At 35.7% G+C, this 143,025-nt stretch overlaps 6 protein-coding genes and 6 long non-coding RNA genes across 28 annotated transcripts; 8 read left to right on the forward strand and 4 right to left on the reverse strand.

The window, feature by feature from the left end:
• The first annotated feature begins 14,612 nt into the window (after nucleotides 1–14,612).
• Nucleotides 14,613–54,533, forward strand: LOC149679196 (uncharacterized). 2 transcript variants are annotated; one of them, XR_016365705.1, is made up of 3 exons: nucleotides 14,613–14,745; nucleotides 14,940–15,006; nucleotides 54,472–54,533. It is a non-coding gene; the product is annotated as an uncharacterized LOC149679196 (long non-coding RNA). The 2 variants fall into 2 exon arrangements; XR_016365704.1 differs by lacking the exon at nucleotides 54,472–54,533 and having other exon boundaries at nucleotides 14,940–15,119.
• Nucleotides 20,362–30,533, reverse strand: LOC149679197 (uncharacterized). Its single transcript, XM_089834828.1, has 7 exons — nucleotides 30,382–30,533; nucleotides 25,045–25,126; nucleotides 24,869–24,973; nucleotides 24,421–24,552; nucleotides 23,692–24,334; nucleotides 23,458–23,607; nucleotides 20,362–22,499 (listed from the first exon to the last, which is right to left on the reverse strand). Exons 1-7 carry the CDS (start codon nucleotides 30,531–30,533, stop codon nucleotides 21,559–21,561), a joined length of 2,205 nt encoding a protein of 734 aa, XP_089690954.1. The 3' UTR covers nucleotides 20,362–21,558.
• A 71-nt stretch (nucleotides 54,534–54,604) lies between the features above and the next one.
• LOC149679198 (uncharacterized) lies at nucleotides 54,605–63,716 on the reverse strand. 4 transcript variants are annotated; one of them, XM_089834841.1, is made up of 8 exons: nucleotides 62,495–63,713; nucleotides 60,483–62,428; nucleotides 60,274–60,355; nucleotides 60,144–60,206; nucleotides 59,602–59,733; nucleotides 59,402–59,538; nucleotides 59,285–59,328; nucleotides 54,605–56,042 (listed from the first exon to the last, which is right to left on the reverse strand). In XM_089834841.1, the coding sequence occupies exons 3-8, from the start codon at nucleotides 60,346–60,348 to the stop codon at nucleotides 55,105–55,107; spliced, it is 1,389 nt and encodes a 462-aa protein (XP_089690967.1). In that variant the 5' UTR covers nucleotides 60,349–60,355; nucleotides 60,483–62,428; nucleotides 62,495–63,713; the 3' UTR covers nucleotides 54,605–55,104. The 4 variants fall into 4 exon arrangements, with proteins under 4 accessions (XP_089690967.1, XP_089690966.1, XP_089690969.1 ...); XM_089834840.1 differs by lacking the exon at nucleotides 60,483–62,428 and having other exon boundaries at nucleotides 62,495–63,716; XM_089834843.1 differs by lacking the exons at nucleotides 60,274–60,355; nucleotides 60,483–62,428; nucleotides 62,495–63,713 and adding an exon at nucleotides 59,883–60,063 and having other exon boundaries at nucleotides 60,144–60,192.
• A 173-nt stretch (nucleotides 63,717–63,889) lies between these two features.
• On the reverse strand, nucleotides 63,890–69,643 carry LOC149679199 (uncharacterized). 5 transcript variants are annotated; one of them, XM_089834846.1, is made up of 2 exons: nucleotides 69,180–69,643; nucleotides 63,890–66,119 (listed from the first exon to the last, which is right to left on the reverse strand). In XM_089834846.1, exon 2 carries the CDS (start codon nucleotides 65,943–65,945, stop codon nucleotides 64,572–64,574), a length of 1,374 nt encoding a protein of 457 aa, XP_089690972.1. In that variant the 5' UTR covers nucleotides 65,946–66,119; nucleotides 69,180–69,643; the 3' UTR covers nucleotides 63,890–64,571. The 5 variants fall into 5 exon arrangements, with proteins under 5 accessions (XP_089690972.1, XP_089690971.1, XP_089690973.1 ...); XM_089834845.1 differs by having other exon boundaries at nucleotides 63,890–66,473; XM_089834847.1 differs by lacking the exon at nucleotides 69,180–69,643 and having other exon boundaries at nucleotides 63,890–65,125; nucleotides 65,201–65,945.
• Nucleotides 69,644–73,061: 3,418 nt separating this feature from the next.
• On the forward strand, nucleotides 73,062–81,132 carry LOC149679200 (uncharacterized). 4 transcript variants are annotated; one of them, XR_016365695.1, is made up of 3 exons: nucleotides 73,062–73,909; nucleotides 75,425–80,617; nucleotides 80,742–81,132. XR_016365695.1 is itself a non-coding variant. In XM_089834821.1 (3 exons), the coding sequence occupies exons 1-3, from the start codon at nucleotides 73,460–73,462 to the stop codon at nucleotides 78,390–78,392; spliced, it is 3,345 nt and encodes a 1,114-aa protein (XP_089690947.1). In that variant the 5' UTR covers nucleotides 73,068–73,459; the 3' UTR covers nucleotides 78,393–78,521. The 4 variants fall into 4 exon arrangements, 3 of the variants coding, with proteins under 3 accessions (XP_089690943.1, XP_089690946.1, XP_089690947.1); XM_089834821.1 differs by lacking the exon at nucleotides 80,742–81,132 and having other exon boundaries at nucleotides 73,068–73,909; nucleotides 75,425–78,313; nucleotides 78,387–78,521; XM_089834817.1 differs by having other exon boundaries at nucleotides 75,425–81,132.
• Nucleotides 81,133–85,295: 4,163 nt separating this feature from the next.
• On the forward strand, nucleotides 85,296–88,791 carry LOC149679201 (uncharacterized). 2 transcript variants are annotated; one of them, XR_016365702.1, is made up of 3 exons: nucleotides 85,296–85,435; nucleotides 85,620–85,725; nucleotides 85,809–88,791. It is a non-coding gene; the product is annotated as an uncharacterized LOC149679201 (long non-coding RNA). The 2 variants fall into 2 exon arrangements; XR_016365701.1 differs by having other exon boundaries at nucleotides 85,620–88,791.
• LOC149679202 (uncharacterized) lies at nucleotides 88,785–98,443 on the reverse strand. 3 transcript variants are annotated; one of them, XM_089834853.1, is made up of 4 exons: nucleotides 98,308–98,443; nucleotides 91,194–91,925; nucleotides 90,841–91,035; nucleotides 88,785–88,973 (listed from the first exon to the last, which is right to left on the reverse strand). In XM_089834853.1, the coding sequence occupies exons 2-4, from the start codon at nucleotides 91,297–91,299 to the stop codon at nucleotides 88,816–88,818; spliced, it is 459 nt and encodes a 152-aa protein (XP_089690979.1). In that variant the 5' UTR covers nucleotides 91,300–91,925; nucleotides 98,308–98,443; the 3' UTR covers nucleotides 88,785–88,815. The 3 variants fall into 3 exon arrangements, with proteins under 3 accessions (XP_089690979.1, XP_089690981.1, XP_089690980.1); XM_089834855.1 differs by having other exon boundaries at nucleotides 91,194–91,942; nucleotides 98,308–98,430; XM_089834854.1 differs by having other exon boundaries at nucleotides 91,194–91,963; nucleotides 98,308–98,428.
• Nucleotides 98,444–104,263: 5,820 nt separating this feature from the next.
• On the forward strand, nucleotides 104,264–105,613 carry LOC149679203 (uncharacterized). 2 transcript variants are annotated; one of them, XR_016365697.1, is made up of 5 exons: nucleotides 104,264–104,433; nucleotides 104,494–104,716; nucleotides 104,790–104,871; nucleotides 104,935–105,016; nucleotides 105,080–105,613. It is a non-coding gene; the product is annotated as an uncharacterized LOC149679203 (long non-coding RNA). The 2 variants fall into 2 exon arrangements; XR_016365698.1 differs by having other exon boundaries at nucleotides 104,265–104,433; nucleotides 104,531–104,716.
• Nucleotides 105,614–115,227: 9,614 nt separating this feature from the next.
• LOC149679204 (uncharacterized) lies at nucleotides 115,228–116,338 on the forward strand. Its single transcript, XR_016365696.1, has 3 exons — nucleotides 115,228–115,899; nucleotides 115,963–116,044; nucleotides 116,108–116,338. It is a non-coding gene; the product is annotated as an uncharacterized LOC149679204 (long non-coding RNA).
• A 2,063-nt stretch (nucleotides 116,339–118,401) lies between these two features.
• Nucleotides 118,402–122,682, forward strand: LOC149679205 (uncharacterized). 2 transcript variants are annotated; one of them, XM_089834823.1, is made up of 2 exons: nucleotides 118,402–120,234; nucleotides 120,311–122,682. In XM_089834823.1, the coding sequence occupies exon 2, from the start codon at nucleotides 120,430–120,432 to the stop codon at nucleotides 121,525–121,527; it is 1,098 nt and encodes a 365-aa protein (XP_089690949.1). In that variant the 5' UTR covers nucleotides 118,402–120,234; nucleotides 120,311–120,429; the 3' UTR covers nucleotides 121,528–122,682. The 2 variants fall into 2 exon arrangements, with proteins under 2 accessions (XP_089690949.1, XP_089690948.1); XM_089834822.1 differs by having other exon boundaries at nucleotides 118,402–119,850; nucleotides 119,957–122,682.
• A 6,924-nt stretch (nucleotides 122,683–129,606) lies between these two features.
• On the forward strand, nucleotides 129,607–130,217 carry LOC149679206 (uncharacterized). The gene is made up of 2 exons (XR_016365907.1): nucleotides 129,607–129,722; nucleotides 130,013–130,217. It is a non-coding gene; the product is annotated as an uncharacterized LOC149679206 (long non-coding RNA).
• Nucleotides 130,218–132,789: 2,572 nt separating this feature from the next.
• LOC149679207 (uncharacterized) lies at nucleotides 132,790–133,400 on the forward strand. The gene is made up of 2 exons (XR_016365908.1): nucleotides 132,790–132,905; nucleotides 133,196–133,400. It is a non-coding gene; the product is annotated as an uncharacterized LOC149679207 (long non-coding RNA).
• The last annotated feature ends 9,625 nt before the right edge of the window (nucleotides 133,401–143,025 follow it).

The following is a 143,025-nucleotide window of genomic DNA, read 5'->3' on the forward strand; positions in this document are numbered from 1 at the left end:
GCTTACATCATTTCTAAGAATGGAAAGTTTTCTTAGAGATTACCTAATACAATTGTTAAGAACAGTAATATTTATTCGGAAAATGAAAACATTTTGTAGTACAACACATTTAGTAAATGTTCTTTCCAAGTTTGCTGAGTATCTTTAACTATAATCCATTTTATTATTCCTAGCAGAAGTGTATCATGATCCACTTATGTTCCTAGTGATTACTACGTTGATGTCGGATTAAATGGCTCTTCCGTGCGCCGCCATAATCAAAATGATCACATTTGACTTTCACCACTGTGAATGAGTTGATGTCTTTTCAAAGCATTCTTCCACGTACTTGCATAGTCACACTGATCACATTTGAAGGGTTTTTCACCTCTGTGAATGCGTTGATGTCTGAACAAATCACTATTCCGTGTGTAAGAATAATCACACTGATCGCATTGAAAGGGTTTTTCACCAGTGTGAATGCATTGATGTCTGGTCAAATCATCCTTCCGCGCACCTGCATATATATAGTCACACTGATCACATTTGAAGGGTTTGTCACCACGGTGAATGCGTTGATGTCTGATTAAACCATTCTTCGTCGTACTTGCATAGTCACACTGATCACATTTGAAGGGTTTGTCACCACTGTGAATGAGTTGATGTGTGATCAAATTAATCTTCTGCGTGAAGGCATAATCACACTGATCACATTTGAAGGGTCTTTCGCCGCTGTGAATGCGTTTGTGTTTGATCAAATTACTCTTGTTCTTGCTACCATAGTCACACTGTTCACACTTGAAGGGTGTTTCACCACTGTGAATGCGTTGATGTCTGATCAAATCATCCTTCCGCGTACTAAAATAGTCACACTGATCACATTTGAAGCGTTTTTCTTTGGTATCCTTTCGAATGTCAAGTTCAAGCTCCCTTTCATTTTCAGGTGAACATTTATATCGAGTTGAACATTTTTTCTTGGATTTTCCTACAGAAAGGAAATAAATTAAAACTTCATATGATATCAAACAACTCGCGTCACAAACATTTCAATGTTCAAAGGCAAGTGATATAACAGGTTATGCTTAGGCTTAAAAAGACACAAAGGCAAATGAAACAAGTTCAGAAACAATAACCGATGTCCGAGTCGAAATAGCGGTTACCAAAGGTTTGACCTTACCAAACCTAATAAACGCGTTGAGAACGTGGAAGATTCAAACTTTATCCCACGTTAGACACTTGTGTAATACAGAATGCAAACTTCCCCATAATAAACGTATAATAAAACACACGTGACAATATGAACAGCCATAATCTGCCATTAAACCTCAGAGAGTAAGGATGTCCCTATAAACCCAAAAATTTTACCCCCCTTCTTTCCCCCCTTTGGGGGGAGGGGTAAAATTTTTGGGTTTATAGAGACATCCCTGGGGTTGGGGGGGATGGAGGGGGAGATGGGGGGTTGATGACGTCACGTGTTGGTGTTGGCAGGGGGGGAGGAATTGGGGGGGATTGATGACGTCACGTGATGGTATTGGCGGGAAATTTGAATTGTTGAGCCACCTGGTGGTGGTTTTCTTGATGACGTCACGTGGCTGATACCTGTAGGGATAGGCTTATGCTATTGTAGATCCTGGTAGGCTTATGCTATGGTAGATCCTGAAAGATAGGCTTATGCTAGGTTATTCTAGGCTTATGCTAGTTGTAAAACAATCGGATTTTAAATCAAAAATATTTAATTAGCGTGATAATAACATACATAATTAAGTTAAATTAATAATAAATTGGTTAAATATTTAAAAAAAAACCTCCTTAAACTTGATTCAAGCCGTATCTGAAGATGTTTTTTTTCTATACCGGACTAATAAAGCGCCGTTGGTAGGAAGTCGAACCCTGGAATGGAAACTCAAATGTTGTTGAAACAACACAGAGCTGGACGCATTACCACCAGGCAACCACACGGTTTGTTAATAAGCTCCTTTTACACTTTTTTAGTCGCCGTATATGATTTTGAAATTGTTTAGCAATTTTCATATCGTTAATTTTTCGATTTGCGGTAAAAGCTTTTAGGAAAGCTTTCGTACTTTTCTTCTTACATCTATGAATAAGATAGAGGGCGCTATACTGCCCACATACGCTACTTTCTAGCCTCTGAAGATGTCGTTTACCAAAAGTCCATTTTCTGCAGTTTAAAGATAAAAATCTTCTTATACTAGGCAGAAATGGTGGCAAACCGTAGCTATCGAAATAATAGCCTACACGAGCTCCGTCTATAAAGACCGATACCCAGTGAGACCCCTTTTCATAGTGCTGATCTAAATTTATAATTAACGATGCGGGATATTTGGTAACCTTAGGTAACCTATTTGACGCGAAAACACCCAAAAAGTTGGGCGTATCTGATAAAGCGAGAATCAAGTCTACGGTGGTAGTTGCTGACATTTTTAATAATCTACAATTACGTTTCTATTTTTATCGATTTGAATCATGCTTTGAAATTCGGCGTATACAATGCAGACTGCGGCTTCGGGCAAAGGTTTAGCGAATCCCATGTCCAATCTTAATTGTCCTTGCTTAACGGGGTTCCAGTGGTTTGTTTCGCTAGCCGATAGGTCCGGTGTCAGATCAAAAGCGTAGAGGGTTAAGCCGTTGGCAAACTCGTTGGGAGTAATATCGTTACCGTCGTCTTTATAATGAATACCCGTGCCCGCGAACAATGTTTGATAAGCTTGTATATACAAGTTTTTAGCGAAATCAGGAGTCAACGGTTTCAAAGGTATTTGTTCGTTATCGAGATACAGAGACAAAAAATTTAAATCCCAAGTTTTAAAGTTAAAGGGATTCAGAGCGTAACTGCCCTTGAACGCCGCATTGGAGACTATTCCAATAATGACGCGATTAGGCTGAGGGCCTAGATATATATTGTTAAAACTCTCGGTGCTACTTCCGGTAGAGATAGTTTTAGTTTTAAGTTCGGTGCGCGTAAAATTATATTTGGCAGTACCGTTATTAAGCGCTGCTTCATGCGCTAACAATATTTTAGGACTGAGTTTAACTTTGCGTACCGCGAGTGCAGCGTCTAGTATCTTGACTTTACAGTTTTTGAGAGTGGCTGTTTCTTCACACATTAAGGCAAACTCGTCCTTGTTGCGAGTAAACACGACTTTAAGGTCCACCCCGTTTAAGAGATATTCGGGAATATTAAACACGTCACTAAACACGGGTGTAAAAAATTCAATCACGGCCGATTTAGCAGTTTTAGCCATTCGAGCGACGAAACCTTTATTTGAAAAGTCGTCGAACTTTCCGGCTTCGTCCTTTTCCCATCCGGCCATCATAAGGTGAGATGTTTTGGCCGAGGGTCCGTAATTTGAGACAGTTTCGATAAAAGAAGTGAAGGCGTAGTTTTGAGCGGCTGAAGAAACTCGGGTATTGTTCAAGAAAACATCGCAAGTTCTCCACAATGCGTGGCCAGCGTTGTTTACGAAAGCTACCAGGGCGGCATCAGGAAGATCACTTCCATCTTCGTTGGTGATTTTGACTTTGTTGTAATGCATGGTGTGGGCTACATCGATGTAGCTATCTCCATTGCCCGAAATGAGGTATTCGAGGGTAGAGCTATCACCAATGGCCGCCAAGGGTTTGGCCCATACACCTTGAGCATGTTCGACACTAGTTTGAATCGGCACAGGGGCAAAAATGTCCAATTCACTCTTAAGAGCTTGGAGAGAAAACATGATTTTTTTCAGGAGCTAAATATATCGCGTGGCGTCTGCTTTGAATGACGGTGATAAACTGACAGGCGTTTAACTTTGCGTCTCTTTATCTAGCTCAATTACCTGTAATCGTTAATCTAGCTTAATTACCTGTAATCGTCAATCTAGCTTAATTACCTGTAATCGTCAATCTAGCTTAATTACCTGTAATCGTCAATCTAGCTTAATTACCTGTAATCGTTAATCTAGCTTAATTACCTGTAATCGTCAATCTAGCTTAATTACCTGTAATCGTTAATCTAGCTTAATTACTTGTAATCGTCAATCTAGCTTAATTACCTGTAATCGTAAATCTAGCTTAATTACCTGTAATCGTCAATCTAGCTTAATTACCTGTAATCGTTAATCTAGCTTAATTACCTGTAATCGTTAATCTAGCTTAATTACCTGTAATCGTTAATCTAGCTTAATTACCTGTAATCGTTAATCTAGCTTAATTACCTGTAATCGTTAATCTAGCTTCATTACCTGTAATCGTTAATCTAGCTTAATTACCTGTAATCGTTAATCTAGCTTAATTACCTGTAATCGTTAATCTAGCTTAATTACCTGTAATCGTTAATCTAGCTTAATTACCTGTAATCGTTAATATAGTTTAGTTACGAAAAATCATTCAGTTTTTGCAACGAAAGAGAATAAAATCAGATAAAAGTCCTTGGTAAAACAGCGTAAGTGCAAGAGTGGCTTTCTTCTCGGCTTTATCCCCGGTAAAACGACGTTAGTCCAACAGTACATATAGGCTGCAACAACGTAAGTCAAAGCATGATTAAAAAACATGAAATTTAGCACTTAAACTTACTTTTTCTCAAAAAGCTTAAAAATGGTCCTAGAGAAAGGTTTATATTTTGATATTAAACCGTTCCCAAATGTAACAAACGAATATTTCATTTCAAAAGGGTGGCCACAAAATTTGAGAAAAACTCCATGTTATTTCTATGAGAAAATTTAACTTTTTCACCAAAAACACTGACTAATTTTATGCAAATGAAAACCACCCTTAGCAACTTTATTTTTTATAAAATAAACTAATGGGTGGATCTTTTTGAAATTTTAACCACATATTGAGGGCCCGAATTGTAGTTTTTCGAAACAATTAATACAATACAAAAAGACTACATCCAAACAAAAACCCTCCTTATACATTAAGAGCAGTATGAAGTCTTATCTAAGAGAGCTACCGCTCTCCTAGAATATAACCAGAGTTACGAGCTTCCAAAACTTAGTGTAATGTTAATCCTATGGAGGAGGCAAAGTACCTACAAGTACCTACAAGTAACCACAAGTACCTACAAGTACCCACAAGTACCTACAAGTACCCACAAGTACCTATAAGCACCCACAAGTACCAACAAGCACCCACAAGTACCTACAAGTAACCACAAGTACCTACAAGTAACCACAAGTACCTACAAGTACCCACAAGCACCCACAACTACCTACAAGCACCCAGAAGTACCCACAAATACCTACAAGCACCCACAAGTACCTACAAGCACCCACAAGTACCTACAAGCACCCACAAGCACCCACAACTACCTACAAGCACCTACAAGTACCCACAAGCACCCACAACTACCTACAAGCACCCAGAAGTACCCAGAAGTACCTACAAGCACCCACAAGTACCTACAAGTACCTACAAGCACCCACAAGTACCCACAAGTACCTACTAGCACCCAAAAGTACCTACAAGCACCCAAAAGTACCTACAAGCACCCAAAAGTACCTACTAGCACCCAAAAGTACCTACAAGTAACCACAAGCACCCACAAGTACCTACAAGTACCCACAATTAACCACAAGTATATACAAGTACCCACAAGTACCCACAATTAACCACAAGTATATACAAGTACCCACAATTAACCACAAGTATATACAAGCACCCACAAGAACCCACAAGTACCTACAAGTACCCACAAACACCCACAAGTACCTACAAGTACCCACAAACACCCACAAGTACCTACAAGCACCCACAAGTACCTACAAACACCCACAAGTACCTACAAGCACCCACAAGTACCTACAAGCACCCACAAGTACCTTCAAGCACCCACAAGTACCTACAAGCACCCACAAGTACCTACAAGCACCCACAAGTACCTACAAGCACCCACAAGTACCTACAAGCACCCACAAGTACCTACAGGCCCCCACAAGTACCTACAAGCACCCACAAGTACCTACGAGCACCCACTAGTACCCACAAGTACCTACAAGCACTCACAAGCACTCACAAGCACCCACAAGCACCTACAAGTATCCACAAGCACCCACAAGCACCTACAAGAACCCACAAGCACCTACAAGTATCCACTAGCACCCACAAGCACCTAACAGCACCCGGGCAAAGCACCTACAAGAGCTCAAACGCCATGTTTTTCTTGCTTAATTACCAGTCGTAGGTAATCTTGTTAACTTAATATATATGTGTGGGGTACTTTTCCAACTTAACTTGTTAGCTAACACAAGCTTAGGTTCTCTTGTTTTTTTACCACTACGAAAATTGGACCAAATAGGCTTAACCGTGCTAACATCATAAACTGACTATTATCCATCCTAAAATATCGCAGATTGGAATGGTTTTGAAAATATGAAATTAAACATACTTAAACTTAAATCTAATTAATGAAAATTGGAAAGCGGAAAATCTAAATACCAGGCTTTCGTTTAAAACCGTTTTCAAGTCAAACAAACGAATAGTTATTGCATTACGGCTACCACAAAATGGTCATCTGTAAAATATTTTCCCATGTTATTTCTATGGGAAAATTTCGAGGTTTTCGACAAAATGTCTGATTATTTTTATGGAAATGAAAACCACCCTTAGCAACTTTATTTTTTTATAAAATAAACTATTAAATGTATCTCTTTGAAATTTCACCCACATATTCAGGGTCCGAATTGTAGTTCTGTGGAATTTTTTCAAAACAGTTAATACGATACAAAAAAAGTTATAACCAATCAAAAAACCATCCTTATACATTAAAGTCAGTATGAAGTCTTATCTAAGAGAGCTATCGCTCTCCTAGAATAAATATTGTCCTTTCACTAAGTTATTACCGAATATAATTGCACATTCCGATTAATCTATCACGGCGCTCTCTCCTCAATGTTTTAAGTTAAATATTCAAAAAGGCGATTTAAACGCAATTGTTTAGTTATTTAGAATAGAGAACTTTCAGTTGGAGGAGGAGCTTAGTCTCGTGACATAATTTACGCTGCCATATTGGTGGGCTTAAAGCAGGAATGAAGCTGAGGCCAACCAATATGGCTACCAGAACAGCGGTAAGACTTGGGAGGGTGTGACGTACTACTCTCCCATCTGAAAGCTCTATAATGACAATTAGGCCTAAACATGTCAGGGAAAATCATAATAAAAGTCAGGGAATTTGAATCTTAAAATTTCGTGGTAACCCTGAACTAGTCCAAATTCAAAAGTACCTGACATTTAACATAATTAAAAACAGTAAGGTAGTTAACTATAAAAATTTCATGGTAAATAATTTAATTTCTACACTATTAACTACTCGTCCAAAGTAGATTAAATATTGATCATATTTTTAAAAATATGTTTGAAAGTTCTAGCCTACTCTCGAATATACAGGGTGTTTTTGAAAGGTCCTTTCAAAAACACCCTGTATAATATACATCCTGTAAAACTCCAATAATTCGTAATTTTAAATTATAAAATTTACATAACATATGTTTGAACCTATAAATTGATCATTTTTGGACCTATAAATATCCTATAATTTTGGCGTTTCAGACCTATAATACCCATTATTTTTTGTGCACTAAGCGCTGGGAGCAATGAGTGTTTTAAACAGCCCTGACCCAGAGATTTTCTGACCTATTTGTGTATCCCTCCCACTGGACCCTGGTATGTAGTTAACAATGAGCAAAGAGACAGAATGATATGACGTTGATAGCTAACACGCCTATCAGCATCATAAAAGTGTTTTCAACTGCCAACCAGAAAGGTGAAACATCCAATAAATTTATATGTCTATATAACGATCTTTTTATGCATTCAAAAGTTCTCCCAAAATGAACAGTTTCTATAGTTTAAATATAAAAGTAAGTTTTTACCAAAATGACATTGAGTGTCCAAAATAATACTAACATGGTCTAAAGTTAACCTATGGTGTCCAAAGTTAGCTTCTGGTAAGTTGTTTTAGGTTTACTAGCCTTTTGTGAACTTATCGTAATAATTTCCATATTTATAGTGCGTAATCTTTAAACGTATGGCTAACTTATTGAAAATTATAAAATATATAAAACAAGGGTTAACGTTTTTAAAATTTGCGGAATCTCAATTTCTTAGTCACGTGGTAGGGTGGAAATAAAATCTACGCTATGTTTACCCGAGGTAGACTTTTCACTTCACCGGGCGGTGAAAATAGCGCCCAAGCTATTTTCACCGTCCCGCGGTCCTTAGCTAAATTCTTAGTCACGTGGTAGGGTGGAAATAAAATCTACGCTATGTTTACCCGAGGTAGACTTTTCACTTCACCGGGCGGTGAAAATAGCGCCCAAGCTATTTTCACCCTCCCGCGGTCCTTGGCTAAATTCTTATTCACGTGGTAGGGTGGAAATAAAATCTACGCTATGTTTACCCGAGGTAGACTTTTCACTTCACCGGGCGGTGAAAATAGCGCCCAAGCTATTTTCACCCTCCCGCGGTCCTTAGCTAAATTCTTAGTCACGTGGTAGGGTGGAAATAAAATCTACGCTATGTTTACCCGAGGTAGACTTTTCACTTCACCGGGCGGTGAAAATAGCGCCCAAGCTATTTTCACCCTCCCGCGGTCCTTAGCTAAATTCTTAGTCACGTGGTAGGGTGGAAATAAAATCTACGCTATGTTTACCCGAGGTAGACTTTTCACTTCACCGGGCGGTGAAAATAGCAGCCACGCTATTTTCACCCTACCGCAGCCCTTACCTCAATCCTTAGTCACGTGGTAGGGTGGATATAGCCTCTACGCTATTTTCACCTAGGGTAGGAATAGGCTTCCGCCTATTTCTACCCGGTGACACTCAAAATTTAAAGAGAGTGGTAGCGTACCCCCTCCCGGGTGAAAATAGTCCGACTAATTTATCATGGCCAACTTAGATTACCGGTGGTAGAAGGCCTGCCAGCTTTACCCGAGCCCCATGTTAAAAAACGACTAGCAAAATCGCCCCTAGTTCCGACTTTCGCCGTTAGGCGCGCTACCAACCCAGTTTTCTTCATAATGCTTTTTTATGGGGAAAAAAATTCGGAAGTGGACTCGGTTTAAGAGCATTTGTAATATATTTACCGATTTTTTTCGTGGCCGAATTTTAAATGAGAAGTCAAGTAAGTTTTAATTTATATTTTGAGACCAATTTCATAATTTTCCGTCCGTTATTTGACTAGGAATCAACATTCAAAGTTGGAGTTGTTTTTAAGGCGGATAAATTAAATTTCTCGGAAAACCTAAGCCTTCGTCCAACGGCGCCACTTAATTTTATTGTAAACTTCCTTCAAGACCGAGGCTTAATTCTAAACGGCGCATTTCTCCATAGAAAAAGTATTAGGAGGAAAACTGGGTTGGTAGCGCACCTAACGGCGAAAGTTGCTAGTCGTTTTTAACATGGGGCTCGGGTAAAGCTGGCAGGTCTTCTACCACCGGTAATCTAAGTTGGCCATGAATTAATTAAAGTGGTCTATGACCATTGACCAGGGCACGTCGTCTGCTAAGCTAAAAAAGTGAATAATTAAAATATTTCAGTTAATTCCTGGACTACTTTACTAATTTGTAGTTGAAAACGCCGAGATCCTAATATTCAAGAATCAAGAAAATTTTTAAAAATCCTCAGCAGTCCTGTGGACCAGTGACCCCTTTCGATTTCATTTTTAATCTGATCATTTGCCCTGCACGGTTGCACCACGGCATTATTTCCCACGCTGGTTATTTCCATCCCTGCATTTATGAAGTTTGAAGATTTGTTGACCAATAAGATTCGCGAAAGCCATGCGCATTCGGAGGCGGTTGAATATAAAAACGCGTAACCGTTCATGATTCAGTTTAGTTATCGATTTGACTCGTGAAATTTACTACAAAAATATTTTTGCCGAATATTTAACTAATAAAGTTAAGTTTGATTATGGCGTCATCAAAGCGAAGATCTATTAATAAAAACTGTCATTGTAGACAAATATTTTGGGTGCTGTGCATGAATTTAATAGCGAGCTGGAGAAGGACGACAGCAATCCTGGGTAAATGAGTCCGTTTTTGTTATTATCAACCGAATAAAATACCCCCTTCATTAAAAATTACTAAATTTGATAGGTTTTAATCCAAAATACTGCTGCCTTTTCCAAATTAATGCTTGTTTATTGCCACCTGTTGTACAATATTGCTATTTTAGTTTCTTTCTACTACTCTCGTCTTAGCCAGTAGCGAAAATTGTACTTATAAATCATATTAAACTTAACCCCTTTTACCATTATCGGATCTGCTAGGTTGGAATTTATTATAACAGCGTACCAACCTCTGTAGTTTTAAGTTGTAAAGCTAGGTGTTTCTTTAATTTGGGGATGGGTTTTTGATTACTTGAATGTGCAGTGAAATCATTTCTAAGAGAGTCAGCAATGTAATGCCCTTAATTCTGACTGATAATACTTAATAATGAACGTTTTAGTAGACATAAAAATTGTTTAGTCTCTCACGTAGCTACAAATTATCTCCCAAACGTTTCTGAAGTATCAGTTTTTCTTTTTCGTAGTTTCAATCTTGTCGAGAAGGTAACCTAATGCTAGCTGAATCCCAGAAAACCTTGAGCGACACATGGGAGAAGATTGGCTTATCTGAAAAATGCCATTCTTTTAAGGTATAAAGTAACGTTACCTGAACTTTTCCTTTTAAGGCTTTGTTTGTTTATTTCCACTCTACACTTAGCCCTAATTACTGTTAATTGTTCCAAAAATTTGTAACTATGTTAAATACTAGTCACTCGCAATCAATCTAATGTGAAATATGTTTCTAGTTGGATTTAGAAATCGAATTCATGATTGCTGAATGGGAAAAAAATCAAGATAATGCGGAAAGCCTTCTGATCAATGGCAAAAAGTTTTTTCACTCATTTTATTTTAAATTATTTTAAGTGTACATACATTTTTTATTTATTCATTCATTAATTTTATTTTTAAATTATTTTAAGTGTACATACATTTTTTATTTATTCATTCATTAATTTTATTTTTAAATTATTTTAAGTGTACATACATTTTTTATTTATTTATTCACTAATTTTATTTTTAAATTATTTTAATTGTTACTAAATTATTTAACAAGTGATATTATTATTTAGATTTTTAATTTTAGCGTTGTTTGCTTTATAATGAAATAAAATTTGTACCATAAATTTATGTTCCATAAGTCTGACGTCACTACCCATACTTTGTAATGCTACTGAGAGAAACTTACAGCTCGAGCTAGTTAACGAGAAGCGAGAATTGATTATCTCGGTTAATTTTGCAGACTTCCATCTTATTATTATTTAGTCTGCATTACTAAGCCTTTGATAGCAGCGCCTTACCAGGCGTCGCTTTATCCTTAATCTATGACCTACCTCAATCACTTCCTGACAAGCTCCAGTTCCTAAGTGACCAGACATTGACAAACATTTTTGTCTGTCTCTGGCCCTCCATGTTATGCCAGAGCTGGTTTTCAGCCTGTCATGCAAACTCCGTTTGACGTACCCGTCCGTAGGGGATGGGGACGACAGGCACCGGCCCCAAGAACTTGGCCTCCGCCCCCTTTTTAGCAAATCTATTGGCTTGCTCATAGAGTTATATTTGCTGAGGGGGTGAGACGTCATTGGTTTTTCAGCCAATGAAATTAACAAGCCAACAGATGGAGTCACCTTCTGGTGGCTATAGAGCTCATGTTAAATTCTGCCTCCAAAATGGCGAATGGGCGGAGTTTAATGTCACCCTCCCCGTAACCGATATAATTCTATTGCCATGATATCCGCTATGACCCGGCACCCAAAACAACAGGACCCTGTTGCGGGACGCCAGTCGCAGGTCCTTACTTAAATTCTTAGTCACGTGGTAGGGTGGATATAGCCTCGACGCTATGTTCATCCGGGGTAGACTTCACCGGGTGGTGAAAATATACTGCTATTTTCACCCTACAGCAGCCCTTACCTCAATTCTTAGTCACGTGGTAGGGTGGATATAGCCTCTACGCTATTTTCACCTAGGGTACGAATAGGCTTCCGCCTATTTCTACCCGGGGGGTGAGAATAGTGACACTCAATTCTAAAATAATAGAAATAGTCCTATGCGTCGTCTGCTAAAACATTTTAAGACTTTTGGCTAAATTCGCTTCCGCTTTTAGGGGTAAAATAGTGAGTTTCGGAAGAACATTTTGTATGGTAAAATTTAAGAGTTCCAAAACTCCAATAAACGTCGCAATTAAAGTAGGTTATTTAAGTCCGTTTCAGAAACTAAATAAACCTAACTAAACTACCCTCCCTCCTTGATACCGCCTGCTTTGGACAGGGATTTTTCTATCGATTTGTTTCACGGCGATAGGGATGGGGTTGCCATCTAGGCTCTAGAGTAGGCAACTGACGTGATTTTTGTAAAATGCCGAAAGTGTCCATACACTAAATTACCGCCTGGTTTTGGACAGCCATTTTTCTATTGATTTGCTTCACGGCGATAGGGATGGGGTTGCCTAGATCTAGGCTCTAGAGTAGGCAACTGACGTGATTTTTGTAAAATGCCGAAAGTGACCATACACTAAATTACCGTCTGGTTTGGACAGGCACGTAGCGGGTTATATGAATCAGATAAATCGTAACGAAGTCATTTAAGTATAATTAAATTTGGTAATTAATGATTAAAGGTGTGTAAAGGCATTTGCATTAGACGATGATGAAACTTGGTCGGTATTAAGCGAATTCTCTACTGAATTGATGTTTAAATTGGAATATTAATACGCCGAGAATGATTAAAGTTAATTGTAAAATTATTTTAATCGTCATTGTTGTCAATTTATGTGCTACGTGGTTCGGTACAACGGGCAAAACGATTTGGTATTTGAAAACAATTATCTTAAGTAGTTAGTTAGCTTTAATTAGGGTTTTTCTAGAAATTGCCGAAATTTAATTTTTTGCGTTAAATGGCTGGATAGAACCAGTAGAAGTTTTAATTAGTGTTTTTCTTTCTTTTGGAAAATGCCGAAAGTGAAGAGACAATTTTACCGCTAAGTTTTCGCGCTGTTATTTTATGAGAGTAAACGTTCGAATTTACGTTGATTAGTATTATTTAAACGTGTTTAAATGGCATTGCGTTAGACAATGTAGGAGTTAATTTATAGCTATTCCAATTAAGTGAGGTTTAAATGCCCGAAAAATTTGAGAGAGCATTTATAAAATTAATTTAAACTTGTTCAAATCGTTAACTAGCTTTAATTTATATTTTTTGGTCTCGAAATATGCCGAAAATAAAAACACTACTGTACCACCACTATTTCGCAGGGTTTTTTGTTGAGAGAAACGTTTTAATTACTTTGATTTGTAATATTTAAACGTATTTAAATGGTCTTGAGTTATTATATTCAAATGAAGTCGTTATTTAGCTTTGATCATGGTTTTTTGGATTTTACCGCCTAGTTTTTTGATTTGTCGAATTACTACTCTATTTTACCGCCTAGGTCGAAAGCCAAGTCAATCTAGCCAAAGGGTGTTATCTAGCAGACGACACATAGTGGAAAAAGTACTATTGTAGAGTTTTGTAGAGTTTTTTACTTTCGGCAGATCCCAAGTTGGCGGTAATTTAGGGATTGCCTTGACTGGCCATGCTGACTAGCTGAGCACACTTTTTAGGCCTGTACTTTCCCGCCCTCAGCAGACTGCAAAGCAGACGATGGGGGAGGAGCTATTATAACCATCTTAACACAAAAATCGAATTAAATTTACAATAGGGACTTGGCAGTACTACGTCATGCAACGTCAGTCTACCTTCCACTAGTGCTAAAAAACATACCAGGAGGAGGGGCTTATATAGCTTTCATTCTGTTAAAAAACATACCATAATGGCGCTGGGGGCGGAGTTAAGCCCGAATTGCCAAGTCCCTATTAATCTTTAAATTAACAACGAAATAACTTAAATTACCCCTATAAACCTAATATTACCACTTTAAACTTAAACCTATCCCTTTAAAACAAACTGAAAAGAAATTCACGGTTTCCAAAAATAACTACAATGAAAGAGGAAATAGCCCATCAAAATTGACAGCGAACTTTCTAAAACTATCCTATACCCCAGTATCCACAGTGCAAAATGAAATACCTAGCAACAAAACTTTTTCCAAGAAACCAGAGAAATACTACGCTTATTTAGACCCCCAAGCAACCAGACCTTGAGTCACTATCCTGGTACCTGGCCCGAGAAACTTCTAGAACATTTTTTTAACCCTTAAACTGACCAATCCGTATTTGGTCCCAAAACAAAAAGTTTTGCCCATTCGCTGTTAACATGAATACGCCCGGTTACGTCATAAATATGGTCCACTATTCGCCAAACCGAAGTCAATCAACAAACGTCATTATCCCAGAAATCCTTGCGAGAAACTAGAAGTTATATATACGAAGTCCCTCCTGTCCCATCGTCAGTCGATACCTGAAATGTCTAAACGAGACCCTTGTCGGCTCACCCTAAAGAAATCCTAAAGTCGTACGGAGATTATTTTAAATCGAACCCTTTATTTTTCATTCGACACTTTTATTTTTATTCATTTGATACCTTTATTTTTCATCAAGTTGAATATTTTAACCCCTAGAAGAAGAGAGCGCGCGAATTATTAAATCGCGAGAGAAAAATAAAAACATAATTAACCCTTAAATCGCGAAAGAGAAAAAAAAAGATCCTGAAGAAAAACCCTTAAATCGAGAAGAAGAAAAAAGATCCTGAACCTCTATGAAGAATATGGAAGAGGAGCTACTTGGCGTAAGAAATTAAAAAAAAACTTGAAACTATTGATTAACTGGCTTGAAACTATTGTTAAAGAACTTAGATTATGGTTGACGGATTGATTCATTTTAAAAAATCTTAACTTTCCATTTTTGAACATTATTTTTTAGTGCATAATTGCACGCTTTTAACCTAACAAACCCCTAAATTTAATTTTTAAAATCTTAAAGGCTGTAGGAGGTAATCCTATTGAGGAGCCATTTCAAAGACGTTATAAATTGCAAACCTGCCTTAGATGTAAGTTTAATTGTCTTGCTCAATTTCTTATTTTTTACCCCTATAAAAGTTTGTGAAAATTTATGAATAAGATTGAATATTATGTTGAATATTAAAATTTGAATTCGAATCTATTTTTACTCTCACTTGACAAATACCAACAACCGCGGTCACTTTTGATTCAGAAATTTTATAAGCCCCTCGTTTCCGCTAAAAAGGCCTTAACCCCGCACAACTGACTGCATTCTAACATCTAGTCTAGCGTTTGCGAGGATGAATCATCAGTGAAAAAAGAGATAGGTGTTTGCCTTATACTTAACCCCTCTAATAAGAATCAAACACTCCACCTTAACCCCATAAGATCTTAAAGAGCATAAAGAAAAGGCTTATACTATGTTTTCCGAAGAAGTGGTTCCCGCCTTATGTGTCCACAGTCACGCGAAAATTTTGAGCCCCCTTAGCCATTCCAACCCCTCCATTTATTCCTGAAATGGGCCATACAATTTGTACGGAATTGGGCTCTGATTCTCGAATATTGTCTGGAAATGGGCATCCTCGATTTTTGTGACCCAACATTAGAAGAGTTTCACGGGCAAATGTTTAACATTGGAATTTAAAACAGGTTTCTTAGTGAAATACTTACCCTTTCTTTCTAAGAAAGAATTCTACCATTCACTCACTTTTCACTTATACTAAACACCATAAGTCTATTATGTAAGGTCCCCATAAGTCAGAAACAAAGTCAATTTAAGTCAATAGCAAATGCCCCTAATGAAGGAAGCAGGTAAGGAAATTTCATCGCCCCCTGTCGGACTCTGGAGGTACCACAAAGCGGAGCTGACGTAATCGAATTTCTTATTGCGCATGTCTTAGTCTTAAAAAAGAGAGTATAGGGGAGCGCAGTACCGAGGCATTTCCGTCGGAGACATTAAATGGTATCGTAGGTGGCGCGAATGAGCCGGAAACTCCCTCGTACCACTAGTATAATTTAGGGGCAACATCGTAATTTAGCCTTGTGGAGCGGGGGAGTTTCAACTCCTCCCCTATACTCTCTTTGGTCTTAAAGATTGAATCGTAGGCAGGTTTAAAAATGGCGGCGGCCAGGAATGGAGCTGGGAGGTATTAGCCTAAACTAAAGTAGTATTAAATGAAGAAGCGCATTTAATTAACACATAAAGAGGTAGAATGTATTCAAGGTTAGTAGAAAACAATTTGCACGAAAAGTATCTAGATTATCTATTAGATTATCCTCTTAACACCGTTAAAGATGTTTAATCTGAACATTGCCTTGCCATTTAAAGTCTTATCAAGAAAATCTGCCAGATCCATTACTTCAGTCAGTTAAAGGGGCTAACCGGCGCTGTTGGGGTGAAGTCCGCCCTTAGTTCAGGGGGAAAACACCCAGCTCTTTGGCCATAAGAAATGGCGCCACCGTCGCGGTGGGCGGGTAAGCAATATGCTAACCAACAGTTTGACCCCCCCCTTCACCCCAGCATCTTCGGCCAGCCCCTTTAACTGAAAGTGTAGCTTGTTTTCATCTTGTAACTTAAGTTAATCCTCCACGTAAAGATGATAGTGACCGCTTTTATTTGTCTCCGCCGTTATATTTAAAGTATGTGACATGATTTTACTAAATAAACAGCAATGTCAACGGTACCCGCCACCATTCCCCAATTGGTGAAAAAGTTGAAAGTCCTATCCTAACTTCCGGTATAAGCAAACAGCCTAGGAATTATAGATGGCGCTTTTATCGTACCCGCCAAATTTTCAAAATGTTAATACGAGTACAATGCCGGTAGTATAGGACCTAATTGGGGACTCATACTTATGGGGACCTTACATAATAGACTTATGTAAACACTTGTGACTCGACCGAAACACGTTCGTAGATTTCGAAATTTTAACCTGTTTATCCGTGTTAGAATCAGCCGAAATCAGAAGCGTTCGGGAAAAGGTATAAATATAACCTGAGGTTGACCTAAAAATATATATCGTTTTGTCGTTTATATACTAGAGTGAAAAAGTCGAGGGCTCGGACGTTCGGCATTTTAGTGTACGGGATTTTGAGATTTCAAGATTTTGCCCCAGATTTTGAGATTCTGACTAAGATTTTAGAAATCTGGATATCTAGTCCAAGATTTTAAGATTTCGGGATTTTAAGGGAGATTTTCAGATTTCGAAGAAGATTTCGGGATTTTGTTCAGGATTTTCAGATTTTGAAGGATATTTTTAGATTTCGAGGAGATTTTCAGATATTTGATGAAATTTTAGGAATTTGCAGGGGATATCAAGATTTACTATTAACTTCCGGTGTTCAAAGAATATTTCGAGACTTTGAAATGTAGGTTTAGGTTTTAGACTTTAAATTTGTTTTAATTTACCGTAATGAATACTGGAGAAAAATCGAGAAAAACTAATTTGTAATACAGAACTCTTACATAGCGTAGGAGCCAAAAAAGCGAGATGCAGTGTCTTCCTCTCTTAAATAGATGCAAAACGTGTATTGTAAGCGTGGAGATTTTCAGATTTTGATATTTTAGGGTGAGATTTCGAGATTTTACGTTATGATTTCGAGATTTCTAGATTTTAATGTGAGATTTCGGGATTTTCAGATTTTAAAATAGGAATTTTGGGATTTTTAGATTTTAACGTGAGATTTTGGAATTTTTAGATTTTGACGTGAAATGACGTGAAATTTCGGGATTTCGAGATTTTCGAGAGAAATTTCAAACAGATTTCAAACGAACTCTACGGGATTTTGACAAACGTCCGACCCCTCGGAAAAAGTCATTAACTAAATGACTTTTAGTTAATATAACATTAATTTTCTCATCTAAATTAATATAATGGTCCCTAAATATTAGAACCACGGCGATAGATAATAGAAAAGGGTCATAAAAATTCAAATAGTTGTTTACGAAATTTATATTTATAGAAGAAAAGTCTACTTACAAATGCAAATTCTCATTAAAGGCCGGCCGCTTTATCGATATGCTTCGCAGTATTAAAATAAAAATGCATTTATGCAAAATCCTTAATTCTCTTGCAGAATCAAAAAGAGCGAGAAATTAGAAATTCATACAGATATTGCAATTTGAAATTTAGTTTAATCGATATGAGAAATTAAGTTTAATCGATATGAGAAATTAAGTTTAATCGATATGAGTAATTAAGTTTAATCGATATGAGTAATTAAGTTTAATCGTAATGAGTAATTAAGTTTAATCGTAATGAGTAATTAAGTTTAATCGTAATGAGTAATTAAGTTTAATCGTAATGAGTAATTAAGTTTAATCGTAATGAGTAATTAAGTTTAATCGTAATGAGTAATTAAGTTTAATCGTAATGAGTAATTAAGTTTAATCGTAATGAGTAATTAAGTTTAATCGTAATGAGTAATTAAGTTTAATCGTAATGAGTAATTAAGTTTAATCGTAATGAGTAATTAAGTTTAATCGTAATGAGTAATTAAGTTTAATCGTAATGAGTAATTAAGTTTAATCGTAATGAGTAATTAAGTTTAATCGTAATGAGTAATTAAGTTTAATCGTAATGAGTAATTAAGTTTAATCGTAATGAGTAATTAAGTTTAATCGTAATGAGTAATTAAGTTTAATCGTAATGAGTAATTAAGTTTAATCGTAATGAGTAATTAAGTTTAATCGTAATGAGTAATTAAGTTTAATCGTAATGAGTAATTAAGTTTAATCGTAATGAGTAATTAAGTTTAATCGTAATGAGTAATTAAGTTTAATCGTAATGAGTAATTAAGTTTAATCGTAATGAGTAATTAAGTTTAATCGTAATGAGTAATTAAGTTTAATCGTAATGAGTAATTAAGTTTAATCGTAATGAGTAATTAAGTTTAATCGTAATGAGTAATTAAGTTTAATCGTAATGAGTAATTAAGTTTAATCGTAATGAGTAATTAAGTTTAATCGTAATGAGTAATTAAGTTTAATCGTAATGAGTAATTAAGTTTAATCGTAATGAGTAATTAAGTTTAATCGTAATGAGTAATTAAGTTTAATCGTAATGAGTAATTAAGTTTAATCGTAATGAGTAATTAAGTTTAATCGTAATGAGTAATTAAGTTTAATCGTAATGAGTAATTAAGTTTAATCGTAATGAGTAATTAAGTTTAATCGTAATGATTAATTAAGTTTAATCGTAATGAGTAATTAAGTTTAATCGTAATGAGTAATTAAGTTTAATCGTAATGAGTAATTAAGTTTAATCGTAATGAGTAATTAAGTTTAATCGTAATGAGTAATTAAGTTTAATCGTAATGAGTAATTAAGTTTAATCGTAATGAGTAATTAAGTTTAATCGTAATGAGTAATTAAGTTTAATCGTAATGAGTAATTAAGTTTAATCGTAATGAGTAATTAAGTTTAATCGTAATGAGTAATTAAGTTTAATCGTAATGAGTAATTAAGTTTAATCGTAATGAGTAATTAAGTTTAATCGTAATGAGTAATTAAGTTTAATCGTAATGAGTAATTAAGTTTAATCGATATGACTAATTAAGTTTAATCGATATGACTAATTAAGTTTAATCGATATGACTAATTAAGTTTAATCGATATGACTAATTAAGTTTAATCGATATGACTAATTAAGTTTAATCGATATGACTAATTAAGTTTAATCGATATGACTAATTAAGTTTAATCGATATGACTAATTAAGTTTAATCGATATGACTAATTAAGTTTAATCGATATGACTAATTAAGTTTAATCGATATGACTAATTAAGTTTAATCGATATGACTAATTAAGTTTAATCGATATGACTAATTAAGCTTAATCGATATGACTAATTAAGTTTAATCGATATGACTAATTAAGTTTAATCGATATGACTAATTAAGTTTAATCGACATGAGAAATTAAGTTTAATCGATATGACCAAATAAGTGCAATCGTATGAAAAATTAAGTGCAATCGTATGATAAATTAAGTTTAATCGATATGATAAATTAAGTTTAATCGATATGATAAATTAAGTTTAATCGATATGATAAATTAAGTTTAATCGATATGATAAATTAAGTTTAACCGATATGAGAAATTAAGGCAAAGAGAGAAGGCAAATAAAAATCGGTGTTCACGCAACAAACAATACCAAAAAAAATATTAAACAGTTAAATGTTTTGTCACAAAAGTAACGAGCGACGTAAAAATTGGAATGTTTAAAAGCCGTTAAGTTATAATCGATGGGCAAAAAACTTCTAACTTCTCTCCTTAAATGTTATTCGCGTCTTCCAAGAAATTTAAGAAAAAACTGTAGAAAAAAAAGACAACCCACATTAGAACTCATATTTCACAAAACCTGAGCTCTGGGTTTTTACGAGCCAAAGAAACTAGTAACTATCTTTTACAGCGCATTTGCCAAATTTTATATTTATAATTCTATATTACCAAAGACGGCACTTTGACACGGCTCTGACAATGCCTCCTACAATGCTGCCGGCAACAGAGCAGGTCAAATTAATACCAACTCACGATGTGGTTAAAAAGACAGTAAAAATAAAATATGAAAGTAACATGGAAATGATGGGGGAAAATTTACTTGGTGGAATATATTTTCACAAAAATCCATAAATGTGGGAAACCCTTTTTTCGTGTATCAAGATAAGTAAGCCAAGCACGCATTTACAACATTAAAGTTCTTAATTAAGGTTCTTTATGTAAAGCGTCGATATTCTTTCCATATATGGCCGTGATGTGAGAGAATCGTTTATAGCAGTGTTCAAAGCTTAAGATCACGACACTGCAGCTCAATTCTCAGGGCCGTCGAGAGAGGGGGGCAATTCGGTCCTTTTCCCGGGGCCCGGCCGGGCCTCAATCGTTGCTAATTCTAGTGGATAATTATTGTGCAAATTTAAATATAATACTAAGACAATACACAGAATGGAAACTCATCCTAATGAACGTATGATAAAATATACGTGACAAAATGAACAAAGAGTAAATTTCAGCCATATTTTTGGTCGAAATAAGTACCAGCGATAATAAGAAATGAGTAGACATGAATGGTAAAGAGCCTTGGGAAAGAGGGATTTTATTATTTTGATTATTCAAGAGGATGAGCCGTCGTAAGTGCTACAGTTCAAATGTACGTTATGTAGAATCTTAAGAATAACACAAAGTGTGAACGTTTTGTCCAACACATTTAAATATGTTCCATATTGGATATAAACAGGGGTGGATTCACCCCTGATATAAATGAATTTTTTTCTGGCTGTGTAGTCTTCAAATCCATTCAAATTGCCCATACTTTTTCCAAGTCACGAGCGTTCTTCCTAAGGCACATTGGTCACGAACAAGGGTTTATTCCACATTTGTAAATGGCCGGAACGAAGCAAACAACTTTAGCGGGAGAAAGGACCACTCTTCACATAAAGTTCGCAATAAGTTATTATTTATGTAGAATTGTGCAGGTGCAATACAGTTAAGAATGGAGAAATTTAATAGATTGTTACATACACAGTTTCGGCCTATTCATTACAGAAGACGAGGAAATATATATGGTTTTTGTCCAACTGGTTCAACAATGTAAACCCATCTATTCACACATGTGTTTTCTACGTTTATGTTCTATCAAATGAGTCTTCTGGGTACATTCATAGTCACACCGATCACATTTTAAGGGTTTTTCACCGCTATGAATGAGTTTATGTCTGATCAAATTATTCATCTGAGTGCATCCATAGTCACACCGATCACACTTGAAGGGTTTTTCACCATTGTGAATGCGTTTGTGTGTGATCAAATTATCCCCGCGAATACAAGCATATTCGCACTGATCACATTTGAAGGGTTTTTCACCAGTGTGAATGCGTTCATGTGTGATCAAATGAGCCTTCCACGTACTTGCATATTCACACCGATCACATTTGAAAAGTTTTTCACCGCTATGAACGCGTAGATGTTTGGTCAAAGAACCCCTGTCCGTGCTGTAATATTCGCACTGATCGCATTTGAAGGATTTTTCATCACTGTGAATGCGTTGATGTCTGATCAAATCACTCTTCATTGTGCTGGTGTAGTCACACTGATCACATTTGAAGGGTTTTTCAGCACTGTGAATGCGTAGTAGATGTGACTTCAAATCATTCTTCCGACTGAATCTATATTCGCACCAATCACATTTGAAGGGTTTTTCTCCACTGTGAATGCGTAGATGTACTGTCAAAGCGCAATTCCGCGTACTTGCAAAGTCACACTGATCACACTTGAAGGGTCTTTCACCAGTGTGAATGCGTTGATGTGTGATCAAAGAACTCTTCTGTGTACTTGCAAAGTCACACTGATGACACTTGAACGGTTTTTCACCGCTATGAATCCGTTGATGTTTGATGAAATCGCACTTATGCTTGCATGTATAGTCACATTGTTCACATTTGAAGCGTTTTCCTTCATTACCTTTTCTAATGCGACGTTGTAAGCCCCGTTTATAATCAGTTGAATATTTGAACCCGGTTTTACGATTCTTCTTCAATTTCTCTATAGAAAATATAAAAACCACAAACATCATTTATAATTTAGCATCAAAAATACGAACTTCATAAAAAAAAGGTAGTGCGTACGAAAATGCAGCGTTACAGAAAAAAAGGTGTGTTGATCAAAGGCGTTAGTCGATGAGTAAACGAGTATTTCAACAAAAAGGGGATGAAGATCAACCTTGGCTCGAAACCCGAAAGGTTGTACTTTTAACTTTTCTTTTCTCTCAAATTAATTTTCATTCAATAGTTTTAAGACAGGTTAATCAGAACTTATTGCAAGATGAAACTTATGTTTAAGTATGTAGGACTGGTTTAATTACAAAAATACGAGGGTGGTATAATATGCTTATGGTAGAACTGTGCAGGCGCAATTCATAAAAACGATAATGCGAAGTTATACGAGTAACAATTGCTAAGATAAGTAATGGCGTTGATCATGTGCATCTGCGTACGCTTTAAGCAGTATAACTACACAAAAGTGATGCCACTGTTATTAAAGGGGCTTGCCGGCGCTGTTGGGGGGGAGACCGCCCTTAGTTCAGGGGGAAAACACCCAGCTCTTTGGCCATAATCAATGGCTCCACCGTCGCGGTGGGCGGGTAAGCAATATGCTAACCAACAGTTTGACCCCCCTTCACCCCAACAGCTCCGGCCAGCCACTTTAAGTATGTACAACAATAACAAGTGAAAATGAGAATAAATTAGAGGCTTTTCGCCCAAGATTAGTTTTCATCTTAATCTAAAGCGTAATAAGGTCCAAAAATTAAACACTGATTTTCCTGCAGGGAGTTCGTGTCTCCGTCATTCGCGATTTTCGGAATATGATAAAAATACATTACAATTGTTAAGCGACCTCCGAGCAGTTAAATGGAATACGCTATTAGGCTATATACCGAGAAGTCGGAAATATGACTACTCATACTAGGTACTGAAGACTATTAAAGCATAAAATGTTTTACCTGTAATTTCCGAACGAGACGATGAGGTTTTACCTTCTGGAATCTTTGGAGTGACACCTTCTAATGTCTCCGAGTTGGACACCGAACTATTATTTCCAACTTCAATCGGAACTTCGGGTAAATCGCTTTCCAAAGAGACGGAGGGCAATTCTGAGAGTTCAATTGGGTTGCGTTCTACTTCAGGAACATGCACTGGCACACACAATGAGCTCAGATCGACAAAAAGCTCCATACTTTCATTTTGTCTATCAGTTTCCTCGGCACCTGTCAAGGCCTTTTTGGATTGGTTATCATCAACATCACTTTCTAGGGCTGTTTCTAGTGAATCGCCTTCCACATTTGCATCCAAATGTTTTTCGACTTCAACATTCAATTCACGAACACGAAATTTCTGCGATGTAGTTGTATTAACCTCAGTTTCTCCCTCTGTCGACACACTTTGCGATTTAAGAAGAGAGTCATTAACGTTAATATTGTTCTCAAGAGGTTCTCGTGGCGAATCGCTCTCCGTGTTCGTATCAGGAGACATTTCGAATTGATTTTCGACCTTAATTTTAGCTGAAGGCGCATTTTGAGGCAAACTGTAATCGTAATTCGGTTTAGGGACACACGGATTCGTATTTCGCTTTATAAACCCCATATTTTCAGGATTTATTGAGGCAATTGCAATTTCTGTGTTTGTATTGTAAACCTCCGGAACATATTGAGGTTCAAAAACAAGTGATTCTTGAATAATATCTTCTTTATCCAGAATGCCTTGGACACTGTGCATAACAATAGGAAGGGATAACTCCTGGACATTAATTTCCAAATCATTTTCAACGGGTTCAGTTTTCACGTATTCATTATTATCTAATTGATGTATTCCACTTTTTTCCTTTTTTTTTAAACAATTAACAATAACTTTCATTCTTAAAGTAATTCTCTTTCCTATTGACTATGAAAGTGAAGGATGTTGCATACCATCAGATCTTTAATTCTCCTTTCCAAGTCTTTAATGACCCTATTGAGTCTTTCAACTTCGTCTATTTTCTTATTTATCGTTAATGTTGTTTTCACTCTCTCTTTTTCCAAGTTTGAAATTAAGACATTACACTAAATAAAATGAGATTCCATTACAAATTAACAATCTACGGACTTTCTTTGGCTGAAAGTATTTTAAAGGGGCAAGGAGGGACAAGCAAGAAAAAGGGGAAACCAATGACACACAAGAAGGGGATCAGTAACAAAGGTAATCTTTAATAACGACGGACATTCTACCAATCCCCTTGGACTAGAGCCTTTATTTAAGAGACAACAGATTCGACAACTTATCCTGTGCATATAAAATTGGCTATGATCCCAAAAGGGTCTCATATTTTTGTGCTTAATTTCACACTACAAAAAAGCTCCCCCATGCTTTGAAAAATACCTCGGCTTCCAGTTTCGTAACTCGATCATCTCTAGCTTTAACTTCATTGATTAGATCATCTTTGCTTAAGTGATCATAGTTACATTCTTCCTCGTAGTCCATTTCCTAAAAACCAAGTATTCGTAATTTTCAGATTGTCTAAAACAAAAGGAATATTGCAATAATTTCACAAATACCTTTTTAATTGCCAACCTTTGAAGATTTACTAAACTCATTTCGGAATTTTGTAAAGAGAGTTTGTAGGATTGTAAATTATCCCTAAAATAAAATAATTTTTCAAAATGAAGGTAAATCAAAAACGAACAAATACATGGTAGCTTTCGCTATCATGGCTAAAGCGAGTAGTCCACTAAGCCTTGTGAAACCGTACCGTTAACGTAACGTCACATATCCAAATACGAACAGAACCCCATCTGAAAGCGTTTCTTAAACGATGCTTTCGGACTTAGGTAATGGGCGCCCTCTTTCGGATGATTTACGAACTTAATACAGTAACGATACGGTTTCGCAAGGCTAAGTGGACTACTTGCTTAAGAAACACATGGCAAAGCTTAACTAGTTCAAAAGATTGTGATAATTATCGCTGCAATTTTGTTCAAGAGCTATTTCTGAAACCTTAGTGTGACGTCACCCACGCTATTTGCCCATAAAATCTAAGAATTACCAAACATGGCCGCCCACTGGCACTGCCAAAGTCAATCGTGTGACGTTTTACCTAGGTACTGACGTCACAATTGAGATAGCTCTATTCCTCAACCCCATTTTTGCTAGGTGTGGTTATATTTCCAGACCTAGCCTTGTGCTGATGATTTGTGTGTATGTATGTTTGTGGCCGGGGTACGCCATGAACAAGTGTGGCTAGAAACCGATTAAGACAATATCCGCTACCACGTTGAAGCTCGTAATGTGAAAGAATTGCAAAAAAATAAATAAAAGTACTTTAGTTCCTTCTTGGCTCTATGTTATGAGTTAACAGTAATTTTCCGACTTCGGACGGAAACAAGTTGTTTTGGACTTTAGTTAAGAAAAGATCGTCTTCCAGCCCTTGGAAGTATTGGGAAAGAAAGAACATTGGTATCGTCAGAATTCACCCGGTTAGATTGCGGTAACCCTCAAGTTTAGGGTTAATTTGATTGACGACTGCGAAGCCGAAGTCTTGGAACGCCTACTTAGGGAAATATTTTCTTTATAGACCGGTTTTTTGGGTTGGGGGGAAAATATTTACTTTGTAAAAGATATACTGGCTTTACGATTATGATCTGTAAGTGTGTATGTTTGTGGTTTGTCTATTTAGGCTGGATAGAACAAGGGACCTTTTCAGTTAGATGTGGTTGGTAAGACAATGTACCCCAACCGTTGGGCCATCTCGAATATTACCTTAGTGAGTTTCAAAACATGAATACTGTACTACATTAGCACATACGAAACCAACACGCCCTCCCCACCCCAAACTAATAGAGCTATGTCAGTTGAAGGGGGCAAACGTCACAGTTGGGCCTGCCAATAAACGGAGCCGGTTTTTACCCTCCCTCCGTGCGGGCCGCTGAAGAACTCTATGCTAAATTTCCCGCACAATACGGCTCCTAGGCGGGGACTGGCGAAACCACGCCTCAAAAGCTCTCCTTTCCCCGCGAACTGAAATAGCTCTATAGGGAGAGGGCAAACCCATTCTTGCCACGTCATAGGCTTATATCTCTTACCTCGATTCCATCCCCCTAACGGGGGAATTTCAGTATCGCGCCTACAAACGCTCCCCTAGGTAGAGGTATAAATTGACGTCGGATGTTCTTTCCCTCCCTGACAAACGCCCTCTCCCTATACGTAAATATTTTTACGTGTCTTGTATGAATACAGCAAAGCGCTTCATTCCTAGTTACGACTTACGAGGCAGTAGCTCCTGGTAGTCGTTTACTTTTCTTTCTATGTTTATTATATGTAAAATTGGATGAAAAAAATTATGGTGCAAAAATTTTTCGGCGCAAATTATTATTTAAAAAGTTACAAGCGTTTAAGTCTTTGGCTTACGCAAAGGCTTAGAGGTCCATGTCGTTGGCTACAAAAGCAATTATAAGTAGAAAAAGGACCATACACGTATGGGAGTCACAAATTAAGATCTCTGCAGACGAAAATAACCAATTAATTAGCTGGCACCTTTTCCAAAATATTCTTCTATTAATTAGCTGGCACCTTTTCCTAAATATTCTCCTATTAATTAGCTGGCGCCTTTTCCTAAGTATTCTCCTATTAATTAGCCTGCACCTTTTCCTAAGTATTCTCCTATTAATTAGCCTGCACCTTTTCCAAAATATTCTCCTATTAATTAGCTGGCACCTTTTCCAAAATATTCTCCTATTAATTAGCCTGCACCTTTTCCAAAATATTCTCCTATTAATTAGCTGGCACCTTTTCCAAAATATTCTCCTATTAATTGGCTGCCACCTTTTCCAAATTATTCTCCTATTAATTAGCTGACACCTTTTCCAAAATATTCTCCTATTAATTAGCTGCCACCTTGTCCAAAATATTTATATATTAGGTTTGGTTAGGTTTAGTTTTGTTATGCTAGGTTTGGTTTGGTTATTTTCGTCTGCAGAGATCTTAATTGGTGACTCCTATACGTGTATGGTCCTTTATCCACTTATAATTGTTTTTTTAGCTAATGGCATGGATCCCTAAGCCTTTCAGTCGCGCCGCCAGCAGCTGGAAAATTTTGGCCTACTTGGAGGGCCTCCAAATTTTTAAAAACGTGCCTATAGAGGCCTTCAAATAAAATTTCATAGTTTATATTTCTATCTGTAAAAATCTAACACCACATCACACACCTGTTTGACATATTCGCTACACTACGCTTTTGTTATGTTCAAGAGAGCATTTTCAAAACCCGTTTTCTTTATATTCTAAAGAACAAGATCCCCCGCTAAAGTGTTGACCATTGACCCCCAGGTTACACCTCTCTTGCATAGAAACTAGAAAGGACACTAGTCGGAAATTCCCCTCCCTACCTAAAAACGGTAGGCGGCATGCGTCGCGGTGAGGAATAAAATTTTCCAACTCTAAACTAGTATCAAGAACACCCAAGATTATACGAGAGTAACTTTTTTTTGGGTGTACCTTGTATGAGCAGTTCCCGGTAGAGCGGTTCTCGAAATACCATCCGCAATTCAAAAAAACAGCGGTGTTGTTCAAAACTGCTGTTTTAGAAATAGCGGTGGTTGTGTTGAGTTTCGAGCATTTCTTAACAATACAGTTATATTCGCTGGTTTCAAAAACTACGTTTTTCTGCCATCATTTAATCAGTAATGTGACCTACTAACCGATCGTGTTTTTGAATTTTTTTGAAGTACACTTAAATATTGTACTATTCTTCAGGCTGTATGAGTTTACATTTCTCATACCAGGATAGAAAAATAATTCGAGAAAGCTTATTTTACTTCGAAAGTAGATAATTGTAAACAGTAAACAGTAATTTTTGGAAAATGCATATTATTATTTGGGAAGTAAGTCAATGAAGATAAACAACAATACTTTGGAAAAGGCGTAACATTGTTACATTATTTCCAAAATATTACTAACCTAAGTCTAACCAAACGAAACAAAACGTAAAAACCCAACCTGATTTAATACTGTTTAGTTGAAATAATCAACTTTAACCTAACCAAATTATCCATATCTAAACTAGTTCTATTTGAGTTCATTTAACCCAGCTGGGCCAGCTAAGCTTACACCATAATAAACAACTATCGTTTTTCGCATATCTCTTTTACTGCTCTTTAAAGAACTGCTGTAACGGTACGCTGCGTTTAAGAGAACCGCTGTTGTTGTAACGGATAAACTGCCATTTCGGGAAACCGCTATTTATTGAACTGCTGTTATGAGGACCAATATTATGAAATCCACTCATACGGGAATCGCTCATGTGAGAGCTTCCAGTTACGAGTATTTATTGCCAATGAAAGATGGCTTTCGGGATCTAGTGAAATGTTATATTGTTTTTTGTGTATTCCCGTAGCCAATACAGTTTAAGAAAGAAGTTTCAGTTCCCTGAATAGAATTGGAACACGATTACGTACTACAATGGGGGAGGAAAGATTATCAGACCTGGCCATACTTTTAATTAACCGAGATCAATCTAACTAAATAAGAGACTATCCTATCTTAGTGGTCCATGAATTCGGAAAAGCTTCGAAAAGAATTTCATTCTTTGACTAAATTTATAAGAAGGGTCGCTGGGACACGGTTGCCAAAAACTCCGTACTCTTAATAATCTCACAAAAAAAGGAAATACTGAAATCTAATCCTTAAATCTGGAGATATTCGTCAAAATCCTGAAACATATTCCAAAATTATGCATGATAAATTTTCAAAACAAAAGGGAGGGGCCTCTAGATCATGCTGTGCCTACGCGAGAAATAATCCTGGCGGCGCTACTGAAGCCTTTGCACACGCCAAAGAATTAAACGCTTGTAACTTTTTAAATAATCATTTGCGCCGAAAAATTTTTGCGCCATAATTTTTTTCATCCAATATTACATATAATAAACATAAAAACAAAAGAGATCTGCTACCAGGAGGCTAGAAGGAAAAGTCGCGCGGGACACAGGACAAAAAAAAATACCGATGATGGAGAAAATACTATGGATAGATACATATTGAATATCCTTTAACTCTGAAAATGGGATGTAGGAGCTATAAAAATCTCTTAGAAAGTCACGTTTATTGGTTAACAGACGCAAGTTATTGCTCATTGGGTAGGTTAGATCATAATACAAGTGTAATGTAGTAAGGTAGTAGCTCCCAGCTGGTTCAATAGTGGAAGTAAAAGTAATAAAATACAGTTAAAAGGTCGTTGACTATTATTATTATTATTGTTTTATTTTATTAATTTATTTTTTCTATTTTATTTTTGAAATTCAGCTTAGTAATTTTCGTTTGGGACTTGCGCGAAGTATAAAAAAGGCTAGAAGTGACTTCGTTGAGGAATGAGATTCCAAGGAAGATGTTAATGAGGAATTAAGTTCGTTAAATTTAAAGGGACTAATATCGTCTGGGAATTGTTTCAAGTAGTTGTCAATGATCAATATTACACTAAATGTCTATTATGAGAGCAATAAATTAACAGAAAGTGTGAAAATACTAGAAAATCAATTCCTAATTACTCGATAAATACTCGAAACAAATTTTTCAACTACTCGATACTCGATTCGAGTACTCGAGACTCGGCTCGATACTCGATAAGGGAAAATTTCAATACTCGAGACTCGACTCGAAACCAAAATTTCAAGGCTCGCACAGCCCTAACAAAGTTACACGAGTGGCTAAATGTGCGCCTCTTTCAATTTGCCCAATATTGTTGAAATTGCGGCAATAAACAAGCTAATCAGCAATAATTTGGAAAGGTAGCAGTATTCAGGGAATTAAAACATATCCACTTTAGGGAATTTATTCTATGGGTTACGGTTTGGATCCGTTACATGCCTTGTTGACATCCAAGTTGCATTATATTCATTACTTACCAGCTTAAACGTTCGACCATAACTCGACATTCTTTAACTAATTCCATCACTCTTTCTACAGTTTCCCTGTTAAGGTAATATACGTAACATCTTAAAAATAATAAAAATATGGCCATAAACAAAGACTTAGTGTCACCGTCACTAATATACATTCTTACTTACCAGTCAGGGCTGATGAAGTTGGGAACACTTTTCTGGAAAACACTATCTAAAACTAAATTTCCTTTTGACCAACTTTGACTGAATTACCCCGAATTCTAAAATGGTAGAAATCCTCCTATGCGTCGTCTGCTAAAAGATTATAACGACTTTTGGCTTCGACTTTTGCTTCGACTCTTCGGGGTAAAATAGTGATGGCGTTTTCCTTTGGGCAGATTTTTTACTGCCGGAGGCGCTCGAGAAACCTTTGCGTATTCCAATGGTTTAAGCTCAGTAGTGATGAGACGCGGTGCATGCTCCATTGGTAAAATTAGCCTTGAACTCCCAGCGCCATGCCAGCACTACTGGGCTACGTTCAGTAACTGCTAGCGTACGCAGCGCTGCGCGCATCGGAGACCGATTTTTTTACTGTACGGTTTTTCGCACTTCCGGTTTCTACGTCACGCTACGCATCGATGTGACACAGATTGCAGCGGCTGGAAGAGCAGGTTTTTTCGATGCGAATCGGATTTATGACGTCAATAATTGAAGTTCAACACGGCGAGAAATCCAGTCCAAAGCCACTAGCGAAACGATAACACATTTTTTACCTCTCCGTGTGACGTAGTCCAGGAGAGGTTCTGTAACGGCCGTGTCTGTGTGTCTGTCTGTGTGTCTGTCCGTTGTTACACCCACGTGACCGCGTTCGCAGTTTGCGAATCGGAGCAAACGTGTTCGCCATTTCCGAACTGCTTTCACAGTCACGGAAATGGCTCCTATACTTGAGTTCTCACACCACCATCTTCTGGTCTTTGTCCATCCCACACGGACACCAGTCTCTTCTTACTGGCTTCTAATCACGACCATCTTTTGGTCTTCGTCCATCCCACACGGACACCAGTCTGTTCTTACTGGCTTCTAACACCACCATCCACTAGTCTTCCGTCTATTCCACATAGACACCAATCTGTAGAGGGGTTGCTTCTACTCCATTATCATCGTTTGGTTTTAGGATATACGCGGCGATCAGCTAGGGTTACGAGAAACGTCTAAGGTGGGATCGCCACCAAAGGTTTTCGCAATTGCGCTTTTTCCTTACAATTATGATGGAAACGAATCGTATATATACCCCAAAATTTGAAGAAAGCGGGCAAGAGGGGTACCCTTCACTTTAAACGTCAATATTAGCAAAGTTTGAGATGATAATAGGTATAACTTTATTTTAAACGATTTAACTATTATTAATGTTAATTATTGAAGATTAAAATAATTTAAAAGAATTATATTTATTTAAATATTAAAGATAAACCTCTCGTGCAAAGAGAGAGATTATCATCGCCTCCTATATCTACCAAGGCCCGTGCATGCGATATATTTCCTTCATTGCCTCCTATATCTATCAAGGCCCGTGAATTTCGATATACTTTTCAAAACAACAACCAAAATGGGAAGCTCCTCTCAGAAACATAATCATTTCTTTTCTCTGTATAATGAAATGAAAATATGGATAATATTGCGCTCCTTCTTTAATGGTATGAATCCTTGCCTGTCTATTAATATTTTACGAAGGAGTAATACGTTTTTAGCGAAGTCTAGAGAGGATAAACATAAGCGAGATTGTTTCGGAAAAAAAATACTGCTTCCACTAATGGGTTTATACTCCTTGTTACTGTTGTATAGAGTAATCATGATAAAAGCTTAAAAAATTACGAGAGGACAGACCTTTTTAATCCTCTTGTTTTATTCTTAATAAGAATATAAAACATTTATTTTGAATCAAAAAATATTTTTTGGTGCTAAGATTGCTTTAAAAAAATCTAAACGGTTGGGCATTGGTAAAAAAGACAAATGATATTTTTCAAATCAAATGAGATAACGCCGACCTAGTTGAAAATTGCCGTTTTTTATTCGCGGGAGCCATTCTTAATGAGAATTTCGATGCTAGTAGGTTGTCAATAGCCCTTTTCGCATGTCGGAGGGTAAAAGTGGGGGAAAATGCGAGGCGCATGCGTGTTAGTAACAACGTGGATAAAATAGCAGACTACGGTCTTAGCCTCCGCGTATTTCCTCATTATTTTAGATGCATCAACTTTGCCATTAAATTTGATCATTTTCAATACATTTTCTTGATTTTTTTCTTAGAAATTTGGAAAAAAAGTGTAATAAAATTCATTTAAGCCAGCGGTTTTTTAGTTAGTTCAATTTTGTAGCATTGTTCAATAATTTTTTTCATACGATTCTTAAGCCTTTGCACCTGCCTGGATGCTGTGTTGTGGTAGTGGGTGGGATGCAAGAATCAGTCGTATAAAGTAAAGAGGGATGGTAAAACAGTGGAAATTAAATTTCACATAATTGTTGTGAAAAGGAGAACGAGTTATAAATCGAAAATGTTGGAACTCCAAATATGGGGATATGTAACATGCATTTCGTTAGTGTGTATCGGACCCTGGTCGGGAATCGGCGGCCCTCGCGGGGAAAGCGCTCTTTTTTTGAGGGGTTGCTCTCGTGGTTTTGCCCGGCGCTGCTTGGATACCGACATTATTTATGTAGCCGACACTAAGCCTTGGTTATTAAGGGAAATATTTTCGATATTAGCATTTTTTAAAGCTTCAATGAGCATGTGTTTTCGCCAGTAGGATTTAAATATAATTCCCATATTTTTACAAACTTCTTTAAGTTCCAATATTTTTAGTTTAATACAGTTTAGATTCAAATTTACTCCGTTATCTACAATCCCAGCTATTTCCCCGTAGGCCGACGGCGTCGTCTGCTATTTTATCCACGACGCACGACAAGCGCATGCGTGCATAAAATTACGAAAAGGGCTATTAAACTACCGGTATATTATTGTTGTTGGAAATTGGATATTAAGTCAAATTAAGTGGTTGTAAAGATCCAGCAGGTTTTTGCCGCTTCTTTTTGTGAGTATTTGATTTTTGTATGTAAAATGGAGGAAGATAATGTTGAGAGTAAGGATGAAATGCGGAAGCGCAAAGCGCGGGAAAGGATGAGGGCAAAAAGGTCGACGTTTTCATTGGATACTTAAGTTTATATAATCTTTTCGACACGGAGAGGTAATATTTTGGTTTTCCCAACTTATCTTTTATAGATCTTTTCAAATGAACTGGAATTAAGGTTATTTCCGATTTATCATCATTAGATAGTTCATTTAATAACAAAAATAACAGTTTTCTCCTCAATCCAAAATCTCTAGCAGACGCCATCATGGAAAGTATCATCAAACGCAACAGAGAGAGAAAAAAAAACGTTCAGTGACGTCTGACGTCACTCTGACGTAGCGTTCGGAAAAAAACACATCGGTAGCGGTAACGGCTTTTTCCGATTTCCAGTTAACACGGCAATAATAATTCGAAACATGGCGCTTGATTCCAACGCTGCCTAACGTGGCCCTTACGTGGTCTCTCAGAAGCTCCATTATTAAAGATACGTAATAGAAGACTTGCCTGAAACGCAGACATCGCTAAGATTTTACCGAAACACCGCGCCCGCTGACAAATTGAAGCGATTTATAGTTCCTGACAACAGTGACGATTCAAGTTCTGAACAGTAAGAGGATGAAGAGTTAGAACGAGACGAGAACGGGAAACATTTAAAAGCAAAAACTAATGTAATACGAACAACCCTAAAGAACGATAAGACGAAGAACATTCCCACGATGAACGAATCCGAGTCACTTCCGCCAACTGAAGTAGAAGTGCGAACAAGCCTAACGAGGCCTAAAAGACAGGTGAAACGGCCAAGACACTTACAAGAATATTATTTGAATTTTTAATTGTAAAAGAAACAGAAATGACGTTGCAAATCTTAATTTCTACATTACTATTGTGTACCAAACATATTTTTGAATTTAATTCGAGTAACAATTAATTAATAAGTTTCAAAAAACCGGGAGGTTAATAGTAACGGATGGCCGAATAATAACGTTTTCATATACTTTTACCATATTTTATTTTCGTTATATTTTTTGTACGAGTTTGTAACGCCCGGAAAAAAAGGAACGAAGGTAGAGGGCGAAACCGTTTTCAGAGTAGGTACGAGGGGACCAATGAGATAGATAGAGTTCCAATTCAAATCGGCTTACCGCGATACACATTGTTTTTATCAAGCAAGTTTATCAAAACATGACAGCGCCACCTGTGAGCCTCTAGCGGAACTAATTACAACTTTTACTCGCTTATTTTCAATCAGAAACATCGTTATGATTTTTATTTCATCTATTTATTAGATTACAAGTTGGGAAAACCAAAATATTACCTCTCCGTGTCGAGAAGATTATATAACCTTAAGTATCCAATGAAAACGTCGACCTTTTTGCCCTCATCCTTTCCCGCGCTTTGCGCTTCCGCATTTCATCCTTACTCTCAACATTATCTTCCTCCATTTTACATACAAAAATCAAATACTCACAAAAAGAAGTGGCAAAAACCTGCTGGCTCTTTACAACCACCTAATTTGACTTAATATCCAATTTCCAACAACAATAATATACCGGTAGTTTAATTGACAACCTACTAGCATCGAAATTCTCATTAAGAATGGCTCCCGCAGATAAAAAAGGGCAATTTTCAACTAGGTGGGCGTTATCTCATTAGATTTGAAAAATATCATTTCTCTTTTTTACCAATGCCTAACCGTTTGGATTTTTTTAAAGCAATCTTAGCACCAAAAATATTTTTTGATACAAAATAAATGTTTTATATTCTTATTAAGAATAGAACAAGAGGATAAAAAAGGTCTGTCCTCTCGTAATTTTTTAAGCTTTTATCATGATTACTCTATACAACAGTAACAAGGAGTATAAACCCATTAGTGGAAGCAGTATTTTTTTCCGAAACAATCTCGCTTATGTTTATCCTCTCTAGACTTCGCTAAAAACGTATTACTCCTACGTAAAATATTAATAAACAGGCAAGGGTTCATACCATTAAAGGAGCGCAATATTATCCATATTTTCATTTCATATACAGAGAAAAGAAATTATTATGTTTCTGAGAGGAGCTTCCCATTTTTGTTGTTGTTTTGAAAAATATATCGCAATGCACGGGCCTTGATATTTATAGGAGGCAATGAATGAAATATATCACAATGCACGTGCCTTGATAGATATAGGAGGCAATGAATGAAATATATCACAATGCACGGGCCTTGATAGATATAGGAGGCAATGAAGGAAATATATCGCATGCACGGGCCTTGGTAGATATAGGAGGCAATGATAATCTCTCTTTGCACGAGAGGTTTATCTTTAATATTTAAATAAATATAACTATTTTTAATTATTTTAATCTTCAATAATTAACATTAATAATAGTTAAATCGTTTAAAATAAAGTTATACCTATTATCTTCTCAAACTTTGCTAATATTGACGTTTAAAGTGAAGGGTACCCCTCTTCCCGCTTTCTTCAAATTTTGGGGTATATATACGATTCGTTTCCATTATAATAGTAAGGAAAAAGCGCAATTGCGAAAACCTTCGGTGGTCGATCCCACATTAGGGAAGCTAGACGTTTCTCGTAACCCTAGCTGATCGCCGCGTATATCCTAAAACCAAACGATGATAATGGAGTAGAAGCCAATGATACAGATTGGTGTCTATGTGGAATAGACGGAAGACCAGTGGATGGTGGTGTTAGAAGCCAGTGTAAGTGCAGACGGGTGTCAATGTGGAATTGACAAAGAACAGAAGATGGTGGTGATTAGAAGCCAGTAAGAACAGACTAGTGTCCGTGTGGGATGGACAAAGACCAGAAGATGGTGGTGTGAGAACTCAAGTAGAGGAGCCATTTCCGTGACTGTGAAAGCAGTTCGGAAATGGCGAACACGTTTGCTCCGATACGCAAACTGCGAACGCGGTCACGTGGGTGTAACAACGGACAGACAGACACACAGACAGACACGGCCGTTACAGAACCTCTCCTGGACTACGTCACACGGAGAGGTAAAAAAGGACTAGAGTTTTTACCTCTCCGAGTGACGTATGTCACGGAGAGGTATTACACCGGCCGTGTCTGTCTGTCTGTCTGTCTGTCAGACCCCACGTGACCGCGTTCGCAGTTTGCGTATTAGAGCAAACAAATACCCGATTTCCGGAACGCGTTCGCGGTTCACGGAAATTTGGCCATTCATCTACCAACACCAGTCTTTACTAACTGGCTTCTAAGGACCACAATCTGCTAGTCTTTGTCCATCCCACATGGACACTAGTCTGTACTTGCGAGCTTCCAAGCACAACCATCTTCTGTTCTTCGTCAATTTCACCTTGACACCAGCTTCTATGCACCACCATCTTCAGGTCTTTGTCCATTCCACATGGACGCCAGTCAGTCCATTCTGGCTTCTTTACCTTCGTCATCGTTTGGTTTCAAGATATACGCGGCGATCGGCTAGGGTTACGAGAAACGTCTAGCCTCCCAATGGCAGGGCTTCCACCATCGGTTCACGCGAAAGCGTTTTTATCTATTATTGGTTTCAAGATATACGCGGCGATCGGCTAGGGTTACGAGAAACGTCTAGCCTCCCAATGGCAGGGCTTCCACCATCGGTCCACGCGAATGCGTTTTTATCTATTATTATAATGGGAACGAATCGTATATATACCCTAAAATTTGAAGAAAGCGGGCAGGAGGGGCACCCTTCACTTTAAACGTCAATATTAGCAAAGTTTCGAAAGCTAATAGGAACAACTTTATTTTAAACGATTTAACTATTTTTAAAGTTATTTACTGGCGATTAAAATAATTAATATCATTTATATTTAATTAATTATTTAAGATAAACTTATTTCTACGTACTGACACAAGTGAGAGTTAATATAGAACGAGTAATGAAGATTGCATCTGAATCGAAACACTACACGCATATCAAAGTTAATATAAAGCGAGTAGGATGAAAAGATCTCTTACAAAACGATAGCATTTTCTTTTTGCAGAATATTAAATGGAAATACTTAAATATTTTTCGGCATTACGATTCATTTAGTAGTTGTGTAGGTATAAAGCTCTGTTTCATCTCAATATTCCAAGAACATCTTTTGATATTAACATTTAAAATTTGGTGTTTACTTTTTAATTCATCTTTACTACATTTATATATAGTGTAAACGTAACTTTAAGCTTCCTTAAATAATAAGGATGTTAATACTTCATTTCTCCATACGTGTTGAAACGACTGGATTTATGAGATAAGAATTGACCTTGTTTCATGTCCTCTTATAGGAGGTCTTAACGGTTCAGAGTGAGCCGAAAGTTAAATACACATTTAAGTGATAAATATTAGGTCCTCATTAGAATTATTGAGGATACGCAGGAAATTATTAAACGCTTTAGACTTTACAAATGATCATGGCAATATCTCGCCGATTAGAACTATGTATTTCCGGTTTGTCTCATTGGCTGGCGGATCTGTGTTTGGAAAGTAAATTCGTCTCGGCTCGGAGAGGTTTATTTTGGTTTCCCAACTTGTTATTATTTAACTTGCTTATTTTTACCTCTCCGAGTGGCGTATGTCACGGAGAGGTTCTAATTTCGACGTGTCTGTGTGTGTGTGTGTGTCTGTCTGTTGTTATTGACTTACACCCCAGGGGACCGCGTTCGCAGTTTCCGAATCGAAGCAAATGTGTTCGCTATTTCCAGACCGCAATCACAGTTCCCGGAAAATTCAAAACTTGAGGCTATCCACAATTCAACTAGTCACTATTATTTCATCTGACTAGTCAATTGTCCATTCCACATGAACACCAATCTGTATTCATTGGCTTCTAACACCACCATCTTCTGGGCGTTGTTTTTGTCTATCCCACATAGACACCAGTCTGTACTTACTGACTTTTAACACCACCATCTTCTGGTCATTATTCCCACATGGACACCAGTCTGTACTTACTGGCTTCTAACACCACTATCTTCTGGTCTTTGCATTGTCCAACCCACATGGACACCAGTCTGTACACCTGGCTTCTACACCACCATCTTCTGGTCTTTGTTTTTGTCCATCTCACATGGACACCAGTCTGCACACCTGGCTTCTACACCACCATCTTCTGGTCATTGTTTTTGTCCATCCCACATGGACACCAGTCCACAGTGTTCTAAAACCAGCGTTTTGACGACAAAATTAATTTTACCTGAAATACTAAACATATATATATATTCCTGTATATATTCCAACGTAGAATCTGAAAATATACATTTAATGTCGGTATCTGCCACCAGGGGGCCGATCATAAGCCTTAAGGAAATTTGAATAAATTCTTTTTCCTAAGCATGTGATTATCCGTGTTATTGGCTATATTAAATTTTGATAAGTGTCATGGTCACAGTTTTGACAGAATCGAAGATTAAAAACAGATTTTAAGGGAAAATATGCGATTTTGAAGACCGTTTCTCCCAAAATGGTGCAACTGGTTGCAAAATGTTTTAACTGTATTCGCTTAAGAATTATTTGGAGAATAACTTGCAATTTACCAAACACCGCTATCGCTTTCGATTCAAAAGATAAACTCAATTTTACCAATTAAAGAAAAATGCTTTAATTGTTCTATTAGTTGCTCGGTTTTGATCACCTTGTTTTATTCCTACCCTATACTTCAGGGGGAAAAATACTACTTTTCACCCTAACAATGAGTGACCCTTAGTGTCGTCTGTTAATAGAGGCAAATATTTTGGCATCAAATAGCAAAAACTATATTTATTTGCACAAAAAGATATTGCACATCAAATTGATCATGTAGGCTTTATACGTCTGTAAGTACATCGTTTCATTCGTTTTCATTCTCCAACTCGGTATCATTGTATAACTCTTCCGACTCTGAGTACGCGTTATTTTCAGTGATTTCATTATCAATAATGTTGCGTTCTGGTAGCTCTTCGAGAAGTTCGAGCAAAGAAATAACATCTCGCGGTAGTGGTTTGTTCCTTAGGTTTTTCTTTCTTTGGACAAGAGAGTAGTTTGAAATTATTGGGTCAGAAGAATCAAGCGATCTATTGAATATGTCTTGCAAGTTGTCCTTACGACTTGTTTTCCTTGCGTGAAATTCTCTATAATGTCGGTACAGTTTATTCCTTGATTCTGCTGCTTGCTCACTAAGCATACCCAGTGGTAGAGTTGCGGTGTTTACTATATCTTTACCATGGACAAGTAGTTTGTGAAGGCTAACGGGCATATAATACCAACCATACGTTTCGACATACTTTAGAAGTAACTCTGTGCAGTATTGACCAAACCTTTCTCCATTTATTGGTAACCCGCATGAAATTGTGACTAGAATGACATGAAGCTGTTCTACTAACCAAAGTTCTATTCCCAGAATATGAGCAAACGATCTTTGATTATGTTTGTCAAAAGCTCTCCGAGCCGTATTCCCGTCATTTGACGAGCCACTCCCACCAGGTTTGGGAAAGTCTACTCTTAGTGCCAGTTCGCGTTTTAGTTTTTCCTGTATTAGACCTTTTCACACTTATGGCCGCGCATGAGCAGTTGCAAGTTTGTTGCCATGAGTTTTACACTTCAATGGAGTTAACGTGTAAAATAAACTACGATGGACGTGTTTTAGAACGTTTTGTAATTTAATATTAAAATAAAATGCCTAGTATTTAAACCGAGAAAGTAAAATTAAAACCGTGTTAAGAAACAAACAGTTTTTAAGTTCTAATGGAAACGGTGCATTGATAATAGTTGGTTAAAACTCACTAAGCCTCGGCGACCGTATGGGATCGACGCTTCATCGGCGGACATCGCCGATGCCGTGCCCGAAAGCGCCGCGTATAACACGCTCGTAAGCCTTGGCGCCCAATTTGGTCTGTAGAATATTATAAACTACCCCAATTTAACGTCTATTGATTGAATTCGATAAAATTTCACCAAGGAACTTGAATTTATACTTTTACAACCATTAATACAACACTTTTTTATAAAAATAAACTCAAATGCCTAACTAGTAAGGTAAAAGCAATGGTTACATAAATACGACTGGCAACAAACATTCTTTCTGCGCATGCTCACCTCTCGAGAATTTTACCCCCTTTTCACCCTCGCTCTAAGTGTGAAAAGGTCTTTTCCAATTTTCGTTTTTGAAAGATGGCATTTTTCATGGGTCCGTCCACACGCCAACATTTTAAACCCTCACAGTTGCGATAACCAAGGTGAAGACAAAACTCAAGACATCTTATCCAGGCGTGTAAAGGACTTCCATACTTCAAGGTCTCTGGTTTGGGAATAAACTTGTTGACAAGTATCTTATTGAACTGAGAAGGAGTAGTAGTACAGGGTAAATACGCATTTTTTGGCCAAAGAAAGGAACTAAATATGACCAAGCTGAAAATTTCAGAATCCAAAGAGCTTATGGTCCTAATAAACGTCCCAAAAGTCCCCAAGCCTCCGGTGCCGGCTTTCGCCGCCATATTGGAAAATGGCCGCCATACCGGATGTTTCCATATCTCGAGATCTAATAGACCGATTTACATCACGTTTGTTTTAAACGATGTCTTATGACGATTACAATCCAAATAAATCCAATTTTGTAGCCCTTACATTATTATTACAGAGGTGTTCACGCTTATCATGGAAAAAAAATTCAAAAATATTTAGCTTTCCAAAATTCTTAAATGTTAAACGTATTTTAATTTTTTCTAAAATCATCGTTATTTACATTTGTTTACGCTTAATCATACTAAGTTTTCCGTTTGAAAATCGATCAAATTAATCTCGAGATTTATTGAATCGTTTGAGACCCCACGCACATTTCGGCGCGTAGTAATTTAAGCCTGGTAGCCGTTCATGGAACTGCATGGCGCCTCAAGCGTTATCGATTTTTTTCGCTTCAGTGTGGATTTTCAGTTTTAGTTTCTGTTTCTAATTTCCCAATAGAGTAAGCTATGTCTAACGCATCACTATTTTTTTAAAAGTACTTGAAAAATATTTAATTTAAACTAACGTTAGTTAAAATTAAAGATGAATGAGGCGAATAAGTGCGTTTTGTGTTCTGAACCTTTGAGTGGCGAAACTGCCATCGTGACAAGAGGGATTAAAACATTAATCGAATGCAGTTTGAAAAGGAAGGATCAATTACATCTAAAACTACAGGATGTCGCAAGTATTTCAGTTCATACTTTCTGTAGGAAAAATTATACGCGTCCCTCGAGCATTGAGGCTCATCTAAAAGCCACTTCCACTGAGACATCTGGAAATGAGTTAACTGATAATGCAGTGAGACTACGATCATCTCTCGAACAATTTGACTTTAAGACCAACTGTTTATTTTGTGGAAAGATTTTACTCCGTGAAAGGCAAGAAAAACAGGAAATACGGTATCGCATACCAGTTTCAGAAGTGACAACCCTAGAGATAGCTGACGCTATAAAGAAACGCGCTCTTGAACGAAACGATGAACTTGGGGAAATTGTTAATGCGCGTGTAAATTCAGTGGTTGATTTAGTTGCCGCAGAAGCAAAGTACCATAGACCATGCAAACTCAAATTTTTCTTGCATGAAGAATCATCAGGAAATATAGGACGACCTGAAAACCCAGAACTAGGGGAAGCATTTTCCAAATTATGTTCCTACTTGGAAAATAATGACGAATGTCAATATTCCTTGGATGATTTAGAAGAAAAATTTAAGGCATTTTCGCCTTCAAAATGCATGTACACCACCAAACATTTAAAAAACAAGCTAAAAGAAAGATACGGCGATAATATTACGTTGACTGATATGAAGGGGGCAACCTGCGTCGTTTCCTTTAAAGATTCAATTGGAAAAATTCTACACGAGAACTGGTACAGCAACAAGAAACAAACGCAGAGAGAAGAACAACTGAGAATTATAGAAGCAGCAGCCGACATAATTAGACAAGATATAAGATCTGAAATATACGATACAAATTTGTATTCCAATTATGAGACTGATATAAATGTTGATGAAATACACATTCCAGAGGCGTTACAAGTTTTCATTGACCGAGTAACTAAGATGAGAAATGATTCTGGATCTTATAAGAGACAACGACATGCAATAATGGAGTGTATAATATCGATATGCAGGCCTAGGTCGTTTGTACCAAAGCTGCTAACTGCAGTTGGAGTGTATATTCACAGAAAATACGAATCAAGGTCCTGAATAGATATGCTACATAGCTTGGGCCTTTCAGTTAGCTACAAAGAAGTAATCCGGTTCGAAGAATGTGCTTTAGTTCATCCATCCACAATGGAACACCCAGATTCCTTCATACAGTTTTCATTTGACAATGCAGACTTCAACATCAGGACTTTAACTGGTCATGGCACATTTCACAGCATGGGAGGGATCAAATGTAGTACTCCAGAAAATAGAGAACTGGGAGCATCTGTTGGAATTCCGCGTCGCAAAGACTTAAGAACTCAAGACGTGCTTTCTCGCGGGGACGTACCGATTATAGTTTACCAAAAACCCAGTACTTCTGGGATGAAACATATAGATATTCAAGATTTGAACTACCTTATCAATGACAGAAAGTTAAAAATAAAGTATTTTCTGGAACTCGATACCATGTGGATTTCAACTTATTGCCTCAACGCGGATCCAAGCCCCAGCTGGAATGGTTATATGCAGGTAGCGACGAAAGCTGAGCCGTATGATAAGAGCCTGATCAACGTTCTACCATTTATATATTTGGATCCCAGCAATTTAACCACTATCTTCACCGCTCTTTTGTATGCCAAAAACGAATGCGAGAAACATAAGCAATCTATTTGCTTAGTCACATTTGATCAGCCTCTGTACTGGAAAGCTCGGGAAATGGTTGAAGTTTCAGAATCGGATGAAATTTTATCAAATATCATTGTAAGACTGGGTGGATTTCACCTTCTTATGTCATTTCTTGGATCAATTGGCTATATTATGGCCGGATCGGGCTTAGAAGATATCTGGGAAACAGTCTATGCCAAAGCATCTGTAGTCCATATGATATCAGGGAAAGCTTTTTCACTGTCACTAAGAGCGCACTTTTTAACCCAAGAAGCCTTAGCCTACGAGTTACTAAAGGAGAGCCGTGATGCTAATGAACCAGCTTTTGAGAGTTTAAAAAAAATTCATAAAGATGTATTTAACGGAGACACGTCAGTGGACCAAGCGCTTAAAGAAGATTGTGTCCAGATAATTGGGCATATAATGGCAGGAAAGTTGACAAACGCAGAATACAAGAACGCAACAGGAAAGCTTTGGGTGCAATATTACAGACCGGTGGAACTGTTACGTCTTTACATTCGAGCCGAGAGAACTGGAGATTGGTATCTTCATTTGTATTGCATCAAAGAAATGCTACCATATTTTCATGCGGCAGGCCATTTAAACTATGCAAAAAGTGCTCATTTGTACATTCAAGACATGGTCTGTCTTGAAAAGAAGATGCCTGAAAGTGAATTCAAGTTACTCGTAGAAAAACGATACTTCACTATTAGACGATCAGATCGCTTTTGGTCAGGAATATGGTCGGACATGACCATTGAACAGGTGCTCATGAGGGCCATCAAAACCTCCGGGGGCCTGACGAGAGGTCGTGGTATAACAGAGAGTACCTTGGCTAGATGGGTACTCACTTTGCCAGCTTGCACAAGGGTATGCGATGCCTTGGAAAGATATTGTCAAGTTGGTTTTGAAACTTCCGAGCAGCATGTCGAACTGAGAAACTCTAGAATTACGAAAGACGATGCTGACTTCAAAACATTTAAGAAGTGGATTGACACACACCCTCCTTTTTCCATTCTATCCGATACTCTAATGTCGCTAGCAACGGGTGTTGAAGCAACTGAGGTGGTGAACTGTTATCTAGCAAAAGAACTCGGACTGAGATCCATTTCAGAGATGGTTGGAATGTCTTTTGCGGATGTAAAACTGAAAAGGTCGAATAAGGTTAAAACTTTGGCTTTACAAATTAACTCTGTAAAAATTCGAAATGAAGACGTCGCGGTGAATCCAGAGCAGTTTTTCAATCGAATAATGTGTGTCATCAATAATAAGCCAAATAATCTGGAAAATTACATGTCTTACGAGCTTTCAACGAAGCCAACTGCTATTTTTGATGATATATCAATGCGCAAGACTAAGAAATCAGCCTTGCTGGAAATTCTAGAGCCTCTTTCAATACCCAACGAGTCCTTACCTTCAAGCCCGAAATTCGTAGTTGATGGTGGGTATTTGCTACATAAAGTTGTTTGGCCGAGACCTGCAACGTACACCGAAATTTGTGACGCCTACTTGTCGTATGTATTTAGCCATTTTGGTAGTGCTGCTACAGTAGTTTTTGATGGATACGATACAACAACAAGCACGAAGGTGGTTGAACAGAGCAGGAGAAGTTTCAGAAATGTATCAACTGATATTGTTATTCAAGCCAACGCTTTCGTTACTGTGGGCCAACAAAACTTTTTAGCCAATAAGAAAAACAAGGCCAGATTTATTGATGTTTTATCAATGCACCTTAGGAATTCTGGAATTAATGTTCTACAAGCGAAAGCGGATGCGGACACATTAATTGCAAACACCGCACTAGAGCTAGCTAAAGCAACAAATACCGTCACAGTTGTTGCAAATGACACTGATATATTAGTAATTTTAGTGACGCTTTGCCAAACCTCTATTTATCTTCATACACCAGGCGTGGGAAGCAAGCCAGATAAGATTTTAAATGCCAGATCAATTCAAAACAACTTAGGTGAAATGGCGGATTCCTTAATGGTGCTGCACGCATTATCTGGATGTGACACAACATCGGCGTTTTTTAAAAAGGGAAAGAAAACCGCATTCAAACTAACCAAGAATGACGAAGAGTTAAGGAAGAAACTGAAAATATTTACAAAAGACAGGGCTTCTCCAGAGGAGCTCGCGGAAGCGGGAGAGTCATTTATATTGGCTCTGTATGGACAAAAAGCATCGAAATCCTTAGATGAAGCGAGATACTATTCTTATAACCAAATTGTTGCCAATCAGTCGCTATCTGCAAAGTTTTCTTTAGCAGATCTTCCGCCAACTACAGGTGGATATTTTTAGTTAACTTTGTTTGAATGTATGAAATTTTTTTAAAATAAACTCTGAATTTAAATTCATCCTAACCTATGCATAGATTCAACAATGGCTAGGAAAAGACTTAACGCCAACAGAATGGGGGTGGCAACAATCTAGTACGGGTCTTAGTCCCATTCCATTTCTGAAACCTTGCGCTCCTGACGATCTATTGGAAATAATTAGTTGCAAGTGCAAAGCGGGATGTACTGTCTGGAAGATGTACGTGTAAAACTTATGGCTTGTTTTGTTCCGCTGTGTGCTATTATTGTAGAGGAAAGATTGAAGATATCTCCCACGAAGAAGTTTAGGGTCTGCAAACGATTCAGTAAATATCGATATATATATAATACATGTTAAAATGGAAATTGTAGTTCACTGAGTCAAAACTAATGTAAATATTCATCATAAAAAATTAAAAATGCAGTTAACATTTATTAATTGTGGAAGGCAACAATCTAAAAAAATATTTCCCATGAAAAACGTGAAAACTTTAAATTATTAATTTAATTAATAATTTAAATTAATATTAAATTAAGGGCTACAAATTAAAATTGGCTACATTATACTCCTCATAAGACATCGTTTGAAGCAAACGTCATGCAAATCGGTCTATTAGATCTCGAGATATGGAAACATCCGGTATGGCGGCCATTTTCCAATATGGCGGCGAAAGCCGGCACCGGAGGCTTGGGGACTTTTGGGACGTTAATAAGGACCATAAGCTCTTTCGATTCTGAAATTTTCAGCTTGGTCATATTTAGTTCCTTTCAAATTCATATCTACCCTGTACTATAGCCCCGCAAATGGGGCACGACTGTTGAGAACTAGTTCCTGTAACTATGCTTAAGACTTTGCCATCGATTACTGTAAAAGATAAGTCATAGCCAACGGTCACCCTCTTATTCTGATTTGTGTATAGTTCTGCTGGTAGTAGGTTTTTGATTTCCTGGTCCACACTTTCTTTTTCGTGTCTTATGACATCGGCTGTTTCCTTGCAAAACTTAAGTCGCAATGGTCGGCAATAACGAATTGATTGTGGAGTTTGGTTATTCCACAAAGCATAGCCTTTGTCCGATTTCAGCTGAAGTGGGATTACTGTTGTTGCAAATAAGCTTTCATCGGCATCTCTCTCAGCAGCTGTTCCAGTAAACTTTTGTTTGTACTGCGACTGTCCAGTACTTCCATCAAATCCCCATGAAAGATACAATGTTAACCGCGATTCTTCACTCTTTAAGAGGCTAAAATACTGATTTAAAACTTCAGATTGTAATTCGAAGATACGAGACATTGTGTGGTTCAGTAGATTTTGAAGTGGTATTACCGCAGATATATCAGAAACCTCTACTGGTTCGTCGGGTCTAGACTGTTGTTTTACCTTAAGAACTTCGTGATAAGGTGGGTATAGATCAATTCCACGGACCTTTGCACCTTCCCTTAAGTGCTTATAGGTTTGAACCGTAAGACCTTCATCTATAATCAGAGCAAGAGCCTCCTGTGGGGAATATCTTTGGAAATTCGACTTGGACGCTTCTTCTATAGTTTTAATAATAGTTTTGGGCCGTGACGGGCTTTTAAGAGCGTAATCAAGTAAGTTGGACAACTCTTTGTCTCCATTGCGAGCAGCTGTCAATTGTGCGGCTTTAAACACCTTCCTTAACGAATGCTGTGACATGGTATTGGCTAAATCAGATGCTTGCCGTTGTTGTGACCGAAGACATACATCTGTCCATGCTTTTGATGGACGCCCTACATCTAATGTACTTGAACTTTCAGACGCACTCCGTTCTTCCGTAATTGCAACGGTTCCTCGTCTTAAAATCTTTTTGATTGTGAAAGGGTTATTTAACCATTTCATGTTTCTTTCCAGGAATCTCTTCTTAACACGTCTACTATTGCTGTATTTTGTTTTAAAAGTGCTTTTCAAATTCCTGACACTTTGAATTATGGACTTCTTTTCACCTTCATTAAGATCTTCTCTTAAGGTTGCATTTAAGATCTCCAAACAATCGCTTATTTCTTTTTGTTGCTCTTGTTTCTTCAGAAAAACGTCAACCAGATCTCGATTAGTTACAACATAAGATTCATTTAAAGGTACATGAGGTTTCTCTCTAGTTTCCTCTATTTCACCATAATCACAAACCCTATATTCTTGGTGGGTCTCAGTCAAAGCTGCCTTCTTACAAGGATTATCATCCGCCATAATACTATAAAATCACGCTAAATCTTCACAACTTTTGCCTTTTTTATATCAATTTCTATTAATATTTCAAGGGTAATTACAGCCTGTCAAACTATTGCAACAGAGGAATAATTACAAGCAGAGGAAAAATATTGGACTAAAATATAACAAGAAATTACTTATATTCCTCTATTAACAGACGACACTAAGGGTCACTCATTGTTAGGGTGAAAAGTAGTATTTTTCCCCCTGAAGTATAGGGTAGGAATAAAACAAGGTGATCAAAACCGAGCAACTAATAGAACAATTAAAGCATTTTTCTTTAATTGGTAAAATTGTGTTTATCTTTCGAATCGAAAGCGATAGCGGTGTTTGGTAAATTGCAAATTATTCTCCAAATAATTCTTAAGCGAATACAGTTAAAACATTTTGCAACCAGTTGCACCATTTTGGGAGAAACGGTCTTCAAAATCGTATATTTTCCCTTAAAATCTGTTTTTAATCTTCGATTCTGTCAAAACTGTGACCATGACACTTATCAAAATTTAAAATAGCCAATAACACGGATAATCACATGCTTAGGAAAAAGAATTTATTCAAATTTCCTTAAGGCTTATGATCGGCCCCCTGGTGGCAGATACCGACATTAAATGTATATTTTCAGATTCTACGTTGGAATATATACAGGAATATATATATATGTTTAGTATTTCAGGTAAAATTAATTTTGTCGTCAAAACGCTGGTTTTAGAACACTGTGCAGTCTGCACACCTGGCTTCTACACCACCACCTTCTGGTCATTGTTTTTGTCCATCCCACATGGACACCAGTAGTCTGCACACCTGGCTTCTACTCCATCATCATCCTTAAGGTTAAGACATACGCGGCGATCGGCCAGGGTTACGAGAAACGTCCGGCCTCCCAATGGCGGGGCTTCCACCAAAGGTTCACGCAATTGCGCTGTTCTTATCCATAGCTGCGATTCGAAATCCTTATATACTACCTATTTGACTAAGGTGAAGCAACCGGCGTATGCTTCATTTTAAACGCCAATATTAGTCAAGTCTCTCAAGAATGTTTAATTGTTCTTTATCAAGACGATGTAACGCTCAATAAGGCGAACAACTAACGAAGAAAATATTTAATATTAATTATATTTATTTTAATATTTAAGATAATCTTGTTTCTCAACTCAAAATTAATACGGAAAGAGTTAAAAAGCAGTCTATTTTTTCTGTCTGTGTGTGTCTGTCCGTTGTCACACTAGTGCGCCGAGTTAGCAGTTCGCTTTGTTTTGATGTGTTAAGAAATCCTACAGAACCTTAATATTCACTTTTTCCATAATATAAAGTGAATATGTGGAAATCTTTTTCGTAATTACGATGCATTTAATACTTTTGTAGCTTTAAAGCTCTATTTCATTTTGATATTCCAAGGATGTTTTTTAATATTGTTATTTGAAATGGATGTTTATATATTACTTAAGCTATACTACATCTGTTTATAGTATAATCCTTTCTATAGTCATTTCAAGAAGAACGCAACGATGCTGGTCAATTGATTTGTTATTTGTCAATAGGCCTAGTGAACCTAAAAGTAAACGCTTGGGTTTGGTTTTCGTTTCTGTAATGCAGAGACATTAACGGTTCAGAGTGAGCCGAAAGTTAATACACTTTTAAATAATTAGGCTTAGATTATATAATCATGGTGGATACCTGGGCCGCGTTCAGCAGAGCTCAGCGCTGTTAGCAGTGTCCTACAGGACGGGATTTTGTTTTAGAATTCGATGTCACGGTGCTCAGCGCTGAGCCAGCGCGGTCTTCAAAGAAAATAGTCGGGTTTTTGGAAAACGTGACGTAAAACGCGTAGTTCTCAGCTTGGCGAAAAAACATGGAGGAATTAATACAAATAGGTCTTGCTGATTCTGATGGGACTATAGCTATTTAATTGGCGTGAAACCAGTTGATCACGCGAGAATTTTAAGATACATGTTACTTTCTAATTTTAATTATAAAAGTTGTTGTTATCTATCTCTTTGAATATGTTATCATACAATTTTTGTTAAGCCTTGGCACCTTGCACGCTTTATTGCGCTAGCGTCATTTTTAAAACACCGATGACCGGAGAAAAGCTATGACGACAGATCTCACCGGTAAACGTTTCGTAATCGAATTATAGCTTCGTGTTTTCATGCTTTTTATGGTACGCATTTACTTTCAGTGTGTGTAGCCACAAATAAGCTTTGGTGTTATGTAACGTTAACAGTCATGTTGACAAACTAAGAAAATCGTTGAGGTGAAACGAGAGGATAGTGTTTACATGGCAACCCTGTTGTGAATATAGCTTTGAACATAGAGGGTATACAGTTGAGGAGTAGAAAATTGGGCCTTTACAAAAACGTAAAGGTAATATCCCTCCAAAGTTTTAGCTCTTCATTTCCCGTTTTTCCCCCATCGGATGAATTTAATGTGTACAAGTATATCCTTATTGGATGTAAAATGTCGTCTGATTTACAGTATATTTGCTATGCTTTGTATACTGCTTTAATATTTCATAAATTTTAACTTCAGTATTTGTTCTTAAAAAAAGAAACATTTCCATATCTGGGTAAGTAAGTTTGTAAGTAGTCCTCCTCGGAGAGGTAATATTTTGGTTTTCCCAACTTGTATTTAACACGTTTAAAAAACTATTTTGACAGCAGACGGTAATAAAAAAGTTCTTCAAGTGATTAATAGGTGGCGCCACCCGTATTTGATAAAGATTCATGCTCGACAAAAAGTGTTTCGCGAATCGTCAATCTCGAGATCCCACGTTGTGACTCTAGGTTTATATATATTCTATCTCACTGGAGGGGACTAGCCCCCCAAAAACCAGTTTTTCCGCTTTTGCATCCCCATCAAAGCACGCTGTCGGGATATTTCGCGCGTTCGCGTATCTGCTCTCGTAATGTACGGCCGTACGATACTTTTCTCATTCAATGTTAACGCCTTATCAATAAATAATAATTTTCTATCAACCCTCAACCGTAATTTCTTCCTGACTGAAACGTCAAAAGATCAGACGACCAAAGAAAGCTAATACGTATGTCACGGAGGGGTTCTAATTTCGGCGTGTCTGTATGTCTGTCTGTTGTTACACCCTAGTGGACCGCATTCGCAGATGGCAAATCGGAGCAAATGTGTTCTCAATTTCCGGACCACATTTACAGTTCCCGGAAACTTGGAAAATTGTATTCCACTTACAATGGGTATTACTCCAATGTCTGTCTATCACCACCATCCTCTGGTCTTTTGTCCAACTCACACGGACAACAGTCTGTACACACTGGCTTCTAATCACCACCATCCTCTGCTCTTTGTCCATCCCACGTGGACGCCAGTCTGTACACACTGGCTTCCACACCACCATCTTCTGGGCTTTGTCCATCCCACATTAGAGACGAGTCGGGCCCCCGATTTGATCTGGCTTTTTCGACCCGACCCGACCCGAACTCGTTTCGGGTCGGGTAGGGCAAAATTAATTTAAAATTTTTTCCGGGTCGGCTCGGATAGGGTTTAAAATCGGGCCGGATCGGGTCGGGTTCACTTTCTATTGGGCCGGGCCCGGGTCGGGTTTCTATTAACTTCAAAATAATAGGCAGGGTCGGGTCGGGCTTTTTATAGACCCGTGGTCCAACCCGACAATTTAAAGTTGGAAGAAATACAACTCAAGTCTCACAAGTTTCGGGCGAGACAGTGGGAGGAGGAGGGCGCAACGCGCTAGTTGCTAAGCGCAATATACGAGAATACTCAGGGCCGGAAATAAGCACAGGACACTGGACATTGTCCAATAAAATTTTAAAATGTCCTATAATTTTTCTAAAAACTAAGGGGGTCACTGGACGGTTGACCAGTAAATATTTCTCAAGTTTTGATAGCTTGGCTATGAAGATGCGACACAATTTTTGCACACTCCAGTGGACAATGTCCTATAAATTTTCCAATCAAAGAGGGGGTCAGTGGACACATGTCCTATAAGAAATATTCCTTATTTCCGGCCCTGAGAATACTCCGTTCCATAAAAGGGGTAGGAAAACAGTAACAGTTGACAAAGACTAAGTATATTTTTCTTTAGTGGACAAGCATGGTCTTACTATTTTGTGCTTTTTTTAAAAAATGTACAGCTTGGCAACCCTGTTATTGTACGGCGTTTCGGTTATCGGTTTCGCGGCTAGGGTCCGGCTACTTTTATGATTCTTTCTCTCGTCTCGGTTGATTCGGCAAGCTTCGTTTATTTCCGGCCCTGGTGAAAAGGCCTCGTATGCATAAATAGTTTGCAGCAAACTGCATTTAGTGGCCGCCCCAAAGCCGCAGATCACGTTTTGGAGCAGACGCCGCATTCACCACTACTTCCTTTTTCCCACGTGACCTAAGCTCTCCGGACTCAATTTGGCCATGGAAGAAAGTATGGAAGGCCGACTCAGCCCTTTTTTTGAAAGGTGACCGGTAGCCCTGCATACTACAGCGCCCCTAGCTGTCATACTGAAAACAAACATGGCGGCGTCCTTATTTAATGTATTTTCTTTTGGTGAAAAGGTTGGGTTTATTAACGGGATGGCGGGGAATTTGAAATTTTAAAAATTCCGCCTTTTTTGACAGCCTGGAAACTGTCGCTTTCAGTATGGCGGACAGAGGGCAAACCCGTCGCTATTTTTAAACCACCTTTCACAGCTCAAAGGGGAGTCGGCCTTCCATACTTTCTTCCATGATTTGGCTATACGGGATTTACGAGAGGTATTTCTGTGGGCGCTGCCATAACCTGTCGGCGGCCTTTAGTTAGTGGCTGACATTCCCTGTCGTCGAACGCGCTCCGTAGCCTTGGCAGAACAATTCTCCGAAAAGGGGGCGGTAACCTCGTAAGTCCCGTATAGCTCCAGCGCGTCACATCCGCCGGACGGTGTCGCACATATTTGGTGGCCGCCTTTTTGGCCAAATTGGCTATCCATAATACGTAGTATCAGAAGGGGATAATAGAAGAAGGATGACACTCTGTATCCTCCCTATGCTTTAGTAATGTAACGTCATTCTTCCCAGGCTCCCCCTTTTAGTTTGCTTTCCCGCTTATCAAACTACAAATGGGCATCGCACCGTAAGGTGAATTCAATAGTTGTTTGCCACTAAATCCCCAGCAATCATCCTACAAACCTCGTCTGGACGTGGGACAAAATGCACAAGCGCGTCTTGCCAAATATTTAAGGGCTAATAGAGTAATGATGAGGGAACTATTTATCGCGTATGTGATTCGGTTTAGTAACCTTGCTCTAAATGTTCCGATGTTGGGAAGAGTGGCGTTACACTCACCCAGCTTTGTGGTACACTTCTCTCGAAGAGAAGTATTATATACTTCTGGTAGTATTTATATAAATCCATAATTAAATATACCTTATCAATTACAAATGACTCACTCTAATCAAAAATAATCGAAATCAAAATACAGGTTTTAACGGGGAAAAATCATGAAAACGGTCAATATCCTTCAAATTATGCACATAGATTCTAATTGAACTCCTCTTTCGAACGATCCCGATCACCTTAATTGCAACTAAGGCATACCAATTGAATTTAACTGACCCCCCTCCGATTTAATTTTTAAACTGGTCCACGCAATTTTTAAACTGGTCATTTGCCCTGTACCACCGCCTTATTTCCCACGCTCCCGTTCGCCCTATTCGAACTGGGGGGAGACGGTGGGACGGCATAAACCTTAGGTGCCGCCTGGAAATAGTAACAATGGGATCGTAGTACGTGACACCCCCCCAAGTTTTACCGCTGTTCTGGTAGCCATATTAGGTGGTCTCAGCTTCATTCCTGCCTTAATCTTTGTGAAATCGTGAAATCACGCAATCTTTGGCAAAATCGCGAAATCTTTCTCGTAATCATTGGCAAAATCACGAAATCTTTCTCGTAATCATTGGCAAAATCACGAAATCTTTCTCGTAATCATTGGCAAAATCACGAAATCTTTCTCGTAATCATTGGCAAAATCACGAAATCTCGTACGTTTTTGGGAATGTCGGACCCTGGGATGGGGCGCTCCACTTCTAAGACTTCTGAGAAATGCTCTTTGCTTAATAACCAACTTTTTTGGCTTCTCTTAGGGCGTTGTATCTCTAGATATCTAGTGATATGTCTAACACAAGACTTCTCACGGCGCTGTTTCTAGATATCTTTTTGATATGTCTAATACCAGAAGTGAGATGAGACTAGAAGTGAAGGGCTCTAGTATTGGTAATAGATCCTGGCATTAGTGAACAAATTTGAGGATTTTACGCCGCTTCAATCGCGCCAACGCTAGAGAGAAAAAATTGGTAGAGTTCCAAAAAAATTTCCTACCCCCTTCCCCTCAACCTAAAGCGGCGAAACACGGACGCGGGTGCTTGAATCTAGTTCGGCGGTGTACATCCGCGAGCGTCTCACGTTTTGGAGGGGAAATTCTGAAACCGCCACTAGAGGGCCAACCGTTGGTGTGTTATCAAGAATATTCACTTTCGCCGAGTGAAGAATTTGGTTAGCTCAGTACTTCTAGTCTCATCTCACTTCTGCTAATACAAGGTCTCTTAAGGGGCTCTAATATATTCAAAAGGCTCCCGACGAGCCAAAAACATAATATTGAAGAAGTTTCAACATATATAGATCTTTCATTCTTAATACAAGCAAGGGTTATATGATTCATTTCAGCTCATATGAAAGAAATAGCGGAGTATGATGTTGCCCCATGAATTGACTATTTTTTTCAGAATGTTCCAAGGTAAGGTAACTTACTTCAATTGAAATTACCTTCTGAAAATTGATTTAATTTAAACACGATTAATGAATTTTAATATTATTTAGAATGTTTAATTCTTGAAGAACATTTTCTTTCTACAAATGAGAAACTCAAACAATTAAAATTATCTTACAATGAAATCAGCATATTAAGTAAAATATTTACATTATTTCAAAAAGCAGTATTAACGTATAATGAATTATGGACATTTCACTATTACTATTTGATAAGTTTCATTTTCAATTATTTTGAATATTTACAACGATCACATTTGAAGGGTTTTCCTCCACCGTGCAATCAAATTTCAATGGTATTTCACCGCTGTGAATGCGGACATGTCCGATAAAAAACTCGTATATTAACTAACAAATTCACAACAGTCACGTACGTCTGAAGGGTTTTTCTCTATTATGAAGGGTATTATGTGTGATCAAAACGAACTTTCATGCGCTAGTAAAGTCACAATGAGCACATTTAAAGGGCTTTCCCCCACTTTGAACGCGTTGATGCCTGATGAAAGTACTCTTGCCAGTGCACCTAAAGTCTTACTGATGGCATTTGAAGGGTTTTCCACCATTGTGTATGCGTTGATGTTTGGTCAAATTAGTCTTCTGTACGCTGGAATAGTCACACTTATCACATTTGAAGGGTTTTTCACCATTGTGAATGCGTTGATGTATGATTAAACTATTCTTGTGAGTGCTGGAATATTCACACTGGCTACATTTGAAGCGTTTTTCGTCACTGTGAACGCGTTGATGTCTGATAAAACTACTCTTGACAGCGCAACCAAAATCACACTGGTCACATTGGAAAGGTTTTTCTACACTGTGAACACGTTGATGTGTGATCAATCCGGACTTCCGCGCGCTAGCGTAGTCACACTGATCACATTGGAAAGGTTTTTCTCCACTGTGAACGCGTTGATGTGAGATCAATACAGACTTCCATGCGCTAGCGTAGTCACACTGATCACATTGGAAAGGTTTTTCAGCACTGTGAACGCGTTGATGTCTGATAAAATTACCCTTGACAGCGCATCTAAAATCACACTGTTCACAATGGAAAGGTTTTTCTCTACTGTGAACGCTTTGATGTGTGATCAATATAGACTTCCACGCGCATGCGTAGTCACACTGATCACATTGGAAAGGTTTTTCTCCACTGTGAAGTTGTTGATGTGTGATCAATACGGACTTCCACTTGGTAGCGAAGTCACACTGATCACATTGGAAAGGTTTTTCTCCACTGTGAACGCGTTGATGTCTGATAAAACTACTCTTGTCAGCGCACATAAAATCACACTGATCACATTGGAAAGGTTTTTCACCACTGTGAATGCGTTCATGTCTGGTCAAATTACATTTCTGTGTGCTCAAAAATTCACACTGATCACATTTGAAGATTTTTCCTCTAGTAAGAATTTTTTTGTTATGGTCTAGACCTCTTTTTTGTTCAGTATTATGTTTTTCCGTGGATTTATCTACAAAAAGCAAAAACTATATTTCATTAAGGAAATAATCACGTAACATCCGGAAAATATAGATACGACACGAGGAAATCGCGATGATACTATGGGATGTGGTCTTAACTTGTATCATACCCTTTTTTGATGCATCCGCCCATTATTATCGTTACACAGTGGAGACGGGGAGCGCGCGAAAGATTCCCAGAGTCGCGTCTACTATTTCCTAGTTATATTCAATCGTGGTTTACAAATTAACATTAAATATATTGTATTTAGAATTCTGTAAGGGCCGGTACGCGACAATTTGGTCTCGCCGTTATGGTCTTGCCGATTTGGTCTCGCTGTTTTGGTCTCGCCGTTTTGGTCTCGGGACAAATGGGTCTCGGGACAAATGGGTCTCGCGACAAATGGGTCTCGGGACAAATGGGTCTCGGGACAAATGGGTCTCGGGACAATTGGGTCTCGGGACAATTGGGTCTCGGGACAAATGGGTCTCGGGACAAATGGGTCTCGGGACAATTGGGTCTCGGGACAAATGGGTCTCGTTACAATTGGGTCTCGGGACAAATGGGTCTCGGGAAAATTGGGTCTCGGGACAATTGGGTCTCGGGGCAATTGGGTCTCGGGACAAATGGGTCTCGGGACAAATGAGTCTCGGAACCTAACCCAACCCAACCTAGCTTGTTTGGAGGCAAGAAGATTATTTATATGAGTATTAAAAGCCCGCCTCTTACCACGAACAATTTATTAGCAATAATAGAAATATTTTGGAAGGTGTCAGACAATTAATAGGAGAATATTTTGGAAAAGGTGGCAGCTAATTAATTGGAGAATATTTTGGAAAAGGTGGCAGCTAATTAATTGGAGAATATTTTGGAAAAGGTGGCAGCTAACTATTAGGAGAACATTTTGGAAAAGGTGGCAGCTAATTAGTAGGAGAATGTTTTGGAAAAGGTGTCAAATAATTAATAGGAGAATATTTTGGAAATAGCGGCAGCTAATTAACTATAGAATATTTTGAAAAAGGTGGCAGCTAACTATTAGGAGAAAATTTTGGAAAATTTGGCAGCTAATTAGCAGGAGAATGTTTTGGAAAAGGTGTCAGATAATTAATAGAATATTTTGGAAATGGTGGCAGCTAATTAATTATAGAATATTTTGGAAAAGGTGGCAGCTAATTAATTATAGAATATTTTGGAAAAGGTGGCAGCTAACTATTAGGAGAATATTTTGGAAAAGGTGGCAGCTAATTAATAGGAGAATGTTTTGGAAAAGGTGTCAGCTAACTATTAGGAGAATGTTTTGGAAAAGGTGTCCGATAATTAATAGGAGTATATTTTGGAAAAGGCGGCAGCTAATTAATTGGAGAATATTTTGGAAAAGGCGGCAGCTAACTATTTGGAGAATATTTTGGAAAAGGTGGCAGCTTACTATTAGGAGAATATTTTGGTAAAGGTGGCAGCTAACTATTAGGAGAATATTTTGGAAAAGGTGGCAGCTAACTATTAGGAGAATATTTTGGAAAAGGCAGCTAATTAGTAGAATGTTTTGGAAAAGGTGTCAGATAATTAATAGGAGAATATTTTGGAAAAGGTGGCAGCTAATTAGTAGGAGAATGCTTTGGAAAGGGTGTCAGATAATTAATAGGATAATATTTTGGAAAAGGTGGCAGCTAATTAATTGGAGAATATTTTGGAAAAGGTGGCAGCTAATTGGTAGGAGAATGTTTTGGAAAAGGTGGCAACGAATTATTGGAACCATTGTTTTGGAAAAGGAGGTAACTAATTAGGTAACCAAATAATCACGAGACAAACCGTCCCGAGACCAAATAATCACGATACCAAATAGTCCCGAGACCAAATAATCACGATACCAAATAGTCCCGAGACCAAATAATCACGATACCAAATAGTCCCGAGACCAAATAATTACGATACCAAATAGTCCCGAGACCAAATAATCACGATACCAAATAGTACCGAGACCAAATAATCACGATACCAAATAGTACCGAGACCAAATAGTCCCGAGGCCAAATAGTACCGAGACCAAATCGGTGAGACCAATTAGTCCCGCGACCAAATAGGCAAGACCAAAATGGCGAGACCAATTCGGCGAGACCAAATTTTCCTGTTCCGGTAAGGGCGCTTGATTTAATAAGGAATGCCAATTAGGCGTGTGAAGACACAACATTAAAGAAAAGAAGCAGTTTCTTCTCTCTAAACCAATGCGAGGCTTGTTGTTGGTGTTATATCTTATCAATCACCTATTGTAATAACTAATAGTTCCATGCAAAATGTCCAAAATAGAAATAATACACAAGGGTTGCATTCTATCACTCACTGAATATAAACTTGGACCAAGTAACGCCACTATATTAATCCTTGTAAATTCTAGAAACCCCCGAAAGAAATAGTCAGGGGTGTAGCCTCTGTGTTTGCGTCAAACCAAGCCACAGAGCAGAACGAGTGTAAAATCTTCCCGTCTCATTAAACTATATTTTTACAAGAATAATTTCGCTTAAACTATTTCTCCTTAGCACTGATGGAAAATGTCTTGTATGTAGTTTATTATTGTTCCTTAAAACTGATAAAGGCTTAAGAGAACCAAATTTTTTGACATAGGGGTGAATTTTTGTGCTAAACCTTACCGAAAATAGAAGGTTAAAGTTATAAATAAAAAATAAGTTAATGCGTGGTTCAAATGACGATATACGTGGGTAACAACAGGTTAAAAGTCAACCAAATTGATCCACTAACAATTAGTCTGAAACAGGTTATAGTTGGGTCTAAAAGTACGTCAAGGTTGGAACATGGGTTAGATTATCAGATTATCTAAGTTATATCCCAGCATGCTCTGTCGATCCTCAAAAGACTGTTGAGAAATTCGAAATATTTTCTATTTTGGGCCGATGCCTTGATCTTTTTGATTAGCATCAGCAGTAGTTTCGAAATAAAATCAGATTCGCTACTTTCGCCAACATGGGTCGAGTAGATTTCATTCTTGTATGTTAAGCCATAAAATTGTTCGAAGCAGTTCATTGCATCGCCGTATAATCTACATTCATTAAGGGTTCCAAAAACTCGCTTGCCCAACTTCATACCATCACCACTGACTAATAAGGCTTTTAAAATTTGCCCTAAAACTTTTCGGGGCTTCGGTTCTAGCTCATAAGCGTTTGGTTCAATGAACTTTGCACCCAGCGAGTGACTTGTGGGAGACTTTCAGTATTTCATTAAAAATGAAAATCTACACACCAGGCTGCTTGCGGTTCCTGGCCTCAGTAGAGAGTCCTTCCGAACTATACAAATAAATTGTGATAAATAGTCCGTGGAAACAATAAAATGAATACACCTTTTTTTCTCTCGCAATACCTTTCCTTTTGAGATTGAGGTTGTTGCTGTTCCGCAACTGGAAGGGATAATGCTTGGCTATCTGGCTCTGAATCATAATCAACTGGTTCAACTTTCACTGATACATCGTTAGCCTTTTGAATTGCTCCATTTTTCTCCTAATTTTTTAGACAATTAACAATGATTAAAGAATATTGCTAATATCTAACCTCATAGGTTACCTTGAGATCTTTGACTTTGTTTTTCAATTCTTCTCTGACCTTAATGAGCAGGTCAATTTTCTCTCGTTGCTCATTAATAGTTAATTCATTTCCCATTCGCTCTTTCCTCACGTTTGAAATTAAAACGTCAAACTGAAAAATAAGATTCCATTACTACAGCTGATTTACATGGGACCTTCAGGCAGAATGCCTTTTAAAGAGACGAGCAAGAAAGATGAGAAACCAATGACGTCAAAGAACATTAATGGTCCTCATTTTTAATGAATCTTTAAACAAGGGACCTTTATCCTCTAAACCTTCAGCCAATCAGAGGGGAATTTATCATTGGCCATTTAAAAAAGTTCATTGTTCATGAGTCATTGAGAGGCTGCAGGAAATGTTATTTTTAATCATGTATCTCATAAACCCTTCATAAGGAACGGAAAAACTGGGTGCTTTCACTCAAGCAAGGCGAAATGGCCCCTAGGTTCGTTTTTTTGCCATTAGCTGCGCTACCAGCACAGATTTCCTCATAATGCGGGAACTATTTTATCAATTATTACCTTGTTCCTCAGTTTCTTCATTTTGTCATCTTTGCTTAAGTAACAATCTTCCTTATCCATTTCCTAAATCCATTTTGCAATTTTAAACTTCATAGTAGAACGAGGAATAGTTCAAAAATATCGCAAATACCTCTCCGAGAACAACTCTTTGAGAATTGACCAAATTCATATAGGATTTGTGTAAAGACAGTTTGTGAAGACACATTTCTTTCCTAAAATTAAACTTTGAATGAAGACGTGTTTCGAAACATGGAACATTTTTCGAAGAACAAGCAAATTAAGGAATGGAGAAAAATGTTAATATTTTAAACTACTAAGAGTTTACAGTGTTGCCAGGACCTTTGTGAGACAAAGTTGCTCAAGGCTGAAGTGCTTGATTAGTGGGAGAGTGTAGTTACAAAATCCGATTCAATATTAAAACTGATCATATCTCGATCTGGATAGTGTCCGACACGAAAATTGAAAAGTTTTCGTGATTTGTGTTCAATTTAGCTGTTTTGGGCGTTTGATTAGTCTTAAAAACGAGGACTACTGCGCCGCTATTGGTTTAGAGGGATTGGTTGAATTCTCACAGGCTGAGAGACGTAAGGGTAAGGTGGGGCATAGTGCGCTCTATCACGAGCTTATCAGGTTCGAATTAGCAGAAGCTACTAAACCAATGGCGGCGTAGTAGCCCTAATTTTTATGATTAATTAAATGCTAATTATTTTGTAATAAGAGATTTTTTTTTTTAATTTTTTTCTTTTGTATTAAAGTAAAATGTTGTTTTCCGACCTTTTCCTTCAAAAATGAATCAAGAAAAGGTTTAGGTTTTACTGTAGATACATTATTTTACACAAATTCAAAATTTAATAGTTAAATACCAATTATGTGAAAATGTATCAAATTGGTTCATTTTATACTTGCCAAATATTTCTAAATCTTGAGTTGATTGAAAAAAATGTCACTATTTGGGGCGCCTAATTCTAACTGCAAATTAAAGGGGCTGTTCGAACAGTGGGACAAACGACGATCTTCCTCATAGAGCTTAACATAGCGGGTGGGTAAAAAAGGAAAGGGGGTCGGACAGCCCCTTTAAGGGGCCTGCCTTTATACGCATGAAATGTCTTGCAGTTCTCGTGAAATCAGAATCGAAGAGTAAATTACAAATGGCGAAAAAATTTAAATGAATTCCGAAATAACACAATTTTTTTGTAATAAGAGATTACTATTTTTTTTTCATAAGTTTCCGTTTTATATTTAGAAAAAGGCCCTCGAAAAGGCCGTTCTTATAAGGTATAATGGGACATATTTCAGAATAGCTCCTGGTGGTCGTTCACTTTTCTTTCTATGTTTATTATATGTAAAATTGCATGAAAAAAATTATGGTGCAAAAATTTTCCAGCGCAAATGATTATTTAAAAAGTTACAACCGTTTAAGTCTTTGGCTTACGCAAAGGCTTAGAGGTCACGAATTAAGATCTCTGCAGACGAAAATAACCAATTAATTAGCTGCCATCTTTACCAAAATTATATTCTCCTATTAATTAGCTGCCACCTTTTCCAAAATATTCTCCTATTAATTAGCTGCCACCTTTTCCAAAATATTCTCCTATTAATTAGCTGCCACCTTTTCCAAAATATTTATATATTAGGCTTGGTTAGGTTATTTTAGGTTTGGTTTTGGTATTTTCGTCTGCAGAGATCTTAATTCGTGACTCCTATACGTGTATGGTCCTTTTTCCACTTATAATTGCTTTTTTAGGCTTTTAGCCAATGACATGGATCCCTAAGCCTTTGCGCACGCCAAAGAATTAAACGCTTGTAACTTTTTCAATAATCATTTGCGCCGAAAAAGTTTTGGGCCATAATTTTTTTCATCCAATATTACACATAATAAACATAAAAACAAAAGTGATCTGCTACCAGAAGCTATTCTGTAAAATTGCCGGTTTAATGTTATGTTACCCGGCCTTTTACTTTAAATATGAGAGGCTAATAAAACTTCACTAGCCCATCCGGAACAGGTAGAGGATTTTGAGCCATAGCCATGTAGTTTCGTAAAATTATGTGGTCCTGAGTTAATGTTTGAACATCGCTAGCCGGAAGACATAAAAACCTCTGGCAAGTTATTCCACGCAATGATTACCCCATCAAAAAATAAATATTTCGCCGCGTCATTTCAAGAATGGGGAAGGTGTATCTTATGGATGGCTGTTCCATGTGTTATAATTGTTGACGCTGTATTTAAAAAATATGTTTGGTCTGGACTGCGTAGTGTAGTATTTTCAATCAAAACAACAAGTCTGGGTAAAGGGGAGAGTCCTTCTTTGGGACATTCTTCAAGTTCAAGAAATATTTTCATTACTTACCAGCTTAAAGGTTTCATCATCACAACACAATCTTTCAAAGCATCCATCCTACTACTAAACCAAATTAAACTAATGATTCAAGTCCTGTAACGTCTGAGGAATCTTTTCCTTGTTATTTGTTCTTCTTGGCGAACGAGTTTCTTATTTCTTTTACTTAAAGTTTCTCTAGTAATTTTAGTTTACCACTTGACGGTCCATAAGAAGAATGCCTAGCAGACGTAAAAGTTTGCAAAACCTCGAACTTGGAGGCGGTATTATTTTAGTACTGGAGTGGTATTAAGATAAGAAAAGAATGCGTGTGGCCAGGGTTGGAAATAAGACAGGTTTACAAGTCCAAAACCAATTTATTAATTGCTCGGACCAGTTTATTTATTCCAAAACCTGGGGTGAGTGGTCCCAGGGACCACTTTATTAATTATCGTTTTTGGAAAAAATAGACGGTGGGACCAGATTAATAATTCGGGGTTCCTTATTAGAATTTTTCAAGCTCAACGCATTTCTACCAATTTTACTCTTATGTAGTTAGTACTCCTTGGTTACAACTTCCCTACAAATGTTTTGTAGTCTATTGACTATTGATCTTGACTAGTGACTATTCTAGAATGAGTCTCTTGTAGTCGACAGCCTAGACGATAGTCAGTACTAGTTGTCAGTGGTTGCATTAGGCAGTACTGTATGGTCACATTACAGGATTTTGATCTGGCTTACTGATAGCGAGAGAAGATATTGTCACCGAATTCATGTAAAATGCAATAAGGAATAAGGATAGTTCTGAAAAGGATGAAGAACTTCAAATATCATTAGACATGTTGATTGATATTTAGTGGCAACTAGTTGAAAAATTGTGATAAGAAATAAAAGTTAACTGTTTTTAATTTTGATACGCTACTTTATCCTACAGTAAAAAATTCAAAATCAATTAGAATTTTCAGCTTCTTTACTTTTGTGTCTTTACGTGTTTTTTATTCTCACCATTTTAGAAATTTAATTTATAGTGGGACCGGTAGAATAATAATTAATGCGAGGGTCACTGGTCCCAAGGACCAGTTTAATAATTCCAACATGAGGGGTCACTGGTCCCGAGGACCACTAACAAAATTCAGCTTATTTCCAACCCTGCGTGTGGCACGTCTGCGGGGTGGGAAATAAGGATTTTTTAAACTGGACATTAGGCCAGCGATCCCCCTGACCTTGACGTGCCGTGGTCACAATCTTCTCCCTTCACAGGCGAGCGAAAAATTTTATACTGCCAAAGGCGATAATGTGGCACAACAGCTACAGGAAGGTCGGACTAATAGCCCTATCGTAGATATACATCATACGATGTAGCGACATGTATAGAGATAGTTGCATTATCAGTGTCAGCGTTTCGATTAAAATTTAAAACGCAAAAACTTTCAAAGATTACCATCTTTTATTTATGTCTCCATTAAAGAGTGCAAAACAAAATTATTGAAAAAATGTAACAAGTACAATAGCAATTTTAAGGGACTTATTTAAAATTGCGTAAATTTAGAAAAACATTTCTTGAACATGAAATTAGTTTATAATTTTGTTTGGCCAATAAAAACTACAAACACATGTTCGTTTATTTGGAGTAAAGCTTTGAAAAAAACCCAACAAAACGAGTAACTTTATACAATAATCACTAAATAAGAGAAAACTAAATGTGAACAAAAAAATTAGTATGTAATTCTGTATTACTTTTGAAAAATTGTGTAGCTTTTGAAGGAAAATTCTTGAATACGAAAGTAATACTAAGATAACAATGTTTGGGTTAATTTGAAAAAATGCTTTGAAAAAAAAAAACCCCTGACAAAAGGAGTAACTTTTCCTTGTCACAGTGTAATCACTAAACAATAAACAATATTTATGTAAGGATACTAAGGATGTAACCTAAGATGTAACTACAACTGCGCACAATTCTAAATTACTTATTTAAAAATGCTCAGTTTTTTTGAAGAAAAAAATCTGTGTACAAAATTCAACCACTTGTTTTATTTAGAAAACAAATGCACTAATTTGAAGAGGAAAAAAACCAAGTAAATATGAGTGAAGTTACACGCATTTTAAGAACTTAATTTGCGCAATTAAGATCCAACTCAGGAAAAAGCTGAATTAAAATACCAGTAATGGTTTCCTTCATCGTATCTTGAAAGTAAAAATTCTTCAATATCTTAAGGAGGTTTTTGGCCAAGTTCTTACTGACAACAGTTCGAGCGAGGTAATATTTCAACAGATCCGTATCGTATTCAGCCAACGTTTCGATAATGGGAAGATGATCAGGAGATAACAAATTCTTGTCATAGCTCTTGGGCTCAATGCTATCAATTACCATTTTGATGGACACAGCGTCTTTGTTTACAGCCAATTCAGAAGTGATGTCATCAAAGAACCTTGAATCGATAACTTTAATTAATTCTTCTCTTGGGAATCTGGTCCAACAATATCTGAACAAAATACTACAGTTGTAGCGTCTGACAAACTCGAACGCGCCATCAGCAAACTCTACCAAATCATTGCCGTTTGTAGCTTCAATGGCGCCTTCCAATTTGCCAATGTAATGGCCCAATGCCTTTAGAATATGCGTATTTCTTGGCCACGCGAAGTATGATATGTTCATCAATAACTCTTCAGGAGGTTCAAATATGGATACTAATGCGCACATTTGCGTGTAATTTAATTGACTCAATAAATATCCCTGACCTGATACTTCTGAAAGTTGGAGAGGGTTGTTGCTTGCATAATTCGATGGTTTAAAAATAATATCCAAGGCCTCAATTTTTTCTTCTTCAGTTAAATTATTAAATAGAAATTTTACTGTTGATTTTCTAAATTCCAAACGATGAAAAACCATGACAAAAAATTGAACATCAATTGTCGTAAAAAAAGATGGGTCTAAAAAGGAATAATCCGGCGGGGCCAGCCCTCCTACTTTATAAATCCAGTATCTAACCATCAAATATTCATTATCATGGAAATATTTTAAATGCTGTTCTTCTCTGATTCTTGGCCACAATTGCCCAATTTTATCCTCCAAACAGTACGTGCACGCCATGTAAAAACTGAATGTCAAATCGAGGTCACTTTGATTCTCTAGTAGTAATCTGGTCATCTTGGGTCGATTTAATGAGCCTTCAACAGTCCAGCTCAAATTGGAGAGTTGGTGTTCCAGGGTAATGTCAGTGATGTGGTTTTTGATTTCTAAAAGCCAATGATATATTTCATTTCCTACATCATTCAATATCATTAGGGTAATTTCTTTAAAAAGTGTTGGTATGTTGGAACGCTTCAATTCGTCAATTGCTCCGTCGTTCAGTGACTCGAGGTTTAACCGAAAACGCAGAGGATATCGCAAGGATTTTTTAATTGAACTAACCCATACTAACGAGGCGAATTTAGTCAGGGCTTGGCGTTGTAGCGAAATTGCAGGCAGCTTGGCAAGCTCCATTTCGAATCGTTCAATACGGCTTTTAACAAATGGGCGTATTCCCTATGTGTAAAGACTTCAAATATCGAATCTTCAAAATTTCCAATAGTGAGTAATAGTGTTAACTAAATGTTTTCGATATGAATCTTCAATCTAATCATCAGGAATTATCGCTTTTGTTGCAATGCGACTGACCTAAAACCATAAAAATTAAATAAGAACTAGAGGTTATTTCTTCCATGCAAAAGCAAGAAAAAAACATGCATTACTGCAGTCATCGCTAAATAAAAAATGCATTAATGCAGTTATTGCAAAATAAAACATTCCAAAAGGGATTTCAAAAATGAAATACAACTCCATGCATCTTACAAGAAGATAGATTGCTAAAACGCATCACGATGGTACCCATAGTTAATTGTAATTACCGACAATTATCTTCAATTTTTCTAACTTCAGAGCTTCAAACAACGGTTTAAAATATGTGTGGATTTAACAGTCACAGTAAAACGTTAAGAGTATGATGAAATACTAATTAAACGACTACACCAACTGAAATATTTAAGTTAAGGCCAAAATTAAAGGAAATGCCACCCCACATCAAGGTTCCTAAAGAAAAATAGCAGTATAGGTTGCCTCGATCGAGCAATTTTTCCTTCGAAAATACAACTCGTCTATTGGCTGGTCTCGAGGAGGCCTCCGTGACGTCACCCAGATGAGATTTCTAATAAAATAGTATGGCGAAAGCCATAGGAAAGGCTTTTTATGCTGCGTTTTAAACCAAAACAACAAATAAGAAACAGAATTTTCAAATTTTAAATTTACCGCCTTATTATAAAATAATACTAGTCGGCGTTGCGGGCTCCAGTCAAAAGTAAACAACAAATATGGACGAGAGATTGAAACTGTCATCTTGCAAGGAGAGCTAAAGTTGCAACTTAGAAGCGAAATGGGGCAAATTACTCTAATTTCGGTGGTTTCATCTATAAAAATAACTCCTTTACACTCAGGTTAGAAAGCCATTTAACTTATTAACCTATTTTCACTAAATAATAATTATTTAAGGAAACTATTGCATGTTATTATTAAACACTTGGCAAGGCTTACTACTATTTTGATTGAAAAAATGAAAAGGCATGAGGCCTTTCTGAGTTTGATTTTAAGCCAAGGTTCCAATTTTCATTTTAATTATGGTTTGGTAGGTTAATCGTCTACATTAAAGATGCCAGTTGGAGGAATGAGATGCGCTATTTTAGGCTGTGAAAATCGGTACCGAGTAACGTGCAAAAATAAAGATAGCCCCGTAGCATACTTTACATTTCCAAAAGATAAGAAACTAAGAAGAATATGGGCTAAAAAATGTGGCAAAGATACAGTCAACCCGAATTATGCAAGAGTATGTTCTGACCATTTTACAAAAGAAGACTACTTGAGAGATCTCAAAGCGGAACTATTAAATATACCTTCAAAGAAACGTTTGAATGAAAATGCAATCCCATCATTGAATCTCCTTTCACCGGCATCTAACTGCTCACAAATATCAGAAGGAAGACTTTCTCGTTCTAGAATAAGAGACCGCAAAAAGCTTGTTAATGAATTAATTGAATCAAGTACTTCAAGAGAAGATGATTCTGGTCTTGATATTTCGGCATTAAGCGTAGAAAATGTAAACGATACTAGTCACAACTTGGAATTAACGTAAACCAAACTTGGTTTCCTAACCCTTCATTGCCGGAAGAAAAAGTATACTGTTTTGCTGATGTCCCACACGCGTTAAAACTTATTAGAAACTGGTTCTTGGACACAGGCTTTCTTTTAAACAGCATCAAAATTACTAAAGACCCGGTGATATCACTTTTTAATCAAGATCAAGGAGAGCTAAAATCGTGTCATAAAATTACGAGACTTCATTTGGAATGTGTGAAAACGCAACGCCAGAATGTACGCATGGCAGCAGAGTTGCTGTCAAACACTGTAGCTACAGCAATAAAACGAATTTCACCCATGTCTGACAATGAGGAATCATATCTCGCCACGTCCGAATTTATTCATACAGTTGACGAATGGTTTGATACCATGAATAGTTACACCAAGAGCGATGGAAGGAAAAGTGGCTACGGAATTAATCATAGCGAACAGTCGAAAAAACTAGATAACATGACCAGTATGGTACAGTCGCTAAGATGTTATGGCAAGAAAGGCAATCCTCTTCAAAGCCTACAGCTTTTCCAAAATGGAATTATAATCTCGAAAAGGGTCGGCGAAGAAAAACCTTCCATATCAAATGAGAAGGGTATAGTTAAAAAAGTTACAGAAAAAATAGCATCTGTATACCTAACCTATCCGAGAAATGTAATTAGCGGGTTTGTTAAAATGCGAACCCTCTTAAGAATAAAGTTCCTAAACCAGTCTACCATAGAAGCTGATGCAATTAAGCGAAATGCCAAAAAAAAACGAGGAAGTTCTGTACTTAAATGTGATATTTTATTATCATAAAAATGTTATGAACGAAAATAAATAAATATTAAAACTATTTTGCTACCTAGGCAGCGACAGACAACTCTGACATAAACTCACTTTGTTACTAAATTTTAGTTGAATTATTTGTTAAACTTTTATTTAACAATAAATATTTTATTCCCAATCACATTGTGAATAATTATTGTTGCCTTTAAACTTAAATTTATTTTAATTAAGCTCCTAATATACGAGCGGAATGGGGTAAACAATAATCCGCCTTGTTCAAATCTCATCTGGGTGACGTCACGCGTGCTTAAGCAGACGACGCTTCATCGACTCGCAAAATTTCTTTCAAACCGAGTAGCGACAGGGCCGGAAATAAGGAATATTTCTTATAGGACATGTGTCCACTGACCCCCTCTTTGATTGGAAAATTTATAGGACATTGTCCACTGGAGTGTGCAAAAATTGTGTCGCATCTTCATAGCCAAGCTATCAAAACTTGAGAAATATTTACTGGTCAACCGTCCAGTGACCCCCTTAGTTTTTAGAAATATTATAGGACATTTTAAAATTTTATTGGACAATGTCCAGTGTCCTGTGCTTATTTCCGGCCCTGAGTAGCGATCGAGACCCCCTTGACCCCACATGTCTCCCAAAACAAGCTCTAATTTCCTTCTAGAAAACACATGAGAATTTGAGAAAGGACTCTGTTTCCGCCCAAACGCCAAGTTTTCCAGCATCTATAATGTCGTTTCGGCAGAAAAGTAAATTAAGGAAAAAAGTAATTATAAAAACCTTTGCAAGTAGCCAATTCCGAACACTCGATGAATACTTTACTATTTACATTAAACGACGTGTTTTTAACAGACAATATTCAGCGGCATGCCACGTTTTACCGTTTTTTTTTTGAAGCAGACGACTGAAAACGGCTGTGTTTGCAGGCTTGGAAATAAGGTTTATTTCTGAAGTTCTGAACTAGTCCTCCGGACCAGTGACCCCTGATGTCTTAAATTTGAAACTGGTCCCGGGACCAGTGACCCTTCCCCTATTTATTTTTCTACTGGTCCCAGGACTTGTGGTCGTTCTCTCTTCTAAAAAAATCTCTCTCGGCTTAGGGTTGTATACACAACTGGACTCCTGGAATCGAAATTTATGTTAAAATGAAAGTAATTAAAGAGGTCCCCATATCAATTTCTAATAAAAGTAGGAATTAATAAACTAGTCAATGTGACCAGAGACCCTCACGTTTTGAATAAAAAAAGTGGTCCAAGCTATTAATAAACTGGTTTTTGACCTGTAAACCTGTCTTATTTCCTAGTCTGTTTGTTTGGTCACTTTCAGCGTGGGAAATAAGGCGGTGGCACAGGGCAAATGACCAGTTTAAAAATTGCCTGGACCAGTATAAAAATTAAATCAGAGGGGGGTCAGTGGTCCACAGGACCACTAAGAAAATTCAAGGGTTTCCAGAGTCCAGATTTTAGGTAATATATTGTAATTATCCACATCTTCAATTTAGCAGACGACGCGGCCTGGTCAGTGGTCATGGACCTGTTTATTTATTCCAAGCTAGAGGGGTCGCTGGCCCAATGTCCAGCTTAAAACAAATCCTTATTTTCCACCCTGTCAAAGATCGTAACGAAGTCTGTGGCAGTCTGGGAAATAACACACTTCCTCTGGTCCAAAACCAGTTTATTATTGCTTGGACTAGTTTTTAAATTCAAGAAGTGGAGGTTACTGATCCTCAGGACCAGTTTATTAATTGCAAATCTATAGGAAAACAAAGGCTAGGACCAGTCCAGACACCAGTTTATTATTTCAGACAGGGTCACTGGTCCAAAGGACTAGTTTAACAAAATATTTCGCAGACTGGTCACCAGGGTTGGAAATAAAGTGAATTTTGTAAGTGGTCCTCGGGACCAGCGACCCCTCATGTTGGAATTATTAAACTGGTCCTTGGGACCAGTGACCCTCGCATTAATTATTATTTTACCGGTCCCACTATAAATTAAATTTCTAAAATGGTGAGAATAAAAAGCACGTAAAGACACAAAAGTAAAGAAGCTGAAAATTCTAATTGATTTTGAATTTTTTACTGTAGGAAAAAGTAGCGAATCAAAATTAAAAACAGTTAACTTTTATTTCTTATCACAATTTTTCAACTAGTTGCCACTAAATATCAATCAACATGTCTAATGATATTTGAAGTTCTTAATCCTTTTCTGAACTAGCCTTATTCCTTATTGCATTTTACATAAAAATTCGGTGGCAATATCTTCTCTCGCTATCAGTAAGCCAGATGAAAATCCTGTAATGTGACCATGCACTACTGCCTAATACGACTACTGACAACTAGTACTGGCTATGGTCTAGACTGTCGACTACAAGACACTCATTCTAGAGTATAGACGCTAGACAAGATCAATAGTCAATAGCAAAAACGGATTTATGGGATAAGAACGTCGGATCATAGCTTTAGCCTCTAGTACCATCCTCGCATACTTTATTGAGAAACTTCGTCTGCTTATATTTTGACTCCACCCACAAATTCGATCTCTATACAGAATTTGTGGGTGGAGTCAAAATATAAGCAGACGAAGTTTCTCAATAAAGTATGCGAGGATGGGGAGTGAATTCGCTAACTCCGACGTTCTTATCCCATAAATCCGTTTTTGATTGAACTGAGGGGAAAACGCTGAATCTTTGTTTAAGGCCATGTTTTTAATTATCATTAAAATGTTACGTATGTTATCTAAACAGGGAAACTCTACGAAGTATGATGGATTTTGTGAAGGATTGTCGTGTTATGGTCAAACGTTTAAGCTGGTAAGTGATGAATAAATTGTAACTTGTGTATCAATAAGGCATGTTACGGATCCAAACCTATCAAAACTATTATACCTTGAAAAGAAAAAGATCTTTCTTGTTATTTTAAAAATTAAACATACTAGTAGAATAAATAATTTATACGAAGCTGGTTGTATTCAAATAATGGGTTTGAGTAATTCCCTAATCTTGAAGAAAGTTGCAGTGTCCATCAATGGTCACAATCTTTTGAACTAGCTAAGCATGTTTTTCTAAACTTTTGATAGCGAAAGCTACAATGTATTGGGAAACCTTTCTTGTTATATGTTCGTTTTCTTCTGTTTGAAAAGATATTTTATTTTAGGGAAGCTTTACAATTTCACAAACTCTCGGCACAAAATTCCGAAATGAGTTTAGTAAATCTTCAAAGGTTGGCGATTAAAGAGGTATTCTAGGAGAGCGATAGCTCTCTTAGATAAGACCTCATACTGCTCTTAATGTATAAGGAGGGTTTTTTGTTTGGATGTAGTTTTTTTTGTAGAGAGTGTCTATTCTCACCCCCGGGTGGAAATAGCCTACGCGCTATTCTCACCCCCCCCGGGTGAAAATAGCTTATACGCTATTCTCACCCCCCCCCCGGGTGAAAATAGCTTATAGGTTATTCTCACCCCCCTCCCGGGTGCAAATAGCTTATACCCTATTCTCACCCCCCCCACCACGTGACCTCCCGCGTAACGCCATGCGGCCGAGATTATTTTGGTCATTCCTTTGGTTGAGAGGTAAGCGAATTGTTTTCATTTTGTTCTTCCCTAAAAATTTTGTGTTTTATTTGTATACTCTTGAAAGTAATAATTTATATTAGTCCATATTACTTATTACTAATAATCTTAATATATTTTAGTGTATTTAATATGTTATATTTATATTATTTTATCAATTTATTGTTAAATCCTTTCAAGAAAGGAATCATCATGGACCAAGCCGCAAAGGCTTAGGTCCACGTGGTTTTTTCGGTTTTCATTTTGTTCTTCCCTAAATATTTTGTGTTTTATTTGTATACTCTTGAAAGTAATATTTTATATTAGTCCATATTACTTATTACTAATAATCTTTATATATTTTAGTGTATTTGATATGTTATATTATTTTATCAATTTATTGTTAAATCCTTTAAAGAAAGGAATCATCATGGACCAAGCCGCAAAGGCTTAGGTCCACGTGGTTTTTTCTTGCTAGCACAGTAAGCACATTTACCAAAATCATGCCCAAATAGACTAGTTAGCTTTTAATACGTTGGAAAATACCATTCTCGATTTCATTTAGTTTTAGTAATAATTGGTTGTTTTGTTAAGTTTGTACTGTTTAACTAATTTATATTTTTCAACTTATTTCATTTCAGATTTCTCCAGCTACTGTGTTTTTCCCTGCGTTTCGTTGTTGTTTTTGGACGAGCTGTTTTGAGGACGTTCAGTTGCCTTGAGGACGTTTAGTTGCCTTGAGGACGTTTAGTTGTCTAGGGGAGGTTTAGTTGTCTAGGGGAGGTTTAGTTGTCTAGGGGAGGTTTTGTTGTTTAGTGGAGGTTTTGTTGTTTAGTGGAGGTTTTGTTGTTTAGAGGAGGTTTTGTTGTTTAGAGGAGGTTTTGTTGTTTAGAGGAGGTTTTGTTGTTTAGAGGAGGTTTTGTTGTTTAGAGGAGGTTTTGTTGTTTAGAGGAGGTTTTGTTGTTTAGAGGAGGTTTTGTTGTTTAGAGGAGGTTTTGTTGTTTAGAGGAGGTTTTGTTGTTTAGAGGAGGTTTTGTTGTTTAGAGGAGGTTTTGTTGTTTAGAGGAGGTTTTGTTGTTTAGAGGAGGTTTTGTTGTTTAGAGGAGGTTTTGTTGTTTAGAGGAGGTTTTGTTGTTTAGAGGAGGTTTTGTTGTTTAGAGGAGGTTTTGTTGTTTAGAGGAGGTTTTGTTGTTTAGAGGAGGTTTTGTTGTTTAGTGGAGGTTTTGTTGTTTAGTGGAGGTTTTGTTGTTTAGAGGAGGTTTTGTTGTTTAGAGGAGGTTTTGTTGTTTAGAGGAGGTTTTGTTGTTTAGAGGAGGTTTTGTTGTTTAGAGGAGGTTTTGTTGTTTAGAGGAGGTTTTGTTGTTTAGAGGAGGTTTTGTTGTTTAGAGGAGGTTTTGTTGTTTAGAGGAGGTTTTGTTGTTTAGAGGAGGTTTTGTTGTTTAGAGGAGGTTTTGTTGTTTAGTGGAGGTTTTGTTGTTTAGAGGAGGTTTTGTTTCTGTTGATTTCGATTTAACAATGTCAAATTCTACTTTTTATAGCTCTGCTGTTGGCCCTTGTCCAGCTCCTCGTGGATTGGTTCCTGGCAGCAATCCCTTGTGGGTACCGCCAAGGACCTCACCGGCTTCTGTGTTTTGGAACCCTACTTTTATTGCTAGAGATGATGCCGCTAATTTCTGTTCTTCTTTATTGCAGGAATTTTCTGATGACTTTGCTGTAAGGATGGCTGTTCCCCGAAGAGTCGCATACCGAGGATCTTTCCCTTATCGGTATGGAAAGGTAAGTCATGAAGCTGATAATTCTTGGCCTGATGCTTTACTTTCTTTAAAGGTTCTTGTTGAACGTCAGCTTGGAGTGGCGTTCAACGCCGCTGTGGTCAACCTCTACCGAGATGGGCAGGACTCGGTAGGTTGGCACTCGGATGATGAGCGTGGAGTCCACAGCACCATTGCCTCTTTGTCTTTTGGTGTAAGTAGAACTTTTAAGTTACGTTCTCTTCGTTCTGGTGTCCCTGGTGTAAATGTTTCCTTGAACCCTGGTTCACTGCTTGTTATGGAGGGCACATGCCAACGGGTTTGGCAGCACTGTGTTCCGAAAGAAGCATGCAAGTCTGTGAGACTCAATGTAACTTTTAGGTATATGGGTAGTGCTATCTGTGGTCCTATTCTTCGTAATCCTGTCATTCGTCGTGCTGTGTCTGTCCCTTTGCCCATTTCAGGGCTTTCTGCTGTTGCCTCTCCGGAGGTGCCCTCGCCCGCCGCTGCCTCTCCGGAGGTGCCCTCGCCCGCCGCTGCCTCTCCGGAGGTGCCCTCGCCCGCCGCTGCCTCTCCGGAGGTGCCCTCGCCCGCCGCTGCCTCTCCGGAGGTGCCCTCGCCCGCCGCTGCCTCTCCGGAGGTGCCCTCGCCCGCCGCTGCCTCTCCGGAGGTGCCCGCCGCTGCCTCTCCGGAGGTGCCCTCGCCCGCCGCTGCCTCTTGTTGGGGATCCCGCTCTGTTTTGGTTTGTTGTCCTTCCCTACCGTCTGTAACTAAGTTACAGACAGTCTTTCCTCTTTTTTCATCTCTAGAAGAGTTTCCTCCTTTGCCTTTAGCTTCGGCCCCAGTCTGGGTATCGCTTTCTTCCCGTTCTTCTCGCCTGGCCCCGGTTTCTTCTCGCCCGGCCCCGGTTTCTTCTCGCCCGGCCCCGGTTTCTTCTCGCCCGGCCCCGGTTTCTTCTCGCCCGGCCCCGGTTTCTTCTCGCCCGACCCCGGTTTCTTCTCGCCCGACCCTGGTTTCTTCTCGCCCGACCCCGGTTTCTCCTCTCCCGACCCCGGTTTCTCCTCTCCCGACCCCGGTTTCTTCTCGCCCGACCCCGGTTTCTTCTCGCCCGACCCCGGTTTCTCCTCTCCCGACCCCGGTTTCTTCTCGCCCGACCCCGGTTTCTCCTCTCCCGACCCCGGTTTCTTCTCGCCCGACCCCGGTTTCTCCTCTCCCGACCCCGGTTTCTCCTCTCCCGACCCCGGTTTCTCCTCTCCCGACCCCGGTTTCTTCTCGTCCGACCCCGGTTTCTTCTCGCCCGACCCCGGTTTCTTCTCGCCCGACCCCGGTTTCTTCTCGCCCGACCCCGGTTTCTTCTCGCCCGACCCCGGTTTCTTCTCGCCCGACCCCGGTTTCTTCTCGCCCGACCCCGGTTTCTTCTCGCCCGACCCCGGTTTCTTCTCGCCCGACCCCGGTTTCTTCTCGCCCGACCCCGGTTTCTTCTCGCCCGACCCCGGTTTCTTCTCGCCCGACCCCGGTTTCTTCTCGCCCGACCCCGGTTTCTTCTCGCCCGACCCCGGTTTCTTCTCGCCCGACCCCGGTTTCTTCTCGCCCGACCCCGGTTTCTTCTCGCCCGACCCCGGTTTCTCCTCGCCCGGCCCCGGTTTCTTCACTTCCGGTCTATTCTGTTTCTATAAGTAATCGCTTTGATTGCCTTTCTATGGATATTATTGATGGAAGTTCTGGGAAGTGTTCTTTTGTTTCTCAGCAGGGTGCCAAGAAGAACTCTGCAAAGACGAAGAACTCTGCAAAGAAGAGCTCTAGGAAAAACGCCTTTGTTTCTTTTGAAGATGCAACTTTTCTAGGTGGAGGAGAGGATGAATCCAACTGCCACCTGAAGGAAGATTCTTCAAAAGTTAGCAACTCGCCAATGAAGGAAGCAAGCCTGCCAGAAGCTATTTCAGTAGGAAAGGAATTTCCTAGTTTTAAGGATTTTGAAAGAACATTGGCCAAGTGGAGTGAAAGTAATAGCCACCCTTTGACTAAGCTCAGAAGCGAATTAGCAGGAGGTGAGTATAAATCTATTATATATGTCTGCAAGCATTATGGGGAAGTTAAAACCAAGAGTAAAGGCTTAAGGCCAAATCAGCAACACAATGCACGAAACTGCTTATTTAGATTTAAAGTTGCACGTAGGGGGTCTTCTTATCACATTAATTCTGCAAATCTTGTTCACAACCACCCTGTAAATCCTTCAATATTTGATAAATATCCACAGAATAGAAAATTAGGTGAAGTTGGGGAAAATGATGCTAAATTGTTGTGTGGTTTGCACGTACCAACCTTAAAAATTAAAGAATATGTTTCTGATAAGTATGGTAAGGTGGTCACTTCAAAAGATATTCAGAATTTAAGAGCGAAAGTCAAGTTAAGTAATGAAGGAGGCAGAACACAGGGACAGATTTTAATTGACCAGTTGAAGACACTCTTGCCTCAAGATTCTGTAATTGATATTTGTACTGACGAAAACGATGAGTTGGAATATGTGTACTTTCAAACGCCTACCATGCGAACATCATGTGAAAAGTTTCACGATGTTCTGTTTATGGATGGAACGTATAAGCTAAACATAGAAGGGTTCCCTCTCTATGTAATTTTATGCGAGGATGCAAACCTCAACGGTAGACCCGTTTCCTATTTCTTTGTTAGACGAGAAGATAGTGAAACTCTAGATAAGTGCATTTCCAAATTTGTCAAAGTTAATAGTTGTATTAGAGAAACTAAAGTTGTCATGGTTGACAAAGATTTCATTGAAATGAATCTAGTTCGAAAACATATTCCTTCTGCGCAGGTTTTGTTGTGTACTTTTCATGTTCTGAATAATTTTAAACGCAAAGTGAATCAATACGGTCAAAATAAGGATATTAAGAGGGAATTAATGGTGTATTTAACGGGTATGGTTTATTCTTTTGATCAAGACAATTACGAATTACAGAAAGAGAATTTTAGATTAGTTGCTAGTGATGAATTTTTCACGTATTTTCAAGTAAATTGGGAAAGTTGTAAAGAGAAATGGGTTATGTCTTATAGAAAGGGGTTAAAATCTTTGGGAAACAATACTAACAATTACGTAGAAAGCCATAACAGTAAAATTAAACATTACCTTAATTCGCGAATGAAACTATCTGAAGCTATTGGGGAGTTAATTAAATTTGAAAAGAATATAGAAAATGATATGGCTTTTAAATTATATAAAGAAATTAAAACCACTATTGATACAAGGCGCGTTGATAGCTTGCATGTCCAAATTGCTGAGGTTTGTTCGGTGGGAGCGACAAGAGTTGTTTATTCGCAACTTTGCAAATTGGAAGCGCTACAGAAAAACTATGAGTTTGATCAATTAAAGTTAGAAGTTAGGGTCTTTAAAGGTAAAGGGGTAACTAAAACCTATTCCATAATTAATTTGGTGGAGTGTTCTTGCTCATTTAACATTAATTTTGGTCTTCCTTGTTCGCATATATTTTTTGCAAGAAGAGAGAGTTTAGCAGATATGTTTAGTGAAGACTTAATTCTGGCAAGATGGAAGAAAGCCATTATATTTGAAAATGCTCCTGGGTTAGAACTTTTACCAGTGACTGTTACTAAATTCAAGGAGGGGAGTAGGGTTTTAACCAAGAATCAAAAATTTAACAAACTTATCATTTTAGCAAAGCAAGTTGTCGATTTAGCTTCTAGTGGGGGTATGTTAGAATACCGGGAAATGTACGAGTTTTTATCAGATGTTCTTAAAGCCAAACAGTTGAATCAAAAAATATTATTATCTAAAGGTAAAATTTCTAACAGTACGAGAAACTCTAATTTAAGTGTTAGTAGTCAGGATGGTGTGGGTATTAGTAAGGGTGATGATGTGGGTGTGTCCGAATTAGAGGGTGTGGGTATTAGTAAGGGTGATGATGTGGGTGTGTCCGAATTAGAGGGTGTGGGTATTAGTAAGGGTGATGATGTGGGTGTGTCCGAATTAGAGGGTGTGGGTATTAGTAAGGGTGATGATGTGGGTGTGTCCGAATTAGAGGGTGTGGGTATTAGTAAGGGTGATGATGTGGGTGTGTCCGAATTAGAGGGTGTGGGTATTAGTAAGGGTGATGATGTGGGTGTGTCCGAATTAGAGGGTGTGGGTATTAGTAAGGGTGATGATGTGGGTGTGTCCGAATTAGAGGGTGTGGGTATTAGTAAGGGTGATGATGTGGGTGTGTCCGAATTAGAGGGTGTGGGTATTAGTAAGGGTGATGATGTGGGTGTGGGTATTAGTAAGGGTGATGATGTGGGAGATTCCAAATTAGAGGGTGTGGGTATTGGTAAGGGTGATGATGTGGGAGATTCCAAATTAGAGGGTGTGAGGATGGAAGTTTCTAGAAAAGATCTTAATGGGCAAGATGTCGATGTTGGGGGAGAGACAGGATTAGAGGGGAAATCAAAGTTAAATGTATTGGGAAGGAGTAAAAAGGTACCAAATTTAGTAGAGGGTGGGGATGATGTTTTGAAAAGAGATTTTTACGAAATTAAAGAGTCAAATTTAAAATATTCTGAAAATTGTGAAGCCCCAAATCCCTGTCAAGATAAAGATTGGTTAGAGGAAGAGGTAAGAGATTTTAAGATGTTAGTTGATTATTCTTGTTCTTCTAAAGAATCTATTTTGAACAATCCTGTTTTAGCGATAATTAGTCATGAAGATGGGGAAAGTTTTACGAATAGTTTCAATGTTACAAATCAAGGTTTGGAGAGGGTAAGTTTTGATAGTTCTGTACCCGTATCGCAATTTATAAATATTGATGAAGATAAACCATTACATAATTGTAATATAGATTCTTTTATCGCAAACGTAACTAAAATAGCACCACTTTCATTTGAGGGTGTTGAAAGCTTTAGTAAGTCATCTGCACTATTGCCATTAGCTAGAAGCTCACCCAAGATTTTAGAGGGCCACAATTCCGAAAATATTAATGTCAGTTCGGGTCTAGATAAATTTAAAACAAGTAATCTAGTTATTAAAGCCAACCCTAAGTCCAAAATTTTAAAATCACCTAGATTAGTTACAAGTAAAAGGATGAGTCTAACAGGCCTTAGAGACAAATTAAAAATACCCATTGTTAAAAATCGTAGAGGTAGAAGTAAAAACAGTAAAAAAAGCAGAGCCACGTTTTCAAAGACAGGTTATAAAACTCCTATAGCTAGTCAGCATAGGGTTAAACGGAAGATAGACCAACCGCCTTCGCCTGCCAGAAATATTAAACCTAAATTAGATACAGTAAAACCAATTAAGTTAGATAACCAGAAGCCAGGAAAACATTGTACTTCTGTTACACAGGAAATTCAGGAAAGGTTAGGAAAAATGGATAGTTATTATTGCAATAACATAATAGAGAACTTTTGTAGTTTATTAGCTACGAAATTTCCTAAAAAGAAAGGCTTTCAACTAATAGGCAGAGGTTTTAAGTTAGGATTTGAAACATTTCGAATAGATATGATACAGGTAGTGCATTGTATAACAGTTGGACATTGGTTAGTAGTGTCGACAGTTGGATGTCCTGAGGGAACTGTACGCGTTTATAACACACTACCAAATTGTTTCACGACTGAAGTCTATTACCAGATTTGTAGTATCTTAAAATTTAAAGGGAAAAAGTTAAAGGTAGAATTTGTTAGCGTACAAAACCAGTCCGATTGTCATAGTTGTGGTCCTTTATCACTTGGGTATGCGTATGTTTTGGCAGCAGATTTAAATCCCAGCTCAGTTAGATTTAACAAAACTGAATTAAGAAAACACATAAAATCATGTTTGGAACAGCAAAAAATTCTAGAATTCCCTGAAACAGTGTTTGAAAGGCCCGTAAAAGTGAAAGATGTTGTAATTAGAAAAACTGAAGTAATTGAGCTGTATTGTACTGATGAGTGTAGGCAAACTTCAGCTTATTTTGAAAAGGTAACTCATCCCTTTTTTAAAAAGGCGTTAAAGAACATGATTTTATGCATGGTTTGTAAAAATTGGTATCATCAAAATTGCAAAAACGTTGATGAAAAGTATTTTGAAAAAGGTTCCCCAGATTTTTTTTGTAGTTTGAGGTGTAAGCAGAAAGGTTATTTGAAGTAACAAAACATTATAGTATATTAATTTATAGTCATAATCTAATCTAATATAATTTATAGTCATAATCTAATCTAATATAATTTATAGTCACACTCTAATATAATTTATAGTCGCACTCTAATATAATTTATAGTCACACTCTAATATAATTTATAGTCACACTCTAATATAATTTATAGTCACGATCATAATATAATTTATAGTCACGATCATAATATAATTCATAGTCATATAAACAGTGAATAAAAATAATTATTTCGTGTATCCTTTTAATGGATACACGAAATAATTATTTTACCAGCATCTTAATTAAACAAAAAGTGCTTTAGTAACTATCTTTAGAACTGGGAACTTAATCTCTCAGGATGAAGTGGCTGGTTCTAGGGATAGTATATGCTAAAGAATTTTTTTTTTCATTAAGAATATTGATATCAGAAGGAAAAAGTATGACATTTTGACTTTTTGGTATCAATCTGGGTTTGCTCTCGAAAGTGTGGCCTCCCCGTGGCGAGAGTGGAAACACTTGATCATTAGTTATGAACAAGTGGCTAACAACACAATTTAGTTCTACTATTTATTTGTATGTTGCCTACTACCAGAAGAAAATATCTTCTTTTGCTTCTACTAAGCGGAACAATTTTAAAAAACCCAGGAATTTTTTTAAAAAAAAGTTCAAACCTGTTGCATGCAGCTTTAATAATTTTTACTATTTTATAGTTATGTAAACTAGTTTGTAGTACTGCAAATATCTCTGATAAATTTCACAAATAGTGAATGAAACTGGATACTATAAATTTGGTAAATATTTTTATGATGGGAACTACCTAAATTTAAGGTTTTGGAACTTGACTACTAAACTACTATTAATTTCAGCAGAATTTGGCTTGATTATTTATAATTGTATATCTTAAATTCTTTACAGCTTTCAACAGGATTTATGAAATTGTTCCTTGGTTATGAAGAGTAAGCGGAAAACCTCATCAAGATATTCATATTGTAGACTGATAAAATAAAATATTAAGGGTGTGGTAGTATATTTTTTAATAACATTAAGAAAACACGGCATGAATAATTAACTCGTTAAATCGTTAAATTTCGAGGCATCACGCTCTGGAACAATCAACCCCATCAACTCAAAACCCAAAAAACCCTCCAGAAATACAAACTAGAAGTTCAAAAATATATCAATATTAATTATACTTGAATTTTATCTACCATAATAGAATTTTATTTACTTTAATTTAAAACGGACTGGACATCATTGTAAATAAGATCTTATCTTAATGATTGCTCCAATAAAAAGCCTTTTATTATTTATTATTATTATTATTATTATAATCTATTTTGTACTTTCTTATTTATCATATCTAATAAAATAAATATTGTCCTTTCACTAAGTTATTACCGAATATAATTGCACATTCCGATTAATCTATCGCAGCGCTCTCTCCTCAATGTTTTAAGTTAAAAATTCAAAAAGGCGTTTTAAACGCAATTGTTTAGTTATTTAGAATAGAGAGCTTTCAGTTGGAGGAGGAGCTTAGTCTCGTGACATAATTTACGCTGCCATATTGGTGGGTTTAAAGCAGGAATGAAGCTGAGGCCAACCAATATGGCTACCAGAACAGCGGCAAGACTTGGGAAGGTGTGACGTACTACTATCCCATCTGAAAGCTCTATAATGACAATTAGGCCTAAACATGTCAGGGAAAATCATAATAAAAGTCAGGGAATTTGAATCTTAAAATTTCGTGGTAACCCTGAACTAGTCCAAATTCAAAAGTACCTGACATTTAACATAATTAAAAACAGTAAGGTAGTTAACTATAAAAATTTCATGGTAAATAATTTAATTTCTACACTATTAACTACTCGTCCAAAGTAGATTAAATATTGATCATATTTTTATAAATATGTTTAAAAGTTCTAGTCTACTCTCGAATATACAGGGTGTTTTTGAAAGGACCTTTCAAAAACACCCTGTATAATATACATCCTGTAAAACTCCAATAATTCGTAATTTTAAATTATAAAATTTACATAACATATGTTTGAACCTATAAATTGATCATTTTTGGACCTATAAATATCCTATAATTTTGGCGTTTCAGACCTATATAATACCCATTATTTTTTGTGCACTAAGCGCTGGGAGCCCTGAGTGTTTTAAACAGCCCTGACCCAGAGATTTTCTGACCTATTTGTGTATCCCTCCCACTGGACCCTGGTATGTAGTTAACAATGAGCAAAGAGACAGAATGATATGACGTTGATAGCTAACACGCCTATCAGCATCATAAAAGTGTTTTCAACTGCCAACCAGAAAGGTGAAACATACAATAAATTTATATGTCTATAGGCCTATAACGATCTTTTTATGCATTCAAAAGTTCTCCCAACATGAACAGTTTCTATAGTTTAAATATAAAAGTTTTTATCAAAATGACATTGAGTGTCCAAAATAATACTAACATGGTCTAAAGTTAACCTATGGTGTCCAAAGTTAGCTTTTGGTAAGTTGTTTTAGGTTTACTAGCCTTTTGTGAACTTATCGTAATAATTTCCATATTTATAGTGCGTAATCTTTAAACGTATGGCTAACTTATTGAAAATTATAAAATATATAAAACAAGGGTTAACGTTTTTAAAATTTGCGGAATCTCAATTTCTTAGTCACATGGTAGGGTAGAAATAAAGTCTACGCTATGTTTACCCGAGGTAGACTTTTCACTTCACCGGGCGGGCGGTGAAAATAGCGCCCAAGCTATTTTCACCCTCCCGCGGTCCTTAGCTAAATTCTTAGTCACGTGGTAGGGTGGAAATAAAATCTACGCTATGTTTACCCGAGGTAGACTTTTCACTTCACCGGGCGGTGAAAATAGCGCCCAAGCTATTTTCACCCTCCCGCGGTCCTTAGCTAAATTCTTAGTCACGTGGTAGGGTGGAAATAAAATCTACGCTATGTTTACCCGAGGTAGACTTTTCACTTCACCGGGCGGTGAAAATAGCGCCCAAGCTATTTTCACCCTCCCGTGGTCCTTACTTAAATTCTTAGTCACGAGGTAGGGTGGATATAGCCTTGACGCTATGTTCACCCGGGGTAGACTTCACCGGGCGGTGAAAATAGCAGCCACGCTATTTTCACCCTACCGCAGCCCTTACCTCAATCCTTAGTCACGTGGTAGGGTGGATATAGCCTCTACGCTATGTTCACCCGGGGTAGACTTCACCGGGCGGTGAAAATAGCGCCCAAGCTATTTTCACCCTCCCGCGGTCCTTAGCTAAATTCTTAGTCACGTGGTAGGGTGGAAATAAAATCTACGCTATGTTTACCCGAGGTAGACTTTTCACTTCACCGGGCGGTGAAAATAGCGCCCAAGCTATTTTCACCCTCCCGCGGTCCTTAGCTAAATTCTTAGTCACGTGGTAGGGTGGAAATAAAATCTACGCTATGTTTACCCGAGGTAGACTTTTCACTTCACCGGGCGGTGAAAATAGCGCCCAAGCTATTTTCACCCTCCCGCGGTCCTTACTTAAATTCTTAGTCACGAGGTAGGGTGGATATAGCCTTGACGCTATGTTCACCCGGGGTAGACTTCACCGGGCGGTGAAAATAGCAGCCACGCTATTTTCACCCTACCGCAGCCCTTACCTCAATCCTTAGTCACGTGGTAGGGTGGATATAGCCTCTACGCTATTTTCACCTAGGGTAGGAATAGGCTTCCGCCTATTTCTACCCGGGGGGGGGTGAGAATAGTGACACTCTTTTTTGTATTGTATTAATTGTTTTGAAAAAATTCCACTGAACTAAAATTGGGACCCTGAATATATGGTTAAAATTTCAAAGAGATCCCTCCATTAGTTTTTTTTATAGAAAATAAAGTTGTTAAGGGTGGTTTTCATTTCCATAAAATTAATCAGCCCTTTTGGTGAAAAAGTTAAATTTTCCCATAGAAATAACATGGAGTTTTTCTCCATTTCACCCATTTTGTCGCAAACCCTTTGCAATGAAATATACGTTTGTTACGTTTGGGAACGGTTTTATATCAAAATAAAAACCTTTTTCTAGGACCATTTTTAAGGTTTTTGAGAAAAATTAAGTTTAATTGCGAAATTTCATGTTTTTTAATCATGCTTTGACTTACGTTGTTGTGGCTACGTCATTTATGACGTAGCTTTGGATACGGAAACTTTGCATAGAGGCCCGGAGAAACTAAATCTTTTGGGCAATGGGCCCATGGCCGCGCTTTGTCACCTTAAAGATCATTTTTATTTTGTCGCCATCTATGATGGAGAAAAAATATTACGGAGACATAAAAGACATAAAAACGGAAGATTAGCTCCGCCTTCGTCGTCGTCTCGCCTTCGCTCTCTTTAAACTACTCCAGAGCAATGAGATAGAATATATATATGAAACCTAGAGTCACAACGTGAGATCTCGAGATCGACGTTTCGCAATACACCTTTTATCGAGCATGAATCTTTATCAAATACGGGTGGCGCCACCCTAAGAACTTTTTTTATTAACGTCTGCTGCTATAATCTGTGTAACAAGCTGTCAAGATAGTTTTTAAACGTGTTAAATAAAATACGCATACGCGAGTATTTGAATTGTAACTCTATCTCATAGAGATCTAACTCATTGCTCCAGAGCCGCATTGTAGCCGTAACAGGCTGAGAAATAAGGATTTTTTTTGCTGAGCGCGTGATTGAGTTGGCTTCGTTTGATTTTTGCACATAACGAGTTCTAAAGCCTTCCGTTAACGGTAATCAAACTTAATTTTCAGTGATTTAAACTATTTTTCGTGTTATCGCCGTCTTTTGGTTTTACCTACTGGCAGCGTTTTGCCATAGGTCTTGGAAAAGCTCGTATTGTTTGTTCCTCGGGACTCATGACGGGGCTTTTCTATAACTGTGTTTGAGACCTTACTAAAAAAACCTCCACTCTCATGTTTTCGCTGTTATTCTTTGAATTTCGGTAATTAAACGTGCGGACTCGACATTTTTTGTTGCTCACTGCATTCCGCTAACGGTGTTTAATTTTTTAATTCGGTTTCATCGTTATTTTTAATTCGGTTTCATCGTTATTTGGCTCATTTTCGCCGAAAGTGACGCTGTAACGCCGACGGGGATATTGCCTAGTCCTTGTCTCAGACCGTCCTAAAAAGTTTAAAATTCATTATGCCGTCTGCTAAACACTATGATCTCATTTAAATTGTGCAGAAACGTGTTTTAAACTAATATGGGTCATTCCAAGGACACGTGTCTTTTGTGTGACCTCTTTATGTTCGGCTCCCTGTCATTGTAGCCGTAACAGGCTGAGAAATAAGGATTTTTTGGGGTTTGTTGTATCTCGGCTTTTGTTGAGGAGATATTCTTTATACGATTTCAATATTAATTAGCAATGTTACTGTATATAAGTAAGGCATTAATTATACAGTGCCTAAATGTAGTTTTTGTAATAATTATCCTTTGCTATTATATCAATATGGAGTTCATTATACATTGCTAAAATACATTAGAAAGCGCGACAAAATTGTAAGGGTTTACTTGTAACCTCTTGTTGAACTTTGAGAATGTTGTTGAGCTTTAAAAGATCTGATTTTAATATTTTTCGTAAGTAATACTTTATTTTGATTCAATACAAAAAAATTAAAGGGTATGATTTAGTCAATAATTTATGAATTGAATTAAATTTCATTTATTGATTGCTAAGCCTCGGTCTTAGCGATAGTAGTTTTCGGCTGTAGGTAGTACGGTGGGTAGGAGATATTTACAGCCATAGTAATTTTTTGTTTAGAAAATACGTCGTCCGCTCTGAATATGTTCTAGTCTAAGCCTTAAGGGAATTTTTTTTCCCTTTTCATATAAAAGAAGGGGCTAATTAGGTCTAATTTTATTTTTTCGTAAGTAAAACTTAATTATAATTTATTTCAAAAGAATTTAAAGTTAGGTTTTAGCCGATAATTTATAAATTCATTGATTATAGTAGAGTATTGGTGAAAAGTTCAAGAGAGCTGTCAGTGTCAGCTGGTTGTAGTACTTAGAAGACCAATAGAGTAATATCGGTAGAGAGGGGGAGTGAACTGTGTATCCCCTTCGTTGGAGGCAACTTTGTATTAGAGAATACTATTTGCCTTCGGAAGGGGGGATATCACTAAGGTAAGAGATAGAGGGTTATGACGTTGCCATATATTTGAAAGATATTACTCTATTGGCCCTGTACCGTAAGGGTTCGTTTTAATTCTCACCAGGGGCCAATGATAACTGCTATGAAGATAAATTGTTTCTTAAATTGCTGGTAGAATAAATGATTGATTAAATCACACGATGACAAAACCCTGAAATCACACGATGACCAAACCCTGAAATCACACGATGACAAAACCCTGAAATCACACGATGACAAAACCCTGGCACCAAACAAACCAGAGCTGTGCTAATTAACTGGCAACTAATTGAATTGGAATTAGCAATTGGATAATTATGACTTAATTAACAATTAGGCATAGAGGCTAATTAAATTCAATTAGAAATTAGACATTTATATTTCAAACTAATTACAATTACTAATTTCGAATTAATTACCTGTCTAATTAAGGTAGAAAAGAAACCATAAGTAACAAATAACATTAGAAAAGTGTCCATGGAATGGATGTCCTACTCCGCCTTCGGTAATGCAAATTAGTATATTGTCTAATATCGACGAAAAAAGTGTGCGGAAGCTGTGTATTATCCTCGGAAAATTAAACAAGCCTGGAGAGTCGAGAACCCCGTCATGGTAAATTTTATCTACCAAAATGGCGGCAAACTTTACAGAATGGAAGGCTTGTGGAGGAATGCATATGATTGGCCAAGTGGAAGCATGACGTTTAATGGGGGATATTTTCATCCCTTTGCCCACTCCCTATAACGGACTCCATACTAGTTAACCCTGGGGACAGCTATTAATTCAAGAAGGAAAGAATTTCAAAATGGGAAGTTATGATTTTAGAAAGAGTTATAGATTTCAATGTGAGGTTTTTCATTATTAATCTACGAATTGAGATAAAGAGATGAATGGGTGGGATAACTATTTTGCCCCTTCCCCTAAGCGTAAAGCTAGCCTCACGCATTGTCTAATGTTTTGAGGGGTTCATAAATTTAGAAAGGCACATATTTACTTTAAAATCAGGAAATTATAAGTTTTGGATCTTTCACAAAAAACATGATAATTTAGGAAATAATTTTACTGAGCTTAGCAGGCCAGTTAGCTACATCTTTTCGACTCTGGGAGCATCTAGTGGGGCTTGTTTAATCGAAACCACAACATTTATTTACTTTAAAATTCGACGAAATTTGATTGAGTTATGAAAAAATTGTTTAACGCAAGTTGATAAAGAAATTGTTTAACGCAAGTTGATAAAGAAATTGTTTAACGCAAGTTGATAAAGAAATTGTTTAACGCAAGTTGATAAAGAAATTGTTTAACGCAAGTTGATAAAGAAATTGTTTAACGCAAGTTGATAAAGAAATTGTTTAACGCAAGTTGATAAAGAAATTGTTTAACGCAAGTTGATAAAGAAATTGTTTAACGCAAGTTGATAAAGAAATTGTTTAACGCAAGTTGATAAAGAAATTGTTTAACGCAAGTTGATAAAGAAATTGTTTAACGCAATTTGATAAAGAAATTGTTTGATTTATTAATATTTGTTTACAGCGATTAATGATACATTCATATTAGTATAAATTGTTCATTTGTGTTAATAGGAGTTAAAGGGATAACAAAATGTCTTTATGAAATATATTTGTAACTTTAAAGGGACAACGAAATAACGGATCAACCATTTTTTTTAGATAACTGGAAAACTAAATGGTTGTGAATCAAAAAGAATGGAATAAGGATGGAAAAGTTACTTTATTTTTTCAAAAGATAACAAAATGGTTGGGAAACCATTTACAACGTTCAAGGGGTAGTGAAATGACTGGTAATAAGGATGGAAAAGTTACTTTATATTTTCAAAAGATAACAAAATGGTTGGGAAACCATTTCCTATGTTCAAGGGGTAGTGAAATGACTGGTAAACCTTTTCTTCAGTTAAAGGGATAAAATTTATTAAAATGGATTAATTATAACGAACATTAATTTATTAAAATGGATCAAAAAGAATGGAATAATGATGGGAAAGTTAATTTAATTTTTTAAAAAAATAACAACATGGCTGGGAAAATGAGTCTTCAATTCAAGGGATAAAGAAATAACTGGGAAACGTTTTCTTAAGTTCAAAGGATAAATTTTATTAAAATGGATTGATTTAAACGGACCATTAATACTTTCTAAGTTTTAAGCATAGCGGTGCTCCAGTGGATCCCCTAAAAGGCGACTTTCCTCCTGAAATCCAGGTTTTGCTTGGCAAAGGCTAGTGGGCGGGATTTATAAGTGCACTTATAAATCTCGCCCACAAATGCCTCTTGCCTTTGCCCGGCCAAAACCGGGGCTCGTAAGGAAAGCAAATTTGTAGGGGATTCACTGGAGCCGCGCTATGCTTTAAGGTATAACTAAATGGCTCCGAAAGCATTTCTCAGGTTCAAAGGATAAAAAGAAATGGCTCGAAAACCATTTCTTATGTTAAAAGAAATAAAAATTTACTAAAATGGACTAATAAGAATGGAATATTAGTTCATTAAAATTAATTAAAAATAATGGAATAATTATGGATGAAATTAATTTATTTGGTTAAATGAAATTTTAATTGGAAACAAATTGTGGCATAAAAAATTAAATGAAGATTAATATGGTGATGATGCTACAAAAAATATAAGAAATATATATTAATTATCTTCAATGAAAATTTTTAATTGAAACTCTAGAAAAGAATTGAGGTTGTAAACGTATTTAAGACTTAAGGCTTTCAAGAGATTCATGAAAAAAAAACCCAAATGTAACTTCTTTTCCTGTCCCCCAATTTAATAAAAGTGTTAACTTTTTTAAATGTGGCTTAGTACTTACAAAATATTTACAATGACGCCTCCATTGTTCCACCCTCTTGTGGTGCCGTTGTTGATGATGATTGTGGTGGTGATGGTGGTGGTGGTGGTGGGGGTGTCACCACTACCACAGGCGACTCGACGCCCACCGAACCGGTTTCCGCCGGTGAAACCGGCAACGCGTCGTCTACCATGCAACCGTATATAAGTCAAGTATAAATCCAAGGGCGTGCCAACTACGGGGCAGCGGGGGCGAAGGCCCCCGCTCAAATTTTCAACTCTATGGGACTTTAACATTAGGCAGCCATTTTGCCCCCGCTCCAGTAGAAAATTTTGGCTCATGTTGGCACGCCCCTGTATAAATCATAGATATATATATACGGGTCTAGCATGGACGAACCAATACTGTACCAGTATTGGTTCGTCCATGGGTCTAGATACCCTACTGAATCGGGGAAAATACAGAGATGACAGCTAGCAGTCTACGCGATTTTCCCGGGGGAAGATACCTAGTGCGCCATCTATCGCTGAACTTTGAAAGCTAAAAAATTGGATAAATAACTTTTGCCAGCGGGCGTGCTGATGCTTTGGAATAACAGTTGATATTTAAAGAGATTTAAGCGAATGTTTGTTCAAAGTAAAACTATTTCCTAATCTGAAGGGGAGGTCCTCTTATTCTGTTCGTAAGTAAATCATTTTGTAAATAAAAACCTGTTACTTCAAACCAAAATAGTTGATTTTATTGTCGAAGGCTTAAAATCATTGTTCTAGTGAATCAAGTCCTCTTCATCTTAGTTTGTTTTATTTATTTAATTAATTAATATTCGAATTTCCCGCGCTTTCCATATTCGAATTTTTCGTTTTTTGTTTCTTGAAACTCTCAATAGATGGCCTTTGGATCTAATTATCTTGCCAAAAGCGTCGACTGCTTGTTCTCACCTCCGCATTTTTTAAAGGGCCGAACAGAGGGGAAGTGTATCTAGAACCGTATATATATCTATGGTATAAATATGCTAGAGCCTTTAACACCTTTGGCTGGATTGTGTGCAATATACTTTTTATAATAGACCATGAAATAAACTAAACAAGTTGGCCTGTCGCGCGAGGCCGAAAAGGTTTTTTTCATAAAGGGGGCTGCAAGAGGGGTGAAACTTGTTACGATGCTGGTGCTATCTAGAGAGTAAAATAATATATTTTTATTGGGAACATAGGCTAACAATCGTCTGCTTCATCAATTTTGAATGTTTTCAGACCTAGGCCAAGTAGTTATTATAAATTGAACATCATATTATCAGTGACCGGTCTAATTTAATTAAGATAATATCATAATGAGTGTGAAAGGTGGTTCACGATGTTGTGTCAAGCTCTAAACATATAAGCTTTGCACTAGTTAGTATATACATTACTAAGCCTTGGCCCATTCAAAATATAAGTCCCAAGAGTGGTATAGATTTTTAGTCTGTATAGTGCTTGAAGTTTTGCAATTGAAACTAATGTTAAATTTACCCTCCAAGCACTCGTCTTACCAAATCTAGAATTCTTATTTTGAAATGGGACTATAAAAACTATATCCTGAACTCCGTCCATTTTACTTTAGTCTTTCTGACTTGAAAAAATATACCGCTCGCGCATGCGCAGGGGGGCATATGAAAAAAACCTTATTTTCCAGCATGCAATGTAGTACTAGCTTTGACCGTTGAAAATTTTGAAGGGTTTTATTTCATGGTCATCTCTGTCCAGTTTGTCCTACAATTTCAGTCTAAAATCCCTTTCTCTCTATATTCTTTTACCCCATTGCCAAATATTTTTACGCATTGAAAGCCATGGCGATAAAAGGCTCTAGCTAAGATTGCTTGCATTAGGGCCACCTAGGGATAGTAGGGAACTTCACTGTCTTTTTTAAAATCAAATTTATTATTTTCTTATTTTATTAAATTAAAAACTCGTTTCCCTTAATGGGAATTTTAACCAAGTGCATAGAAGATTTTAGGTAGCCCAGGAAAAGCAATCGAATATAGGCCTAGGTAGTACCTAGGAGCATGAATAGGTAGTACCTCTATTTAGCGGGCACTCCCGCTTTAGGTGCCCTGGCTTTTTGCACTTGTGGCAAGTCCGTATCCATTGCCACCGACCGCCGCCCCGTTTACTTCGGCCGCCTCGCCCGTTACCGCGGCCACCACCGCGTCCCCGCTTTCCGGCGCCGCCGTAAAAATACGCATTTGTCACGTTGATATTTTTGCCTTCCATTACTAAGACCAAACCGACAAAATATTTTAATGAATAGTTTACGATCAATTAAAGTTTGACGATAATTTTAAACATTATAACTTTAAATTCTATGACTTAGCTTCAAAACCCGTTTATTAAGAATTTTAACTATTAAAAATTGTGTTCAAAACATACTTACGAGGTTGAAAAACTGCTCGATTTAGAAAACCAAAGTAATTTCCCGCCAAAAATATTCCCCGGGCTAGGAGAAGAAGCATAGAGCAATTAAAACTGGATTGGAGCATGATTTTACAGCAACGTTTCCAGGTATAATTGCTCCATGCTACTGTTCCAGACTCCAGAGGGCAATAAATTAAAAAGGCTTATTCTCTTGGCTTCTGTTTCGGCGGGAATTGTTCCAATTTCCACCTCGTTCATATTCCGAAGACTTGTAAAAGCATATTAATTGCCACGAATCTTAATTTTTAAGGTTTTATATGATCTATAAACTAAGTATTTTTAATTATTTTATGTTCCGACTGTACATTAACATAATTTTGTTCTCATTTTAGATTGTGAAATTGTCTCTTTCATTCTTAGCCTTAACAAGTTTTAGTTTCCCTTGTAATTATTTTATTTTCATTAATTTAAATTGTATTTTTTTTTCTTTTGACGATTTGCAATTCTGTCAGAGGTTTTTTTGACACTGGGTTCTTTCTGTGCTCCCATTAATTGGGTTCTCTGTGCTCCCATTAATTGGGTTCTTTCTGTGCTCCCATTAATTGGGTTCTTTCTGTGCTCCCATTATTTGGGTTCTTTCTGTGCTCCCATTAATTGGGTTCTTTCTGTGCTCCCATTAATTGGATTTCTTTGTGTATCCAAATTGCAAGTTCCAGTGTGGGATTAAGGCTTATTTGAGACCTATTGCAATCTGTGTCAAATACGGTACTGCTTGTACTGATTAAAACTCTGCAGAGGTTGAAAAAGATTTCCTCTTTTGTGCAACTCATAAATTTTCATAATGTTTGTCGAGAAAAAATAAACAGAAAAAATAGATGCTTAGCAAAGCAAAAAGAAAGAGCGCAAAGTAAATTGCAACTGTTAGTTAACAGTAAAGCTTTGCAAAAAAAGAAAGCTAAGCGAGTTAAGAATAAGGAATGTTATTTGAAAAACAAAGATAATTTGCAGAAAAGAAAAGCAAATAGCCATGTTCAGCATAAACTTGCGCGTGGCACAGCAAAAGGTGGTAAAAGGGCCATGGCACCAGGTCGCACCACTAATGTGGGTTTCCGTTCAAAAAAATTAAAACCCAAACATAAACCAACTAAAGTAGATAAATTTGGTTTTGCGAAAAAGCTCCTCAATGCAGGGATTTTCAAAACGAAAAACAAAAAAATTATAGCCGAAAGCTATAAAAGGTTTTTAGTCAAACGTCTCACTGAAAGATTGGCGGCGTCAAAGTCTTTTGACACCGAGACCAAAAATAGACGCACGAAGTCCATCTCTCACAAGCTAAAATGCCAAGTGCTAGCTGGTAGAATATTGCATTTAAAAAGGCAATTGTATTCCGCTTATCACGCCCAACTAACAGCCATTGTTAGTGAATTTAAGGATTTTGTCAAGAAAATCAAAGAAATTGGGTCCATTGATCCTGACAATTTGGCAGAAGTTGTGGGTGGGAAAAAGCTTCACAGTAGCATGAAAGAGGCCTATTTCCATGAAACTTCCTATTATCTGATTGGAAATAATGGTAAAATATTGAAAACTGGCGATGAGTCACATTACGCCAAAATTTTTCAATTGGATTCTAATGGTCGTGTACGAAAAGTTCTGAGAGACCGTGTTACGAGTTCGACTAAAGAATTGTTTGTTGACGAAATGGGAAATTTCGTTGACATAAAAAACAATAACGAGACTAGTAACGTAGAACGAGTTTTACAAGTTAATGAGTCGGGAATTGTTACGAATCTTTTCAAAACTGTTGAAACTGAAGAGAAGAATCCGCAAGCAAATTTTGTGATCAATGAAGGGGGGTTTATTGAAACCCGAAACAAAACTGTATACTGGGAATGCAGTGACATTTGTAATGTTCGAACTCGAGCCATTGCAAAAGTACTAGCTTTCATAAACACAGTTGCCAATGCTAATGAAAAATCTTTGACTAAAATTTTTGAGTCTGATTTGGACCTTTGCGAATTAAGAAAAGAATTTTGCAAAAAATCTAACTTGTTTATACCACCAGATGGGGACGAAGTAGTGGTGAGAATAGTTCCGTTCCTAGGACACACCTCTTACTGCGCTGATAGCGAAGAGTGCCAAAGTAATTTGCGTTCTTTCGCTGAATTGGCTCCACATTATTCGGGAATTAGAACCATTCTGAATAAGATGTATCAAGTCAAAGCCTTGCTCAACGCGTTAACTAAAATTTCAACTGAAATTGAAAGTGGTGATTACGATTCTCTGACGAATGTCATGGTGCAATCGAGAAAAATCCTAGCCACACGTGGGAAAAATTTAAATACCGAACAAAATAATGCTCCCACAGGAAGCGTTAACGCTCCTCGGCCGACTCTCGATGAAAGTGAAATCTTGAGTCTTTACGAGAATCAATTCGCTCGGGCAATGCTAAACACCAACGAGTTTCACGACACGCCTTGCGACTGCTGTTTTAGATTACTGAAAAAAACTGATTTAAGAGCTGTAGAAAAACTAGTAAACAGTGCTGTTTTTGATAACGAGGCCTATCTGATTTTAAGAGCTGGCTGGATAATGAATAATTCGGACGCTAGAGAAGCGGATATGCTTCTATGTCGTTACTGCGCTACGGATTTGGGAAAGGGTAAAGTTCCCATTAGATGTTTTCTGAACAACTTGGCAGTGGACAATCCTCCGCCAGATGTCACCAACTTAAACATGTTCGAGAAAGTTTTAATTCAGCTTGTGAAGCCCTTCCACACTGTGGTGCGGTTAGGCACTAAAACCAATTCCAACGTGAAGTTTGGTACGGTTAAAGCTTTAAAGGGAAGAGTAATTTATCTCCCAATACCAGTGGAAAAAAATTTGAAGATGATTCCCAAAACGTTGCCCAAAAATCACGAACTGCATATCTTGGTGAACGGCGTTCCCACTGCGGACAAAAAGGTTTGGCAGCAGGTTGTTTGCCTCGAAAAAGTGTTGAAAGCTTTCAGTGTGCTGAAAAAGATAAACCCTTTTTACAAAGACATTGATATTTCGACAATGAATGAGGAATATATTTGTGGCACGCAAGAAATTGATGGAAATGAAAATTCATTGACTCCAGAAGAATTACTGAGCGTAACAGATCCACTTGCGTTAATTAATGATGGATCTGATGCGTTGACACGCGCTTCCGCTGCGCTTCCAACAGAAGGACCAGCGGATAGTAGTCACGGCGTCCAAGGTGACCAAAACGCTTCGAACATGCAGGAGCAGGATGAAAATCAGTCTAGCCTTGCACCAGGCGACGCCTACAAAATTCTAACGCAACCCGAGGCTTTGTTGCGAAAACTTTCTGAAGGCGAAGCCAATGATCTGTACGATCATTACTCTATTCATCCGGTGAACGTCCAACCGCCGAAGGATTTATTGGGTGCTTACCAAATGAAGCGCGTCGAGGCCGAGCCGGTTAGCACTTGGGACAAAAAACTGGAATACATGAGCTTCGTTCATTTGTTCCCTCGGGGTCGCTTTGGCAAGCACGATGATAGACCATTTGGGAAAATAACGGAAACCGAGTATCGTTTATCCCGTATTTTGAACAAAAGTCCAATTTTTAGACGAGATTACGCCTATTTATTCCATTCTTATCAAGAATGCGAAATGAAAGCGATTTCTAGCAGTTTGAACTACGTTCTTCGTGTTAAAAAGCCCATGCCAATTGGTGTTGAAAATTTGCTCAATCGAGTTGAATCTGGCGATAAAGAACTTGAGAGTAATTTAGCTACTTTCTTGGGTCATATTCGAGGAACAAAGGACTACTGGTATAAAGTTCTTAGGGACGTTTTGGCGATGATTCGGGAATTTGGTCCTCCCACCTGGCTTCTAACTTTTAATCCGGCCGAGTACGATGATATGGAACTGCACGATAACTTGAGAAAAGTGAATTCAGACGTTCCGGGAGTAGAGTCGATGACGGTGGCTGAATTGTTGAATTTCGACCCACTTAGCGTCAATTTGCACTTTCACAACAAAGTGCGGTCGCTGTTAAACAACTTTGTCTTGTGTAAGCAAAATCCAGTTCTTGGCATGATAGAACATCATTTTTGGAGGGTTGAATACCAATCTCGAGGTTTACCTCACTACCATATGCTTTTGTGGGCCAAGGACGCTCCAAAGATTGGAACTTCTTCGACCGAGACTATTTTGGATTACGTGCAAAAACACGTCACGTGTTCGATGCCAAGAGCATCGGTAAGTCCGGAACTACACCGACTGGTAAAAAAATTCCAAACTCACAAATGCACCTCCAGTTGTTATAAGAAGGTGAAAAATTCTAAAAAAGGATTGAAATTGTGTCGTTACGGTTTCCCTCGAAACGTAACAAACATTGCTACTATGAATTCTGTTAGATCAGTTACTCGTCACCGTAAAATGAAAAAGGTGCAGAAACGACTGTACGACTTGCCGAGAAAACAGCACGAAGTTTTAATCAATGATTACAATCCGACGCTACTTTTGGCTTCCAAAGCCAACATGGATTTGCAATTTGTCGCTGACAAATCGGAAATAGTGGCAAACTATGTCACGGCTTACGTGACAAAGGGAGACCGGGCTGACATGGACCAAACTTTTGCCGAGTTAGGCAACGAAAGTTTGTCCAAAAAATTATTTGCCTATAGATTGAAATCTTTGACGTGCAAGCAAATAGGAATTTACGAAGCTCTCGATATGATGCTGGGCCAAGACCTTTTCAACAAGTCCGACAGCACTAAATTTATTAACACTAACTTAAAAGAAAACCGATCGAGAGTTTTGAAAGGTTACAAGGAACTCGCGCGATTGAGGGAAACTGACCCCGAAAGCACGGACACTTGCCAAAAAGGGTTCGTCGACGACAAATATCCGAATCGTCCTGACAGCTTGGAAAATCTTAGTTTGCGGGAATTTGGTCGGTTTTACGATTATGCGATGCGCTCTGAGGGTGTCGAGAGAAATGCGAATGTAATCCAGTTGAAAAACAATATGGGTTTCATGAGAAAGAGAATTAAGCCCTTCATAATAGAGCACTTTATTCACGACCCGATAGAGGAGAAAGAAAAGTATTGTCACGCTCTATTGATCCTCTTCAAACCGTGGCGTGACGAAACTGAGCTATTGGGCGATTTTGAAACATACGCCGATGCTTTCGAAAACTCGCTTTCGGTGTTGAAGGACATGAGAGAATATCACGAGAAACTCTCGGTTTCCAAAGAAGTTGAAAAGAAACGGAAGGCTTCTAAAAAGGCGCAAGAGCCAGAAACCATAGTCTCTGAGATTGAAAGTGACGATGATGAAAATGCGCTGCAAGGGAAAGAAATTGTTATCGAAACCGAACACGCGATGGCTGATGTGGAAGCTGCCATGGAAATGAATTTCGAGACTGATGTTGAGAATGTGGCGTCACTAAACTCGGATCAAAAGAGAATTTATGATCAGATCATGAATCACTTCTCCCAAGAGGGAGAAAAATCTAGAAACAAGTGCCTTTTTGTGTCGGGACCTGGTGGAACTGGCAAATCGTTTCTTATCGACACTCTCGCCAGCGCTGTAAGGCGACGCTTTCAAAATCCTGCTAGCGTGGCCATTGCCGCGCCAACGGGTTTGGCAGCGTTGAATGTTAATGGCGTAACGTTACACAGATTACTAATGTTGCCGGTAGATCATGGGCGTATCGCCGAATACCATTCCCTGAGTTCTGAGAATATAAGCATTATGAAAGAAACTTTGGGTAATTTAAAACTGTTAATTATTGATGAAATTTCTATGGTCTCATCGGTTTTACTGACACACGTTCACTTGAGGCTGAACGAATTTTGGGAAATGAACCAACCATTTGGTGGAGTTGTATTTATTCTTGTCTTGGGAGACTTTTTCCAATTGCCACCGGCTCAAGGAAATCCCGCGTTTATCAAAATCACTTCCGAAGAAGCCAGACTTAGATTCAATTGCATCGGAGGAAGTGATCTTTGGAAGTTTTTTAAATACGATGAACTAACGCAAAATGTTAGACAAGCCAACGACCAAAGTTACGGCGACATTCTAAGCAGAGTTAGAATTGGAAATATTTCCGAAGCTGATGTTGCAACCTTAAGAACTAGATTGGTTGAGGGAGGTCAAAACATCGAGGTGGCTATGGACCTTTTCATTAAGCTGTCCAATGAAGGGTTTCACCCAATTTGTTTGATGCCTAAATTGGCCATGTGCATAAAATTCAACTTTGATATGCTGCGAAAAAACGGCGAGAAAGTTGAAGTCATTCGTTGTCAGGATAGACTCGCTGACTATGGGAAAAAAATGAATAAAAACATTCTCAGGAGACTGCAAGGGCTACAAAACGAACCGTCCAAAACAGGCGGTTTGGAGAGCGAGTTAGTTCTTTGCGTTGGCTGCCGAATAATGGTCAGAAGGAATATCAGTTTTGAAAAAGGCGTTGTAAATGGTACGATGGGTTTCGTAACTGGATTCAAGAAGGACGAACTGGTATTTTTCTCAGAGTAGATCGCGAACCGAATAACGATTACGCTAACACTGACTTTTTAGTTGAGAAAATTTGCGTAAAATTTTTGCTCATGGCAAACATTTACGTTAAACGCTCCCAGTTTCCCGTCATCCTGGCGTACGCTATTACGATACACAAAAGCCAAGGCATGAGTTTAAAATGCGCCATTATGGATTTGGGTCCGAATTTATTCGGAACTGGCATGGCGTACGTGGCTTTATCGAGAGTGACGTCCTTAGCCGGACTCCATCTATTACAGTTCGATCCGACTAAAATTAAGGTGGATGGACGAGCCATTATGGAGTATAACAGGCTTCGCAAAAAATATAGGCCAGATCTGCCTCTTTTGGAAATAACGGAGTTGAAAGAAAGTCGAGGTAGGAAAAGAAGTGCGCCTACACTATCTAAAAGCCTTTTAGAAGCCGAGGAAGAGAGATGTGCAGAAACACCGAAGAAGAAAAGGAAAACCCAACAGAGTTTGGATAGTTTGCCCTTGAAGGGTTTAGCTAACGATGACCAAGTAACGTGCTATTCTAATAGCGTTTTGCAACTACTCTTATTAGTGCCGGAATTAAGAGAATTGGTTAAATCTTACAATGGATCATTCGTTGAAAAACCAGTTTTACGTTGCCTCCATAACACGATAAACGACATCGAGAGTTCTCAAGGAAGCTTCAGTCGTAAAGGGTTGGAACTGAGAATGGCTGTCGGAAATCATTTTACGCTAAACGATCAACAAGACGCCAGTGAATTTTTGATGGTCCTTTTGACGACACTAAGTCAAGAAATGGAAGCCGATTACTCTAAAGCTCTGAAAGATCTTTTTTGGTCAAAGTCGCGAAACGTTACCAAATGCCCCAATTGTCAAGTTGAACCAAATTCGGAGAATATTGTTGAAAGCAACATTTTCAATCTTCCACTAGAAAACCGAGATAAAATTGATTGGAAATCTCTAGAAAAAAGGATGAGATTAACAGAGGTGCCATGCGTATTTTGTAACAACCCAAAAATACAAGAGCGTGATGTATTGATATCCAGCGGGAAGTACGTATTTTTGTGTCTTCTCCGTGGTGATTACAAAGATGGTCGACCAATTAAGATTTCGACCAAAATATCAAGTTTTGAAAATCAAAATGTCACTATGAGTAAGATGCTTTTTAAAACTAAAGGGGTGATTATTCATAAAGGTGAATCGTTGGCCGAGGGACATTATGTGAACTTTGTGAGAAAAGACAACGGCTGGTACGAGGTCAGTGATACAATGATCAGAAAAAGGGAGAGATTCGTCAGTAACTTGACTGACGTCACTGTTCTGCTCTTGGAAAGAGTCCAGACGCATTAAAGAGAATCTAACGTGCTTGAAGAATCCATATCAAATTTACCCCGGGTAAAGCTTAAAATTTCAATATTCCAGAGCATCATATCTGTCAAAGATATACTAATAGTTTCATATTCCCTTTAAAGTAATTTATGACTGGGTAAGATTGTTAATCCTAGAGCAAGTTTAAGGTTAACGATGGTTCTGGAGTAATTTTGATGTTGCCTACTATAATAACCGTGAAAGGGAGAGGAGGGAGGATTGTAGGGCCATGCTATTGTAACGAAAAAAAGGCGATGATTCTTGCATTAATTTTAGAATTTTCTAGTGAAGGGTTTTTAGTACTCTGTATTAGTCTTGCCCCAATTGTGTTTTATGTAAAAAACACGCTAAAAACGTAACCCCTGTTGGTAATGCTATGTGATTAAATATAATTCTTTAATAAGCTGGTGAAACTATTGAGACAAACTCATCCTATTAGTTAACATTGAACAGATTTTTTGAACTGAGATTTAGACACTCGTATCCAAATTTTAAATAAATACTGATTAAAATTAATATATTCAAAGAGTTTTCTAAATATCAGTTTCGCATCTTCCATTTTTTTCTCTTTTAAGCGCGCTATTTTTTTTTAAATTAAGACGCCCATAACTTTTTTACATTAACAATTTAAAACCATTCAAAAACATTAAATTAAATTAATCTAATCTAATATTATCCTGTTACAATATCAAAGATTAGCAAAGATTTTATGTTTAAATATTATCTATTAATATAACATTTTCTTTCTATAACTTATCAATAATGTTTACCCGTCCCAATCCGATGCCACTTACAAAAATTGATTTTTAAACTATTTATTAGTTAGGCTTAAAAAAAGCCATATGAACTTATTAATTTGTCCTATAACTAATATCCTACTATTGTTGTATAATTTGTTTTTATAAAGTGTGAAAATTATTTCCCAAATTGTGGTTACCAATATATATAGACATTACCCTTGTTATTAAAACAACTAAACCATTTTTCCAATTAATATTCCAGGAAGTTTTGCATAGTCTCTTTGTGTTTCTCACCAGCTGGGGTAGTCTGCGTGGCAGGTTGCATTGCGTAAATCCAACAGGGGTACAATTTGCAAAGCCTTCTGGAATATTTTTTTCCCCAAAAATTAATAACCTTTTCATTGTCCCTTTGGTAACCCACGCGCAAAACAATAATTGCCATGTTCTAGCAGCACTGTTTCCAAACTTAAAGTTAAGAGTCGCGTGACAAAATTTTAAAAATAGACCCTCAAAATCTTATATTTAAATGAACATATAATTGCCAGTAAATTGTAAAGTTTTCTTTCAACCCCCGCCCCTTTACGTAACTAATATAACGAAGATCAAAATTATTCCTAAATAAATACTACAAGCAGTGTATATTTTCAAGTTTGAAACATACAATTTAAAGACTAATTTCGTACAACTACATGCGTATCGTATCAACACGTGCCAACTGCTAAGCTTCAACAGAAAGATAATTCATCATAGCTATTACCAGTGTAGTAAAAGATTAAACCTACACAGCTCAAAAATATGATGATCATCATCATTATAAAAAAACCCACAACAAGACTTCGATAGACAAATCAAGAAATATATTCAACTTCTCCACCGAAATAACAGACACTTTATACTGGCGTGTTCAAAGAGTGAGAGCGTCTGCCGTCTTTGGATTAAGAACAGCAAAGATATTCAAAGAAATAACCTTTCTATTGGCTTGAGTCAGTGTCTAAAGAACATCAAGCTGTATCAAGGCCAAATAATACATGTCAACTCTTTGGTTTCCCTATATAATTACGTTACGGTTTGGCAAGCCGTGCCTACAAGTTCATCAACACAATAGAAGTTCATAACAGCTATAGATTCGCAAAAAAACCTTTTTCGGGCAAAAAGTTGCCTCAACGTTGTTAAAATTTAGAACAGCAATGGTTTGTTACTAAAATTATGTGCTTGACTATGTTGGGAGTTGGGCGCACTCCTGTAAGCCAAGCTTCTGGGCAACAAAGTTTTGAGGGAATAAGGGACTTGTCAGCATGCCTACCCTACAGGAACTGACTACCCCGCGCCCGCGGGTGGTGAAATACCCCAAATCCCCCCTCCTTCACCACTCGATTAAACCTCAAGTACTTCACTCGTTACTCTAAAATACCAACTGATTAACCTTGGATTTCAATTTTCATCAAAACGCCTTAAAGCTAATATACCATGATGGTATATTACATTGTTTAACGGACGTTTGCCAAACAAAGCAAGGTCGAGGGAACCAGTAAAAAAATGCTGCCAATTAATGACGTTAAGCAGTAATGCCTTCTGAGTTCAATAGTAATAAATATAGAAAAAAAAAATAAAATCAACTGGATTGGAGATGTCGCTACCAAACACAAGGCACCTCATTAACTCTCTGAACTGAACTGCAGATTCTACATCAACAAAACAAAATCAAGCGCGATGGAACCAGTAAAAAAACTACAATTAATGACATTAACTCCCAACGCCATCTGAGTTCAATAGTAATAAATATAGAAAAAAACCTAAAATCAACTGGATTGGAGATGTCACTAACGAAATACAAGGCACCTCATTAACTCTCTGAACTAAACTGCAGATTCTACACCAACAAATCACTACCAATTTTAAAAAGCATCTTTAAGTATATTAGGACTAATTTAACAAACTCCCCTTCCCTTTTTTATACCTTAAAAAAATATAATATTGAAACACATGCTTACTATTTTTCTGGCAATTATATAGTCTCAATTTGACAATCCTAGGATTAAATGTGTGTAAATATTTTTTCATCATTGAATTGTTCACTTTTGAGATTAACAAAATTATTCTAGGCATTCATACGATAATGTTGAAGTCTCTCACTTTATAAATCCAACCTTCACGTATGACTGTCCTTGAACATTTTTTTTAATCCCTCTCACGCATTCATTGTGAAACTTACATTTTAGATTCATTTAAAATTAATTATAGTTACTCTTAGCTTTTCCCTGTTAAGGTCTATTTTTTGGCAGCAGGACGCAATCGCTAATTATCCTCAAAAGCCTTTCTGGTGTCAAAAACAATTTTCTTTGGAAAAACCCTTTAAAATATGCAACTTTTACCTTTAAACGTAAAAAACTATATATTTATTGACTGGAATAAATTTATAATGAATACCATAATTAAATAACAACTAGGGAAATTAAGCCCAAATTACATGCTGTAAATAAACGTGGCAAGTATCAAACCAAATGTTTATTTAAATAAATAATTTGCGCCTTCCAATATCATAATCATGCGTGTTTAAAAACTTGAAAATAGTCAAACAAAAACATTCTTAATGCAATTTAGTACTTGAAAGTAATTTTTAAACAGGCATTACTTAAAAACATTCCTATTTGTATTTTAACTATTATATGAAATAATATTATTAACCCTAAATTTTGTCATCAATAAATTACCGTAACTGTCATTTAACTTTATTTATTAAAAATAAAATAGTTTACAGGGCATAAAATAACATTAATTTCATGATTACAAGTAAATAATAATTTAATCCTGTTATTTCCTATATTTAATGATAAATCAAAGCGTACTTCCATTGCCTGACCTCCTAGCATTCTGGCAAATCATTTAAACACCAACTTCAATTTCCCAAAGGCTGAATCCAATTAGAATTGTACTTAAGGGCGGAGCTAATAACATTAAAACTAAATGTGTGCCTGTTATTGTATTTCTTATTATTATCGAATTGACATCTTTCCCAAAATGTTGCAAAATTGGATTTGTTTTCACCCCGAAATATTGCTAAAGTATTGCTAGTTTACTAATTTAATGCCATTTTTGACAAAAAAATACTATCTTAGTTCTTTAAACTAGGTTAAAGTTAGAGCGCCACTAAAGATGGCATATTCTATATGTTTCATTTCCTATCAAGGTTAAAAGAAATTATCCATTTTGAATAAGATCTTGTTAAAACAATCACATTGGAAATGGGGCTCAAAAATTTGTAATAGAGCATCTGGTCTTGGTCCACCTGAAATAGAGAGCTTTCAGTTGGAGGAGGAGCCGAGTCTCGTGACGTAATTTACGCTGCCATATTGGTGGGTTTAAAGCAGGGATGAAGCTGAGACCACCCAATATGGCTACCAGAACCGCGGCAAGACTTGGGAGGGTGTGACGTACTACTATCCCATCTGAAAGCTCTCTATAGTGTGATACTACAATCTTTGTCAGCTCAGGTCATACAATTTAGACTAAAAATATTGATGTGACGTTCCCATAGCTCCGATCTCTCAACAATTTTCTATTCAATGATGAACTACTTCCTATAGGGAGCTAACAACTGGGAGCTAGGGGGAAGAGATAGTCTGATGTCACGCAGCCCCTATCTGGTTGGCATTTTTGCGCGTAGAATACTGTTTCCAACCTTTAGGGGGGATGAAACTCCAGTAAGAGATAGAAGGGTGTGACGTTTCAGGGTCAGAACTGTTAGCTCCCTATAGGGACTTGGCATTACTACGTCATGAAACGTCAGGCCACATTCCACTAGTGCTAATAAACATACCAGGAGGAGGGGCTTATATAGCTTTCATTTTGTAAAAAAAACATACCATAATGGCTCAGGGGCCGGAGTTAAGCTCGAATTGCCAAGTCCCTATTCTATGGCATGCAGAATAAAGCGTTGAAATAATCAATATAAAATCACCAACGTGTCTACACAAAATTAATAAAAATTAAGACCGAAGTCACAGATATTAATCAAAACGTCTTGGATTTAACCAAGACCTAAAAAGTATCGATAAGAAGAGAGTTAAGAAAGTGACTGAAAGCCCAGATATTAAAAGTTTTTTTTAAATTAAGACTTACACGCTTAAGATGCTGTTCGGACAGTGGGACAAAGGACGAGTTTCCTCGTAGAGCTTAACATGGCGGGTGGGTAAAAAAGGAGAGGGCGTCGGACAGCCCTTTTAAGAAACTAATGTTCCATCACCCTATTCCATTGAATAAACTTAATTTACTGGTAGTCAATTTATTCCCTCTCAATAATTTGAAAAATTTACTTATCTCGGGTTTTCGAGCACAATTCCATTCCCCGTTTACATTTTATAACCACATTTATCATTTTTAGGGGATTTCGTGATGAAAAATACCATAACACGCGTATCTCTATGATAACACGGGAGGTACTAATTTGCAGGACTTTTTTTTGCAAACTTTTTTTACAAACTTGCAGAACCTTCGAGTACCGTACCCCTCGAAAAGTTTGCAATTTCATACCCTAATTTGCAGGACCTTTTTTATAAACTTGCAGAACTTTTTGTTTGCAATTCTACACCCTAATTTGCAGGATCTTTTTTCATCAACAAAGGTAAATAAGTTTGTTATCTTTAATTTTTTTTAATTAAACAATAAAACAATGAAAATATAGGCCTTTAACAACGGAAGTTACTGAAATATTTCATTAGAATACATCTTGGAAGATTATTTTGAAACTCTTAAATGTTTGCTTTGAGTTATCAGACTAAATATTTTTGATTGACCCTTAACCCATATTCGTGGTCTGCTACTAATAAAGTTATGGTCTTCTACTGTTGATGCTTGAGGATTTTAAATTAAAGACTGTTAGGATACTTTCCTTTGTATTAACTTGGGTGAGTGTATGTTCTGATCAGTTCATAAAATTAAATAAGAATTAATCCTAACCATGATTTAATTTTTTGGTAGTTTTTTATGCCGAAAACCTCTTGCAGAACCTTGAATATTTTTTGCAAACTTTTTAAAAAACCGGTTTTTTTACATGAAAACGGTACGGATCAGTTCATTAAATTAAATAAGAATTAATTCTAACCATCATTTAATTTTTTGGCAGTTTTTTATGCCGAAAACCTCTTGCAGAACCTTGAATATTTTTTGCAAACTTTTAGAAAAACCGGTTTTTTTCAAATGAAACGGTACTAATCAGTTCATTAAATTAAATAAGAATTAATTCTAACCATAATTTAATTTTTTGGCAGTTTTTTATGCCGAAAAACTCTTGCAGAACCTTGAATATTTTTTGCAAACTTTTAGAAAAACCGGTTTTTTTCAAATGAAACGGTACGGATCAGTTCATTAAATTAAATAAGAATTAATTCTAACCATCATTTAATTTTTTGGCAGTTTTTTATGCCGAAAACCTCTTGCAGAACCTTGAATATTTTTTGCAAACTTTTAGAAAAACCGGTTTTTTTCAAATGAAACGGTACTAATCAGTTCATTAAATTAAATAAGAATTAATTCTAACCATAATTTAATTTTTTGGCAGTTTTTTATGCCGAAAAACTCTTGCAGAACCTTGAATATTTTTTGCAAACTTTTAGAAAAACCGGTTTTTTTCAAATGAAACGGTACTAATCAGTTCATTAAATTAAATAATAATTAATTCTAACCATCATTTAATTTTTGGGCAGTTTTTTATGCCGAAAAACTCTTGCAGAACCTTGAATTATTTTTGCAAACTTTTAGAAAAACCGGTTTTTTTCAAATGAAACGGTACTAATCAGTTCATTAAATTAAATAAGAATTAATTCTAACCATCATTTAATTTTTTTGGCAGTTTTTTATGCCGAAAAACTCTTGCAGAACCTTGAATATTTTTTGCAAACTTTTAGAAAAACCGGGTTTTTTCAAATGAAACGGTACTAATCAGCTCATTAAATTTAATAAGAATTAATTCTAACCATCATTAATTTTTTTGGTAGGTTTTTATGCCGAAAAACTCTTGCAGAACCTTGAATATTTTTTGCAAACTTTTAGAAAAACCGGTTTTTTTACATGAAAACGGCACGGATCACTTCATTAAATCAAATAAGAATTAATTCTAACCATAATTTAATTTTTTGGCAGTTTTTTATGCCGAAAAACTCTTGCAGAACCTTGAATATTTTTTGCAAACTTTTAGAAAAACCGGTTTTTTTCAAATGAAACGGTACTAATCAGTTCATTAAATTAAATAAGAATTAATTCTAACCATCATTTAATTTTTTGGCAGTTTTTTATGCCGAAAAACTCTTGCAGAACCTTGAATTATTTTTGCAAACTTTTAGAAAAACCGGTTTTTTTCAAATGAAACGGTACTAATCAGTTCATTAAATTAAATAAGAATTAATTCTAACCATCATTTAATTTTTTTGGCAGTTTTTTATGCCGAAAAACTCTTGCAGAACCTTGAATATTTTTTGCAAACTTTTAGAAAAACCGGTTTTTTTCAAATGAAACGGTACTAATCAGTTCATTAAATTTAATAAGAATTAATTCTAACCATCATTAATTTTTTTGGTAGGTTTTTATGCCGAAATACTCTTGCAGAACCTTGAATATTTTTTGCAAACTTTTAGAAAAACCGGTTTTTTTACATGAAAACGGTACTAATCAGTTCATTAAATTAAATAAGAATTAATTCTAACCATCATTTAATTTTTTTGGCAGTTTTTTATGCCGAAAAACTCTTGCAGAACCTTGAATATTTTTTGCAAACTTTTAGAAAAACCGGTTTTTTTCAAATGAAACGGTACTAGTCAGTTCATTAAATTTAATAAGAATTAATTCTAACCATCATTAATTTTTTTGGTAGGTTTTTATGCCGAAAAACTCTTGCAGAACCTTGAATATTTTTTGCAAACTTTTAGAAAAACCGGTTTTTTTACATGAAAACGGCACGGATCACTTCATTAAATCAAATAAGAATTAATTCTAACCATCATTTAATTTTTTGGCAGTTTTTTATGCCGAAAACCTCTTGCAGAACCTTGAATATTTTTTGCAAACTTTTAGAAAAACCGGTTTTTTTCAAATGAAACGGTACTAATCAGTTCATTAAATTAAATAAGAATTAATTCTAACCATAATTTAATTTTTTGGCAGTTTTTTATGCCGAAAAACTCTTGCAGAACCTTGAATATTTTTTGCAAACTTTTAGAAAAACCGGTTTTTTTCAAATGAAACGGTACTAATCAGTTCATTAAATTAAATAATAATTAATTCTAACCATCATTTAATTTTTTGGCAGTTTTTTATGCCGAAAAACTCTTGCAGAACCTTGAATTATTTTTGCAAACTTTTAGAAAAACCGGTTTTTTCAAATGAAACGGTACTAATCAGTTCATAAAATTAAATAAGAATTAATTCTAACCATCATTTAATTTTTTTGGCAGTTTTTTATGCCGAAAAACTCTTGCAGAACCTTGAATATTTTTTGCAAACTTTTAGAAAAACCGGGTTTTTTCAAATGAAACGGTACCAATCAGTTCATTAAATTTAATAAGAATTAATTCTAACCATCATTAATTTTTTTGGTAGGTTTTTATGCCGAAAAACTCTTGCAGAACCTTGAATATTTTTTGCAAACTTTTAGAAAAACCGGTTTTTTTACATGAAAACGGCACGGATCACTTCATTAAATCAAATAAGAATTAATTCTAACCATCATTTAATTTTTTGGCAGTTTTTTATGCCGAAAACCTCTTGCAGAACCTTGAATATTTTTTGCAAACTTTTAGAAAAACCGGTTTTTTTCAAATGAAACGGTACTAATCAGTTCATTAAATTAAATAAGAATTAATTCTAACCATAATTTAATTTTTTGGCAGTTTTTTATGCCGAAAAACTCTTGCAGAACCTTGAATATTTTTTGCAAACTTTTAGAAAAACCGGTTTTTTTCAAATGAAACGGTACTAATCAGTTCATTAAATTAAATAAGAATTAATTCTAACCATCATTTAATTTTTTGGCAGTTTTTTATGCCGAAAAACTCTTGCAGAACCTTGAATTATTTTTGCAAACTTTTAGAAAAACCGGTTTTTTCAAATGAAACGGTACTAATCAGTTCATTAAATTAAATAAGAATTAATTCTAACCATCATTTAATTTTTTTGGCAGTTTTTTATGCCGAAAAACTCTTGCAGAACCTTGAATATTTTTTGCAAACTTTTAGAAAAACCGGTTTTTTTCAAATGAAACGGTACTAATCAGTTCATTAAATTTAATAAGAATTAATTCTAACCATCATTAATTTTTTTGGTAGGTTTTTATGCCGAAAAACTCTTGCAGTCCTTGAATATTTTTTGCAAACTTTTAGAAAAACCGGTTTTTTTCAAATGAAACGGTACTAATCAGTTCATTAAATTAAATAAGAATTAATTCTAACCATCATTTAATTTTTTGGGCAGTTTTTTATGCCGAAAAACTCTTGCAGAACCTTGAATATTTTTTGCAAACTTTTAGAAAAACCGGTTTTTTTCAAATGAAACGGTACTAATCAGTTCATTAAATTAAATAAGAATTAATTCTAACCATAATTTAATTTTTTGGCAGTTTTTTATGCCGAAAAACTCTTGCAGAACCTTGAATATTTTTTGCAAACTTTTAGAAAAACCGGTTTTTTTCAAATGAAACGGTACTAATCAGTTCATTAAATTAAATAATAATTAATTCTAACCATCATTTAATTTTTTGGCAGTTTTTTATGCCGAAAAACTCTTGCAGAACCTTGAATTATTTTTGCAAACTTTTAGAAAAACCGGTTTTTTCAAATGAAACGGTACTAATCAGTTCATTAAATTAAATAAGAATTAATTCTAACCATCATTTAATTTTTTTGGCAGTTTTTTATGCCGAAAAACTCTTGCAGAACCTTGAATATTTTTTGCAAACTTTTAGAAAAACCGGGTTTTTTCAAATGAAACGGTACCAATCAGTTCATTAAATTTAATAAGAATTAATTCTAACCATCATTAATTTTTTTGGTAGGTTTTTATGCCGAAAAACTCTTGCAGAACCTTGAATATTTTTTGCAAACTTTTAGAAAAACCGGTTTTTTTACATGAAAACGGCACGGATCACTTCATTAAATCAAATAAGAATTAATTCTAACCATCATTTAATTTTTTGGCAGTTTTTTATGCCGAAAACCTCTTGCAGAACCTTGAATATTTTTTGCAAACTTTTAGAAAAACCGGTTTTTTTCAAATGAAACGGTACTAATCAGTTCATTAAATTAAATAAGAATTAATTCTAACCATAATTTAATTTTTTGGCAGTTTTTTATGCCGAAAAACTCTTGCAGAACCTTGAATATTTTTTGCAAACTTTTAGAAAAACCGGTTTTTTTCAAATGAAACGGTACTAATCAGTTCATTAAATTAAATAAGAATTAATTCTAACCATCATTTAATTTTTTGGCAGTTTTTTATGCCGAGAAACTCTTGCAGAACCTTGAATTATTTTTGCAAACTTTTAGAAAAACCGGTTTTTTCAAATGAAACGGTACTAATCAGTTCATTAAATTAAATAAGAATTAATTCTAACCATCATTTAATTTTTTTGGCAGTTTTTTATGCCGAAAAACTCTTGCAGAACCTTGAATATTTTTTGCAAACTTTTAGAAAAACCGGTTTTTTTCAAATGAAACGGTACTAATCAGTTCATTAAATTTAATAAGAATTAATTCTAACCATCATTAATTTTTTTGGTAGGTTTTTATGCCGAAAAACTCTTGCAGTCCTTGAATATTTTTTGCAAACTTTTAGAAAAACCGGTTTTTTTCAAATGAAACGGTACTAATCAGTTCATTAAATTAAATAAGAATTAATTCTAACCATCATTTAATTTTTTTGGCAGTTTTTTATGCCGAAAAACTCTTGCAGAACCTTGAATATTTTTTGCAAACTTTTAGAAAAACCGGTTTTTTTCAAATGAAACGGTACTAATCAGTTGATTAAATTTAATAAGAATTAATTCTAACCATCATTAATTTTTTTGGTAGGTTTTTATGCCGAAAAACTCTTGCAGTCCTTGAATATTTTTTGCAAACTTTTAGAAAAACCGGTTTTTTTCAAATGAAACGGTACTAATCAGTTCATTAAATTAAATAAGAATTAATTCTAACCATCATTTAATTTTTTTGGCAGTTTTTTATGCCGAAAAACTCTTGCAGAACCTTGAATATTTTTTGCAAACTTTTAGAAAAACCGGTTTTTTTCAAATGAAACGGTACTAATCAGTTCATTAAATTTAATAAGAATTAATTCTAACCATCATTAATTTTTTTGGTAGGTTTTTATGCCGAAAAACTCTTGCAGAACCTTGAATATTTTTTGCAAACTTTTAGAAAAACCGGTTTTTTTACATGAAAACGGCACGGATCACTTCATTAAATCAAATAAGAATTAATTCTAACCATCATTTAATTTTTTGGCAGTTTTTTATGCCGAAAACCTCTTGCAGAACCTTGAATATTTTTTGCAAACTTTTAGAAAAACCGGTTTTTTTCAAATGAAACGGTACTAATCAGTTCATTAAATTAAATAAGAATTAATTCTAACCATAATTTAATTTTTTGGCAGTTTTTTATGCCGAAAAACTCTTGCAGAACCTTGAATATTTTTTGCAAACTTTTAGAAAAACCGGTTTTTTTCAAATGAAACGGTACTAATCAGTTCATTAAATTAAATAAGAATTAATTCTAACCATCATTTAATTTTTTGGCAGTTTTTTATGCCGAAAAACTCTTGCAGAACCTTGAATTATTTTTGCAAACTTTTAGAAAAACCGGTTTTTTCAAATGAAACGGTACTAATCAGTTCATTAAATTTAATAAGAATTAATTCTAACCATCATTTAATTTTTTTGGCAGTTTTTTATGCCGAAAAACTCTTGCAGAACCTTGAATATTTTTTGCAAACTTTTAGAAAAACCGGGTTTTTTCAAATGAAACGGTACCAATCAGTTCATTAAATTTAATAAGAATTAATTCTAACCATCATTAATTTTTTTGGTAGGTTTTTATGCCGAAAAACTCTTGCAGAACCTTGAATATTTTTTGCAAACTTTTAGAAAAACCGGTTTTTTTACATGAAAACGGCACGGATCACTTCATTAAATCAAATAAGAATTAATTCTAACCATCATTTAATTTTTTGGCAGTTTTTTATGCCGAAAACCTCTTGCAGAACCTTGAATATTTTTTGCAAACTTTTAGAAAAACCGGTTTTTTTCAAATGAAACGGTACTAATCAGTTCATTAAATTAAATAAGAATTAATTCTAACCATAATTTAATTTTTTGGCAGTTTTTTATGCCGAAAAACTCTTGCAGAACCTTGAATATTTTTTGCAAACTTTTAGAAAAACCGGTTTTTTTCAAATGAAACGGTACTAATCAGTTCATTAAATTAAATAAGAATTAATTCTAACCATCATTTAATTTTTTGGCAGTTTTTTATGCCGAGAAACTCTTGCAGAACCTTGAATTATTTTTGCAAACTTTTAGAAAAACCGGTTTTTTCAAATGAAACGGTACTAATCAGTTCATTAAATTAAATAAGAATTAATTCTAACCATCATTTAATTTTTTTGGCAGTTTTTTATGCCGAAAAACTCTTGCAGAACCTTGAATATTTTTTGCAAACTTTTAGAAAAACCGGTTTTTTTCAAATGAAACGGTACTAATCAGTTCATTAAATTTAATAAGAATTAATTCTAACCATCATTAATTTTTTTGGTAGGTTTTTATGCCGAAAAACTCTTGCAGTCCTTGAATATTTTTTGCAAACTTTTAGAAAAACCGGTTTTTTTCAAATGAAACGGTACTAATCAGTTCATTAAATTAAATAAGAATTAATTCTAACCATCATTTAATTTTTTTGGCAGTTTTTTATGCCGAAAAACTCTTGCAGAACCTTGAATATTTTTTGCAAACTTTTAGAAAAACCGGTTTTTTTCAAATGAAACGGTACTAATCAGTTGATTAAATTTAATAAGAATTAATTCTAACCATCATTAATTTTTTTGGTAGGTTTTTTATGCCGAAAAACTCTTGCAGAACCTTGAATTATTTTTGCAAACTTTTAGAAAAACCGGTTTTTTTCAAATGAAACGGTTCTAATCAGTTCATTAAATTAAATAAGAATTAATTCTAACCATCATTTAATTTTTTTGGCAGTTTTTTATGCCGAAAAACTCTTGCAGAACCTTGAATATTTTTTGCAAACTTTTAGAAAAACCGGTTTTTTTCAAATGAAACGGTACTAATCAGTTCATTAAATTTAATAAGAATTAATTCTAACCATCATTAATTTTTTTGGTAGGTTTTTATGCCGAAAAACTCTTGCAGAACCTTGAATATTTTTTGCAAACTTTTAGAAAAACCGGTTTTTTTACATGAAAACGGTACTAATCAGTTCATTAAATTAAATAAGAATTAATTCTAACCATCATTAATTTTTTTGGTAGGTTTTTATGCCGAAAAACTCTTGCAGTCCTTGAATATTTTTTGCAAACTTTTAGAAAAACCGGTTTTTTTCAAATGAAACGGTACTAATCAGTTCATTAAATTAAATAAGAATTAATTCTAACCATCATTTAATTTTTTTGGCAGTTTTTTATGCCGAAAAACTCTTGCAGAACCTTGAATATTTTTTGCAAACTTTTAGAAAAACCGGTTTTTTTCAAATGAAACGGTACTAATCAGTTCATTAAATTAAATAAGAATTAATTCTAACCATAATTTAATTTTTTGGCAGTTTTTTATGCCGAAAAACTCTTGCAGAACCTTGAATATTTTTTGCAAACTTTTAGAAAAACCGGTTTTTTTCAAATGAAACGGTACTAATCAGTTCATTAAATTAAATAATAATTAATTCTAACCATCATTTAATTTTTTGGCAGTTTTTTATGCCGAAAAACTCTTGCAGAACCTTGAATTATTTTTGCAAACTTTTAGAAAAACCGGTTTTTTCAAATGAAACGGTACTAATCAGTTCATTAAATTAAATAAGAATTAATTCTAACCATCATTTAATTTTTTTGGCAGTTTTTTATGCCGAAAAACTCTTGCAGAACCTTGAATATTTTTTGCAAACTTTTAGAAAAACCGGGTTTTTTCAAATGAAACGGTACCAATCAGTTCATTAAATTTAATAAGAATTAATTCTAACCATCATTAATTTTTTTGGTAGGTTTTTATGCCGAAAAACTCTTGCAGAACCTTGAATATTTTTTGCAAACTTTTAGAAAAACCGGTTTTTTTACATGAAAACGGCACGGATCACTTCATTAAATCAAATAAGAATTAATTCTAACCATCATTTAATTTTTTGGCAGTTTTTTATGCCGAAAACCTCTTGCAGAACCTTGAATATTTTTTGCAAACTTTTAGAAAAACCGGTTTTTTTCAAATGAAACGGTACTAATCAGTTCATTAAATTAAATAAGAATTAATTCTAACCATAATTTAATTTTTTGGCAGTTTTTTATGCCGAAAAACTCTTGCAGAACCTTGAATATTTTTTGCAAACTTTTAGAAAAACCGGTTTTTTTCAAATGAAACGGTACTAATCAGTTCATTAAATTAAATAAGAATTAATTCTAACCATCATTTAATTTTTTGGCAGTTTTTTATGCCGAGAAACTCTTGCAGAACCTTGAATTATTTTTGCAAACTTTTAGAAAAACCGGTTTTTTCAAATGAAACGGTACTAATCAGTTCATTAAATTAAATAAGAATTAATTCTAACCATCATTTAATTTTTTTGGCAGTTTTTTATGCCGAAAAACTCTTGCAGAACCTTGAATATTTTTTGCAAACTTTTAGAAAAACCGGTTTTTTTCAAATGAAACGGTACTAATCAGTTCATTAAATTTAATAAGAATTAATTCTAACCATCATTAATTTTTTTGGTAGGTTTTTATGCCGAAAAACTCTTGCAGTCCTTGAATATTTTTTGCAAACTTTTAGAAAAACCGGTTTTTTTCAAATGAAACGGTACTAATCAGTTCATTAAATTAAATAAGAATTAATTCTAACCATCATTTAATTTTTTTGGCAGTTTTTTATGCCGAAAAACTCTTGCAGAACCTTGAATATTTTTTGCAAACTTTTAGAAAAACCGGTTTTTTTCAAATGAAACGGTACTAATCAGTTGATTAAATTTAATAAGAATTAATTCTAACCATCATTAATTTTTTTGGTAGGTTTTTATGCCGAAAAACTCTTGCAGTCCTTGAATATTTTTTGCAAACTTTTAGAAAAACCGGTTTTTTTCAAATGAAACGGTACTAATCAGTTCATTAAATTAAATAAGAATTAATTCTAACCATCATTTAATTTTTTTGGCAGTTTTTTATGCCGAAAAACTCTTGCAGAACCTTGAATATTTTTTGCAAACTTTTAGAAAAACCGGTTTTTTTCAAATGAAACGGTACTAATCAGTTCATTAAATTTAATAAGAATTAATTCTAACCATCATTAATTTTTTTGGTAGGTTTTTATGCCGAAAAACTCTTGCAGAACCTTGAATATTTTTTGCAAACTTTTAGAAAAACCGGTTTTTTTACATGAAAACGGCACGGATCACTTCATTAAATCAAATAAGAATTAATTCTAACCATCATTTAATTTTTTGGCAGTTTTTTATGCCGAAAACCTCTTGCAGAACCTTGAATATTTTTTGCAAACTTTTAGAAAAACCGGTTTTTTTCAAATGAAACGGTACTAATCAGTTCATTAAATTAAATAAGAATTAATTCTAACCATAATTTAATTTTTTGGCAGTTTTTTATGCCGAAAAACTCTTGCAGAACCTTGAATATTTTTTGCAAACTTTTAGAAAAACCGGTTTTTTTCAAATGAAACGGTACTAATCAGTTCATTAAATTAAATAAGAATTAATTCTAACCATCATTTAATTTTTTGGCAGTTTTTTATGCCGAAAAACTCTTGCAGAACCTTGAATTATTTTTGCAAACTTTTAGAAAAACCGGTTTTTTTCAAATGAAACGGTTCTAATCAGTTCATTAAATTAAATAAGAATTAATTCTAACCATCATTTAATTTTTTTGGCAGTTTTTTATGCCGAAAAACTCTTGCAGAACCTTGAATATTTTTTGCAAACTTTTAGAAAAACCGGTTTTTTTCAAATGAAACGGTACTAATCAGTTCATTAAATTTAATAAGAATTAATTCTAACCATCATTAATTTTTTTGGTAGGTTTTTATGCCGAAAAACTCTTGCAGAACCTTGAATATTTTTTGCAAACTTTTAGAAAAACCGGTTTTTTTACATGAAAACGGTACTAATCAGTTCATTAAATTAAATAAGAATTAATTCTAACCATCATTTAATTTTTTGGCAGTTTTTTATGCCGAAAAACTCTTGCAGAACCTTGAATTATTTTTGCAAACTTTTAGAAAAACCGGTTTTTTTCAAATGAAACGGTACTAATCAGTTCATTAAATTAAATAAGAATTAATTCTAACCATCATTTAATTTTTTTGGCAGTTTTTTATGCCGAAAAACTCTTGCAGAACCTTGAATATTTTTTGCAAACTTTTAGAAAAACCGGTTTTTTTCAAATGAAACGGTACTAATCAGTTCATTAAATTTAATAAGAATTAATTCTAACCATCATTAATTTTTTTGGTAGGTTTTTATGCCGAAAAACTCTTGCAGAACCTTGAATATTTTTTGCAAACTTTTAGAAAAACCGGTTTTTTTCAAATGAAACGGTACTAATCAGTTCATTAAATTAAATAAGAATTAATTCTAACCATCATTTAATTTTTTTGGCAGTTTTTTATGCCGAAAAACTCTTGCAGAACCTTGAATATTTTTTGCAAACTTTTAGAAAAACCGGTTTTTTTCAAATGAAACGGTACTAATCAGTTCATTAAATTTAATAAGAATTAATTCTAACCATCATTAATTTTTTTGGTAGGTTTTTATGCCGAAAAACTCTTGCAGAACCTTGAATATTTTTTGCAAACTTTTAGAAAAACCGGTTTTTTTACATGAAAACGGTACTAATCAGTTCATTAAATTAAATAAGAATTAATTCTAACCATCATTTAATTTTTTGGCAGTTTTTTATGCCGAAAAACTCTTGCAGAACCTTGAATTATTTTTGCAAACTTTTTAAAAAACCGGTTTTTTTACATGAAAACGGTACGGATTAGTTCATAAAATTAAATAAGAATTAATTCTAACCATTATTTATTTTTTTGGTAGTTTTTTATGCCGAAACCTTGAATATTTTTTACATGAAAACGGTACTGATCACAAAAATAAATAAGAGTTATTTATAACCATAGTCCACTTTTTTCCTACATTTTCATGCCGAAAACGTCTTGCAGAACTTTGAATCTTTTTTGCGATCTAGTTTGCAAAATATCATGCATTATATTTGGATAATAATTTGCAAAACGTTTGGCAAAGCATATTCGCCAAAGAAATTTTGCAAAGCTATTTTGCAAACCTTTTCATATTATTTTTTTTGCAAAAACTATTTTCAAGATTTTAGACACATCATTTTTTGCAAACAATTTTGCAAAATGGTTTTGACAAATAGTTTGCAAAATATTTTTGCAAAAATTGTTTGCAAACGCTGTCTAAAATAATATGCAAATATTTGCAAAAATATTTTGTAAACTCTTAGTCCTGTAATTTTTTGCAAAGCTATTTTGCAAACCTTTTTTATTTTCAAGATTTTGCAAAAGTTTTTCAAAAATCTTTGCAAAAATTTTGCAAATATATTTGAAAACGTTTTCCAAAAATATTTGCAAAAATGTTTGCAAAAGTTTTGTAAAAATCTTTGCAAAAGTTTGCAAAAATCTATTGCAAAAGTTTGGAAAAATGTTTTGCAAAAATCTTTGCAAAAGTTTTGCAAAAATGTTTGCAAAAGTTTTGCTAAAATATTTACAAAAGTTTTGCTAAAATGTTTGCAAAAGTTTTGCAAAAATGTTTGCAAAAGTTTTGCAAAATTGTTTGCAAAAGTTTTGCAAAAATGTTTGCAAAAGTTTTAGCAAAACTTTTGCAAACATTTTTGCTAAAATCTTTGCAAAAGTTTTGCAAAAATATTTGAAAACGTTTTTCAAAAATATTTGCAAAAATGTTTGCAAAAGTTTTGCAAAAATGTTTGCAAAATTGTTTGCAAAAGTTTTGCAAAAATGCTTGCAAAAGTTTTGCAAAAATGTTTGCAAAAGTTTTGCAAAAATGTTTGCAAAAGTTTTGCAAAAATATTTGAAAACGTTTTTCAAAAATATTTGCAAAAATGTTTGCAAAAGTTTTGCAAAAATGTTTGCAAAATTGTTTGCAAAAGTTTTGCAAAAATGCTTGCAAAAGTTTTGCAAAAATGTTTGCAAAAGTTTTGCAAAAATGTTTTCAAAAATCTTTGCAAAAATGTTTGCAAAAATCTTTGCAAAAGTTTTGCAAAACTTTTGCAAACATTTTTTGGAAAACTTTTACAAGCATTTTTGCAAAACTTTTGCAAACACTTTTGCAAATTTTTTGCAAACATTTTTGCAAAACTTTTGCAAATATTTTTGAAAAACGTTTTCAAATATTTTTGCAAAACTTTTGCAAATATATTTTTGGAAAACATTTATCTTTAAATATATGTTGGCAGAAATGTTTTGTAAAATATTATTGCAAATTTTTGCATTTATTGAAGCATAATAATGTTCATTTGCAAAATGCTACTTGTAAAAAAATAGAGTAGGGCAACCAGCTTATAATTATTTCGCGAAATCCTAAAAGAAGCTGTCGTCGCCTTGATTTTGAAATCTTCATCTCGAACGAGTCGTTCCCCCTAACGAGTGAGTTGGGCCTCCTTGTGTCTGTCTGTCTGTGTAAATGGTATTTATCCTCCTAGTCTGTAATCTATGTTTTAGCATGGCCACGGGATCTAGGGATGTGTTTATGAGGTGTTAGGTTATGAGTAATTTGGACACCCGGGTCCCTACACTTATTAACTTCCAGTATGGTTTGTCCGTTTAAATAGTAAGGGGAGGGGCTGTCAATGGTCCACATATTTTTTTGGATGCCCAAGACCGCAGATTTTGTCGGAACGGGACATTTGGGCGCCGACATTTAGGCGCCGGTCATTTAGGCACCGCCACTTAGGCGCCGGGACAGTTAGGCTCCGCGACAATTTGGTGCCGCGACATTTAGGCTCCGCGACAACTTTGGCACCGAGACATTTAGGCTCCGCAACAATTTGGCACCGAGACATTTAGGCGCCGAGACAATTAGGCGCCGCGACATTGCCGTAAAATTTTCGTGAAAAATTTGAGATATTTAATTAACGAACATGACAAGTACTTTTAGGCTTATATTCTTTTTATTCAACTGACATCAGAGTTCAACCATGTTGTTGTTTATCTTCATTGACTTCCCAAAATAATATGCCTTTTCCAAAATATTGTTGTTTATCTTCATTGACTTCCCAAAATAATATGCCTTTTCCAAATATTGTTGTTTATCTTCATTGACTTCCCAACTTAGGTTAGGTTAGGTTATGTTTTTTTAGGGCTGTGTGAATACTCGAATTTTCGAATACTATTCGTTTAATTCGAATCGAGTATTTGATTCGACGAATCGAATTTGCCATTTTGACAAAAACGAGTATTCGATTCACAAAACGGTTATTCGAAAAGAAATTCGAATAACCGTTTTAAAAACGAATATAGTTCCATAAACCGAGTAATCGTTTCCTAGGTGCTAAATTCCAATAGTAAACGAGTATTCGATTGAAGATGTTAAGGACTAGTATGGTCACATAACATACATAAAGCGGCTTCTTTTTTTTCTTTTGAATTTCAACGCGAATGCGCAGTTCCCGGTGTTTTGCTTTTCCTTCACGAAATACTCAGTCTTAGCACGGAGGTGTGTTGTAGAAAGAGTAGAGACTGGGCCTCTAGTGCCGAGACATATGCGTACTAGTCATTTAGTGTTCCTCGCATAATGTTTGCGCATAACGAGCCTACAATCTCTGACGTCATTTCTCCATTCTCCTAGAGGACACGCGTTTTAAAGAAGGCGTAGTTTTCTTTTTTCCCGGCTTAACTCTTTGAATATTTTCCATATTATAGTTAATATAAATAGAAAAAATAGTAAAGGCATTTTAAATAAGATTTGCAAACGCTTGAGAAATTCCTGGCACTCAGACTCGATACACTAGGGATGTCAAATACCGCCCGGTTTAACCGAAACCGGTTTTTTTTACTCTTCGGAGCACCGTTTTTTAATTCTTAGGTTTTAATCGGTTTTTTCAATTCACAAAATTAAAAGTTTTAGTTTTTCGACAGTTGTTACTTACCTTCTGTTTACTACTAGCAATCTACCACCAAGGGCACATATCAATTTTAAAGGAACTTTCGTTCTCACTCCAAGAAAAATCTGTGGAGTAATTTTCCATTGGTATATTCTAGAATAACAATGGAAAACGGCACTAGTTATCGCCTACTCGTACTAATATTCGGTCTTCGGGTCTATGTTGGAATATAGCATTTTTCAACATCTATCATAAACGGCCGAATAAAAACCGGTTTTCTGACAAACCAGTTTTTTGTCCAATTTTTTGGAGCGGTTAAAACGGCCATTTAAATTAATCGGTTAACCGAAAACCGGTTTCAACGTCAGTGGCTCGCGGTCATCTTTCATGTTTACAAGGGCTCGTCTAGTTACGGAGGGAGGATCAAAATGCATACCCCTTTTTATGGACAAACAAGGTCTAGCTTTTTAGTAGAGGGGAAGCTACAAGTCTCTAATCGTTCTACAACACACTTCCCTATGCTCGAACTACATTACTTTAAAAACGAATAATATTCGTTTAAACGAGTACTCGATTCGGATTTCGAATAGGAGATTTACTAAATGTCACGGACCGGATTTCGTATCATTAAACGGGCCGATGATAGATCGCACTGAGGTCTCTTTGTAACACAGAAAAAGATCTAAGGAAACAACAGATGGTAAGTCGTTAATGTAAAGGACAAACAGAAGGGGCCCGAGAACACTGCCCTGAGTGCCTCCCTCAAGACTGGGAGGATGTCACTCTTACCGACTGGTACCTATTAGGTAACTCTTGATCCAGTGGAAAATGTTGTTAAAGACTCCAAAGAAGAGATTCTTGGCCAGCATCGAAGGTTTCCATCCAACAATGCAGAGCAGGGAGAAAGTTGGTCTCCACCGATCTATTGTTGAGAAAACCATGCTGGAATTCACTGATAAATGGGTGGACGTGAAGCATAAGGGCTGATCGAATACATCGTAGACAGGAACAAAAACCTCAATGCAGCGAAAGAGATGGGAACTAAAGTGGTCCCAAGCATCATCAATAGAAAGGGTAGAAATTGGTAAGCAGACAACATGGCCAGAATCGCATTGAGTGCATTGAAATCAGCGCGGGAGTAATCATAGTTTTTATTGAAGGCACGCGGGTGAGTGTCGCATTGTGAATCTGATAGGAGAAATAAGATTTGAGGGTCAGATGATCGCTACCTCCTAACGATGGGAAGGCTAATAAAGTTGGAAGTACTGTAGCATTAGTAATGCCGAGGTCCAGAACGTTACTACTGATGTTGCTGCGGGCGGAATGTAGCTGCTGGGAAAGAGGCGTCCCCACGACTCGTTCGAGATTTCCCGACATCCGCACGACAGAGGGTTTTCAACAGTGTCGTAGGCTTGTGGACAGCCTGTTTGTCGTTTCGCACCTGATGGAAATGGTGCAACATGACGAGTGTCCCCTTGAGGTTGAGAAATTGGCCTCTACTGTGGCGCTCTTGGACAAGCGCTCACCACAACAACAACCCTCATTTCTTGATGATCTCACGGCACTGTCCACTACGGTCTCCAACCTGACGGTTCAGCTTACCGAATCTCAAGCTAATTATGATTCGTCTTTGACGCTGCTCCGCTCGGAGGTTCAGAAGATGAAGTCTCTCTCCTTGCCTCCGGATCTCCAGTCTGAGTTGGCGCTTCTCAAGTCTTCTCTTACCCTCCCTCCTGACTCCTCAACCAAATATAATACCCTGGAAGCTGAAGTCAACTGTCTCAAGGACCTAGTCTCAAACTTGTCTTCCCACTCCGCTGATCGCGATTTGGATTCTCGCCCGCCTTTCCCTGCGGGTACTACCGCTACTGCTACCCGTTACGACTCTTCGCACCACGACGCCTCTGAAGCCTTTCAAATACAACGCCGTAAGCTCAACGCTCTTATTTTCAACTACCCGGACGACGACTCTCCTGCTGAGGACAACCGTTTTGCGCGTATTATTCTTCGTGACTCTGGTTTCTCCGCATCTGGCATTAGCCAGGTTTCGGTCTCGCGCCGCGGTCGCTACCTTCCCAATGGTGAGAAAATCCGACCCCTCGTGTTCACCTTCAGTCGCGTTACGGATCGTAAATGTTTCATCTCTCAACTACACGAATTGCGTTCAGACTCAGCCTACAATTTTCCCTACTCTTACACAATTGACCGCACTCCTACCCAGCAGCGGGTGCACTATGATCTTCGCCAACAACTTAAACAACTCAACTCTAGTGGCCTTCAAAAGTACTCTATCGTTCGCGGTGAAATAGTCCCAATCTCTACCCCGGCTGACCCCCAGACCACATGCGTTATGGAAGTCATCTCTGCAAAAACCTAGACGCTCCCTCTTTCGCGTCTCAACCAATATCGCCCATTTCCCTCTCATTCGCGAAAAGACTTTTTCAGGCCTTCTTTCCCCCAATGGATTGTTCCCTTGAATATTTATGTTTTTAATGCGCAGAGTGTACTCTCAAAGTTCGGAGAGTTGACCGCCCGCGTTGCTGAATGGCATGCCGACGTTATTTGTGTTATGGAATCGTTCGCTAAGCCCAGTATCCCGGATTCCTCCCTCCATCTTCAGGGTTACTCCCTCTTTCGTAAGGACCGGACCTCCTCTCATGGCGGGGGCCTATTGGTGTACACTAAATCTCGTATTCACGCCCACGTATTTACCCTCGAAAGCCCCTCCTTCCCTGAACAGCTTTGCCTTACGCTTCGTCTAACAACAAATGACCCCCCGTTGTTTCTCTGCTGCGCCTACCGATCTCCTGACACTACCCTGGACACTGCGCTCCTCCTCAGCAATTTTGGCTCTTATGCGCGAAAGTTCCCTAATTTACTAATTGCTGGCGACCTAAACCTACCCTCTATTGATTGGTCCTTCCCTATGGCGCTCCCTGCGCCTCGCTAGACCACAGGTCCTTGATAACCCTGTTGCAAACCTCATTTTTAAAACAGCATGTTCTCTTTCCCACACGTTACAGCCAAACCAGATCAAACTCCTGTAACGTCCTAGACTTAGTTATAACCCACGACAACGTTGAACCAGAGGTTTGTGAGGAAATTCCCCTAGGCCGTAGCGACCACGTCGTCCTCTCCATTGCTTACCCATTGCTAAGCGCCACTCCTACCCATGGGACTGAAGCTAGTTCTTACAATTTTTCTGCTGCTGACTATGATAACATTAACAAGGCCATTGCTGAAACAAATTGGGTTTCTCTATTGGACACGCCAAATTTTCCTTCTGGCTGGTCAAACTTCCTCGCCCGTCTCTACTCCATTATAGACACCCACGTTCCAAAGACTACTCCCACCCCTGGCCCTAACCGTTGCAAGCCTTGGATCTCCCGCTAAACTAAACGCACCCTTCGCAGAAAGGAACGTCTGTGGCGGAAATTAAGAATAGCAATCTCAGCCGATAGGCCAGCTCGTGTGGCTGCCCTTCGTATTGCATACAATTCTGCAGTTGCTGATGCTAAGGCTGCGATCTTCAAGGCTCACCGTCAGCGTGACAGACGCAAGTTCAAACAGCTCCGCTCAAACCCTGCGATTTTCTGGAAGTTTGTAAATCGCAGGCTTAAACCCCCAAACTCTGGCCCCTCCATAAAACTACCTGACGGGTCCATCCCGCCCCCTCTGGCTTCAGCCAATTTATTTAATGCACGCTTCCATCAAAATTTTTCGCGATTGCCCTGCTCCTCCTCTGCTAATTTACCTGAAATTTGCCCTCACCAACTCATTTTTACTCCCCCTACTCGTTCCGAGATCCGTCTTATCCTCAAGAACTTAAAAGCACCATCCGCTGCTGGCCCTGACCATGTCCCAAATCGTTTCCTCCGTGGCTGCGCCAATACCATCTCTCGCCCCTTAGAAATACTGTTCTCGCGTTCCCTAGAAGAAGGTGTTCTGCCTGAAGACTGGCTCACGGCTCACGTCGTCCCCGTTTATAAAAAGTCCGGTTCAAAAAGTGACCCGCAAAACTACCGCCCAATTAGCTTGACCTCCGCAATTTGTAAAGCCCTTGAACAACATATCAAAAACGTTCTACACAACCACGTCAAGTCCTATCTTCACGCTTCCCAGCACGGCTTTTTAAAAGGTAAATCCACCACCACCAACTTGCTTACTACTTTCCACACCTGGCTGGAAGCTTTTGATGCAGGTTTCCCTGTTGATGTCATATACCTTGACATTTCCAAGGCTTTCGACTCCGTTCCCCATGCTCGTCTCATTTCTAAACTAGCTTCCTATGGCATCCACGGAGCCCTGCTACATTGGCTTTCAATCTATTTGACTAAGCGCTCTCAACGGGTCTCTCTCTCCGGGATTCTCAGCGATCCAGTTGATGTTGCTAGTGGGGTCCCACAGGGTAGCGTTTTGGGCCCGCTCTTATTCCTGCTCTACATCAATGACATGCCCACTGAAATACTCAGTCCGATAGCCCTTTACGCTGATGATATTAAGATGTTTCGGGTGATCACATCGTACGAGGATGTTAAAACGTTGCAAGATGACCTTGCGCGCTTACACGTATGGGTCACCCTAAATGGCCTATCTTTCAATTGTTCAAAATCCTACCATCTAAAACTGTCCCCGTCATCCTCGCCATCGCCCGGTTCGATCTCCCCTTATTTCTTGAATGGTTTCAGGTTAGAACGCGTTTGTGATCATCGCGACCTAGGCGTCATCGTTTCTTCTGACCTTTCCTCCTCCAAACACTGCGCCACGCTTGCGTCCCGTACCAGTAATGTTGTCGGTGCACTTAGCCGAAATTTCTCCTACCTCGACCAGTCCTCCCTTACCCTCCTCTACAACCAATTTGTGCGGCCCATACTTGAATATTGCTCCCCGATTTGGCGACCTCATCTCGTTAAGGACTACTCATCACTAGTCTCAATCCAATCTCGTTCCACCAAGATCCTCCCAGCCCTGCGTGGGGTTCCCCGCGAACTACGACTTGAAGAGTTGGGCTGGTCTTCCGTCCACTCTCGTTGGGATACCATTGACCTCATCCTCCTATTCAATATCCTTTCCGATCCCTCCCAACGTTACTTTGTGGCTAACCATTCCTCCACGCGCGGTCACTCTCGAAAACTTTTCATTAAACGTCCACGACTTAACGTCGTTAAGCAGTCTTTTTTTATCGGGTCGTTCCCTTATGGAATTCCCTACCCAATGATATTGTAATTTCGCCCTCTGCAAAATCTTTTAAAATTAGGCTAAAAACCCACCTCTGGAATATGTAACTTTTATAACCCAAATTTCCTGGTGTACACTTTAATTTCTATTTTAATCTGACCCATACCTACCAACCATGTCAATGTTTTTCCCGATACTATTATTGTCTAATTTTAAATATGTCTCACGGAGCTGTTTTGGCCTGCGCCCTAGCTCCAACCCAGAAAAAGAAAAAGAAAAAGAAAAGAAAAAAAGAAAAAGGTTGTCTACGTGGACATATACGAAAGCATCAATCGATCCACCCTTTGGGCTACCCTTGCTTCCAAAGGTATACCACCGTCCATCATCGACGGGATTCGGAACCTCTACGGTGGGTGCACATATGCCTATTCACTCAACGACCATACGACTATGGGGCTGACGCTATGGGGCTTCAATTCAGTCGGGAGAAATTAAACTCCCTGGCCTTCAATAGAGATGGCCCTTGTCCCGCCTACCGTTTGCAGGGCTTTTCGGTCCCTGAAGTTACAGAATACGTGTACCTTGGGGTTAAATTCTCCAATATGGGGCACTACCTCTCTCGTGCAGCCACAGAGCTCGGCAAAATGTGCAACAGCCTCCGGTGGGCCGTGCGCAACCTCGCAGACGTGGCCTATAATCGGTATTCCGTTGGTCGCACGTTGTGGAAGGCCGTAGCGGTACCGGCTCTAACGCATGGCAACGAGGTTCTATGTTTCCCGGCTCATATCATGACAGCCCTTGAACGCACCCAAACCATGGTGGTCGCACCGCGCTCAATGCGGGCCCCATGGCGGCGAATTCTGCGGTACAGGGCAAAATGGGATGGAGCTCCTTGGAGGTACGCGAGGCGAGGTCAAAGCTCCGACATCATTGCCGCCGAATCACATTGCCAAGCAAGTGTACGATTCTATCCGTGCAAATGGCCAGACCACTTCTTGGACTGCTCGGATTTCGGCCCTCGATCGTAAATACGGGGTTGGTACCGAACGCGGCAGGCCATCCTCCGGCGCTGAATGGGAGGCTCTCGTAGACGGCGAGACCATGGAACATGCGCAGAGGATATGGCGCTCTGCGGTTGCTAAAAAATCTAGTCTCTGCCACTACAGTGCCAAACCTTTCCCGACCGTGGAATCCTTCTACGATGGCTCCCACGGGGGTGGCCTCCTCTTCCAAGCACGCACCGGCTCCCTGCTAACCGGCGCCCGTCAATCAACCCTCGGTGACTTTTCCCCTGCGTGCCGCCTCTGCGGCCACGCTGAGGAAGAACTCGGGTATGTCATCTTCGACTGCCCCACCACGTGCCCTGGGATGCCACCGAGTGGCGCGCCAAGTCTCGTGGACACCCACTCCCCGATGTCCTTGGACTTACGGGTTCCCCGTCGGATGTCCCCGTAGTGCGGGTCATCCATGAATTATGGTGGTCCAAGAAGCGAGCCTGGCGACGCGAACACCTAATTGCGCCGGGCTCCTTGTTCGACGCTATTCCATCTCCCTGTTCATCGCCTTGCCTGGTTTAGCCCAGACTCCCGAGACCAAGACAATCATCCCCTCCCGTGTCTTCACGTTGTAAATTTGTATTTCACACTGTCACTTGTAAATAGTCAATTATACTTTGTAATTTTTGCTACATTTCTGCTGAGCTCCCCCGACAGGGGAGCCGCCCTGTTTCGAAAGGGTGTACTAAGTACGGCAAACATTAAACCTGTAAACCTGTATAAAAGATTTCTCGACATCGCGAAAACTCGTTCGAGATTTCTCAACAACGCGATCAACATTTCAAAAACAAGGCGACGACAGCTTCTTTTACGATTACGCGAAATAATTATATATGTAGCTGGTTGCCCTACTTTTCTATTTTTTTTACAAGTAGCATTTTGCAAATGAAAATTTTTGTTAGTAGTGGTGTTAAAAATAGTATGCTGCAAAAAATGCAAAAATATTTTTCAAAACATATTTGCACAAAATATTTTTAAAGATAAATGTTTTCCAAAAATATATTTGCAGAAACGTTTTGAAAACTTTTGCAAAGATTTTTGCAAAACTTGCAAATATTTTTACAAAACCTTTGCAAATATTTTTTTGCAAAACTTTTGAAAATATTTTTGCAAAACTTTTGCAAAGATTTTTGCCAAACGTTTTGCAAAATATTATACAAATATTTTCGCCAATTGTAGGGCAAAAAATTTTCTTCAAAATATTTGAAAAATATTTTATGCAAAAAGGTTTTGCAAATTTTAGTCAGACAATTTTTTTGCAATAAAACTTGGTACAGTAATTTTGCAAAAACATTTTTTAACAAATACTTCACGAAAAAGATTTTAAATAAAATATTTTTTAAAAATTTGCCAAAAATTACAAAAATATTTAAATTCCAAAATAATTTCTCCCAAAAATATTGATGAAAGAAAAAACAGTTTTAGTAAAAGTTGGCAAAAAGATTCAAAGTTCTGCAAGACGTTTTCGGCATAAAAAAAATAGGAAAAAATTGGACGATGTTTATAAATAATTCTTATTTAAATGAGTGAAGAGATCAGTAACATTTTCCTTGAAAAAAACCGGTTTTTCTAAAAGTTTGCAAAAAATATTCAAGGTTCTGCAAGAGTTTTTCGGCATAAAAACCTACCAAAAAAATTAATGATGGTTAGAATTAATTCTTATTTAATTTAATGAACTGATTAGTACCGTTTCATTTGAAAAAAACCGGTTTTTCTAAAAGTTTGCAAAAAATATTCAAGGTTCTGCAAGAGGTTTTCGGCATAAAAAACTGCCAAAAAATTAAATGATGGTTAGAATTAATTCTTATTTAATTTGGTGAACTGATCCGTACCGTTTTCATGTAAAAAACCGGTTTTTCTAAAAGTTTGCAAAAAATATTCAAGGTTCTGCAAGAGTTTTTCGGCATAAAAAACTACCAAAAAAATTAATGATGGTTAGAATTAATTCTTATTGAATTTAATGAACTGATTAGTACCGTTTCATTTGAAAAAAACCGGTTTTTCTAAAAGTTTGCAAAAAATATTCAAGGTTCTGCAAGAGTTTTTCGGCATAAAAAACTACCAAAAAATTTAATGATGGTTAGAATTAATTCTTATTTAATTTAGTGAACTGATCCGTACCGTTTTCATGTAAAAAACCGGTTTTTCTAAAAGTTTGCAAAAAATATTCAAGGTTCTGCAAGAGTTTTTCGGCATAAAAAACTACCAAAAAAATTAATGATGGTTAGAATTAATTCTTATTGAATTTAATGAACTGATTAGTACCGTTTCATTTGAAAAAAACCGGTTTTTCTAAAAGTTTGCAAAAAATATTCAAGGTTCTGCAAGAGTTTTTCGGCATAAAAAACTACCAAAAAATTTAATGATGGTTAGAATTAATTCTTATTTAATTTAGTGAACTGATCCGTACCGTTTTCATGTAAAAAACCGGTTTTTCTAAAAGTTTGCAAAAAATATTCAAGGTTCTGCAAGAGTTTTTCGGCATAAAAACTGCCAAAAAATTTAATGATGGTTAGAATTAATTCTTATTTAATTTAATGAACTGATTAGTACCGTTTCATTTGAAAAAAACCGGTTTTTCTAAAAGTTTGCAAAAAATATTCAAGGTTCTGCAAGAGTTTTTCGGCATAAAAACTGCCAAAAAATTTAATGATGGTTAGAATTAATTCTTATTTAATTTAATGAACTGATAAGGAACGTTTCATTTGAAAAAAACCGGTTTTTCTAAAAGTTTGCAAAAATAATTCAAGGTTCTGCAAGAGGTTTTCGGCATAAAAAACTGCCAAAAAATTAAATGATGGTTAGAATTAATTCTTTTTTAATTTAATGAACTGATTAGTACCGTTTCATTTGAAAAAAACCGGTTTTTCTAAAAGTTTGCAAAAAATATTCAAGGTTCTGCAAGAGTTTTTCGGCATAAAAAACTGCCAAAAAATTAAATGATGGTTAGAATTAATTCTTATTGAATTTAATGAACTGATTAGTACCGTTTCATTTGAAAAAAACCGGTTTTTCTAAAAGTTTGCAAAAAATATTCAAGGTTCTGCAAGAGTTTTTCGGCATAAAAAACTACCAAAAAATTTAATGATGGTTAGAATTAATTCTTATTTAATTTAGTGAACTGATCCGTACCGTTTTCATGTAAAAAACCGGTTTTTCTAAAAGTTTGCAAAAAATATTCAAGGTTCTGCAAGAGTTTTTCGGCATAAAAAACTACCAAAAAAATTAATGATGGTTAGAATTAATTCTTATTGAATTTAATGAACTGATTAGTACCGTTTCATTTGAAAAAAACCGGTTTTTCTAAAAGTTTGCAAAAAATATTCAAGGTTCTGCAAGAGTTTTTCGGCATAAAAAACTACCAAAAAATTTAATGATGGTTAGAATTAATTCTTATTTAATTTAGTGAACTGATCCGTACCGTTTTCATGTAAAAAACCGGTTTTTCTAAAAGTTTGCAAAAAATATTCAAGGTTCTGCAAGAGTTTTTCGGCATAAAAACTGCCAAAAAATTTAATGATGGTTAGAATTAATTCTTATTTAATTTAATGAACTGATTAGTACCGTTTCATTTGAAAAAAACCGGTTTTTCTAAAAGTTTGCAAAAAATATTCAAGGTTCTGCAAGAGTTTTTCGGCATAAAAACTGCCAAAAAATTTAATGATGGTTAGAATTAATTCTTATTTAATTTAATGAACTGATAAGGAACGTTTCATTTGAAAAAAACCGGTTTTTCTAAAAGTTTGCAAAAATAATTCAAGGTTCTGCAAGAGTTTTTCGGCATAAAAAACTGCCAAAAAATTAAATGATGGTTAGAATTAATTTTTATTTAATTTAATGAACTGATTAGTACCGTTTCATTTGAAAAAAACCGGTTTTTCTAAAAGTTAGCAAAAATAATTCAAGGTTCTGCAAGAGTTTTTATGCATAAAAACTGCCAAAAAATTAAATGATAGTTAGAATTAATTTTTATTTAATTTAATGAACTGATTAGTACCGTTTCATTTGAAAAAAACCGGTTTTTCTAAAAGTTTGCAAAACATATTCAAGGTTCTGCAAGAGGTTTTCGGCATAAAAAACTGCCAAAAAATTAAATGATGGTTAGAATTAATTCTTATTTAATTTAGTGAACTGATCCGTACCGTTTTCATGTAAAAAACCGGTTTTTCTAAAAGTTTGCAAAAAATATTCAAGGTTCTGCAAGAGTTTTTCGGCATAAAAACTGCCAAAAAATTTAATGATGGTTAGAATTAATTCTTATTTAATTTAATGAACTGATTAGTACCGTTTCATTTGAAAAAAAACCGGTTTTTCTAAAAGTTTGCAAAAAATATTCAAGGTTCTGCAAGAGTTTTTAGTCATAAAAAACTACCAAAAAATTTAATGATGGTTAGAATTAATTCTTATTTAATTTAATGAACTGATAAGGAACGTTTCATTTGAAAAAAACCGGTTTTTCTAAAAGTTTGCAAAAATAATTCAAGGTTCTGCAAGAGTTTTTCGGCATAAAAAACTGCCAAAAAATTAAATGATGGTTAGAATTAATTCTTTTTTAATTTAATGAACTGATTAGTACCGTTTCATTTGAAAAAAACCGGTTTTTCTAAAAGTTTGCAAAAAATATTCAAGGTTCTGCAAGAGTTTTTCGGCATAAAAAACTGCCAAAAAATTAAATGATGGTTAGAATTAATTCTTATTTAATTTAATGAACTGATCCGTACCGTTTTCATGTAAAAAAACCGGTTTCTCTAAAAGTTTGCAAAAAACATCCAAGGTTCTGCAAGAGGTTTTCGGCATAAAAACTGCCAAAAAATTAAATGATGGTTAGAATTAATTCTTATTTAATTTAATGAACTGATTAGTACCGTTTCATTTGAAAAAAACCGGTTTTTCTAAAAGTTTGCAAAAAATATTCAAGGTTCTGCAAGAGTTTTTCGGCATAAAAAACTGCCAAAAAATTAAATGATGGTTAGAATTAATTCTTATTTGATTTAATGAACTGATCCGTGCCGTTTTCATGTAAAAAAACCGGTTTTTCTAAAAGTTTGCAAAAAATATTCAAGGTCCTGCAAGAGTTTTTCGGCATAAAAAACTACCAAAAAATTTAATGATGGTTAGAATTAATTCTTATTTAATTTAATGAACTGATTAGTACCGTTTCATTTGAAAAAAACCGGTTTTTCTAAAAGTTTGCAAAAATAATTCAAGGTTCTGCAAGAGTTTTTCGGCATAAAAAACTGCCAAAAAATTAAATGATGGTTAGAATTAATTCTTATTTAATTTAATGAACTGATTAGTACCGTTTCATTTGAAAAAAACCGGTTTTTCTAAAAGTTTGCAAAAATAATTCAAGGTTCTGCAAGAGTTTTTATGCATAAAAAACTGCCAAAAAATTAAATGATAGTTAGAATTAATTTTTATTTAATTTAATGAACTGATTAGTACCGTTTCATTTGAAAAAAACCGGTTTTTCTAAAAGTTTGCAAAAAATATTCAAGGTTCTGCAAGAGTTTTTCGGCATAAAAAACTACCAAAAAAATTAATGATGGTTAGAATTAATTCTTATTTAATTTAATGAACTGATTAGTACCGTTTCATTTGAAAAAAACTGGTTTTTCTAAAAGTTTGCAAAAATAATTCAAGGTTCTGCAAGAGTTTTTCGGCATAAAAAACTACCAAAAAATTTAATGATGGTTAGAATTAATTCTTATTTAATTTAATGAAATGATTAGTACCGTTTCATATGAAAAAAACCGGTTTTTCTAAAAGTTTGCAAAAATAATTCAAGGTTCTGCAAGAGTTTTTATGCATAAAAAACTGCCAAAAAATTAAATGATAGTTAGAATTAATTTTTATTTAATTTAATGAACTGATTAGTACCGTTTCATATGAAAAAAACCGGTTTTTCTAAAAGTTTGCAAAAATAATTCAAGGTTCTGCAAGAGTTTTTCGGCATAAAAAACTACCAAAAAATTTAATGATGGTTAGAATTAATTCTTATTTAATTTAATGAACTGATTAGTACCGTTTCATTTGAAAAAAACCGGTTTTTCTAAAAGTTTGCAAAAAATATTCAAGGTTCTGCAAGAGGTTTTCGGCATAAAAAACTGCCAAAAAATTAAATGATGGTTAGAATTAATTCTTAATTAATTAAATGAACTGATCCGTACCGTTTTCATGTAAAAAAACCGGTTTTTCTAAAAGTTTGCAAAAAATATTCAAGGTTCTGCAAGAGTTTTTCGGCATAAAAAACTACCAAAAAATTCATGATGGTTAGAATTAATTCTTATTTAATTTAATGAACTGATTAGTACCGTTTCATTTGAAAAAAACCGGTTTTTCTAAAAGTTTGCAAAAAATATTCAAGGTTCTGCAAGAGGTTTTCGGCATAAAAAACTGCCAAAAAATTAAATGATGGTTAGAATTAATTCTTATTTAATTTAGTGAACTGATCCGTACCGTTTTCATGTAAAAAACCGGTTTTTCTAAAAGTTTGCAAAAAATATTCAAGGTTCTGCAAGAGTTTTTCGGCATAAAAACTGCCAAAAAATTTAATGATGGTTAGAATTAATTCTTATTTAATTTAATGAACTGATTAGTACCGTTTCATTTGAAAAAAACCGGTTTTTCTAAAAGTTTGCAAAAAATATTCAAGGTTCTGCAAGAGTTTTTCGGCATAAAAAACTGCCAAAAAATTTAATGATGGTTAGAATTAATTCTTATTTAATTTAATGAACTGATTAGTACCGTTTCATTTGAAAAAAACCGGTTTTTCTAAAAGTTTGCAAAAAATATTCAAGGTTCTGCAAGAGTTTTTCGGCATAAAAACTGCCAAAAAATTTAATGATGGTTAGAATTAATTCTTATTTAATTTAATGAACTGATAAGGAACGTTTCATTTGAAAAAAACCGGTTTTTCTAAAAGTTTGCAAAAATAATTCAAGGTTCTGCAAGAGTTTTTCGGCATAAAAAACTGCCAAAAAATTAAATGATGGTTAGAATTAATTTTTATTTAATTTAATGAACTGATTAGTACCGTTTCATTTGAAAAAAACCGGTTTTTCTAAAAGTTAGCAAAAATAATTCAAGGTTCTGCAAGAGTTTTTATGCATAAAAACTGCCAAAAAATTAAATGATAGTTAGAATTAATTTTTATTTAATTTAATGAACTGATTAGTACCGTTTCATTTGAAAAAAACCGGTTTTTCTAAAAGTTTGCAAAACATATTCAAGGTTCTGCAAGAGGTTTTCGGCATAAAAAACTGCCAAAAAATTAAATGATGGTTAGAATTAATTCTTATTTAATTTAGTGAACTGATCCGTACCGTTTTCATGTAAAAAACCGGTTTTTCTAAAAGTTTGCAAAAAATATTCAAGGTTCTGCAAGAGTTTTTCGGCATAAAAACTGCCAAAAAATTTAATGATGGTTAGAATTAATTCTTATTTAATTTAATGAACTGATTAGTACCGTTTCATTTGAAAAAAAACCGGTTTTTCTAAAAGTTTGCAAAAAATATTCAAGGTTCTGCAAGAGTTTTTAGTCATAAAAAACTACCAAAAAATTTAATGATGGTTAGAATTAATTCTTATTTAATTTAATGAACTGATAAGGAACGTTTCATTTGAAAAAAACCGGTTTTTCTAAAAGTTTGCAAAAATAATTCAAGGTTCTGCAAGAGTTTTTCGGCATAAAAAACTGCCAAAAAATTAAATGATGGTTAGAATTAATTCTTTTTTAATTTAATGAACTGATTAGTACCGTTTCATTTGAAAAAAACCGGTTTTTCTAAAAGTTTGCAAAAAATATTCAAGGTTCTGCAAGAGTTTTTCGGCATAAAAAACTGCCAAAAAATTAAATGATGGTTAGAATTAATTCTTATTTAATTTAATGAACTGATCCGTACCGTTTTCATGTAAAAAAACCGGTTTCTCTAAAAGTTTGCAAAAAACATCCAAGGTTCTGCAAGAGGTTTTCGGCATAAAAACTGCCAAAAAATTAAATGATGGTTAGAATTAATTCTTATTTAATTTAATGAACTGATTAGTACCGTTTCATTTGAAAAAAACCGGTTTTTCTAAAAGTTTGCAAAAAATATTCAAGGTTCTGCAAGAGTTTTTCGGCATAAAAAACTGCCAAAAAATTAAATGATGGTTAGAATTAATTCTTATTTGATTTAATGAACTGATCCGTGCCGTTTTCATGTAAAAAAACCGGTTTTTCTAAAAGTTTGCAAAAAATATTCAAGGTCCTGCAAGAGTTTTTCGGCATAAAAAACTACCAAAAAATTTAATGATGGTTAGAATTAATTCTTATTTAATTTAATGAACTGATTAGTACCGTTTCATTTGAAAAAAACCGGTTTTTCTAAAAGTTTGCAAAAATAATTCAAGGTTCTGCAAGAGGTTTTCGGCATAAAAAACTGCCAAAAAATTAAATGATGGTTAGAATTAATTCTTAATTAATTAAATGAACTGATCCGTACCGTTTTCATGTATAAAAACCGGTTTTTCTAAAAGTTTGCAAAAAATATTCAAGGTTCTGCAAGAGTTTTTCGGCATAAAAAACTACCAAAAAAATTCATGATGGTTAGAATTAATTCTTATTTAATTTAATGAACTGATTAGTACCGTTTCATTTGAAAAAAACCGGTTTTTCTAAAAGTTTGCAAAAAATATTCAAGGTTCTGCAAGAGGTTTTCGGCATAAAAAACTGCCAAAAAATTAAATGATGGTTAGAATTAATTCTTATTTAATTTAGTGAACTGATCCGTACCGTTTTCATGTAAAAAACCGGTTTTTCTAAAAGTTTGCAAAAAATATTCAAGGTTCTGCAAGAGTTTTTCGGCATAAAAACTGCCAAAAAATTTAATGATGGTTAGAATTAATTCTTATTTAATTTAATGAACTGATTAGTACCGTTTCATTTGAAAAAAACCGGTTTTTCTAAAAGTTTGCAAAAATAATTCAAGGTTCTGCAAGAGTTTTTCGGCATAAAAAACTACCAAAAAATTTAATGATGGTTAGAATTAATTCTTATTTAATTTAATGAACTGATTAGTACCGTTTCATTTGAAAAAAACCGGTTTTTCTAAAAGTTTGCAAAAAATATTCAAGGTTCTGCAAGAGGTTTTCGGCATAAAAAACTGCCAAAAAATTAAATGATGGTTAGAATTAATTCTTAATTAATTAAATGAACTGATCCGTACCGTTTTCATGTAAAAAAACCGGTTTTTCTAAAAGTTTGCAAAAAATATTCAAGGTTCTGCAAGAGTTTTTCGGCATAAAAAACTACCAAAAAAATTCATGATGGTTAGAATTAATTCTTATTTAATTTAATGAACTGATTAGTACCGTTTCATTTGAAAAAAACCGGTTTTTCTAAAAGTTTGCAAAAAATATTCAAGGTTCTGCAAGAGGTTTTCGGCATAAAAAACTGCCAAAAAATTAAATGATGGTTAGAATTAATTCTTATTTAATTTAGTGAACTGATCCGTACCGTTTTCATGTAAAAAACCGGTTTTTCTAAAAGTTTGCAAAAAATATTCAAGGTTCTGCAAGAGTTTTTCGGCATAAAAACTGCCAAAAAATTTAATGATGGTTAGAATTAATTCTTATTTAATTTAATGAACTGATTAGTACCGTTTCATTTGAAAAAAACCGGTTTTTCTAAAAGTTTGCAAAAAATATTCAAGGTTCTGCAAGAGTTTTTAGTCATAAAAAACTACCAAAAAATTTAATGATGGTTAGAATTAATTCTTATTTAATTTAATGAACTGATAAGGAACGTTTCATTTGAAAAAAACCGGTTTTTCTAAAAGTTTGCAAAAATAATTCAAGGTTCTGCAAGAGTTTTTCGGCATAAAAAACTGCCAAAAAATTAAATGATGGTTAGAATTAATTTTTATTTAATTTAATGAACTGATTAGTACCGTTTCATTTGAAAAAAACCGGTTTTTCTAAAAGTTAGCAAAAATAATTCAAGGTTCTGCAAGAGTTTTTATGCATAAAAACTGCCAAAAAATTAAATGATAGTTAGAATTAATTTTTATTTAATTTAATGAACTGATTAGTACCGTTTCATTTGAAAAAAACCGGTTTTTCTAAAAGTTTGCAAAACATATTCAAGGTTCTGCAAGAGTTTTTCGGCATAAAAAACTACCAAAAAAATTAATGATGGTTAGAATTAATTCTTATTTAATTTAATGAACTGATTAGTACCGTTTCATTTGAAAAAAACCGGTTTTTCTAAAAGTTTGCAAAAAATATTCAAGGTTCTGCAAGAGGTTTTCGGCATAAAAAACTGCCAAAAAATTAAATGATGGTTAGAATTAATTCTTATTTAATTTAGTGAACTGATCCGTACCGTTTTCATGTAAAAAACCGGTTTTTCTAAAAGTTTGCAAAAAATATTCAAGGTTCTGCAAGAGTTTTTCGGCATAAAAACTGCCAAAAAATTTAATGATGGTTAGAATTAATTCTTATTTAATTTAATGAACTGATTAGTACCGTTTCATTTGAAAAAAAAACCGGTTTTTCTAAAAGTTTGCAAAAAATATTCAAGGTTCTGCAAGAGTTTTTAGTCATAAAAAACTACCAAAAAATTTAATGATGGTTAGAATTAATTCTTATTTAATTTAATGAACTGATAAGGAACGTTTCATTTGAAAAAAACCGGTTTTTCTAAAAGTTTGCAAAAATAATTCAAGGTTCTGCAAGAGTTTTTCGGCATAAAAAACTGCCAAAAAATTAAATGATGGTTAGAATTAATTCTTTTTTAATTTAATGAACTGATTAGTACCGTTTCATTTGAAAAAAACCGGTTTTTCTAAAAGTTTGCAAAAAATATTCAAGGTTCTGCAAGAGTTTTTCGGCATAAAAAACTGCCAAAAAATTAAATGATGGTTAGAATTAATTCTTATTTGATTTAATGAACTGATCCGTGCCGTTTTCATGTAAGAAAACCGGTTTTTCTAAAAGTTTGCAAAAAATATTCAAGGTTCTGCAAGAGTTTTTCGGCATAAAAAACTGCCAAAAAATTAAATGATGGTTAGAATTAATTCTTATTTGATTTAATGAACTGATCCGTGCCGTTTTCATGTAAAAAAACCGGTTTTTCTAAAAGTTTGCAAAAAATATTCAAGGTCCTGCAAGAGTTTTTCGGCATAAAAAACTACCAAAAAATTTAATGATGGTTAGAATTAATTCTTATTTAATTTAATGAACTGATTAGTACCGTTTCATTTGAAAAAAACCGGTTTTTCTAAAAGTTTGCAAAAATAATTCAAGGTTCTGCAAGAGTTTTTCGGCATAAAAAACTGCCAAAAAATTAAATGATGGTTAGAATTAATTCTTATTTAATTTAATGAACTGATTAGTACCGTTTCATTTGAAAAAAACCGGTTTTTCTAAAAGTTTGCAAAAATAATTCAAGGTTCTGCAAGAGTTTTTATGCATAAAAAACTGCCAAAAAATTAAATGATAGTTAGAATTAATTTTTATTTAATTTAATGAACTGATTAGTACCGTTTCATTTGAAAAAAACCGGTTTTTCTAAAAGTTTGCAAAAAATATTCAAGGTTCTGCAAGAGTTTTTCGGCATAAAAAACTACCAAAAAAATTAATGATGGTTAGAATTAATTCTTATTTAATTTAATGAACTGATTAGTACCGTTTCATTTGAAAAAAACTGGTTTTTCTAAAAGTTTGCAAAAATAATTCAAGGTTCTGCAAGAGTTTTTCGGCATAAAAAACTACCAAAAAATTTAATGATGGTTAGAATTAATTCTTATTTAATTTAATGAATTGATTAGTACCGTTTCATTTGAAAAAAACCGGTTTTTCTAAAAGTTTGCAAAAATAATTCAAGGTTCTGCAAGAGTTTTTATGCATAAAAACTGCCAAAAAATTAAATGATAGTTAGAATTAATTTTTATTTAATTTAATGAACTGATTAGTACCGTTTCATTTGAAAAAAACCGGTTTTTCTAAAAGTTAGCAAAAATAATTCAAGGTTCTGCAAGAGTTTTTATGCATAAAAACTGCCAAAAAATTAAATGATAGTTAGAATTAATTTTTATTTAATTTAATGAACTGATTAGTACCGTTTCATTTGAAAAAAACCGGTTTTTCTAAAAGTTTGCAAAACATATTCAAGGTTCTGCAAGAGTTTTTCGGCATAAAAAACTACCAAAAAAATTAATGATGGTTAGAATTAATTCTTATTTAATTTAATGAACTGATTAGTACCGTTTCATTTGAAAAAAACCGGTTTTTCTAAAAGTTTGCAAAAAATATTCAAGGTTCTGCAAGAGGTTTTCGGCATAAAAAACTGCCACAAAATTAAATGATGGTTAGAATTAATTCTTATTTAATTTAGTGAACTGATCCGTACCGTTTTCATGTAAAAAACCGGTTTTTCTAAAAGTTTGCAAAAAATATTCAAGGTTCTGCAAGAGTTTTTCGGCATAAAAACTGCCAAAAAATTTAATGATGGTTAGAATTAATTCTTATTTAATTTAATGAACTGATTAGTACCGTTTCATTTGAAAAAAAAACCGGTTTTTCTAAAAGTTTGCAAAAAATATTCAAGGTTCTGCAAGAGTTTTTAGTCATAAAAAACTACCAAAAAATTTAATGATGGTTAGAATTAATTCTTATTTAATTTAATGAACTGATAAGGAACGTTTCATTTGAAAAAAACCGGTTTTTCTAAAAGTTTGCAAAAAATATTCAAGGTTCTGCAAGAGGTTTTCGGCATAAAAAACTGCCAAAAAATTAAATGATGGTTAGAATTAATTCTTATTTAATTTAGTGAACTGATCCGTACCGTTTTCATGTAAAAAACCGGTTTTTCTAAAAGTTTGCAAAAAATATTCAAGGTTCTGCAAGAGTTTTTCGGCATAAAAACTGCCAAAAAATTTAATGATGGTTAGAATTAATTCTTATTTAATTTAATGAACTGATTAGTACCGTTTCATTTGAAAAAAACCGGTTTTTCTAAAAGTTTGCAAAAAATATTCAAGGTTCTGCAAGAGTTTTTAGTCATAAAAAACTACCAAAAAATTTAATGATGGTTAGAATTAATTCTTATTTAATTTAATGAACTGATTAGTACCGTTTCATTTGAAAAAAACCGGTTTTTCTAAAAGTTTGCAAAAAATATTCAAGGTTCTGCAAGAGTTTTTAGTCATAAAAAACTACCAAAAAATTTAATGATGGTTAGAATTAATTCTTATTTAATTTAATGAACTGATAAGGAACGTTTCATTTGAAAAAAACCGGTTTTTCTAAAAGTTTGCAAAAATAATTCAAGGTTCTGCAAGAGTTTTTCGGCATAAAAAACTGCCAAAAAATTAAATGATGGTTAGAATTAATTTTTATTTAATTTAATGAACTGATTAGTACCGTTTCATTTGAAAAAAACCGGTTTTTCTAAAAGTTAGCAAAAATAATTCAAGGTTCTGCAAGAGTTTTTATGCATAAAAACTGCCAAAAAATTAAATGATAGTTAGAATTAATTTTTATTTAATTTAATGAACTGATTAGTACCGTTTCATTTGAAAAAAACCGGTTTTTCTAAAAGTTTGCAAAACATATTCAAGGTTCTGCAAGAGTTTTTCGGCATAAAAAACTACCAAAAAAATTAATGATGGTTAGAATTAATTCTTATTTAATTTAATGAACTGATTAGTACCGTTTCATTTGAAAAAAACCGGTTTTTCTAAAAGTTTGCAAAAAATATTCAAGGTTCTGCAAGAGGTTTTCGGCATAAAAAACTGCCAAAAAATTAAATGATGGTTAGAATTAATTCTTATTTAATTTAGTGAACTGATCCGTACCGTTTTCATGTAAAAAACCGGTTTTTCTAAAAGTTTGCAAAAAATATTCAAGGTTCTGCAAGAGTTTTTCGGCATAAAAACTGCCAAAAAATTTAATGATGGTTAGAATTAATTCTTATTTAATTTAATGAACTGATTAGTACCGTTTCATTTGAAAAAAAAAACCGGTTTTTCTAAAAGTTTGCAAAAAATATTCAAGGTTCTGCAAGAGTTTTTAGTCATAAAAAACTACCAAAAAATTTAATGATGGTTAGAATTAATTCTTATTTAATTTAATGAACTGATAAGGAACGTTTCATTTGAAAAAAACCGGTTTTTCTAAAAGTTTGCAAAAATAATTCAAGGTTCTGCAAGAGTTTTTCGGCATAAAAAACTGCCAAAAAATTAAATGATGGTTAGAATTAATTCTTTTTTAATTTAATGAACTGATTAGTACCGTTTCATTTGAAAAAAACCGGTTTTTCTAAAAGTTTGCAAAAAATATTCAAGGTTCTGCAAGAGTTTTTCGGCATAAAAAACTGCCAAAAAATTAAATGATGGTTAGAATTAATTCTTATTTTATTTAATGAACTGATCCGTGCCGTTTTCATGTAAGAAAACCGGTTTTTCTAAAAGTTTGCAAAAAATATTCAAGGTTCTGCAAGAGTTTTTCGGCATAAAAAACTGCCAAAAAATTAAATGATGGTTAGAATTAATTCTTATTTGATTTAATGAACTGATCCGTGCCGTTTTCATGTAAAAAAACCGGTTTTTCTAAAAGTTTGCAAAAAATATTCAAGGTCCTGCAAGAGTTTTTCGGCATAAAAAACTACCAAAAAATTTAATGATGGTTAGAATTAATTCTTATTTAATTTAATGAACTGATTAGTACCGTTTCATTTGAAAAAAACCGGTTTTTCTAAAAGTTTGCAAAAATAATTCAAGGTTCTGCAAGAGTTTTTCGGCATAAAAAACTGCCAAAAAATTAAATGATGGTTAGAATTAATTCTTATTTAATTTAATGAACTGATTAGTACCGTTTCATTTGAAAAAAACCGGTTTTTCTAAAAGTTTGCAAAAATAATTCAAGGTTCTGCAAGAGTTTTTATGCATAAAAAACTGCCAAAAAATTAAATGATAGTTAGAATTAATTTTTATTTAATTTAATGAACTGATTAGTACCGTTTCATTTGAAAAAAACCGGTTTTTCTAAAAGTTTGCAAAAAATATTCAAGGTTCTGCAAGAGTTTTTCGGCATAAAAAACTACCAAAAAAATTAATGATGGTTAGAATTAATTCTTATTTAATTTAATGAACTGATTAGTACCGTTTCATTTGAAAAAAACTGGTTTTTCTAAAAGTTTGCAAAAATAATTCAAGGTTCTGCAAGAGTTTTTCGGCATAAAAAACTACCAAAAAATTTAATGATGGTTAGAATTAATTCTTATTTAATTTAATGAATTGATTAGTACCGTTTCATTTGAAAAAAACCGGTTTTTCTAAAAGTTTGCAAAAATAATTCAAGGTTCTGCAAGAGTTTTTATGCATAAAAACTGCCAAAAAATTAAATGATAGTTAGAATTAATTTTTATTTAATTTAATGAACTGATTAGTACCGTTTCATTTGAAAAAAACCGGTTTTTCTAAAAGTTAGCAAAAATAATTCAAGGTTCTGCAAGAGTTTTTATGCATAAAAACTGCCAAAAAATTAAATGATAGTTAGAATTAATTTTTATTTAATTTAATGAACTGATTAGTACCGTTTCATTTGAAAAAAACCGGTTTTTCTAAAAGTTTGCAAAACATATTCAAGGTTCTGCAAGAGTTTTTCGGCATAAAAAACTACCAAAAAAATTAATGATGGTTAGAATTAATTCTTATTTAATTTAATGAACTGATTAGTACCGTTTCATTTGAAAAAAACCGGTTTTTCTAAAAGTTTGCAAAAAATATTCAAGGTTCTGCAAGAGGTTTTCGGCATAAAAAACTGCCACAAAATTAAATGATGGTTAGAATTAATTCTTATTTAATTTAGTGAACTGATCCGTACCGTTTTCATGTAAAAAACCGGTTTTTCTAAAAGTTTGCAAAAAATATTCAAGGTTCTGCAAGAGTTTTTCGGCATAAAAACTGCCAAAAAATTTAATGATGGTTAGAATTAATTCTTATTTAATTTAATGAACTGATTAGTACCGTTTCATTTGAAAAAAAAACCGGTTTTTCTAAAAGTTTGCAAAAAATATTCAAGGTTCTGCAAGAGTTTTTAGTCATAAAAAACTACCAAAAAATTTAATGATGGTTAGAATTAATTCTTATTTAATTTAATGAACTGATAAGGAACGTTTCATTTGAAAAAAACCGGTTTTTCTAAAAGTTTGCAAAAATAATTCAAGGTTCTGCAAGAGTTTTTCGGCATAAAAAACTGCCAAAAAATTAAATGATGGTTAGAATTAATTTTTATTTAATTTAATGAACTGATTAGTACCGTTTCATTTGAAAAAAACCGGTTTTTCTAAAAGTTAGCAAAAATAATTCAAGGTTCTGCAAGAGTTTTTATGCATAAAAACTGCCAAAAAATTAAATGATAGTTAGAATTAATTTTTATTTAATTTAATGAACTGATTAGTACCGTTTCATTTGAAAAAAACCGGTTTTTCTAAAAGTTTGCAAAACATATTCAAGGTTCTGCAAGAGTTTTTCGGCATAAAAAACTACCAAAAAAATTAATGATGGTTAGAATTAATTCTTATTTAATTTAATGAACTGATTAGTACCGTTTCATTTGAAAAAAACCGGTTTTTCTAAAAGTTTGCAAAAAATATTCAAGGTTCTGCAAGAGGTTTTCGGCATAAAAAACTGCCAAAAAATTAAATGATGGTTAGAATTAATTCTTATTTAATTTAGTGAACTGATCCGTACCGTTTTCATGTAAAAAACCGGTTTTTCTAAAAGTTTGCAAAAAATATTCAAGGTTCTGCAAGAGTTTTTCGGCATAAAAACTGCCAAAAAATTTAATGATGGTTAGAATTAATTCTTATTTAATTTAATGAACTGATTAGTACCGTTTCATTTGAAAAAAAAACCGGTTTTTCTAAAAGTTTGCAAAAAATATTCAAGGTTCTGCAAGAGTTTTTAGTCATAAAAAACTACCAAAAAATTTAATGATGGTTAGAATTAATTCTTATTTAATTTAATGAACTGATAAGGAACGTTTCATTTGAAAAAAACCGGTTTTTCTAAAAGTTTGCAAAAATAATTCAAGGTTCTGCAAGAGTTTTTCGGCATAAAAAACTGCCAAAAAATTAAATGATGGTTAGAATTAATTCTTTTTTAATTTAATGAACTGATTAGTACCGTTTCATTTGAAAAAAACCGGTTTTTCTAAAAGTTTGCAAAAAATATTCAAGGTTCTGCAAGAGTTTTTCGGCATAAAAAACTGCCAAAAAATTAAATGATGGTTAGAATTAATTCTTATTTGATTTAATGAACTGATCCGTGCCGTTTTCATGTAAAAAAACCGGTTTTTCTAAAAGTTTGCAAAAAATATTCAAGGTTCTGCAAGAGTTTTTCGGCATAAAAAACTGCCAAAAAATTAAATGATAGTTAGAATTAATTTTTATTTAATTTAATGAACTGATTAGTACCGTTTCATTTGAAAAAAACCGGTTTTTCTAAAAGTTTGCAAAAAATATTCAAGGTTCTGCAAGAGTTTTTCGGCATAAAAAACTACCAAAAAAATTAATGATGGTTAGAATTAATTCTTATTTAATTTAATGAACTGATTAGTACCGTTTCATTTGAAAAAAACCGGTTTTTCTAAAAGTT

Source organism: Phalangium opilio, unplaced genomic scaffold (genome assembly GCF_054372755.1).
Source record: "Phalangium opilio isolate 3A_F unplaced genomic scaffold, DU_Popi_V2 ptg000041l_1, whole genome shotgun sequence".
In the NCBI taxonomy this organism is placed as follows: Eukaryota; Metazoa; Arthropoda; class Arachnida; order Opiliones; family Phalangiidae; genus Phalangium; species Phalangium opilio.

What these genes read in the sequence shown, in the direction of transcription:
- LOC149679197 (XM_089834828.1), bottom strand. Translation starts at nt 30,533, where the DNA reads ATGTATATTAGTGACGGTGACACTAAGTCTTTGTTTATGGCCATATTT. An exon ending in AAAGGTTGGCAATTAAAAAG is followed by an intron (nt 24,974 to 25,044) that starts GTATTTGTGAAA and finishes CTTGGTTTTTAG; the next exon opens with GAAATGGACTACGAGGAAGA. An exon ending in TTACGAAACTGGAAGCCGAG is followed by an intron (nt 24,553 to 24,868) that starts GTATTTTTCAAA and finishes CATTTTATTTAG; the next exon opens with TGTAATGTCTTAATTTCAAA.
- LOC149679198 (XM_089834840.1), bottom strand. Translation starts at nt 62,541, where the DNA reads ATGGATGCTTTGAAAGATTGTGTTGTGATGATGAAACCTTTAAGCTG. An exon ending in ACAAAGTCAAAGATCTCAAG is followed by an intron (nt 59,539 to 59,601) that starts GTAACCTATGAG and finishes CTAAAAAATTAG; the next exon opens with GAGAAAAATGGAGCAATTCA. An exon ending in CCTCAATCTCAAAAGGAAAG is followed by an intron (nt 59,329 to 59,401) that starts GTATTGCGAGAG and finishes TTATTTGTATAG; the next exon opens with TTCGGAAGGACTCTCTACTG.
- LOC149679199 (XM_089834846.1), bottom strand. Translation starts at nt 65,945, where the DNA reads ATGGAGCTTGCCAAGCTGCCTGCAATTTCGCTACAACGCCAAGCCCTG.
- LOC149679200 (XM_089834817.1), top strand. Translation starts at nt 73,460, where the DNA reads ATGTCAAATTCTACTTTTTATAGCTCTGCTGTTGGCCCTTGTCCAGCT. An exon ending in TTGCCTCTTTGTCTTTTGGT is followed by an intron (nt 73,910 to 75,424) that starts GTAAGTAGAACT and finishes AGTTCTGGGAAG; the next exon opens with TGTTCTTTTGTTTCTCAGCA.
- LOC149679202 (XM_089834853.1), bottom strand. Translation starts at nt 91,299, where the DNA reads ATGCTCCAATCCAGTTTTAATTGCTCTATGCTTCTTCTCCTAGCCCGG. An exon ending in TCGAGCAGTTTTTCAACCTC is followed by an intron (nt 91,036 to 91,193) that starts GTAAGTATGTTT and finishes GTTTGGTCTTAG; the next exon opens with TAATGGAAGGCAAAAATATC. An exon ending in GGAGTGCCCGCTAAATAGAG is followed by an intron (nt 88,974 to 90,840) that starts GTACTACCTATT and finishes GTTGCATGGTAG; the next exon opens with ACGACGCGTTGCCGGTTTCA.
- LOC149679205 (XM_089834823.1), top strand. Translation starts at nt 120,430, where the DNA reads ATGCCGAGGTCCAGAACGTTACTACTGATGTTGCTGCGGGCGGAATGT.